Here is a 121,896-nt window from a genome sequence, read left to right as displayed (position 1 = left end):
GAGAGGCAAACCCAAAGGGAACCGACATGTCAGGGCATCACTCAGGACTCAACAACCTCAACACCCATCACAAATCTCTATTCCATGGAGGCACGTGGTCATTATAACAAATCTCCACCATAAATTGCTAAATGAAATGCCCTGAAAGCAGGAAGGACTGCTTCTGATACCAGTGACAAGTACTGATGTGCTGAGTTACAACATTTGCTAAGGACACAGTGCAATACTAACCACTTACTCCTTTGTTCTTTATTTCTAGGTCAAGATGTTGTTAAGTATAAAAAGTATCTTATGGATGTACTCTACGTTAGTTATAACATATATGCTACCTAAAGGTAAGTCTTCTGTACATAGAACATTTCGTTAAAATTAATTTAGTGGTCTAATTGGCAGGGCAATTCACAGGACTGAGGAAACAGCCCAAGCTCAGGAAATTGTCTTTCTTTGCCCCTGCCATGCTGCACCATGTTACTGATTTTATTTCTGTGTCCTCCTCAAGGCATTAATGGTTTCTTTCTGTTGTGCTTGGGCTGCCATGAGCTAAGCTGGGGCAGGTCCCTTGGCTGCTGGGGTCTTTAGCAAGGAGGTGTTAGAGCAGCTGCAGGTTTGGGTGGAAAGGAAGGAGCCCTTACTGCCTCTCTTGGCAATTACATGCCAAGACTGAAGTGTGTATCCATGTGTGGTTGTCCTGGTTATTTGAAAGTTTGGGTCAGGCCTTCAGTATGGAAAATATCTCAACAGCTGCTACAGATTCAACAAAAGTGGGAAAGCAGCTTTCCCAAGTCTCAAAGCAAGATTTTTTTTCTTTATTTTCTTTCCTCCTTCTTTCCAGGTACTTCTCAAACTGATTTTAACCTTTAGGAAAATCAAATTTACCACTTTTTTTTTTCCCCCACCTAGCTGGAACACTGTTGCTAGTAACATGTGTAGGTAGTCCTGAATGCTAAAGAAAAGAATTTGTTTATTAGTGGAAACAATTAAAAAAAAGGATAATAGATTTGAATTGACTATATGGAAGAAAGGTCTGGATCAGATCACAGACCTGACTCACTGCCTTGCACAAATGCAGAATTCAGGGATATTGGGATTGAGAGGGCAGCACTCTTAAATGGGGAGGAGGGTATGGATCCTTGGAGCTGTAGAATGTGGGATGGCATCTTTACATGTCCTCTCACTTACTCCACCTTTTATTACATCATAAATGTAATTTATCTCCAGAGTGGAATTTTTGGTACTTGAGAGATCTTTATGAACGTCCCATTCTTTGCAATGTAGATCAGGTTGTGACCCATCCTTATTTGTCCAAATTTTTTTGAAGAAATTCAGAAAGACCCTGATATTCCTAGAACACGCTGTGAATTTTGTGAGGTTTGCTTTTTAAGTCAAGGGCCATTCTTTTGGCCTACAGAGTCGTAACCATTTTCAAACTATGACCATGGTGAAGAGGAAAAGGATGAAAAAAATTTCCTTTTTCACGAATTCCTCTAATTCATGATCCCAGAGAATCTGTGCAACTCATGCCCTTATCTTTTGTAGAAAAGTCAGTTGGTGCAGTAATATTTTGAGAATGAATGTTAGAAGACTTCACAGAATCTTTATAAGTATAGCTTCTGTTTAAAAATACTCCAAAATAAAATGTATCTTAGCATTCTGAAAGATTGACACCCTACATTTCAACCTTTTCTTATCGAATCCTTAGTTTGGATTCAAAATTGAAGCCTTTAAATCTTTAGTGAAACACCAATTCCCAATTTATTACTATTGTGGTTTACAAGCTGGACCTTGTGTTCATAACCAGCACTGGAGTTTTTCCTACCTGTTTTGGGTGGCCATTTGTGGTGTTGAGTTCTGCAGCTGAGATTTACATTTGCCTGGCTCCTTGTGAGTGTCTTGTAGACCATAAAATTAATTCTTCATCGTTCTATGTGTCCTTCTCTCATTCTGCTTGCTCAGACCACAAGCCACCTAGTGAATGACTCAGGTTGCTGTTGGGTCTCAGTCCATTACCGCTTAATGTTTCCTACAAGTTTCACTCATTTAAATTCATAATTATCATCGCTAAAAGACTGGTGGTTAATGAAATAGCTTCTCCTAGGTTCAGTGCTAGTAGCTGGATTGACAAAACACACAGTTTTAGTGATCCTTTCTATTTCTGCTGCTAGACAGGGCAATATAACCATATGTCCCAGCTGGTTGTTGATGAACTGAAAAATGAGATGCAACATTTTTCTTTTTTTTTTTTTCCCCTCATAAATTTAGCTAAAAATAAATAGAATATTTTATTCTTTAAGCATGTGGGATTTGTCTGCATAGTCAGTAGCAACATTCTGTTCAGCTAAACTCAATTATGTGGCAAATTCACTCCTCTAAGCAGTGTCACACCATGCAGGGACGGTTTTACTCTTTTCTTCAGACTCCTTGTCCACTGCAGACCTATTGTCCTGGTCATTGTGATTAATGTGATACAGAAGGGCATAATTCTGTCCTTTAAAAAATTTATCAAGACTCCTACTTTAAGAATTTTATAACATTTACCACAGAACAAGTGTACACGTTCTGAAGAAGGAGACTTTGTTCTCAAGCAAGAATTCCTTTCTTCCCTCTTCAAAAGGAAGACATCCCATTGATAGGGGCTGACACGGAATATAAGCTTAGCAAAAATGCTAAAGGGGGGTAAAAAAAGGGTTATATGGATTAATATGAAGTACTGATAGCTTCTACATTGGTCAGTAAATTCTGCTAGACTAACTAATTTGGAGTGCGTCAAGAAATCAAGCTTTTTTGGAACTGTGCATGAATATCACTTAATCTTGTATTTCAGATATTATGTCAGCCAGACATTTTCTTTTTCTGTAGGGAAAAGCTTCCACCTCCTTTCTCCTTCTCCTCTTCCTCTTTTTCCCTTTTTCCTCTTCCTCCTTCTCCTTCTTCTTGTCTTCTCCTCCTTCTTCCCTCACCTTGCCACAAAAAATAGTTTTTTTATAAAGTGTTGTATAATGCTTTCTAAAGCTGGGCAGAACTGCAGCTGCCCAGAATCTTCTGTTCTGGGAAGTAGCACAGTTTAGGAGGCTGGGTCTAGTTTTCATATCAGGATTGAAAGTGTTGATTGCCAGGTCTTCCAGCTGGCTGATGTGAAGACACGAATTTTAAAGGGAGGAAATTTCCTCAGGGTTCAGTCCTGATATTCCAGATCACTCATAGTCATAAACAGTGTTCGTACAAAGTTTATTAAAGTTCTGTCAGTCAGTATAATTATAATTTAGTCATTCTTCAATTAAGAAGAAAGTTCCTGTAAGGTGTATAGATGACAAGAGATCATAATAAATTCTGAATATTTTGAGACTGATTTTAATCTCCCACCTGTGCAATTTGGCAGTAATTCCATCACAACTGATAGAACTGAGAATTCATTCTATTTCTTTATCTCTAACCACTGTAGCTCTGTGAAGTTTCCACAAAATAAAGGTGATATAAAAGATCTCTGGTTTCATCTGCTTTGATACCATCACCTTGACTCTATCTGAATTGTGTAACTAAGGAATTCTAGTTTGGTAGGCATGGATGGAAAGGACCCAAGAACTCAACTGAGAATTCTGAGTCTTCCCTGTCAGCCTGTTTTTTTCTGGCTAGTACTTTATTACTAAAATGCTTGGGCATTAAGCTGATGACTCATGTATTGAACCTGTTCGGATAATACCATTAAGACTTTGTCCTGTGGAAAGTCATCTTCACTAAAAACTGGTGGTCTCTGTTAAAAATAATTAGTTTAATGAGCAACTTTTCTTTTTGATTCCATTTTCCTTTTTCCCCCATTTCTTTTTTCTGTTTTCTTTCTTCTTTTTTTTTTTCCTTTTTTTCTTTCTTTTGCTCCCTCTTCTTTTTTCTCTTCCCTTTTTGCTCCTCTTTAATTCTCTTCCTCTGCCCACCCTTCCATCCCACCCTCCAATCTTCTACTCTTTATGGAGAGATTATACTTTTTATCATAGGTAAACAGATAATTTTCATGTGCTGGTGTCTCCTGTTTCATGTATCTCTCTGCTGATGGCTATTATTAAGTTATCATATTTCTAAACTTCATAAATCCCAGCTCCCTTCAAAATAATGATGACCATGCTCTACCTTTCAAAAATGCTAGAAGGACTGTGAAAGAGGTAAAACAGTTCCTGTTGAGCATCAGCTTTTAATCTTCATTAAGCCATTATGTGTGATGAAATAACATCACATAAAAAAAGGCAAATCCATCAGAAACCCTCTCTTCAGTCTCAGGGTACAGCTTGGATGAACAGTAGTCAACTTCCCCCTCAGGATATTGTCTGATGGAAGCATTTCACAGTGAAATGTTTGCAGCTGGAGATGACATAAAAATGATAGAAGTCCTGATCATGTCAAGTCTGAGCCAAGCAGGGACTTTCTGCGTGCTTTACTTCTTCCTTTGCTTTTACATCCTGAAATATTTCATTTCTGCGATGTGTTAAAGGCCCGGAGGCTGCAAGGAAACAACTTTGAAAGAGTGACTATTTGGGAGACTCTGGCTGGAAAGGCTTTTGTTTCAGCACGTGTGCAGTAAAAAAGAGTTAACCCCTGAGAGAACAGTGGGGACAGGGGTGCAAAGCCGTGGGCTGTGTTTCCTTCTGAGGAGAGAGGCAAGGTGTGACCTCCAGCAGCTCCCCTGCATTCAGGGTTTTGGCCAGTGAGGTAACTCATGGTTTTTCACTCAGAGTGGTCTTCCTCCTGTGAGTTGAAGAAACAGCTCTTACAGTTCATCTGTCACATAAAATTTCTGAGCAGTTGCCAAAGGTTAATTACTTGGTGACCATAACAAACAGAGAAAATAAGTCAGAATGAAATTTTCCCAAAGGGAAACGTGCTCTATCATCAGCCTAAGATGTACCAAGATTGATGCAAACTTCTTTTCAGTTTGTACTCCCCAGTCCTGTTACAAATCAGCTAAGGCTCATGGATTTCAAGCTTTGCATTAGTGAATCATTAATTAACAACGAAATATATCTGTTTCTGATTTTGCTGTTACACTGATGTGATTTCTCCTTTCTCTCTCCTCGCTCCCTTCCCTTTTTCTAGTTAAAGCAGAAAAAAAAACCCTGGTCAAGGGATCTCTCTCTGGAACTTCAGTCCTGCCGTGCTTCTTTTCAACCACACCCACCATCTCCTCCAGCTACGCCGCCGAGTACCTCCGCATCAAATGGTCCAAGGTGGAACTGGACAAAAGCGGCAAGGACGCCAAGGAAACCACGGTCCTGGTGGCCCAAAATGGCAACATCAAGATAGGCCAGAGCTACAAGGACAGGGTGTCTGTGCCCAGCCACTCCGAGGAGAGCGGGGACGCCTCGCTGACCTTCTCCAAGCTGCGCGCCAGCGACGCCGGCGTCTATCGCTGCGACGTCATGTACGGAGTGGAGGACACACAGGGCATCGTCTCTCTGGCTGTTGAGGGTAAGGATTTTGTCAGTTTCATTTCTAGACAGCAGTAATTCCAGTTAAGGCCACGAAACTTGGTGATAAACACAATATTAGAGAGGATTTACAGCAGTGTCTTTAGCGATTTGCCCTTTGTCGCCGTCATATTTTGTGAAAAATCCCTTCACCGGGATTTCTTCTCCTGGAAAGCTGAGAAGCCTCAGAGAAAAATGAAAACAATAATTATCTGATTGCTTCTCCCAGTTTGGCTGCTTTGGAATGTGGCTGGAGATTGTTTATCCAACATGTGAATTGTTTCATTGGTTCCATGTGAATTGTTTTGCCTTAATCACCCAATCACCATCAGCTGTGTCGGGACACTGGAAGCAGTCACGAGTTTTCATCATCATTCTTTGTAACCTTTTGTCTGTATCCTTTCTCTATTCTTTAGTATAGTTTTAGTATAGCGGAATGGAATGGAATGGAATGGAATGGAATGGAATGGAATGGAATGGAATGGAATGGAATGGCCTTCTAAGAACATGGAGTCAGATTGTCAATTCCTCCTTTGTCCTGGAAACCCTGAAAATACCACAGCCCTTAGATTAGGGTGAAAAGAAGCAACTTATGATGGAAAGGACGAAAGTTTAGGATGTAAAGAAGCCGCTGAAGCTGTGGTTGACCTGTCTTGATGTCCCCAAAAGTGGGAGCCACTCTTTCTGGAAAACGAATATCAAGCATGAAGGAAGTGCTCCTTTTTGCCCAGTAATAAATTTTGGATGGGCAGAAGGAAAACTCATCTGTGAGAAAAAAACTCATCTGCAAGAAAAGAAGTAGGGAGGTGTTTGCTAAATGTGGGGCAGGCAGTGATAACAGTTTGCTTGCCATCTCTATTAGGAAATAGTCTCCAAAATTTTGAGAGGGAGAAGCCTATGTGTTGAGAGAGAGAAGAGATAGGAGTTTCTGGATGGTTGATGTTGGAAAAGACATTTCAGATTATCAAGTCCAAGCTTTAACCCAGCACTGCCATATTCAGTACTAACCCAGGTTCCCAAATGCCACATTCAAGCATTTTTGGAACTCTCCCAGGGATGATGACACCCCCACTTCTCTGCAAGTGTATTTCAATGTCTGACCACCCTTTCAGTGCAGTTCATCATTTCCTGATGCCCACCCTGAGCTGCCCTGGCCCAGCCTGAGGCCGTTCCCTCTGCTCCTGTCCCTGTTCCCCCCGGCTGTGCCCTCCTGGCAGGAGCTGTGCAGAGCCACGAGGGCCCCCTGAGCCTCCTTTGCTCCAGGCCGAGCCCCTTCCCGGCTCCCTCAGCCTCTCCCGGGGCTCCATTTCCTTCTCTGGCCACACTCCAGCCCCTCAGTTTGTTGTGGGTGGCCCAGAGCTCTCCTGGGATCTGATGTGCTCCCACAGAACAGGCTGGCACAGCCTAGGGGCCATGATCCTCGTGGCCACCTGGGCACCCCAGGGCTGGTGTCACAGCACCCCAGGGCTTGTGCCAGCCCCTCTGTGGTGTGCTCCATGGGTTTCAGCAAAACCAAAGAGTGAGTGGCCAGTGCTGCGTGCGATGTGTGGGTGTTTCCCCCCTGGGAACCCGCGGGTGGAGCGCGGCACAGAGGCTGCTCCAGAGCCCGTCGAGCTGGCACTGAGCCTGGCCTAACAGGCTGTGCTGGAAGGCAGGGCATTAACCCGGGCCCTGTGCCATGCACAGGCACGTTCTGGACCCAGGTTTCTGACTGTGCTTACAACAGCACTGAGCCGTGTGGATGGATCTTGCTTTGGGCCCTGCCTTGCATGCCTGTTTGGAGCTCGGTGTTCTTTGGAAGTTCAGTATTTACTCAGGTGAATGAATCCCAAAGCAAACATTAATATCTGCTGCTGGAAATCATGGCTTTGGCTAAGGGTTTTTTGGTGAGCTTAACACTGTATTGTTCTTCCAGTCTGCCTAACCTAATGTGAACAGTCTGTTGGCGTTGATTCAATGAAAGGATTTGAAGGTGTGGCCTTAATTTGGAAATACAGTAAATCAGTGTAACCATTAACGTCTGCATAACTTCATAAACTGTTAGGTCCTAATGACAAAAGCAAAAGAAATCCTGGTTTGAACATTACTTCATAACGAGTGTACCTGGCATTCCTTACCCCTTTTCAAGTGTTCCCTTGACTACATATCTATATCCAGGAGCTGCAGATGTTTATGACAATAAAATATCAGATGATTTATGGTGATACTGGAGCTTTTGTAGTTGCTGCTCCTGCAAAAACGCTGCAAAGTGTTGAACTGATTAGATTTATGATTTTACCTCAATGAAAACTTCACAGGCTCCATTTTCTTTCTGCAACTGTTCTTTTCCATGAGTGCTTTAATGTCAGAATTTCAGGAGAGGAAAAAAGCTAAATCTTGATCCAAGTGGAAAATTGGTTTGCTAGACCGTCATTTGTGCCATCCATTCTCAGTTTTCTTCATTATGTAAGCAAATGGCATTTATTAGACTCAGAAGAGCTTCGTGGGAATGTTGCTGCTCAAATCTTCTGCTCTATTCTTTATGATTTCCTATGATTTCAGCTTTTATTATTAAGCCAAAAAAAAAATTTTTGTCCCGAACACAAATTATTTCTGCTGTTTCTCTTTGGACCTGCACCCCAAAGTGGCACCTTTTGAGGAGATTGTTCTCCCCCTTTGTTCATCCTGTCCTGACTGGGGTGCAGGGAGGTATTTCCTTGTCAACTGAGCTAATTCCAGAGCTGAGGAATACCCTGGTTCAGCACTGTGCTTTGGTCAGCTCTCCTGGGTGGAGCTGGGGCTGCTGAACCTCTGGTAAAATTATCACCAGTTTTTTTATTCTGCTCATTTTATGCTCAAATTAAGTAGGCCAAAACTTTTTGGAAGAGTTCTACTGAAGCAGGTGTAATTTCACTTTTGCCATTATGATAAATTTGTGGTTTGGGTGTTTTTTTCTGGTTCTTTGGGTATTTTTAAACCAATTTGAGAGTTTTTTTCTTGGTATTTTCGGGGTCTCTTTTTGTTTTATAGACAATCTCTAATTTTAAGCTTTCAAACAGAAAGCATAATGCAGCATCAATGAAGCCAGGAAGATAAGATTAGACAGCTGGCCAGCTTGTTTTTCAAATTAACCTTTATAGTGTAATAGATGGCTGGGAAAGATAACTTGGATAAAATTACTGTAATTGCCATTTCTCTCCTTTAGGTGTGCTGGGGATACAAAACTGCTATTGAACACACTGTGCATCAAATTAATGTGTTTTACCAGTGATGGAATGTATTGTGAACAAAAAGTGGGATTTCTGAGGAAGGATAATTTTCTCGGTAGCATACAGATTTTCCTGGGTTAAGCTGAATAGTGAATATTAGTCATTGGAAGTAGAACTTCTAATGCCTAATTATTTCTTTTGGCTGGGTCTCAAGCCCAAAACTGTACAAAAGCTGTAACTGTGAACCTATTTTTAATTGTTTTTTCTGTTTAGCTATCACAACAGACAAATTTGATAACTTGTGTGCAAATATCCAGTTAATTTGCTGTTTTAGATGCCAAATGAACTTCTGAAGTCAGACTCATATGTTATTAGCAACAAACTGTTCAGACAAAAGATCTGCCTGTCCCAGAGTCCTATTCCAATGAAAGCAGCTGATAATCAAAGGGCAAACTTAAGCACTTACCCTGTTGCTGTCAGAGACCTCTCAGCGATGGAATTACCCACACAGAGACTTGGGGTATTCTATCCTGAACAGATTTGGCTTTGATTTTTCCCATTTGTTTTTTGAATGTCTGTAGATTTTCATTATCCATGGGTGAGCTCCTGGTTAAGCCACCATTTAACCACAGCTGCTTATTTTAGTTATCCTTCACGAGGAAGACACATTTCATCACACTTTGTCTCTGCAGTGCATATTTCTGCTAGATCATTTTTGACAGGTGAGAGTTTACTAAACAATGACAGGATCTTGGAAATTGACGTAATTCTGTGGCTTTCCTTTGCCTTGATTATAGGAATTAACGATGAAAGCTACTGGGGTATCAATAGCTGCTTATATTTGGAAATAGATGATCTTTCAGGTCCCTTCCATCCCAAACCATTTCATGATTCTGTCTCGGAGACATCATCAAGACACTGTGAATTCACATGTCATCTTTTGTCTGCTGAGCGCTGCTTGGCTGCGTGTGCATCAAACAGAGATCAAATATTTTGATCTGAGTATCTGTTTAGGTGTCTCATCTTAGAGTAGACGACCCGAATTGGCCCATTTAATTCTAAGGGTGTGAGCAGTTGTGTTCTGCTGTGCACAGCCCTGGGGCTCTGGGAAAGTCACAGCAAGGAGCAGGAGAAGGATGACACCTTGGGTTACCTGATCCACTTTTCCTTTGGCGTTGCACATCTCCCCGTTACGTGCTGAGCCTTGTGCCCAAGCTCAGCAGAGAGCACCCATCCTCAGGGGCCACGTGCTCTCTACACTTCACCCCTGAGATCAGTTTGGCGTTTTGCACTTGGTGAGGCTGTAAGAGGGAGGAGGGAAACACTTAATTTTAGCCCAGGCAGGAAGTTTGGGGCAGCCAGGTGCTTGCCTTACTCGTTATTAAGGCCTGCAGGGCTGTGCTTGGGGCAGGCAGCTCTGCAGGATCAGTGGAGGGGCACTTTCCTCACACTGGATACCCCCTTTCCTGTCATTAATCACGGAGAAGGCTTTCCTGACACCCTGGTTGCTGCTATAATTACACTGACCTCCCAGACAGGGATATTTTGTGTTCAAAGTGGATCTGACAGCATGGCGGTGTTAGATGCTTCAGCTTCTCACAAGGAGAGGAACGAAGAATCTTAGAATATTTTGAGTTGGAAGGGACCCACTAGGATCACCCAAGTCCAGTCCTGGATATGTAGAACAAGTCATTCATACTCATTTTCACCTCCACGAGTTCTCTTCTCTGCCTTCTATGCATGTTCCTCCAAAATTTTCCCTTTGTCTCAGGAGCAACTCTTTGTAAGATTCTGTAATTTCATCTCTCTGTGGTGTGTTGTGCTTTTCTTCTAACCTTTCTTGCTGTTTCTAAGCCCAGAATTCAAACTGCCTCACACTGGGAGTCCTTGGCCTCTCAGCTTTTGGATATTCCTGGGTGAGGTAAGCTCTCTGCGTTAAATATCCCTGGTCACCAGTTAGGGAGATTTATAGAAGACTCCTTTAGACTCAGCTTGTAGCCTTTAGGCAAAGCTACCTTGGGTGAGTTGAATTCCAGGAAGGATTTTATGAAAAGGATTGCTGTACCTTTCTGTGTCACATTTATTCCTTCTCTCTACTTGTAATGAAGTCCGCTTTTATAAAATACATTTGAGCTACCTTGTAAAAATCTGACCTAGAAATGAAGTGGCACAGTAATTTTCATTCTGGAACATTTCTGAATATTTGGTGAAACACTTGTTTTGTGCTAGGATATTGGGCAATTAAGAAGAACATGTATCACCCAACGTATTCAATATTAAGAAGTCAGAACAAACCACTCATTTGAGCTGATTTTTGTTCTCCTCCTTGGAGATAATTGGATTTAAAGGGATCAAAGTAGAAAACAGGATCCTTCTAGTTTACTTACTCTTTTGTTATAGCTCCTTAGTGAATATTTTTCTGCCAAAAGTGAGAGCTCTTTATTCTTTTCTAACTGATATTTTGGGAATTCACTCTTTTCATGGGCCTCATTTTCTCAGTTTCTGTTTTATTCTGCTGCAAATCTGAAAGACTTCTTTTCCTTTCTTTGGGTGTATTTTCTTTTTAATGCCTGTAAAGACAATCCGAGGCTTAAGATACTGATCTTTTTAATGGAAAGAAACAAGACTTAGGGAGGCAGCAGTAGATGGTAATTCACATTTTCATTTTTATGCAAACTTGTCTTTCCTGCTAGCATTATAATGATAATAAATGAAAATTGTTTCCGAAGTGGGAACGCTGCCACTCAGAGATTGTGTGCTGACAACCTAATTGATCTATTCTCTCTGCAGCAGAAATCCCCTTCTTTATCTCTTAAGCAGACATTTGAAGAGGTGCTTTTACCTAATCTTTTGGACTCACCTGTCTTGAAACCTTACCACCTCTTGATGTTGAATTTCCGTGTAAATTATCACGGGCTGCTGCATTTTTCACCTCGTTCCTTACTCTCCTGCCTAATGGATCCCGAGGAATCTTCCTGGCAAGGGAAGAGCACAGTTGGTATGGACCACCAAAGGATGGCAGAGGGAAATTTATTTTCTGGGTGGTAAAGACCCAGGGTCTACATGCAATGCGTGCCAGGAAGAGGGAAGGAAATGTCCTGGCCAAGCTGCTGTTTTTCCCTTGGAGAGTTTGGGAGTTTGGCGGACAGGCTGGGGTGGTTCTGGATGCAGGAGCTGCGGCGGGAGAGAAATAAAGGACAAAAGCCACAGGCGAAGCTCAGCATTGATCCCGCCTCTCATTACCTGGAGCTGTTCAGAGGAGTCCCTGAGCCCCCTCACCTGTGTGCGGTGAGGATGGGCACAAACATCCTGCCCAGGGCAGCACCTGTGAGCTGGTGCCTGTCCCTGGAGAGCCCCAGCAGGGCAGGGGAAGGCGCTTCCCCTCCCACCCTGAGCTCCCCGAGGCCTTTGGCAAGGCGAGCCTCTTCTTCTCAGGTTGCCAAAGCTCAAGACAGGCATCAGAGGATGGATGCAGAGCCTAGAGAGAGAGAGACAAACGGATTATTCATGCACAGAACTGAAAATGCTGCCCTATTCCTTCCTCTCATACAGCGCTCAGCCCTGTAACCCATATTTTTGGGGTGTATTTGTAATGTAAATTGCCCTCTGCATCAAGCCCAGGGAGGATCTGAACTGTGTGGTAGCTCTGGCACTGGGCTTGGGGTTATTTCAGGGGTCTGCACCACAGTGCCCAAGGTCTGGAGACAAAAATTAACAGGATAACAAGCTCTGCCATCACAATCTTTTCCCTTTAGGCATTTGCTGTGTGAATTTGCTGTATTTGCAGCCGCTGAGGCTCAGAAGCTGCCACATCCAACACTGCGTGAGGCAGCAGCATGAGCTCGCTAGTGAAAGTGAACTATAATTTATTAGCCATACCAGGAGCTAATAAACCAGCTTCCCCTGCAGTTCCACAGGGTTTTGATGCATGATACACAATAAAGCAGCAGCCCAAAGGGGTGTAACCACGCAACCAGGCTCTTACCCACGGAAACCCTTGCTCCTTAAAAATGAAATGCCTCACATTTTTATTTTCTGCTCTAAGACATGACATCAACGACGAAAAGACATTCACCCTTGCTCTGACAGAAGGGAATTTTGGATGCTGCAAATTGCTTTCCTATGAGTTCTCCTTCTTGCTGCTACTCCTTCCTGTAATTACACCGACTTTGTTTGCCAGATGTTCAGTGACAACATTACACCGCTGTAGTCTGTTTTCCAGTTGCTTTATTTGTTCCAAGGACAACTCCTTTCTTGCCTTTTCTTTCGGGGAGGAAATAGACAAAGGGGGGGGTGGGGGGAGAGAAAAAAAATCCTTTACAAATGTTTTAAAGTGCAAAGACCGGGACAATGGGTTTTTCCCCCTCTCTCTGTCTAACTGAAACAATGAAAGTCCTGCACTTTAATCTTCTTAGCCCCAGGGGTCTTCTAATTATTGCAGCTGTTGCACAGGCTTATGCATGGCGAGTCCTCCTTCCCATTCACCTCGGAGGCTCTTTCATGTCCATTAGCTCCTCGCTGGAAACGGAGGAGCCTCCAGCTCTGAGAATAGGTGAAGTTTACCTTGTGGATCAGGGCGAGGAGAACAAAGCATTCCCCGAGTTCCTTTCCAGGGTTTACAAATGACCAAAGGCTCGTCTTTGCCTCGGCGAAATCCACTTTAAATTGGCTGGGATTTTTAACTCTTTAGTCCTGCCTCCTTCAGGTGTCACGCCGAGGGTAGGAAGGGCAGTTGGTGCTTCCAACGTGGGGGAAAAAAAAAAATAAAATGGAAGGAATGAGAGGTGAAACAGCTGGTTGTGGAAAATACACTCGTATGTTTAAGCAGCGGGAAGCTTAACAAAAATACAGCTTTACGGAAATATGTTGCCATCCGCTCTAAGGTAACAAACCTTTTGGTGGCTGCGCTGAGAAGCAGAAACTCTTGTGCCCAGTTTGAAGTCATAGACTATCCCTTTAACAATTTTTGAAAAAAAATTTATAGAAAAGAGACAATTAATCCAAATTCACACAAAATACATTTTAATTTGGATTAAAACAACAAACTGAATTAACAAACTGCTTCATGTAATTGGATATTTCTGACTCAGAATCAAACATGCTTTAGTACATAAACACCAATGTTATAAAAAAGAAAGTTTTGAAATGCTTGTATATGTTCAAAAATAACAAATAGAGTAGCCAGATGCACAGCTTGTGACTATTATTATGGGTTCACAGTGAAACAGGATAAATATTTTATCTGCTTCTGTTGGGAGCTCTGTAAAAGTTGTCCATTTTTAAATTCTAGATCCATAACAGCCAGCGGGCTGCCTGAAATCTTATTTTTATTTACTACTGTGCTACTAATATAGCAATCCTCATTTATACCAGCAGGTGTTCTGCTCACAGTTTCAACCACTGCTACTAAATTCTGAATATATTAAATATTCTTATGCATACCACATGCTAAAAAAATATTAATAATCAGATAATATTTTGGTGATTTTAAGTTTTAAATGCTGATGTTGGCTAACTGTGCGTTCTGGGGTGTGGGGCTGTGGGGAGCAGGGCGTCCCCATCCCCACTGAAGCATTCCTTTGGCTCCCAGCACAGGATGAAGGTGCCCTTTGGAAGCTGTCCCTGTTCTCTGCTTGCTCATGAAACCTGACCAGAAATTGTTTGGAACGGCGCAGTGGGGCCCGAGCCAAATAATGCAGTGAAATAACCTAACAATTTAACACCCTTAATGGCTGAATTTCAGGCACCTGGAAAGTTTAATGTAATGCTACAAACGCAGACATAGTTTTCCGGGGTGTATTCTTCACTTGCCACTGTTGCCAAACAACATTTGGATCCATCTGAAGCTGAAATTGCACTGTTGCTTGGAAGGAGCTGTTTGTGATGGGTTTTGTCCCTTGTGAAAGGCATTTTATAGGGATGCTGGTGGTCTGCAAGCTTCCAGTTAGTGGCTGCAGCTGGTGTGTGACTCCCTGTTAAATGGTGAAATATGGGGATTCCCAGCCTTTCCTCTTTTATTTCCCGTTTCTCTGCGAGTGGCTTTGATAAAAAGTGATGTCTGATGGCTGAGTAGTTTTCAGATAATATCTTCTGCATTAATTTCTTAGTGAATCATGACAAGAAGAAAAATGTGAACTCTCTGCTTCTTGGCCATATGCAGATTTTTGATGGCTGGCAAGACTTTACTGAATTTGTCTGCCTGAGAAAAAGATTTCTAAATAAGTTGGAAATTCTTGCATCAACAATTTGCTAAGTGACCTGTATTTCTATTTGCTTGTGAACTAGATTTTCTTTATCTTTCAACAATGCTCTAACAGCAAAGACTTGTTGTAAAATTAATTATTGCTACAATATTACTATTTTCCCAAACTATATTACATTACGCTGTTTCCTCATCATGAAGTACTCCAGTAAAACCATCAGAGAAAAGGAACATTCAATGGTTTAGGGGCTTGTTTTGTTTTGTTTTGTTTCCATTCTCTGGTTGTTTTATGGTGTTGGAACACTTTTGAGGATTTTAGAGTGCAATTAGGTATTGCAAGGGACAGGCCTTTGATGCTAAAGTGTAAAAGACAGTGGCAATAGGGGGAAATGATTTTGTAAGGTGGGATGGCTGCTTTCTGCCACTTCAGTGCCCTTTATGGTTTGTTCCAGCTGTTGTCAGATTCAGTGGGAATTGTCTGTGTGTAGAAAACAGAATGTGGCTTCTAGACAGATCCTGCTTTAAACAAAACCATCTTCACACCAGGCCTCCCTCTCCAAAGGTCTGACGTGCTCCAGAAGCTGCTGAAGTTGTCGTGGTCCTTTTCAGAACCAGAAAAACCCCAAATAAAATCATGCTTTGCTTTGCTTGTACCATGTGTGGTGTGTGCAGCAAAATATGGCTATGGAAAAATGACCAAAATCCATATAGTGATGAATGATGTATTTGTAGTGATCTTTGATGAGTAGAAACAGACACCAGGCCCATCACTGATTAGCAAATCTGCTTTTAAAAAAGCACATTTTTGGGGGTATTTTGTCATTACTGGTAGCAGCCACTAGAGGGGGAACAGAATTTATACCGTTATATCTCACATTTTTGTACTATTTTTCATTTTGCCCACCTGTTTTCAGCATTGTGACAACACCTAGGTGAGGTAAACAGAGTGGTGATGGCTGCAGAAACAACCATGACAACATCACAAGTGGTGATGGTTGCATAAAATGTGCCACTGATAGAGGTTTTTGGGTTACAGAGTGGTGATGGCTGCAGAAACAACCCCAAATGTGCCATTGATAGGGAGTTTTGGTTACAGAGTAATGGCTGTGGAAACAATCCAAAATGTGCCACTAACAGGGTTTTTTTGGGTTTCAGAGTGGTAATAGCTGTGGAAACAACCCAAAATGTGCCACTAACAGGGGGTTTTTGGGTTGCAGAGCAGTGATGGCTGCAGATACAAGCCAAAATGTGCTACTAACAGGGGGTTTTTGCTTTACAGAGTGGTGATGGTTGTGGAAACAGCCCAAAATGTGCCTCTGATGTGTTTTTGTTTGCCTTCCAGGTGTTGTGTTTCACTACCGGGCTGCCACGAGCAGGTACACCCTGAATTTCACCCAGGCCCACCAGACCTGCCGGGACAATGGTGCTGTCATGGCCAGCCCAGAGCAGCTGAAAGCAGCCTATGAGGATGGCTTTGAGCAGTGTGATGCTGGATGGGTGTCTGACCAGACTGTCAGGTGAGGCTTTCAAAATGCCCCTCCGCGCTTTTACCCAAAATTTGTGTGCCTGGCCTGTGCAGACCTAAACGGTTGTTTTGCCACAATCGGTGCCTCGGAGTGGCTGCCTGGAACAGAGGCTGGATAAGATTAAGGAAATAAAGTGGATACTTATTAAAGGCCTTCAAAAGGTGCATCTTGGGCAGTCAGAGGCTTCCCAGAGGCTACACCCAAAATGGACAATGGACACAAGTTTATCACACAGTTATAAGTTTGGTCCATTTGCATCTGAGGGGTCAATCCTCCAATTACAGCTTCAGGTAATGAAGTAAGTTACTCCCAATTTTCTCACCCCCCCCCCAACCCACTTTATACTTTTGTTTATACTTTTTATACTGTTTATACTTTCAGGGCCTGAGGCTGTCCTTGAGTTTCAGGCCCAGAGGGATTGTGTTGTCTGACCAAAATGTGAAGACAGTAATTCACACTCTATATGGAGCTCAGAGCTACGCCCTAAAGCAGTACAGGATTTGAAAAATATAAAAGCTGAAATCCTAAGGGGTCATAACGATAAATTTTCTGCATTTCCAGGTATCCAATTAGACATCCAAGAGTTGGCTGCTTTGGAGATAAGATGGGAAAGAAAGGAGTCAGGACCTATGGGCGCCGCTTCCCTAACGAGACTTATGATGTTTATTGCTACGTGGAGCACATGGAAGGTGAGATGGGTCTGCAAAGCCTGGAAGTGCTCTGCAAGGCTTAAAAAGTGACCGGGGAGCCTAATGTGGGAGAGCAGAGAGGGAGAAAATTCCATTTAAAATAGGTTTTGGCTGCTCTGGATCTGAAGGGCGCTGCCAAATGGAGGGAACCTACAGTTTGTGGTCCTGCAGGTCCTAATTAAAGGCCAGTGTGGAGTCTACAGAGAGGCAGTCAGGGTTCAAGCTGCCTATAGTTAGTGCAGTAGATGTCACAAAAGTTGCTGTTGAAGTGTCTTGTTTTTTGAATGTTATGTAAAAATATTTTCAAAGAAATGCATTTAATGTTTGAGAAACTATGTATGCTATATATAAGTGTATACAAAGATAGATGTAGTACATGTGCTAACTGTATTGCTGTTCATAAAGTATGTGATTAAGTCCTTTTATATGTCCATGGCATAAAATTAGACAGATATTGAATTGCCATCTTTGTTTAATAGTATCTTTCTAATAATGGGTCATCTCAGGCTCAGAAATAAAAAGACATGAAAAAACTTTGTAGTTTCTGAGCATAGTTTAGTAAAATTATTACAGAGGTACTTCACAACCAGGACTAAATTATATTTTCCACTTACTACAGTGGCCTGAGTGTGTCACAATGCTGTCTGTTTGGCAGGTTTTTATTCCATGCCAGTTCCACAGCTCCTATCTAAAAACCCTGATAATTCCTAACTAAACATCCTCAGGGTTGGTCCTTGGCTGTTACACTTTTAATTTAGTGCTCTTAAAGTCAGCAGAACAATAAATTAGCCTTGGCTCTGAGCAAGCCTGCCTTTGTAGGTGTACATATATTTTTAAAAAGCAATTGCAAAATGCAAATGCTCAATGTTTGTTTGTAATCTGTTTTAGATAATATATAGATTAGGTCATGCAAATTTTTCTCCTGCTGGTGACTTGGAGAGATTTTAGTTACTGAAATCAGTAAGTGTTTTTAGTAGCTGAAGATCTGTCCTAGACCACTTGGATATTTATGCAATACAAGCAACACAGGTATTGCAAACCCTCCAGAAAACATATATACTTGAGAATTTGTAACTTCAGCTTGAAAATTAAGTGACAGAGTTTGGTTAGTGCTTTTCATTGTCTTAATTTTAGTTATGCCCCGTTTACATCCGCCAGTAAGCAGCACCTGTGAACATCTACAATTCATGACATTTGATCCTCCATCAGTCCTTGATGGGATTGGATTCTGAATCTCCTCTAAATCAATCTGAATCTCCTCTAAACTGCTTTTAAATTCAGTTTGTGTCTTTCCTAGCCTACAAAAAAGAAAGTTTAGCCAAAAACCTAACCTGTATAATTCCTGGGTGAAGAACAATCTCTTGCTCTTTTCCCTCTTCAAGAACAGAGAAGTGTAACTAATGCAGAGCAGATTGTCCTGGGTGCATGTGAGCCATCAGTTTCTCAGGGTCAAAATTAATCACTAAACTTTCAAAAATAAAGCTTGAGTCAAAACTGAAGCATTTTTCACTGAGGCTGATGGTCTGTGCTTGGGACAACCTGGAACCAGACCGATGTGTGGCTCTGAGAGGCTGCAGTGACTGTGCAGTCCTCATGGATGAAAATTCACAGGTCCTCAATTTCTCATGGACATTAATTGGTTCTTTGTTATAAAATTGCATTTGCCAAGGTTTATGACCTGGTTTCCCTCTCTGGATGCATCTACACTTCTGTCCCACTGTTGTGCAGCTGGACTGTGGTGGCATGATCTGCTTTTATATGAAAACATCCAGCTGCTAACAAATACATAAGCTAGAACACAATATTGTAGAGATTTGATTCATTATATTGCATTCATTATATTGAACAAGTTTAATGCCAGATTGTTATAATAGGTAGCCAAAGACACTCCCCAGCTTTTCCCTTTTGTTGCTTTTGAGTTTTGGGGTTTTTTTTGCTTGGTTTGGGTTCCTTTTGTTTGTTTTGTTTGTTTTATTTCAATTTGGGTGTTTTTGGTTTGTTGATTGTCTTGTTTGTTGGTTTTTGTGTGCATGTGAGAGAGATTTTATTATTTTCTCATACTCTCAGAAGTTTTAAAATGATCAGGTGTGTGACAACAACTTCTATGAGCTCCAGGAGGAATTTATGGGTACAGGGCATAGAAACATTGTAGGTAGGTTCTGCTGGCATGCAGAGGAGTTAAATTATTATTTTTGCATGAGGAGAAACAGGCACATGTTAGGAGATAGACAGCATCTGTGAGTTTATACTTCATCACAACTCACCCACAGAAAATGGAAATTTAGAATGTCAGTGGAGTTATTGGAAAGTTGAATTAAACTAGACTGCTGTGTGGGTAGGAAACTTACAGGTCAAGAGCTAAAATTGTGCCAGATTTCTGATGGCCCTGTTCTCCAAAGGTTGATCTTGCAAGGTGTGACCTTAACTTAATTCATAGCAAAATGAATCCATGGCACTTAGGGTGTGCTTAAATACAACTTTTTCCATGTGAGTTTTAAAGCTCATATCTGTGTACCCTGCCATGATTCAATGCCAAGTCTATTAGACTTGCTTGCACTAAAGAGGTCCTTATTTGGAGGGTCTGTGTCAGTGGAATGACTATTCATGGCACAAGCCTGACTAATGATATCAAAATTTGGGCTATAACGAGGGTCTCACCATGGAAGTCATTGAACACTTATTGGTCTGTTGGCTGCTGTTGGTCTGTTACCCCAGAAGGCCATAAATGGTGGTGGGAATTCTTGCAATACATTTTAAAATAAATGTGCACTGAATTTGCAGTACTAATTTGGGTATTTGCAGTGAGGATTTGTAGGAGCAACTCCATCTCGATTTTATTCCTTTTTGGCTGTGTGGAATCAGGAAGTTAGCCAGAGACATGGATTTCTCCTTAAATCACAAACTATTAGCTTAAATTGAAAACAGTTATCTAGGCTAACTCTTGCCATTTCCTTGTTCTGAGGAAAGCCAGAGAGATTAAAGGCTGCACAATTCTAATTTAAATAGTATGAGTTTTGCTGCGACAGTCAGAAGAATAACTGTGGGAAGGATTAAAAATTTCTGAGCTCCTGGAGATAAAAATGAGAACCTGGAGTCAAAGTATCATTAAAAAGGTACCAGGCATGGTGTTTTATTACAAGCTGTTTTACATTCCTCGTATTTCATCACTCATTTCAGTGTACCAAGCACTAGCAGAAACCTTTAGGGTACTTTTAACTGCAGGGAGTGATTTATGAGTGAATATTTTAAAGCGATTGAGCTGCAAAGGTTTGAGCGGGGATTCTTTACCAGCTGAAGGGGTGTCTCCTATGGTGTGATCCCTTGGATGGAGATGAGTGTTGGGTGGGGAAGAGTTTGAGTTCTTCAGACAAGCAGAGTGTGGTTATTTGGTGTCAGAGATGGAGACAGAGCCACCACCAAAGCCCACTGGTGGGGTGAGCTTGTGCAGAGCCAGAGCACAGGATTGTCTGCTGGCCAGAGCAATCAGAGCCCACGTGTGCCTGACCAGCCTCCCTCACGTGCAGAGTTACTGTTGGGGTGTCTGTGGGCAAGGTTATGCAGCCCTCCTTCCACGCACCACCTCCCCCCCACAGGGAGAGCAGGGAAGAAGGATAGAAACCAAAACCAGATGTCCTTTGAATGCTTTCCACCTACTCTCATGCGGTTTTGCTGTTGTCATGGAAATTTCTGTGAGAGTGATAGTCATCATTAAAGGAATCATAGTCTAAAATGTGGCCTCAGGTGAGAAGTTTCTTCTGTGTTTTGGGCAGCTAAAGATCTTCTTTGGGGTCTATTCTGATTCTGGAGCAACTACATTAATTTTCAAAACTGGGACACAGTGAAAACTTAGGTTTTTTCTCTAGTTCAGGGCCTGTGGTAGAATTACCATCTTTTCCATTCTACTGGACACTTATCCACCTTAACCCCTCATGCAGGGTTAAGTTCTCAAGAGGATTCCTGTTCAGCCAATGGGTCTGCACAGAATAGACTCAAGACATTCAGGAAAGTGTAGTTAAATCATTGCTGCTTGTGCATCAAAAGGAATCAACTGACTTGTTCTGACGTGCAAGAGAAAAAGACTTCTTCATCTTGTCCAGCCTCCTGCTTTAAAGTTGAACCAAGCTGCTTAGATGTTTGTGGTTTTCCAGCCCTGCAGAGTGGTTTTTGGTAATTAGTGACTTTGTTAAGGACACCTCTTTATTCCCCTGGTGTGTCAGAGAACCAGCCCTGAGCAGCAGAGAAAGAGAGGAGGGGGATGAGGAAGTTCTTGTTCCCCAAAGCACAAGGCTAAATGCTTTAGTCCTCAAAGTGGTCATGGTATTCCTGCTTCTTTGCACACTTAACCATGTCCTAGGAATGAGGTTTTGAACAGATTCCACGTTTTTGAGGAAAAGAAAGTTGTGATGGCAGTGCCTCATGACTGCCTGGGATTTGACCTGCTGGATGTGTCCAGGTGAGGAGCAGTAACCACAGGTTATAGGGGCAGGTGAGAAAATGCCCTTAGAATGCTCTATAAAACATCAGGAAATATGGCATTTTGTCTCTGACCCTTGTCTCTACCCAGCTGTAGTCGCAGAATCCAGGAGCTCCAACACTGCCAAAGGACATCTCTGCTTGGTGAACTTGGTGGGTTCCAAGTCTCAGAAGCAAATGAATAAATGAATAGGTCTGGAGTTCACCACAGGCACATTATGCTAAAAAAAAGAAAAAAAAAAAAAAGAAAAAAAGAGTATCTCTCAAATTCTTAGTGGGAGGTAGTGTTTCTTCTCAAACAAAACTATCACAAAGGAACTAAAATGAAAAAGCACTGGGAAGTTTTTGTCTTGATTTGTTTTTGTTTTGGGGGAATTTTTTGAGGGGTTTTTGAGTTTTGGGTTTTTTTCGTTTTGTTGGTTTGGTTTTTTGTTTTTTTTAATTGTGAGAGTCGAGCATTTCCTCCTATGGGAATGTCTGACTTTTAATATAATCAATATCCCTCTGCATTTTCTAATGCCTGGCTTTGGACGACTGTGAAGGCTGTAGAATCTGAGCACCTGACCACAAGGTAAAGCTCATGAGCACCAAATTTCAAATGGGACAGTAATAATCACAGAATAACAGAATCATTAAGGCTGGGTAAGAAGAATTTTGAGATCATTAAGTCCAACCATCAACCCAGAACCACTACCCCAGTCAACAAAGGTGGCTTTGGTTCTAGCCTGCCCTTCTTCCCACCTTCCTTTTAAGTTGTGTGATTCATGACATTCACATCCACCAGTGTGCCCAGCTCACCCAGGCATCTCCTGAGGAAAGTGATTCAAAGCAATGAAACTTGCTGTAAAATCAGCTGATAAGATTTTTAGAACTGATTCTTGTAGAACTTAAATGGTTTCCTCAGGGATTGCAGATGAACGAGCTTTTGTCTTCAAGAGAAAAATCTGACTTCTTCATCTGCCCCAATGTTTTGTAAAGAGATGGAAAAAGCCTGACTTTCACCAGGTATCTCTTTTGACCAAGCAAAACAAACACATGTGAGAGGAAAATCCTGGGAATTCTTGGAGTGCAGTGACCGCTGAGGCTGCTCCATCAGCCTGAGGCTTGGATTGGAGCAGGAGCCAGCAATAACACACATTACATTATTGTCTGCAGCCTAAACACTGTCACGTTCTCCACCCCACCCCCTGGTACTGCTGAACCAGTTTTTCTTCATCTGCTGGCCTAAGCCCTGGGCTTTGCCTGCAGAGTATTGCTGAGTTACTCAGGGTGTGCTCCAGCTATAAAAACAACGCACGTGGCTGTTTAACGCACACAGAATTGAATTTTCCCTGCCTGGTGTTGGTGGCTATGTCATTTGTTTATCGAGCAGATGAGTTTTCCCTTTTAATTTCCTTATTTTCAGGGTTTTGGCCGGGAAATTGAGGGGCTTCCAGTCATCTTAATAAAAACACTGTAAGAGTGTGGTGGGATCTGTCCTGCTGTTAAATATGGAAGCTGTTGTGCTTTCAAAAACAGAAGTAAATTGTAGAGACTGCGTGGATTAAATACATTTCATTAACTTCAGAATTACTTTTCTTGCATTTTAGAAGAAGATTCTTTGCAAGGCTTGAGTGCTTGTCTCTTTGATACTTTGAAGGAGTCAGGATGTTTCAGCCACATGCTAGAAGTGAAGGAGATCAAGAAGGCCCAGGGAAACTCACATATTTTAATTTTTTTTTGTAAGGTGGTTTGAGAAGCTTGCAGAAGCAGAACAAACTTTCATGTGTTTCTGGATTCACATATCAAGCAAGGCCTTTATTAAGCTCTTTCTTTGTTTTCCACATTTCATCCCAACAATTAAGCACGTTAAGTGCACATTTAATCACAGAGAATCTATTTCAAACTGGAGGGACAAATTGAGGAGTCATAGCTCCTAGAGTAATTTACTGCTGTTTGCAATGTGACTTTTGCCCATTACTTGATTTTTTCAGAAATAAGAATTGTGGAATCATAGAAAAATGCTCTCTAACTAGAGTAATTACAAGATTACATGCTTTAACATCTTTGCCCTTTATCTTATCACTAGCATTCCTGAAATAAATGCACATTTAATTGGTATATGATGGAATTTTGCCTATTGCCCTGCTGCCTTTTTGCCTTCTTTGTGAGGTTATTGTCACAAATTCTTGAATATACCAATTAGGTGTCAAATACATTGGATTTCTCTATTGGATTGTTTTGGTTAAGATGTGTTTTTCTTTAAATATGTCCAGGGCTTTTTTCCCTTTTTTTTTTTTAATTGTATCGGTTTGGTTTCATTCTTTTGTAAAACAATCCTTGACAAAGATGGTGTTTGTTTGACAGCAGCTGATTTAGACAGATGAACAAAATAAGCCCATGTGGGGTCGGTAGAATATATTCAGTGCAGAGAAAGGTATGACACTCATATTTTAAGTGTGCAGGATTATCACTGTTGCAGACACAGGCACACTCCAAGGCAAATCTGAGGCAGACTTCTGCCTAGAAAGTGCAGCTTGGGTAAGTCAGTTCTCTGCAGAGTGACCTCTCTTAAAGAGGAACCATTTGGAAATCTTACACCAAGATTTAACCCCTCACTAAGTTTATCTGCCTTAGCTGAGGGCAGATGACAGCCCAGATGAATAAATAGCACTAACTTTAATGATGGGGTGTACAAGCTCCACTTGGAACCAGTGATCCAAATCACCTGATGGAGAAATTGCTTTTCTAGTAATCTTGCACTGTTTACCCATTTCCCTGTATATTTTATAGTTTATCTCACAGGAAATGTTGTGGGATTGTCTGCAATTATTTTTTTGTTAACAGAAGTCATGGAAATTCATTGTTCTTCTTCACTTTTCTCACTTGTCTAACTGGACTGATATCTGCTGAATAATTACAATTAAATTGCATTTTAGCTATTAATTTTCATATACATCATGGCTGCTGTCAGAGAATCAGTGAGCAATCCTCAGAGCAGAGAGGGCTGCTCTGGAGAGGCCTTTCTTTGCTCCCCTGTTTCATGGTGCTGCTTTTGGGACAGGACTGTGGCATAGCTGCACCCATCACTCTGCGCCGGACATGGCAGCAGAGCTGGCAGGCAGATGGCCAGAAGGATGTAAAACACAAAATACTCGTTTTCTGTGTGTTCTGAAGAGCTGAATGAGCCATTCTGAGGACAAATGGCTCTTTGCTTCCCTTGTCTGTCCCTCTACCTCCAAGCTGGGAGCTGCACACAATGTGCATAAAGCAAGTTACACTATATGGGATTGGTGCTACAGCTGTAATAACAAATCAGAGCCTCTACCTAGGAGGAAAAAGAAAGCTGGCACCTTGCCTCCTTTCACACTTGCATTCCTTTCAGGCCCCTAACAAGTGTAATATTGATGTGAATGAAACTGCTCGGGGTGATGTAGTTTCTGTCTGCATTTTTCTGTGTTCCCTTCAGACCCGTGCAAGGGTAGGACAGACTGGCTGGCGTGGAAAAGCAGTGTTTTCCACAACAGTGGCTGTTGTGTCCTGGCCTGCTGGGGCTGAGGGAGGGCATCGCTGTCTTGCAACAAATACTTTGATTTTTGTGCACAAGCATCTCATTTTAGGTCTGTCTGGTTTCATCTGAAGTCTAAGCAAAAACTGGAAAAAGGTCATTTTACTGCTTCATTCCCAGGACATGAACACGAGAGGCTTGACTTTTCTTTAGAGTGTTTGTGTGAACGAGGCAACCAAGACAACTGCACAATGGTGGTTTTCCTTGGAAGCAAAATATTAGATGTGCTATTTGCTTTGTTTTAGTGTCCAACTGGATGGCTATTGCTTATAAACTGTTATTCTTTGGAAGCTGAACTATGCTATCAACATTGTAGACTAATTCAGCTTCTCCATACAAAGAGTGCTTTGTGCATGCAGCATGTCTTGTGCATTTCCTCACCTTTGTTTCCAAATGGGACAAGAGGAAAACTGATCGAAATCCAACATTAGAAACTGCTCTAGGGCAGACAGTGAAGAATATTTCCTGTTTTTTGAGTGTTTGAGGCGAGATTCTAGCAATGCCTAAAAGGGCCAGATAGGAAGCTTGCAGAAGTAGAAAATTTGCTTTATGGAAAAAGTACATTCTGATGGACTGGATTTAATTTACTCAATTGAGCTGCAAATTCTACTCTAACAGGGGTCACAGTGGAGCCTCAGGGCTGCTGTTACCTCTGCTAGAGTCCAAGGAAGGGACTCGGTGTCCAGCCACAGTGTGCTTCATGGCATAAAGTTTGCTTATAAATGCTCATGCTTTGTGGCAGTTTAACTTTCAAATCCAGGCCTGGAACATTTGGTTTACAGCCATCTGATTATTTTTCTCTTTAAGGAAAAAAGAAGATACTCGCATTTTGGCAGAAGATCCCCAACCTTGCAGGACTCTGCAATTGATCGATGGCGGAACGTGCTACTCAGCCTTCGTTACCTTTTTTCTCTAATGTTTCCTCCCGCAGATGAAGTGGTCCACGTCTCAGCCCCCCAGAAGTTCACCTTCGAGGAAGCCAGGGAGCTGTGTGAGGAGCGAGGAGGTGTCCTGGCTTCCGTGGGGAACCTCTACGTGGCCTGGAGGAACGGCTTTGACCAGTGTGACTACGGCTGGCTGGCGGACGGCAGCGTCCGCTACCCGGCCTCGGTGGCGCGGCCCCAGTGCGGCGGGGGTTTGCTTGGGGTGAGAACCCTGTATCGCTATGAGAACCAGACAGGCTTCCCTTACCCCGACAGCAAGTTTGATGCCTACTGCTATGAACGTAAGCATTTATTATTTTTTATTTTCTGGGTGGTGTTTTGCAGCATGCTCGCCGCTAGAAAGCGGTTCCTCAGTTGCGCGTTTTGCATCGGTTCTTGTGGCGCGCGCGGGTTTTCAGGAACTAAAGTGTTGTTGTCAAAGCAACATTGTCAATGTCTTAAAGTAATGTTGGCAGGTGAAGACGGGCAGAGTTTTAAGGTAAGATTTCAGCCTGAGCAGTGTTTTGACCGTGAGTCTGTGCGTGCTTCATATTTTGGTGCCTGAGCACACCTTGGTATCTTTGCATCTTGTCAATGGACACCAGACAGACATTCAAAGATCACCTGACCATGTCACCTCCTCCAGATGATTCTGCCTTGGGAGGCTGGACTAGATGATCTCCAGAGGTCCTTTCCAACCACATCTATTCTGTGGCTCCGTGATAAATGTCCTAAATGTGAACAATGGATATTCTCTCCCCAAGGATGGCAGCAAGAGAAGCTGTTCACAGGCTGCAAACAAGGCTGGCCACTTTCAGGTCTCTCAACGCCAGTAATTGGGGGCCTGTCTCTGGATCCCAGGCACATTGTCCCATCACTTTCTTTCTCTTTCTTACTCAGTGTTTCATGGGCCAGTGGGTGGTCTAAAGTGCCTTTCTTTTACTGCTGCTTGTTTCCCTCCAGGTATTTTCACAGGCACATTCACATGGTAGACTTCACCAATCTAAACCAGATGTCCTCCACACCTGTCAGCTTTCTTCTGGGGTCAGATATTGTCCTGTAAGCTCATCTATCTTCAGTGCCAGCCACCTGGCTCTGTTATGGTGCAACCTCTCCTTGAATGGGTTCCTGTTGTCCCAAAAGGTTCACCAGCTTCCCAGCTGAATATCCTGCTTCCCTGAGACTTGCAGCCTCAGCACAGGGGGCTTTGGACAGCTCAACTATTTCCCTGCAGGCCTCTCTGTCCAAGGAAGTTCCTTGTTGCAAATAGCATGACTGACATTAACATTGTGTTGAGTTAAAAGTTCAGAATTTGGTCATTAACTATGAATATTTAGGTTTTTTGGACTCAGTCCAGTGACTGTAACTCAGAACTACTTGAAATGTGCAGTTTGTACTGTCCCCATTTTTGTGGATAATGAACTTACTGCAGCTGCAGATCTTTCCAGCTCAGGCACTGAAGACCCATTTATGAGCAAATCTTACTCTTTTGAGAACAAATCCCGACATCTGCTGCAACATTATGGTCTGGCTGTTCTCAGACACTGTTGGTTTGTTGTTTTAATTTTCCTTTATAGTTTGTGGGTATGATGTTCCAAAACTTTGCATGTGGAAATAGTCCTAATGGAACTGGTTACAGGAAAAAGGACTTAAGTTCAGGAGTCTGTGCTCTAATCTGCAGAGCAGCATTTTGTCATATCACTCCTGCTGCTCCTACTCCAAATTGTTTATGACCTGTTTAAAGTGTTGTGGATAAAAAAGACTTTAATGAGGGTGTATTTCATAAGTCCCTCTAAAAGACTGGGGTAAGAACTGAACATTTTGCCTGTAATCTAGTCTTTAGTTAGGACAAATTCCAACCTGCTGTTTGTTTTTGTGAATTTCTCTGCTTTCAAGCAAGATGCGCCTTTACAATGTTCTTTCCAGAAGTTTTAGTTAGCAAAGTTGGTGGTAACATACCATTTGTTCCAAAAGGTACTGGGTTGTTGCCTTTTATATAAAGGCTTTTCCTGAGAAGCCTTGCCCTTGGTATATAGAGAATAAATATTTCATCACTTTGCAACCCAGGAATAGACACTTCAGGGCTATCAAGCTTTTTACAAGAGAAAATAAGACTAAACAGAACCAAAACAATTTAGTAGAGGCTGAACAGCTCTCCAACACTTTTAATTACAAACAATGGAATATCAGAATTAATTGAACACTGCTGGCTAGAGGACTCAGGTTTTGCCAGACACATCTGCCTTTGGGTAGAGAAATGCAGGGGTGTCATGCACTACCCTCCTTCAGGGTGCCACAAATTTCAGAAGTTACTGAAAGCTCTCTCTCCCTCTCAGAAGGTGCTCGGGATCTCACAGGAACCAGCTGTGACTCCTCAGTGCTTTTGCTAAAAGATTTATGCAAGTGGTGAGTAATGAGCCTCCCTGCCCAGCATCTTGGTCCTCCACATCTCCAGCAGCTGCCTGGTGCAGTGGCTTTAGAGTGAGTCACTCTCTCCCACTGGGGCCTTGGAGCAGTCTCTTCTTTGGGGCAGAAAAAGGGAGAGGATTAAAAAAAAAAAAAACCAAAACAGGCTCTGCATGAGAGCAGAAGGCTTGAATTGAAGCCCTTTGTTTCAAATCATCCTTTGTCTGGAAGTTTCTTCCGATATTTCCCATTATCTCAGTTTCAAAGTTTCAGTCCGCCACAAAATCCGTTGTCCTCGAGTTCTGCCTGCTTTGGGGATGGCATTAAGCTCTCACACAGTGATTCCCACAGCGCCTGACAACAAAACTGTCCTGCCCAGCACCTGGGCTCTCGGTGAAACCCCTGCTCACAGCTCTCACTGTGTGTCTCGCACCACAGCACCTCTGTGCTTATTCAAGCTGTTCTTGTCTTCACCCAGACAAATTGTGCATTTGAGAAAGGAGATATCTCCTCCATCCTGCTCAGGCTCCTCACCCCTGTTTTGTGATTAGGAGTCTCTCTGCTGGAAAGTCTCAAAATGTTAATTTTAATTTGCGGTCTCAAGAAACCTCAATCTGTATTTTGAGCATTTTGTTTGCCTTTAAAGAGGAATCGTATTTATTGAAATACATGAAAAACACACGCAGTAAATTCAATTTTAAAATTATATTCGCTAGTTTCAGTAGAGCAGCCAACCTGGACAACTTTTAAAGTACAGTTAAGTTCAGGATTTTAACTTCAGCAGTGTTATGGGTACAAAATTACATTGTATGAAATGTCTTGACTTTATGAAAATAAGAGTGGCCCAGACTAATAATACATGATTTAAAATCTAAAAGCCTTGTTAAAAACCCCTGAAACTTTCTCCCCTTTGATCACAAGTGCTTTTCACTCTTCAAAAACCACATGGGTCTAAGTTTCTGAAACATTATCTGTGTGTTTCATTTCATACCTCCAAGGCTTTTGCCAGACCTTTTCTTTCTTTTTTTTTCTTTTCTTTTTCTTTTTTTCTCTCTGAGAGATACCTAATCATATATCAGATGGGGCCTGAAAAGGTTTCAGGTTAGACGCATGACTAAGTACTTGCAGCTCCTTGGAGGCCATCATCAGAGGGAAAATTTTTCAAGTGTTAACATATAGGACTTATATTAACAGGTTTAAATTAAAAAAAAAAAAAACCAACAAAAAAGAACAGCTGTTGCTGAGCACTTATGCTAATTTCTAAGAGATGAAAATATTTCATCATTAAGAAAATGATTAATATAATTTCAATCGTTTAAAATGTATCTTTTTAATAGATACATATTTAATAATTAATTCTTTCAGAGAGCCATAGAGGATTTACTTAATCCTGTTCTTCAGCCTCTCAGTCTCTCCAGGGCTAATTCAAGAAATCTTGTCACAGACTTCAGCTGACTTGGGATGGACCTTTTTATCCCAAAGCAGCCATTGAACAAACTGCACTCCAGAAATGCACTAATCAAAATGCATTCAGGTTTTTAACTCACGTGCCTGCGACAAAGCTGAACTTGATGAGCTCTGTACACAGAGGGGGTTGGACTTTTTGAAACACAAATCCCCTTTTTGCTGAGAAACACTGATTTATTAAAGCTGAATTCTTTCATAGACTTGTATTGGTTTTGGCGAATCTTTCAGCAAAACATTTTTCACTTTGACTCAAAACACGTGTTGACCGTTTTGCTCTGGATTTGCCCATTCTCTTTCCCATTTTCCTCTCTCATTTTGACTTTGTTTCATGCACCTTTATTGCTTCTCTTTTGTTACACCACTTGGGTTTGGCATCACGGCTCTGTTTTAGCAGGAGATTGGAAAATTCCAGTTCTGGGCTGGCGTTGCCATGCGTGTTCCTCAGGAATGGAGAGTCCACGCTGCTTTGATTGTTCCAACCCAGCCCCATCGAGAGCGGGTCCAAGTCGGGGCTGAGGCCCTCTTGCTTTGATGCTTCATCCATCTGAAGCTCAAAATCTGTTCTGTGGGAGAAATATAGGAAATTATGACCTCCACAGGGCTTTGAGGTGTCCTGCAGCACCACCATGGCAGGCTCAGGAGGCATCCACAGTGCTCCTCTTGTCCTGCAGCAGGATAAAGGATAGAGGCTGCTGGGCACAGCTCAGGAGCTGGCAGGAGGAACGCTGTCTTCCCCTTCTGCTGCATGTGACTTAGCTTGGAAAACCTTGAATAGCCGGGCAGCTCTGTCCTTCTCCACAGCAACCGTCGGTAGCTGCGTGTCCCAGCTATTTCCTGGATGAGGGAATTAGTTCCAGCCTGATGTCAGGGGCTGTGTCACGGGAGATCCGTGGATTTCTGATCAGTTTGGGAACCGACGCGGAATGATGAAGACATCGGGCGTGGCGAAGCACGAGGAGCAGAACTGCCAAGCTGAAGGGGGAAAAAAAAAAAACTCAAAAAGAAATTTATATCTGAGGAAGCACAGTACTGGGCATAACAAACCCAGTGTGCTCCAGCACTTCAGAGTCCAGTATCAGAATGGGGAAATGCCTTTGGGCAGGTGAGGATGCCAAGGTCACGGCACTGAGCACAGGCTGCCTCTCTGTGAAGGTGAAAGAGTGCAAAGAGATTACCCCCCAAACCACCATTCTCCAGCCTTTTGTCATCTTCCTAGGAAAGCAGATTTATGTTCTTCTCTCAGATATGGTGTTTGTCAAGTCCTCCACAGCTGCAGAGATCCCTGGTAATTTCTTGGCCCAGGTGTGGCTGCAGTAAATCCCTGCCTCTCGCTGCTGGTGAGCAGCACACCGACAGCCCCCTGCAGCTTCCTCACCCCGCTCTTCCTCAGGGCTTTGAGAGCTCAGTTAGACCATGCTGAAAGCTGCAAGAAGACCTCAATCCACTCCAAACCAGCCCGTGCTGTTCATCTCAGCAGTGTGTCACCTTGAGAAGGAGGGGAAGGATTTGGTTCCTGGGTGCAGCTTAACCTTTTTTTTTAATGTTGCGTAAGGTAGGAGCAGAGATTTATCAGCCTGACTGATGTATGAGGAGCAGCTGTTTGGAGCACCATGAAGTGCTGGGGAGGAGATGCTTCTTTTGCTTGAGCAAGTGAACTTGCATTCGCCTGAGTGATTCAAAACTGGGGGCTCTAAGAACAATATCTGAGTGCAAACATTGTGGCCAGAGAGAGAGAGAGAGGAAAGAGAAGAAGACACAGCTGGAGGCATTTTCCTTTCATTGCCTCAGGTCACTGGATAGGTCAGGTAACAAGGAGAGGATGAGGAACAACAATGTGAAGAAGTGGAACGTCCACCCCTATAAGTGTTTAAGTGCAGAAAAAATTAATTGATTTTGCTCTTTGTCACCTTTGTTCCATTGCTGTGGGGTCTGGGCATCACCCATGGCACACAGGGGTGATTTCCCCCCTTCCACACCAGGTGGGGGGAGCAGATCACCAAGAATTCTGCTCTCAGTTCTTACCCAAGCGACAATCTTGGCCCTTTTTCTTCTTCAATTGTTTTTTCGTGGTCACAAAGCAAAGATTATTGCTTTTATTTGGTGCTGGGTTACAGATTTAATTAGGAAGAGCTGACTAAAGAGGCTTGCTTTTTTTTTTTTGTTGTTGTTGTTGTTGTTGTTGTCCTCTTTGGCAGTTTCATAATAAATAATGTGGAAAGAGAAATGCTTTTTGCTATTGTTCTTTTGTGGATAGATTGGCAGGTTATAATTGGTTCACAGAACTACACTTGCATATGGGGAAACCAGGAGATAACATATCTTTCCCCCTTCAACCATCTGACTTGAGAAGTTATGAAATAGCAAGTGGTTTTACTTAAGAATGTTTGTGTTCACAGAGCTAAAAGAGCTGCTGCCTCTGCTGTTTTGTTAGCTGGAAGAAAAGACCTTGGGCAGTGGTGTGAAGAGGATGCAAAACTTTTAATTTTAAGTCTTTCTTGCAAATAACAGAGCCTGATAGTTTTCAAGTTTCTGGGTATTTTTTAAGAATCCTGATGGTTTTCTCTGATACGGCACATGCTTTGTAAGCAGGAACAGATCCTGCACTTAAGTTTTCATATTTTTCTCATTATGTTTGGCTTTTGATTTTGACGTCAGAACAGAGTGTAGGTGAGTGGGAGTATGCACCTGGAGTTACAGAGAAATTCTTACAGCTGCACTGTCAGATTTTGAACTCTGCTACCAAAAGTCTCATTATTTATGAACAAAATCCCACATGCCCTGTGCACGACTGCTTCTGGAAAAGTGTGAATGAGCAGGTGCTGGATCAGTGCCATGATCAGAGGCTTCTTGCTCATTCTGTAACTCAGAGCACCAATTTTTGTCCTTTCTTTTTTTTTTTCTTTACTTTTCTTAATTTTTATTTTTTTGATCTGTTCTTAATCTTAGACTTGTTCAGCTTGGAAGGCTCTGCCAGTAATTTAAACTCCAGCTGGCAAAACTTTTGGACTCAGGGGAACATTCAAGGCTGTCCTCTCTGCCAGGGTTGGTAGCAGGGAAGGAAGAAACACCAAGAAGAAACGTAACAAATTAACATTAAAAAAATGTGCAAAAACGAAGCAAGGCAGTTCTCTGCATTGGCATTGTGCTTAAATTGGGCTCAAAGACTTCAAGCATTAATTTTGAGTGTCTCAACGTTATTTATGTTTTGTAATAATTTATTTTGGCTCTAATTCACAGAAAGAATTCACTATTTCCAGCTTTTGTTCCAACTTAAAGCAAATTTTTTTGTTTTGGCTGTTAGCAATGACTCAAAACAATTGGGTCTATGTCTATTGGGTCTATGTCCTTCCAGGTTCTTAGGTACTTACTTAAATGTAAACAAATATACAATATTTCTGAGTGCAGAAAAATTGTTCAAGTAGTTCAAGTTAGGTACATGGGTAGAACTGGTAATGTTGAAAAACCATGGGTACAAATTATAATATATATAATTTTTAAAATAAGCATTTCTGCTCCATAAAGTCCACTAATACTGATACCAAATTAAACAGTACAGAATTTACTAAAATTCTTATCTGGTAATTGCAAAGTTAAACCATGTCCGAAGTTGTGCAGTTTGATTTCCTTGAAAAAATAGTAAGTTTCAATATTGCTCCATAATTTTGAATCCTTGTTTAAGTCATGGTGGAAAAGAAGAAGAAGAAAATGCTGTACAGTAAAAGCATAAAATAAATAAATAGGGAGTGAAAACATATAACATCTCTACAAAGTCATACAGCCCTTCCAAAATCACAAAATCAGCAATGCATGTTGTTCAGTGTAGAAGGAATAGATTAAAACAAACAAACAAACAAAAAAAATAGATAGTCTTTGATATGAGCAGCTGTTGGTGAGATAATTTGCTTTCTTGCTGCTAATATGTTCATGCACTTTATTAGGAAAATCTGCCTCATGTCTTGAACCAGAAGGAGGACAAAGGCGATAGCATATTGCACGCATGATGCAAGGAGTACAGTAATGCAAAACATCTGGGTGGAGTGGAGGACAGCTCAAACTGGAGTTGTCTACTAAAAAAGCAACCTTCCCTTTGTTTGTTCTTTTTTTTCTTTTCACACAGAAAAAAAAAAAAATAACACGGATATATTTCTCAGTGAAGAAGCACTGTCAGGGTATTTCTTTTTTAGCCACTTAAATAAGTTTGCACTCCTGAATGATGTGAGTGAAAAAACTTGCATGTAATTGTTTAGACAAAGTGACTTTAGGGTCACTCCAGTTGATTTTATCCAGAGCTGAATTGCACACAATTTCCATGGGAGAAAATCTGGCTGTTTATTGATAAACTCTTAAAAAATATGGGCCCTACTTATAACACTCTATAAAGATAATATTTATTGATTCAGTTATTAATATAAGCAAACCAAATATGCTTGGTGTTTTTTCAGGTTGGCATAATAAATGTGTACCTATTCTGTCAAGTCATTAGCAGATAATAAGTCACGAATAATAAATATCTGCATCCCAGGCATAAATATCTGAGCTCTTGGGACTTCCAAGCATTTCTTGGAAATCTGGAAGCTGCGTAAGTGGTTGTGAGTAAGTGTACACAATTTCCCAGCAGCGATGAAATAAACTTACCTTTTTTTTTCCACAGATTTAAAAAAAAATTATCTACACTGCTCTCATTTTTGTCTAGTTCTGTTAGAGGGTATTAACATTTTAATATTTGTGCAGAGGGTGATCCTGATGGTCACTCCAAGTGTGGCAGCTGAAGCCTGAGTAGTGAGTGTTTGTGTTGGCTGCAAAACCAATTCCATCCACATTAAGGAAACTGATCCTGTGATTAGAAGGGAGAGATTGAGACTTGGCTGCCTCCTTTCCATTCTGCCATTAAAAAAAAAAAAAGAGTAAAAATTGCTGTTGAGGAAAATGATGAATACTTTGGTAGAGATTTAACGGCTACCACTCAGCAGCACACGCCACTTGTGTGCATCCTTCATTTCCCAAGCTGTGAAGCAAAAATTGTGAAGTTTAAACCAGACCCATGCAAGCAGAGAGGGGAGGAAAAAATATTTTAACTTAAAATAAATAAGTAAAAAGCATTTATATATATAGAATATGTAGCTAAATCTTCTTTGTAAGACCACAAAAAATTTAAATTTGTGGTAGGGAAAGGAATCTGCTCCTTTTTTTTCTGCTGGCAAAGAACACCACCACTTCTAAACATGGTGACATCATATTTTCTTGCCCTCACAATTTCCTTTTCACTTTCACTTCTCATTCAGGAAAGCTGAAATATCAACCTTTTTACCTCATTTTCCTACTCTGTAATTCTACATGTTCTTCTAGAAATTTTGAGCAGTCATCCTCTGACCAGTCCTGGTCTTTTGCAAAGGTGGCATTTTCAAAGCTGAGTGTGTGAACCTGAACAAATATTTGTGTCAGCCTGAGTGGCACATGAAGAATTCATATCTCCAGCTATCAAAGGGGCACCTAATTAGCCATGGGCATTTGAAAAAAACTGGTTTTTTGCATGCATGTTGCTTATGCTCAAGGATAAATTGTAAAATAATGTAACTGTTTTGATTTCTTTCTGCAAGGGGAAGAGACTTATTTGATCTATTACATTCTAAGTAAGATTTTATTTTGCAAGAAGTTCTAGGTGTAGTCAGTGAGTTCTCATAAGCACAGACTGTTTAATGCATTCTTCATATGCTTAGTGTGATTTAAAAGCTCTATTTTTCTCTTTATTTGCATCTTATAAGGCTTTTGACTCTCAGTCACTTAGCAGTAAGCAGCATTGGTTTAAGACATTCACATCTTCCACCCATGTGCTCCTATTGCCCTTCTGAAGATTACTGACCTGGGAAAACTGGCAGAAGGGAAGATGGTTCCAACCTGGGCTTTTCCTGAGGAAAATCTCTTTTCTGAGCATTCACTTTTCCCAGGAATTTAAGATCTGCTGACACACCTTGCAGTGTTAGCACACATTTCCTCCTCAGATGGCAAGGAAATGTGGCCTAAAAGGAGTAGAAAAGCAGCAAGGCCACCAGGCTGTTTGAAACATCACAGTTTGGTTCACTGGAATCACCTTTCTTTGTGCCTTCTGTTCATCTAGGATAGCAACTCCCTCACCTTTTCCACCATCCAGAGGGTTCAGCACTTTGCCTTTGCATGTTCAGCACTCCCATGGAGGCATTTCTGTCTGTGGAGGAGTTTCAGATGTGCATCTTTGAAGTGTTTTCAAAAGATCAACATCATTTTAGTAGCGTTAAGTTTGTGATCTTATGGTTCAACATTCTCACCTTTCCCCACAGTAAATTTCTCCCAGCATAATTTAAAGGCAGGAGAATTTTCTAGTGGCGTGCTTGATCCTGCTGCTTGAGCACACTCTCACTGCAGTGAGGATTCCTTTTTTGCAGCTTGTAATTATGTGCTGAAAATAAGCTAAAGCGTTGTTTTATACATCTGAGCTGGATGCTGCATCAAGCTTTGAAGAAAACCCACAGCTCTCCTCATTTGTGACATCTTGAAATGAACTTTTATGTCCCCAGATCAGTACCTGGCAGGCTGATGGTCACTCATCTAACACAAGGGCTTCTAGGGGTAATTGTATAAACCACAAATATGAAGAATATTGCTAATTTTTTTCACTTCATCTGACTTTTAAGTTAGGCATTCTGCAGCTTTACAGTGTTTTATTGCATGTCATTCAATGCTCCAAAAAACTACCTAAAGCCTTTGAAACACTTATTTTTCAGCATGGCATTTATTTTTTGTTGGGGACATTCAAACTAACGAACTAGACTATCTTGTGTACTGACTGTACCTTTTTTTTTTGTTTTTGTCTCTTTTTTTTTTTTTTTTTAAAGCTAAAAAAGTCACAACAGAGCCCACAACCATTGAGCCTGTGACATCCCTGAGCACTGACAGCGTGAGATCGTCACCTGCTGGAGCTCCTCTCGAGCCTCCCATCTCTGAGACCCTGCTCACTAAAGTGCCTGCCACCCAAACGGTTTCTTTGGAGGAAACAACCCCAGAGTCCGAGGAGGACGCAGAAATCACTACTGAGGTGGCTGAGGAGAAAAGGGAGATGGAGGTGCTCATGGAGAACATTCCTCTCACCACCCTCCTACCTGAGACTGCCACCGACGGCGAAACGTTCGCCGGCGACACGCTGGGCAGGACTGAGTACGATGTCTCACCCAGGCCAACAGACACCACGGCCCCAGACGTGGAGCTGGATCACACTTACTCTGAAGCAGAGGAACAAGGTAGGTCTGAAAGCATTGAGGACGCTTTCTTGACCTCTGTAATTTTTCAGGATAGCACAGCCGTAGCTAAGAGTTCCACTGGTTTTTGGGAAAATGCTGAGACGGGAGATGCGCAGAGGCACGATGCTGATAATCAGACTGAGCAAATAGAAGTGGGCCCTCTGAGGACAGCTACAGATAGCTTCTTGCAGACTGCTCGGAGAGAGGCTGCCAGGACAGGGACTGCAGATTCACTGACAAAAGAGCAAGCGTCTCGCAGCGCCCACCTCAAAAATGCACCCACGACAAAATCACTGGAGGCAAAATCTGACGAGAAACTCACGACTGTTGTGATCCCTAAAGCTCTGCTCACTGCTGAGTCTGCAGAGAGGGAGGGCAGTGAGAGCATGTCTGGCACAGATTCTGGGGTGGCTGCTGGTCATTACCCAAGAGCAGAAGTGCCTGCTGCATCAGAGACACTCCTAGATGAGCAAGCAGTAACCACTGGACAGTTCTCTGCAGTGGAAGAGTCAACGCCCTGGGTTAAATTTAGCTCTGCAACAGCATTTGACAGCGAGGCCTCAGCTCAAGGGAGCAGAGAGGACCTGAGGGATGTGCAGCCCACCGTGGCATCTGGAACACCTGTATCCTTTTCTGTGTCCGCTGCTGATCCAACAGAATCTGAGGCCATCTCAGGAAGCACTGATGCCCTGCCAGTTTTTGGAGAAGGCACCATGTCTCTTATCCCCTCATCTCAGCAGACAGAAGCATCAACTGTCTTGGAGGAGCAGGAGGAAACAGAACAGCCAGAAATGAGGACAATAGATGAGGAATTCCCTTTTTCCACAGCTGCCATTACTCCATGTACTGTAGGAGAATCTGAGGGGTGTTCTGCAAGGGAGAAGATCACACAGGCCCCTCCAGGTTCTGGCACATGGCTGCCAACAGATAAAGAGAAGGGGTATATGACAGAAGAGTCATCTCACACTGGAAGAGTGATTGAGTTTGCTACAGAGGATGGCTTCTCTGGAATGGAGCCCACCTCATCTCCAGGACACATTGTGGAATCCACAGTGCATCCAGGAGCTCCAATTTCAGCAGCTACTGAGACAAGCAGGGAGCCAGCAGAGACCACAGGGGATGAAGAAGTGGTATCATCTGATTTTGGTCAGAGCAGAGACACTGCAAGCGTATCCCATACCAGCAGCTCCTTGGATTTGGAAACGACCACAGCATCCAAAATACCAGTGGAAGAAAGTAGTGCAACCATAGGGTTTTTTAGCTCCCCAAGTGTAACTGTATTGCCAAGTGCTGTGCCCACAGCTGTGGGGGTAACTGAGCGTGAAGCAGATGAGACATCAGGGACAGAGGGAACTATTAAATTTGCAGGTGTGACCAAGGTAGATACTGCAGCTCCACAGAAGGAGTACGATGCTTCCCTAGTTCCAGTTACTGTAGCGAGTGAGGTCACTAGAGATATGCCAATTACTGATCAGACTCCTTTTGATGATGTCTTTCATACAGAAGCAACAGAAACAACTGCAAAACATAGCAAGGTGTTCCCAGAGCTCTCCACACGGGACCAAGGTTTGGAGCCAAGAACTGCCACACTGTCTGTGACATCTGCCCACACACACGAATCAGAGATGTCACCAGGACCTGAATGGGCTCAAACAGCAGTTCAGGAGACGCTGGATGAGACAGGCTCAGCTTATGAGGAGATGTACCCAACCACAGAGGCACCTGTGCCTGCAGTGACATCCACAGACCACGGAGGAGTTCTGACACCTGAGGAAACCAGCACCTGGCTGCACCTGACGGCGACTCCAACAGCTGGAACTGCTCCTGACCAGGATGAGGAGGTCACTGAGGTGATGCCCATAACTGCTGGAACCGAAGCAGAGACACAGGAGAGCCCAGGAACCCCCACCAGGGAGGAAGATGATGCAGTGAGCTGGGATTCCGTGCCCCCCTCCCACACGATGCCAGCAGGACGTCCCACTGTGGAAAGCATTACTGACCTGACTCCGGGAGCTTCTCCAAGCCAGGCTACAGAAGGCTCAGGAATGACGACAGAACCTGAGGAAACCAGGCCAGCTGTATTTGCAGCTACTGCAACAGATAAGGCAACAACTCCCAGCAGCGTGGCAACACCTTCCCTCGGTGCTGCAGACAAAGCTCAGCCTACATCTGCCACCAAGCCCTTTGTCACTCCAAAGTCTCCACGCCTCATTCCCGAGGAAGAGGAGGAGGTGACGAGCCATGACATCATCATAATTGATGAATCTGTGTCTCCCAGCAAAGCCACTGCTGAGGATGATCTGCCAGGGAAGATGCTGGAGCCGGAGATCGATAAGGAATATTTCACCGCATCCACTGCCACGGCGGTGGCACGACCCACTGCTCCACCCCAAGTGAAGGAGGCCACAGAGGCCTTGCAACCCCAGGAGGTGTCTCCTTCCACTCCACACCCTGATAATGACATAAGATTGTATGTTATTCAAATCACAGGCAATGACACAGGTAAGATTTTGCCCTTTAGACCCGCAGTCCATCAGAGTGGACAGTTTGTCATGTCAAACAGGTGTGCTTTAGGATGTGCTGGAGATGTTTCTTGGATCACTGAAGGATGCAAAGTACCACTTTTGTCTAGACAGCCACTTGCTGAATATTGGTAGGTCTATTTTTCTGTCCGTTAAAAGCCCCTCAGAAATGTATTTTAAATTTGCTGTGTGGTAAGAATTATTTCTACGTAAGAATGAATATGAAACTGTTTTATTTCTTTTTAAAAGTCATGATGGCTACAGTCCAGTTTTCTTTTTTTAATGTTGTCAAGTCACCAATTTAACTCCAGCTGTCTGTGAAACAAGCATTTTAATTTCACAGCTTCCATTCCATGCATTACTAGTCCTAAACGAACCACTAGATTATTTTAACATTCCATTGGTCTGTAGCAATTAACAATGCCATGTACAGTGTAGTCAGCTAAAAAATGGTTAAAACACTCTACTGCCTCCTGTTATTTGGAGGAACGTGTTTTTTTTAATTTTTTTTTTAATAGCATATCATAGAATTTTTTTAAAATCCATCTTAGGGAATATGTGGTGCACATTGATGCAATATTTAATTCTGCCACATTTTTTAGCTGATGGTTCTGTACATGTGTATGTAGCTTCAATTCCATGGGTATCCAGAACAGAAACTTCTTAAGTAGCAATGAACTGTTGGGGTTAATGATGAATATGTCTCCATAATGCAAATGTGGAAGGGTGCGCAGTTTTACATCAAAGAATCCTGTCAACTGACTATTATTTAAGATGTCACGGTAAAACATTTTATTTTAAAACAAAAAGCAAAGGAACTGACAAGCAGTACAAAGCACAGAATTTCTGTTAGGTTCAATGTTTTATGGTGTTTAATTGTCTTATGTTTGTATAATAATTATTTTATTTTTTTTGAAGGAACACAGTAAAAAAATGGATTTTTTTGTTCTTATATACCTTAACTACATGCATGTCTTTCGAATGGTTGTGTCAGAAACTGTTTTCTCTTTGGTTCTTGGCCAAAACCTCCGTGCCTCTGAAGAACTCATCCAGCAGAATTCATAATTTATGGGAGTCTTTTGGATGGTTTTTTCAGGTTTGTTCTTGGTAGGGTTCCATTCAAAAATCAAAAACCAGTAGTGGTTTTTCCCTCGAGATGTGCCATATCCTGTTTGGACATGTAATACCTTGGCTTGGTATCTTTTTACACATTGTGCTTGTTATCCTACTTTATGTTTACAGGGTGCAAATCTGCACAAGTTATAGCAATTGTATCTTAGCCTTCTATTTCAGAAAATGATAGTTCTGAAACTTTTGTTTCTGTGGTATATTATCTTTATTTTGTCTTTAGATGTTACCAGTGCCTTGGGAGTCTCTGTTCAATGATACAATCCAGTAAGTCAGAGCAGTAGGGTAATTTATGAAGACAAGACTTAACCCACATATTAAGTCCTTTTGCACCTATGGAAATTCATTTAATTTGACTTAATGATGAGTAGTAGGGGTTTGAGTTGTGCTGCAGTTTATTTCCTACAGGGGAGTGGGTTGTGCTGCGTGTTCCAGGCGATGGGAAGAAGTAGAATGGTTTGGAAGGGTGTGGATGTAGGATTTCTCTGCATCTACATTGAGAAGAGCCCCATTTTACACCTTTTTTTTTTTTTTTTTTTCAGAATAGTGTGGGTACTGTGTTTCATTAAATTAGATTTGGTTCAAAGTGGATTATCTGAAGGGCAGAGTGTGCAGATGCTTTTCATAACTGCTCTTTCTTACTCTGCCTTGGGTGATCAGGTCTTTAGGACAAACTTTCTTCAGGGTTTGTCTTCTTCATCTTCACAAATTTTCAAAGCTGTGCATGCATTTCTCACATACAGATGTGCATGTGTCAGGGTGTGTGTAAGCAGACATAAAGTTATAAATCCTTAAAAATCTGCCTTTAAGAACTATTTCTTCTGTGAGGAGAGGAAAGACGTTAATAGTCTTGAAATGTTATTAAATTTGTCATATGGCACTATCTGTGCTCTCTTTAAACACAGAGAGACCCATCATGTGTCTAGTGCAATTTTAGAGAGGAATTTTCTTCATTTTTCTGTTTTCAGGCCCTGGCAGTGGGAATTCCCCCACTTGGCTGTCCACAGACTAAAGGCACCCTCTACCTACTGACCCCAAACTCAGTTAGAACTGCCAAAGATTTATTCTCTCTGAGGGATTGGATTGATTTACTTTATTGCTACAGAAATGAAAGACAACATCTGAAAAATCCTGTCAGACCCAGTTTCCCCTCATTGTTCTTAGTCCATAAAGTTTTCTTTGTGCTGAAGGAAATCCATATAGGGAGTAATGAAGAGGAATGAATTTGGCAAATTTTACCAATATATGCCTTTCAGTGGGATGTAGTTTAACTTCTTATTCTATCACTCTTTATTTGAGAATTGATCCACTGTCATAAAGAACTACGTAAACTTTACTTCTGGCTTTTTATTCTTAGCCCTTTGGAAATTGTAAATACAGTTTACATCATTACATCTCCGATAAAACAAAGGGTTTTCCCTCCTTTGGCATGTTTTCAAGGTAATACATGGTATTACTTTTAGATAAAGTTAATCTGTGAGGTTTATAAATGAAGGCCTTCACTGATTTTCAAGAGTCCAAAAGTGCCTCCTAAGAAAGGACAGCTTGCTTACCAAAGCCCTTGAAGTAATAACTGTTTCAAATAGGAATTATAATGAGAGGTTATATATAGATGGCATTGTCTATAAACGAATATATTTTCCTTTTTGTGTTTGCAGAAGTGCTGGAACTATTTATGAGATTATTCTTTCCCCCTCATTCTTCACCTCCTTGTTATTCAGCTTTTGCCAGAAGCAACAGTTTAACAGTGAGGCAGGGCTCAGCAGAAATTCAGCACCATGTTTTGTTTCCTATCACTCAATTACAATAAAAACCTTGCTATTACACAGCTGAATATTGCTCCCTGCAGCTCCATTTGCCGTCCACAGCGTGGGCACAATAATATTTAAGTGCTCCATGGAGGTGCCATTAGGCTTTGTCAGGCAGGAGCAGTGTTTCACGTTCCACGTGGAAGAGAAAGGCTGTGCTAAACGTGTGAATTCTTGAGATTTTGAGGTATTTTTTAGCAGTTTCCATCAAGCAGGACAGAGAGCCTGCGGTGGTGGCTGCAGCCCTGGCTCAGGTGAGCTCACCTGTGGCCAAGCTCAGGTGGGAGGAGAGGCAGGAAGGACTCCTTGTGCCTTCCTCCTCCTCCTCCTCCTCTTCCTCAAACCCTCACCAGGCTGGCACCAGCTTCTCTGAAGTCTTTGGGCTGGAATGTGCTGTTGATACACGGAATGTGTTATGGATGTATGGAATTTCAGGGGGATGTTATTCTTCACTATCACTGCAGGCTGAAGCTGCACTCGAAAGGTGTGGAGTTAAATTCAGTTAAATAAAGGGGCAAGGATATTTTTCTGTCTCATACACACTTCCCCCTTAATATAAAGTAGTACAGTAACTGGAAGGTGATATTAAATATTATAATTTCTAAGACTTTACATTTATTTATTAGACCGGAAGAAGGTTCTTTTAGAGGACTTTTTCTTATTCTAGAGATAAATAACTTTACTCTTAGCTTTTAAAATGCATGCTTGTGGTCAATGAAAACTCTCATAAAGGAAGTTTACTTTTAGATTAAAAAAAAACAAAACAAAACAAGGCATGGAAACAGAAATAATTTGAAGGCCTGGTGGAAGGTCAAACTCAGTTTGAATTCTGGAAGGTCAAACTCAGTTTGAATTCTAGAGGACGTGTTCTAGGGCTGATAAGAAAGAACATAGAGCTGAACAGATAAAGCTGTTGGTTTGTGTAGGAATACAGCAGTTTTCATTGAGAAAATGTACAAACAATCCACACACTCCCATGTGGGCAAACATGGGGCGGGTGCGCAAATTAATCTGGGTAGTAAGACTTGTTTTTTCTGACAGCCCATGGGCAGATCTCAGGGAGGTATTTCAATTAATGAGGAAAACATCCTTGCACATGAGGAAACATCCCCTTTTATGCTACAGAAAGGGCCACACACGTGTTTCAGAATGGAAGGGGCCTGGGACCTCCATCCACTGGAGTGGAACCAGGAGTTTTTCCCTTGGAATCGTGAGAGTGAGGAAGCCAAACACCCCTGCAGTGAGAGCTTCCCATGGCATCAGCCGGGACACAGGACTTTGTCCTTCTCTATGAGGATTCAGGATTTGCCACCTCGTGCCCTGTTGTATCCTCACAGCTCGGATGTTTCCCAGTGCTGCTGCTGGTGCTGGAAGGTCATGGATTAGCAGCTGGGAAAAGTTAAAAAAAAAAACCCAACCAACCAAACCTGAAGGAACTTTTCAGCTCATAAAGCTTTTATGAGCTGAAAAATGCTTGTGGGGGTGTTGTTTAACAGTGGTTGGGGGGATGCTGGAAACATAACTCCTGTCTGAATCAGGAGTAATTTGCACACCTGCGTTTTTTGGAGATATTTGAAAGTCTTTATTCAGTGAATATGTTTCAAAGTGTTTGTTGGACCCTGGGACTCACACCAGCTCTGTCTGGTTTCTTGTCCCCTCCAGCCTTGAAGAGAGTGAAATTGCAGGAGCCTGTGCTTTGTGGATGTGGATTTTTATGGAAAGAGGTTACAAACCTTTGTGTTTCAACATGTAATTCTCTGACATGCATATTTCTGTCTTAGCAGTGTGAGAGGGCAAGCAAAATTTGAATGAAATGCAGGATGGTAATGAGTCATAGTCATAAACATGAACAAAGGAGGCAGAATAGAGTCTTTTCAGGTCCATCTTAGGCCTTGCCTTAAAATTCATTTAATCTTCTTGTCTTCACAAGGGCTGTCAAAGATCCTCATGGCTCTGTTTAAGCCTGATTCTAATATCTTGCCTGAAGAGCTCCTTGGCCAGTTTATACCCGTGCTTATGCTTGCCAGCATTGTCTTTAGCCTGAATAGGTCCTTTTTCTTCCTGACACTTATCCCTTGATACTTTTATTATTTCTCTGCTCAGTCTCAGAGAATGACCACGTCCTCTTGCTCAGCCCCTGTTTTTGGTGGTTCCTGATGGGGGAGTGGGAATGTGCTGAGAGGGAAGATGCTGGCCCTGCCTCTTCCAGGCATTGCAAGGGACACCCTGGAAGTTTGCAGCATCCAGGTTTCCATCTCTCTTCATCTGTACCCACACTGTTCTCCTTTAAGGTGTTTTATTTGTGCTTGCTGGCCACCAATCTCTCTGGTTGTTTTATATATTATATATATTAATTATTTTATATTATATATTAATTATTTTGTACATTATAGATCAATATATTTATATATTAATATATGTTAATATTTCTAATATATAATACAATATATCTTAATATAATAATATTTATATAATAATATATTAAGATATATTTATAATATATATTATCTTATATAATTATATTGTTTTATATATTATATATTAATATATCAAATAACCACAGAGATTATTTGCCAGCAAGCACAAATAATTAATTAATATATAATTAATAGATATATTTATATATAATATAATATACATTATATATGATATATAATATAATATACATTATACATTATACATTATACATTATATATTATATATTATATATTACATATTATATATTATATATTATATATTATATATTATATATTATATATTATATATTATATATTATATATTATATATTATATATTTTATGTTATATGTTATATATAATGTATTATATTATATATTATATTATATATTATATTATATAACATATATTATATATATTATATTTTATATACCATTTTTGTGGTATACACACATGAGCTAGGTGGAATTTTTGGTGTGCCTTTTTTTTGCTAATTATTGTGTTACTCTCCTCCCCTTCAGCAGAAGTCTCTCTTTGTCTTTTGTGTGCTGAAACCACCATTTCTTTTTTCCCCAAATGAAGGGCATATTCTACTGAAAGCCATGGTTTCTTTACAGGACCTATTTCAAATCAAGGTTTACTGTAAGGAAAGCTTCTGTCTTGCAGCTCGGCTGACCTGAATTAATTTCTGGTGGGATCCTGAAGCAGCAGCAAAAGTGGCCTCGCATGGGCAGGACCAATTTCCCACCTTATTAAATGCAAAAATCTCCTTTTTTTTTTTGTTTTTCCTTAATGGAGGGCTGGCTTTTCTCCTTATCAACTGTCATGTTCTCAACTTCATTTCCCAGGGAAGCAGGTCTGACTAGAGTAATTTTCACATCCTGGATGACCGAACTCCCTCTATTCTTCATAAAACCTGCTGTAGAGTTGGCCACGTTCTTCCTGTGCCTGGAGTAACTGGAGTGTTAAAGGCTGAGCAACGTGGCCAGATCCTGATTTCATCTTCCCCAGTGTAATTACACCACAGTAATTCCAATGAGGTGATTGAGAGCAGAACTGTGCTGGTGGGGATGTGGGGATAGTAGGTATCACAATGTCTTCGTAACACTTTGCAGATTCTGGGTCACTGTATAATTAGGGGATTATTTTTCTTCAGAACACGTTTGAGTTCAATCCAAACTGGTAGATCTGTTGTTTAACTAAACCAGTTGGGAGTTTTCTATATTAGAATAGTGGTTTGTTTTTTTTTTTAAGCTGGTGGTATGGAGGGCTTTTTAAAATAGGTTGTACACCATCCCATATAATTTGCATTTAAAACGGAACAGTAGCGATGTCTTGTATGAAAGCAAAAATAATAACCAAGTAATTGTAATAAATTCAAGCTTTTTTGTGCACTTCTCCTTTTCTCAAAACAAAGGGGAAAAAAAAGCAAACCAACCCCACCAGCCCCATATCCAACAGAGCTGAAACTTGATGCTTAGAAATTTTCACAAGAAGCTAAAACTGAATTAACAAGTGGTCTTTAGGCCACTGTTTCTGGCTCTTCCTGAAGAAAGACGTATTATAGAACAATAATTTCTCTTTCCACATTCCTTGCTGGACTTCCATAGATACAAGGAACAGTGCCCTCACATTAAATGCTGTTCAGAGGATGCCTACACATTCCCAGCTGTTTTTGCATTGTATCCAAGGAGACGTCTCAGATCTAGACATAGGGATTACACATTTCCAGCTTTCTTATGGCTCTTTGTTTATTCATGAGAGAAATGAAGGAATTTTATTCATAGGTACAATGTAGTTTTTCATACTTCTGTTGTGAAGAACAGGAATTCCTTTTAGAGGTTTTGTTTACATGTGGAGAAAGTCCTACTGCAGAAAAGATGAGCTGTCTTTTACATGGTGATGCAATATGACTTAATTTTTATTTTTTTTAATGAGGAAAGTGTTTTTCTGTACCAAACTTTTCTGAATGTGTCCAGATTGTAACTTTCTTAATATGGAATTTACAGTGGTGGGTTTTTTTTTTCACATTTTCAGTTTAATTAGTGGATTATTCCTTGCTAATCCAGACAGCCTTTTAAAATCTTCCTTGTTTTTTGAAGTGATTAAGTGATAAATTTGATCAGTAGTATACAAAATGCCCACTGGTGTCTTTCAGAATATTTTCCTGCTGTAAGTGAGGATGTGTGCAGACTGGCTGGTTAATATTTTGTGTTGTCTTTGGGAACATGTTGCTGAAGTTATTAATCTCTCTTTATAGAGTAATTTTTTTTTCCCAAGCTGATCATTAGGACTTTTCTGACAAGAAGAGTGTTACGTTTGTCATGTATTACTGCTTTTCTTGAATGAAGAGGATTCAGTATGAAAACTTTCAGCTTCCTGAGGAGGAGAAAAGCAGTTGGAATTTCATTCCTGGTCAGGAATGTCCTGCAGTAGTCCCTGCCTGCCTAGGCATTACCTCTGCTTATACTTCATTAGCTTTTTGATACCCATCATTAGCTCAAAGAGTGCACAAGAAATATTAGTTTTTAACTTTAAACCATACTCTTGGATTTTACATGTAGCACCTCATCAAGCAGGAATCCCATAGTTTCAGTGGGAGGTTTTTTGGCATTAGAAAAGGAATTTCCACATATTTGATGTAATTTTTTTGTTGCTTTTTGCCAGAATAGCAGCAAAGAATGTGCCTATAAGTACACAGAGTAGCACTGAGATTTTTGATTGTATTTCATTGTGGGATTTTTTCCTAAACCATTGCTTTTTTTGTTTTTTTGTTTTTTTGTTTTTTTTTTCCTTGAAAGTGGTGAGTAAAATGATTCTGGGCTTACTTATATATTCACCACTCTGGCTTGAAGTGAGTTTCCAGTCACATGTCTAGGTAAATAGTGAACATTAGAAGCAAAATTCATGAGTCCTTGGGAAATGCTGTGGGCACTTGTTCCAACTGACAGGACCAAGGATTAACCCAAAATGTTCTTCAGAAGAGTATTTGTTCACACTTTAATTGAATTGTTTTACTTCCTGGCCTATCTATACATTTTTTTTTCTTTTTTTTTCTTTCTTTTTTTTTTTTTTTTTCAGTTTATTCTGACCACATACAGAGCCTGCCAGCTGTGAACTAATTCTGCAGCAGTATTACCATGTTGGCACATGATGGGGTTTGTGGCAGTACCTTACAGTCAAAAATATGTCTCCCTCTGCTGATTTTCAGTGGTGCAGTTATACTACCACAGCAAGGCATCTATTTTTAGCTGTAGTTGGTTTAAAACCTTTGTTCTCGAGTGGTGTCCAACACAAGTGCCTTTTCCTGAAAACCCCCAAGTGTTTCTAAAAACAAATTAATATTTTTCCAGAACAAATGTTCCAGTTTTGCCAGGGAAAAAAAAAAAAAAAAAAACAAAAAAACCAAAACAAAGCAGAAAAGAAAACCGAGATGAAAAAAGTTACTGCGAGAAAAAATTATGTGATTCTATGGTTAAACAAACACTCATGTTCTGTAGGCACTGTTTGAAACTGTGTCTGGTGGAGACACATTTGTGTCACTCCAGCTGCAGCAGAGGGGAGCTTACAGATTTATGCTGATTTAACTGAGAACCTGTGGTTTATCCCTGGGCTGCTTCAGGTGTTTTATAACCAAAACAATTTTATTAACGCACGGAGATAAATTTATAACATTTTCACCTTTTTTATTTTTTTTTCAGAAGCAAAGGATGATACTGAGAATAATCAATTAAATTTTTCCAGAATCCACTCTGTATCTCCTGAGTAATAGTTGCAAAGTACAGGATTAAGATCTAGATGCAAAAATCCTTTTGCCACATATATCAATATATATGTATGTATTCACTCTAAATATGAATTCTAACACTCACTTGCATGTAAGAAGTTTTGTAGATACAGCAGTACCTTGAGCTATCACTGCCACTTCTATAGCAACTCAATTACTTTTGCACGTGCCAAGACTGATTTGCCCCAAACAAAATTTTAGTCACATTTCAATGAAGAAAAATGAAACTTAAAAAAATATATTTGCCTTGGGGAAAGATTGGTGTTGCGACATGACTATTTTCTCAAAATAATGCCCCAAAAGAGCAGGGGCTGCAGCTAAAGAATGTGATTTTGGTTCCTTGCTGCACGACCAGTGGGCTTGTGCAGGCATTATATTAAAAATGTGCTTATGAGGTACATGAAAAAATGCTTGAGAAATAGTAGGGGATAAAATGCCAGAAAATCATAATGATAAGTGGAATAAATGTCACCAGATAGCTGTAAAAAGAGCATTTTGGGGTAGAGCAGGTGGGTAATTGTCATCATAGCTTCAGTTCTTGGAAAAAAAGACATTCTGTGTATTTTCCTTTTCCTTTTCCTTTTCCTTTTCCTTTTCCTTTTCCTTTTCCTTTTCCTTTTCCTTTTCCTTTTTTTCTTGCTGTTTTACTCTTTTCCTCTCTTTCTCCCCTCACACACATACACTCACACTCACCTATACAAACACCACTGTCTGTTTTAGAGCTTGAACTGTAAAGTATTCTCTGGCTTTATTTCTGCCACATAAAATTCCTCTCGTGAGACAAATCAAGAAAGAAAAATTTAGTACATGCCTTGTACATAAACCAACCTTTATTACTCCTAAAATAATATGATGTCAATCTACTTTTTTCCCCAAACTGCCACATTAAGGAGTGTACTGTAAGTTTGTTTTGTTTTTTTTTTTTTTTTTTCCCTAATGCCAAGTGATTCCTTTTTCCAGTATTAGTGGAAAAAGGAAGAGGAGAAAGAATATTTCTTTCAGCCCTGAGCAGCCACAGGTGCAGTCAAAGGGTGGCGTATGCCTTGAGATTCTAAGTGTAGTATTCTGACTTGTGCCCAAATTTATGTTGTGGTAAGTCAATTTTTGATTCTTGCTGGAGGGGACACTCTCTCCCCGTATTGGTAGGGCCAGAACTGGTTCTTTCTTGTGCCAGCTGTCTCATGGCAGAAACATTTGAAACAATTAGCAGGATGTAAATGTAACGAAGGGATGGTGGTGGAGTGGCACAGGAAAGCCCAAAATTCATGGGTGCCTCAGTGTTTCCACCTCAGTCATGGAATATCACGCATGAAACAACGGATGAAGTCATTCTGGTGAGCAGATGCTCTTTCCCAACCAGCTTTTCCTGCAGAGTTGGACTTCCCTCTGCACACACTGGGGCACACCAGCTCAGTCAGATGCAGTCTGACTCCTTGCTTTGCTTTGGGCTCCGTCTGGAGAAAAATGATTTATCGCACGGCAGCTGTTTGGGTTTGGGTTGTTTAGCCCTGCAGAGCTGCAGAATTGTCTTCTCTGTAGGCAGTGAGGGAAATGTTGCCCTTGGAAGGATGCTCGAGCCCGGGAGGAGGCTCCACGGGCTGGAGTCGTGTTTAGTTGGTGACACGTTGGAGCAGAAATGAAGCGGGAATGTGACTGCCCTCAGAATGCTGCATGACAAATTTCCAGGCATTGCCCAGGGAGCTGTACCCTGCCCGTGCTGGGGCTCACAGCAAAGCTGCCATTTTTAACAACTTGACATTTCCCTCAGTCTGCTTCTTTTTAGCAAATTTACTGTCGGGCGCGGGGGAGAAGAACAAAGGAAACACCAGGAATTGCCAGAGGGCCCTGTAATGTGCTTTTATAATAAAAGAGTTCCTTTCCTTCTGACATGGTTTCTGCATCATCCTGCCTGCTGCTCTGGAGTTTGGCAGGGCAAACCCAGAGCCCTGTGCAGAGCAGATGTCCCCCTAAGTGACACCCACTCCCCACAGGTGCCTCTGGCTGTGGCCTCCAGCTCCAGCCTGGGGTCCTGTCCGTAAAAAGAAATGCCAGAAAGTGATACTCACGGATTTTGCATGAAAAGCCCCAAATATGGTAAAGCAGAAGGACTGGATAAGTGAATTTCAGTAGGCAAGACTGACCACCCACCTTGAATTGCTTTCAACTCCTACCCAGCCAGCTGTGCAAAAGTCACTCCTTACAAATACTTTCTCCCAGCAGATTACCTGAGTCACTGAGACTTTTGTGCAAGGTAAATTTATACATATGTGTGTAATGTAATAATCTCTCTTGACTCTCAGAGCGATAGCAAAATGTAAATTTTGATAAAATTTAGAAGGTTAAAAAAACCCCAAGACAATCCAAACCTCAAATTATTGAAACCTGCCTTGTGTCCTTGAGGATTTTTAAAGGGAGCCAAAGGTAACAAAATTTTAGAAATATATATGTCCAGCTGGGAAACATTTTAAAGTGAGCTAAATAAAACCTTTTGTTTACTTAGAGAGAACAGTAATCAAGATCTGGATTTTACCAGACCTCATCATGTATACTAGTCATGTTAATGTGAGTTAGAAGGATTAAAAGCATAAAAAATGTAATTATTTCTGGATTTTTAAATTTTTTAAAAAATTTTTTGGCTTAGTTGTGTATAATAGTAGCCATGTTTCTCTAATGCCTTGGACCAGCTCCTTGGCAGTATTCCTACTTTTTCCTGAAGAGAAGGGTTATGCCTGGAGCACTGTTGCACTTTGACCATGCTTAGGTGGGATAATGATACTACAATATGGCACAAGGTAGAGGAATCGCATTGGGATTTTGGTTCAACAGGAAATATCTGTATTTCAAAATAATTTATTTATTTATTGTAAAAAATTAAATGAAAAGAACAATATACATTGAAAAATACCAACAAAATCAAACCTCTTCTGTGAAGCAAAACAGCGCAAAAGATATTATCAGATTTATTTATTTTTGTAAAATTGAATTGTTTTGTTCCAATTTGAATGCAGTATCTTAAGGGGAAAGAACATCCTACTTAATAGAAAGGTTTAGATTTTTTTTTTTTGTTCTGGGCACAGCTTTTCAAATCCCTTTTTTATTTCCTCACCATGCTTTTAAAACAGAATATATTCAATGAAACTGACGCATTCCTGTGGAACTCGTTGAGGTTTTGCATGGTTTTTTCCTTGCTGTAGGAATTTCAGCAAGCCGTGGTCATAAAGCTTCTCAAATCCGCGCAGGCTGTGGATCAGGTTCCTGGCAGAGCTGAGGTTCAGGGGAGTCCGGGCACGACACAGAGGTGATTTAAGTCTTTCCTCATCCTAGAGCCTCTGATAGGTCTCATGGCCTTATCAGACCTCTAGTCCTTCTACAAAAGACTGAGCTGTACTGCTGCTCACAAAAAAACTGAGCAGAAGTTTAAGTTGAGAAGAAATAAGTTCACGAATTGCAGAAGTGTGAAATTCCAATATCTGCAGGACGCCAGATTAGATGTTAAGAGCCCCATTTTGAAAGGAACTTCACAAAACCATAAGTCTTCTGAATGAAATACTTCGTGTTTCGAAAGTTTGGAAAACATCATAATATGTTTTCTATTTAACTCCCCATTAATTCTTCCTCAGATGCTTATCTGATGGGTTTTGAGAGAGAAAATGCTTTTTTACTGCCTGCCCCCTCAAAGATGGTCTTGGAAAAGCTCTCTGCAGAATATTAAAAGTCTTCTCAAGAAAAGAACTATTGCTGCCCGTTACACATTTCTGGATGTGTGCAAGCATTCTCTGGTGCAGCGCCAACAGGGAGGCAGCTTTTCTGTGTGATCCACTGGAAAACTGGCGTGGGTTTGGAACCAGCCGTGGTGGATTGGGAGGGTTGTGGGGTGAATTAATGACCCCTTGGTCCGTGGCTCTGTGGTTATGTGCAGCAGCAGGCTGAAACCACCCTGTAGCCAGAGGGATTTCCATTTCTCTCATAGAGGAGCTGTTGCTGAGATGGATGCCTGCTCCTTGCAGGTCATTTAGAGCACCTAGGTGTATTAAATGGATTAAGGAACACTCCAGGCTGGATACAGCCATGCTTTCCATCTCCATTCCAGTGCACCCCTCATCACTTCCCTCCAAGAGAGGCTCTGCTGATAAATCTCTCCCAGGACTTGTTTGGGTTGGCACTCTGAGCTGACAGCCCTTGGCTTTTTCTCCTTTTGAGCTACTTGTTTTCACTTTCCTTCGCTTGGAGCCAGAATAACAAAGCACCTCTTTGAAGAAGGGCTCCTCTTGGCTTCTTTGCCATGAACTATTGATAGGCATATTTGATAGACAAAACCCTTCCCTTTAAAGTCCTGGTTTTGTCTCTTTTTTAGTAGTCTTTGGTCTGTGTGTGCTTACCTGCAGCAGGAATGGGTGTGAAATAAACAGGAGCCTACCCTCAGGGTCTAACAAACCAGTTCAACAGATAAATATTTCTTCTGTTTTAGTATTTCTTCTATATTAATGTTTTATGGTAGGTTTTCATCCCAGTGTTTTATACCCAGTTGACAAGGATGTATGAGCCACATCATTATGTAGATTATTTGTCATCTCAGGAGTTATAGAGCATTTTTCATTGCTCTTAACCCTGAGCAACCTGAATCCTAACACTGAATAATCAAACTTGTAGGAAGCAAAAGAATTTCTAATTAAAAACAAAGAATTTTAAAAAAATCAATTACATTCTTTGCTATCTCCTGAAAATCTTGTTATTTTTTCTTTGGAAAAAACCAAAATATTAAAAAAAAAGACTTCCAAAGATGCTTGTTATTTAATGAAAGAGCCTCCTGAAAGCTTATTATCAGAATATCATACCTTTTCCTAAGGTTCTTTTATGTGGATTGTTCTGGCATGTGAGATCTTGAAAAAGCTAACAAAGTAAAAGCAGGGTCTGATAGAGATCTCTGCATGTGTAAGAATTTGTATTTGTCTTCTAGGTGAGTTTGGAACAGATGTTGTTCACTAAATTTATTGCCTACCATAAATGACTTGGTGTGAGCTACTAATTTGAGGGACTCCCAGGTGTGCACCGCTGCAGAAATTCTGCACTGTTGGTCAGACCTTGTTAGCCATGGTGCCCTCCTACAAATTACAGCCCATCCAGGCTTTATGAATTATTTATTTTTTCAAATGTACAATTTCTGTGCAAAACTGCACGCTTTGTTTCACGGTCTTGATTGCTGTGTGTGAAATCATAATTAATCTTTAAGGCATACCAGGTTGTTTATGCACATCCCTCCTTGGCAGTTCACACAGCACAAGGCTTCTTTCCTGGCCATTCGAATTTCTGTGTGTGGGTGCAGTTATTTTATAGTGAATCTACCAAAAATCAGAGGCTCTCAGAGCTCCCCATCAGCTCTGCCTCGCCATTCCTCTCTCACTGACTGAATTCCCATGGGTTCTTGCATGCACAGATTTGAAAGGAAGGTGTGAAATTCTGTCTGAAGTGAAACTTCTGCTTTTATGAAGTCATGGTTTCTCAGTGTGTCCAGGGTGGCCCTTTGCTGAGATTCGTGGATTCTGAAAGGGGTGTTGTTAGACATGCTCCTCAAAGTCATGCTGCCAGTCTTGGAGAGATTACCAAATCCCTGCTTTTCACAAAATTTGAAAGGGAGATCTCTTAGAGCTCAAGTAAATTGCTGCAGAAAATTTATTCTTCTGCAGGACTGGGCAGCCTCTCTCAATATTTCTAATTTACTGGAGAAGAGCATTCATTCTTTGCAAGCATTGCATAAAGTAACTCCCAACAAGCACACGTGAGGGAGGGAGAGGAAATCTCAGTTCTGTAGCCATCTAATAGAGCTGTCATAGCACGTGGTAAACACCAGGCTTCTCTGAGCAATGCACAACAGCCAGGCAGGCACAAGGTTAAAAACAACCTTTGTTTTCGTTGCACTGGCAGCCCTGAGCTTAGTGTTGCACAGACTTGACACTGTAGTTGAAACAAACAATGCTGAAGGTGATTTATTCTCTGTATTCTTCAGCTGGAGCTTTAGCAAAGCTGAGATCCAGTAATACTTCATGAGTTCAGCTGTAAACACAGCGTGAGGTATTAGAACATTAATTCTCAATGGAGCTGCAGTGACCTTTTCAAAACCAAATTGAAGTCAATTTGCACACACAAGCCAGCCCAGGCCAGAGAATCACGAACCCCTCGTAGTGCTCTGTGTCAGTTTGACTTGATAGAATACATTCCTTTCCAGAATGATCACCTGATGGCTCTGTCTCTGCGGACTCAGTAGTCACAGAGGTTAAATGATCTTCATAGGTGGGGGAATTACTCCAAATTGATGAAGTGCTTTACCTCAAGCTCTCATTGTTTTATGACTTGTGGATGGTTTTAGTGAGGGAGATTTGATTTAAGAGCCGAGCTGTGTCACGTACTGCAGATATTTTTTCAGGAAGCAGTGGTTGCTGACAGTGCTCGCAGGCAGGAGTCCTGTCAATTGCTTCAGATCCTCTCCTGGCAGATGTGGGCAAAGCTCCATTGGCCATTCCAGCTTGTACCAGCAAGAAAGTGATCCCCTCTGGCCAAAAGGGTTATAAACATAGCTCCAGAAGAAAGAAACACTCATGGAATAGGATTTCAGCACAAGGTTTACAATTTCAAGTCAGTTGGCCAAGCTTGAAATATTGGGGCTTGTTTCTGAGTCTGTTGTGTCCTTCTTTTTAATTTTTATTTTTTTTTAATTTCATTTTAATTAGGATAGTTTCCATTGTCTGGAACAGAAGGTTTGAAGCAATGTTTGTGCTGAAAGGGCAAGTTTAAAAAGTGTCTATGGAATCTGGGATCATAAATCTTGGAGGAATTCACAAGGCTTTCTGCAGCTAAAATCTTGCCTTCTTAATCTTCTTTTTTCCCCTTTATATGCCACCTAGAAAAAAACTGAGAGGTTTGCAACCTGTAGGAGTATGTAAATAATTCAAAGTTAGTGGTAAACAGAAGAAAATTACTTGACTTCAGTCATGTTACCCTCTGAGTGGGAGTTGACCTTTGAATCTGTGATATTTTTTCTCATTTGCTGCATAATGCTTTAAAATTCCAAGTAGCAGCAGCTATGTAAAATAAGACTTTATTCACTGTCCTAGGGTCCAAGTCTAGTGCAGAGTGATTGATGTAGGTGTTATGGTGTTCCTAGTAATCTGAATTACTCTATAGTATAAGGAAAAGGGAGATGCAGAGGGAGATTTTTGTGTCTTATTTTATTTTAGACTTTGCCTTGCTTAGCTTTGCCTAGGTTCAGTTATTGGTAGAGGTCAGTTACTGTTCTAAATCCCTGGAAGCAGTTGTAGCAAGTTGGTCTGAAAAGTGGTTTTCCTCTTGTCCATTCCTCATCTTTGCTGAAAATGTAGGAGCGGGTAACTCAGGCATGGGTTTGGGACCAAGGGCATTGGCAATCAGCAGACTAGAATAACCAATGTGTTCAATATACAGAGAGGCTCCAACTAGAAAATCACACCCCATGGCAGAGTTTAACTTTGTGTCAACAGGAGAACACACTGAATTTGCAACAAATTGTTGAATTTCAGATTTTTTGTTTGTTTGTTTTTTTTTCTTCTCCAATGGATTGCTTGTACTTCGTGTGTCTGCTGTTACTTAGGGATTATGAAAAACTCTCTTTTTCTTGCAGATCACCCGGTGAATGAATTTTTGGATCTGTTCAATCGCCACATGCTTCCTCATGCAATAGATGAAACCCACAGTGATGCAGAGTCAGCTCAGACTGAACCCTGTACTTCAGACTCTGTGCAGGATTCCTCTGAATATATAATACTGGATCCTTTCTTTCCAAACTATCCAGAGTTTGAAGACGACGAAGACTGTGAAAACACTACTGATGTTACAACCCCTCCAGCTCTGCAGTTCATCAATGGCAAGCAGCAGGTCACCAGTGCACCCAAGAGCACAAAAGCTGAGGAAGCCAGGAGTGACCAAATCGAAAGCGTTGCCCATTCCAAAAACGTCACCTTTTCCCAAATCAACGAGACAAACACATTCATCATTAATGAACCTGAAGCTTCTGGTACTATGCAACCAAGCAAAGCTGGAGAGGTGATGGGGCCGTTTGAGGTCACGCAACCAACCTCAGGGGCTGCAATGTTAGAACCTGTCTATAGTGGGGAGTCTGAAGTTGTGACAACAGATAAATCAGTGGCCACCACTTCTTCACACGAGCAGTCTCTGCAAAACAGCAGAGAGACCATGGCCTGGCAGGGAACTGAGGAGAGCTCCACTAAGGATAGCAAAAACCTGCTTTTGGTTCCTAGTGAATTCTCTGGAGATGGCTCCACTGACTCTGATCTGTCCACTTCGGTCTTAGATGTTGTGACAGGGTCAAGAAAGGAAGATGATGAAAAAAGTTCTGGTATAACATCTTCTCCTGATGCATTTACTGTGGAAAGTTCTGCTGTGACTGCTTCTCTGGAGGCAGTTTTTATTCCTGCTACAGTAGACAATGCCGTAACTGACCTTATTTCAGAAAAGGCAACCCCTGCTCCGGGAGACCATTATAGAACAACTCTTAAACTTAATGCAAATTCCCCTGTTGAAAACATTCTGGAAACAAGTCATACAGCAAAGCCTGAGATGAGTGCTGCTTCTTTTATGGTGCTGGAAGGCTCTGGAGATGTGAAAGACAGCATCACTGTAACAGAGGAAATAGCAGTAACAGAAACACTCTCAATGCAAGACACTTCTTTGGGCTCCGGCACAGCACTGCTGACAGAATTTTCTGTGACTGATTCAGGAATCACCTCTGCTTTGCCCAGAGCTATAAGTACTCCTTATCCTGCCTTTGATCAAAGTCCTCAAGTAACTGTTGCCACCAACTCTGTGTCTGAGCTAATTACGGAAAAAGTGCTTGCCAGCTCTCTTGTAACTGAAAAGAATATTGATGATGAAAGAGAAATGCACACCACTGTTTACGCAGGTCACCAAAATTCAGCTACTGCTGCAGAGGAAAACTTGGATTTGAATGAACTCGGGAGCACCACAAGTGAAGTCAGAACTGTAAGTCACGAGCCCCTCAGAAAAACAGTACCAGGTACCATAAGTTCTGAAATCAAAAAGGTCACCACCGTTCCTCTCTTGAGGGAGAAGAAGCTTTTTGTAAATGAAGGATCAGCAGAAGAGCCTGCAGACATATTTTCAGGGGGTTCCACAAGCAGAGTGGTAAGTATTGGCTCCCCATTTATTGATCCAGGTTCTGGAGACACAGATTTTGTCATTGAGTCTGCTACTTTGACTTCAGTCCCGTTAAGGCCTGTCACTGAAACACAAACAGAAATGTATGAAGGAAAAATTTACAGCACAGATGATGCTTCACCAAAGGATGCAACAACAGAGTACGAAAAACATGCAAGAACAGATGAACCTGCAGTAACAGTTTTGAGTACTTGGTCAGAGAGCTTCACAGAGGGGTCTGGAGCAGAAAGTCAGACGTCCCTGGATATGTTTAGTACCAAAAACCCAGGAGAACTCAACACGGAAAGAAAACCAACCTACACAGCTCCTTCTGACATAAAATCTGGTTCCACAAAAGAGATAGCATCTCACATTGCACCAGGAATTGAAACCGGAGATTCAGAAACGGGTGAGGCCACATCATCTCCAGCATCTGTGGTCAGTAGCAACCCTCATGAGGGCTTGGTGACACATGGTACTACTGGCAGTGAAAAAGCAGTAGCTGAATCTACAGAAAGCAAAGATGCAAGAGTTGGTTCTTCAACTGTCTCCTTGGGCAAGATTTTCCTGATTGAGCACGGCTCTGGGGAAGAATTCAAAGATGACAGCAGCACCACAAAACTTATGTCTAATGGACCTACGGAAGAAATACTTGGAGGTCATTTCTCAATCACTGACCAGGGATCTGGAGAACCTGACTCATCCACTGGATCATTTGCAGAAACAGCAGTTGCCCCTAGTGGGAGACCAGAAATGTGGGAGAAGGATGACAGGCAAGCTGTCAGCACATCACCTCTGTATCCTGCCTTCACTACAGATCCTGATGAGCAGGTCACAAGTTCTGAACATGAGGTAACCTCCATGGGGGCTGCAGGGGATGTGAGAACTGAGGAGAAAACTGCTGATGAGCTGGCAGCGAGAACTTTTACAACGAAGATTCCTTTGATGGAAGAGATACAATCTGGGGAAGAGACGGCAAGCGAATTTTCACCAAAAGCTATGGAATCTTCTGAGGAAACAACAACAGACTCGTTCTTTAAAAGTACACAGCCTAGCCATGAACATCTGGGATTTTTAAATGTTCCAACTCCCAGTCCTTACCTGGAAGAAAAGGAATTAGAAACTGAACCTGTCAAAAAACCACTTTTGCCATTTAGTGATGACAGAGTAACTGAGGCTGTAACAATTGAAAGGAAATACGTAAGCTCTCCAGTCACAGTTGTAGAGCAAGAGGAAGAGCTGGTGCAAAACATTTTCCCTACTAAAGATATTCCCAGAACATTCCTGACACCTAAGGAAGAAAAACAGCCAAATAATGAGCTCATTGGTGATCCACTGTTTTCAGGACAGGGGTCAGGAGACGACCTTGCTGCTCTTCCTTCTGTAGTGCCATTCGTTGTCCAAAAAACCAAGAGTACCTCAAGCCCTGAAACTTCTCACCCTGCAACTATGGGATCTGGGCTTTCCACTGATGTGACCCAGGACTTTGAACGAGGAAGCACTCCAGCTAATGTTGAAGTTAATGAAGAAGTCACAAGTGCTGTAGCTGAGCTGCTGCCAGAAACTGTAGACCCATTCCCCACCTCCACCTTCCCCAGCTCCTCAGCTTCAGCAGAAGACAGCTCCAAGAGCTTCATCTCTGAAGAGGTTGAAGACACCACACATTATTTTGTTGCGAATGAAGAACCACAGGAAAAGGAAACTGACCATGGGAGAGGAGAAAATGAAACAGATAAGACAACACCCACGTCTAAAGCTGCTTCTCAGGAGGAAAATTCACATTTTCTGATTAAAGGTGGCACAACTCCTGTATCTGTTATACTGAATGGAACTTCCAGTCCTGAAACAGAGGAATTTCTTGTAACATCAGCAACAAAACCTCTGGGCAGAGTGCTACCTGAGGGCTCTGGGGAAGGATCTGGCTGGGTTGGTGTTTCAGATTCATCTTCCCCTGATACGTTTTCCCATTTCTCAATACCCACCTCTTCCAAAGTGGAACTAAATGTATCATCTAGTGTTCCTGGACCTGTTTATTCCAAAGTTATGACCACAGAGACTCCGAGAGATGGATCGCAGATTGCAATCACGGGACGAGTCTCCCTTTTCACAGAAGAAACGGAGGTTTTGGTAAATCCATCTGCTGCTCATCCAAAGACGGCTTCATCAGAGGAGCTAACGAGCGACACTGGGTTATATGAAAAAATTATTCCTATGATTGATGATAAAAGAAGTGTAATTTTGAACGTTTCTGTTTATGGTGATATTACCCTGATTGAAGAACGACTGCAAACCCCACCAGAAGAAACAACTATTATAGACATGGATCACTCTACATCAATGCCTGAGGATATAATAAGTGTGCAGACTATGCCAAATCCTGTCACACAGTCAACATATGGCTATGATGATAGCACGACAGCTGAAGGGGAGAAATATTATTCCACTCCCAGCTTTTCCATAGCCACAGAAAAGACACTTGGATCTGGTGACACTCTTCCTCTGACTACATCCAGTCCACCAAGTAGAGGGCTGGTGACCTCTGGGCACAGACCAACCTCAGGTGATGTGGATTTGGGTTCAGGGAATGACATGAGTTTTGCGACAGAAACTCTCACCACCACGGGACCCTCTCAACTGGGCATTTTCCTTCCCACAGTGCCATCTCTGGCAAGCCCCCAGGTGCCTCTTGAGTCCCAGCCTGTTGTGACCAGCCCCACAGAAGACACCTATGAGCCCAGTACTTCAGCAAACAGCCAAGCAACAGCAGAGCAAAGCGAAACAGTCTCTGGCTTTTCTGGGATGGGCCAAGAAGAGCTGGCTGATAATCAGCCTGTGGCTCCTTCTCTTACACCGGTTGTAACTGGTGAGCCAGAAGAGGCTTTGGCAACTGGTGACCTTGAGTTAAGTGTTGCCACCACACAGCCAGCATCCCAGATGACAACTGTGTCACCCACCAAGGGTGCAGGGAATCGTGCCATGGTGTACACAAACACAAAATCAGCATCAGCAGAGTATGAGGAGACAGATCCAGTGACTTTTTATTCTGTTTCTCAAGCTCCTCAATCCTCAGTAACTGTTCATTTAGTAAACAGAGTATCTGAGTACCCTGAGGCAATCATTACCAGCGCATCACCATCATCATCATCATCATCAAGGGATTCACATCAGTCCAATCACTCCTCAAGAGGAATCTTCAAAGAGGTTAGTTCTGATATTACAGCAACATATAAACCACCCACGAGTGACCTTCTTGACGCAACAGAGTCCTCTCTGCTGGAGCTTTCTCCTGAGCCTGTTTCGGACAGCACAAGCACGGAAAGCACTCCTCAGTTTGGCAGGATTCTAACAGGTGGGACGGAGGAGACAGAAACCCCTGCAACTGATTTACCTGCTGAGGAAGAAGCTGCTGTTTCTGGAGATTCTCCATCAATACATGTCTTGCCTACTGCTTTTCTGAGTTTCGGAGAAAGAGCGAGCACAGATATCCCAAAAGTCAGCACAACAAAAGTGGAAGCTTCCTCAGGGAGAGCCAATAATCCCCACCAAGAGGAAGCCAGGACTGCTGAGAGGCAGAACCCCTGGCTCGTGCCCACAACTGTTTCAGACTCACCCAACAGCATCGAAAGTGAAGGATTTAAACCTGGCCAGGACGCAGCTACAGTGCTCACCTCGCCCTCCCAGCTTTTGGATGGAGGCACAGAAACACAGGCGGCCTTGTTTGGCCAGGGGGAGATGACAACCACCTCCTCTAACATTGCAGCCAACAGCATTGCCCCTGGGAACAGCCCCTACCAAAAGGAGCCACCAGCGCTGGGCTCCGAGGAGCCGAGCACTGTGGAAACCGTGACTTCATCATTTTCCCTCCCGGAAGTCACAAACGGATCAGATTTCGTGATTGGCACCAGTGTGGGTTCAGTTGAAGGCACGGCAGTGCAAATTCCAGGTAACTTCCCCAAAACGCGATCCCTTGTGGTGTCATGTGTGTTGTGGTCCTTGTGGAGGGGTTGCCTGGGCTCTGGTGAGGGGTGTGACAGTCAGAGCTCCTCGTGAAGTGACAACGGACCTCGTCACCCTCCGGCTGAGAAATCAGCCTGGCCGCGGCCCCCACAAGGTGGAAGAGGATGGGGGGGTGCCAAAAAAAAAAACCCCCCAAGCCCAGTGACTTTCCATCGTGGAGCTCTGGATCAGACTGGAGGTAACCAGCCAGTTCTAAAAGGCAAGAAGGTAACGTTGGCTGTGGCAGGGAAATCGGCTGGAGTGATTTCATTTGCCAGATTACAAAAGATGATTTTATCTGGTGACTTTTCTTGTGATAGTTCTTACACAGTTGGTTTTCTGTGAAGGGTTGTTTTTAACTTCTTGCAGTTGACCTAGAAAGCAACAGTGCACGTCTTAGGATCAGAATTTTCTATGAAATTGAACTTCTCTTGACCTACAAGACAGCTTTCCACATAGCTTTCCAAATCAAGATCTTCTTTTCAGCCTACATATAGCTTTAAGTGGTCGATGCAGTGTCAGTCTCTTAAAAATTACAGAACTTTTTTTAGACATAATTTGCCGCAATATTTTGTTTTCCATGATGGTATTGGGAACCATTTCATCAAATACATGGGTGATGCCAGTAGTATCACTTCAATTCATATTTTGTCTAGCAACATCTGATGAAAGAACTGGACTGGTCTGATTTTATAGGTTTACTATTATTTTTTCCTCAAATAATCCAGGTAGCTGGAAATTTGAAAATGTTTACTGTGGAAATGTCCAGTCTGTAGAAGGATAAACAGACAGCAAACACACAAAAAATGCCATTAGGGTGCTTAACAAAGCCCTTCATTTGTGACTTTCAGTGAAACAGTCAGAAAACAAGCACCCTGTTGAATGGATGGGATCAGAACCTTTCCAAAACCTCCGAGGTGAAAACCTTACTCACTTAATCATAACCCTGAAGTTTTGCACATAGAGTTTTCTTCTGGAGGCTTTCAGCTGAATCTTCTGCATTCCCATGCCTAGACAGGGAAGAATTTGCATCTCTAATCTGCAAGAAAAAAATAGATTTTTTTTTTTTTGGTCAATCCTAGTCAGATTGCTTTGGGAAAGGATGACCAAAAAAAAATCTTAATTTTTCTCATGCCTCTGATTTACAGAACTCTCTTATCTATTATGTAAGCTGTCAAATCCAGGGCTTTATTTTTGCCTGTCAGAAAGGCTGCCTTCAGGATTTCCCTCTCACTGTGAGAAACTAACTCTCAGAAATGGTTTGGTGTGGACTTGTCTGTGTGAGTGAGTGCTCCTAGGCACGGAATCAAATGCAAATACCCAGGTATGTAAGCTCAGTGGAAATAAACATCACTGGAAGGCATAAAGCTCTTCAAGGAAACGGTATTTAAACGCTAACTCCTGTAACAACCGAGGATTTCACAGCAGGTAAGTTTTTATCTTAATGTTCAGTCCAGAGTCAAATGCATTCAGAGCCTTTGTTTGTATTCTTTAAATGTATTTTCAAGAAAGGCAGGTGGGAAGCACACATGTGAGAAAAGAAATAGCACTTGGTGGGGGTTGATTGATTGAATATAAGCAGCCAGTCAGTATGTTCTGTGTACCCTGTCATTCTGCATAAACTAACCCTGTTCAAGAAAAAAGCATTTTCCATTCATTTTGCATATGTTTAACTGTTTTCAGCTACAATTAATTGTCATGTCATGCAAACTACATCCTCAGCAGAGTATCATGACTGCCAAATACAGTACAAATTGCTGTGAAAAGTAATTCCAAGAGTAATTTACAATGTTCGTAGTAAATGCCGTATTGTTGTTTAAGTTGAAAGCAGTGATGCCTGAAGACCAGCTTTTCTGTTTTATAAATCTTATTTTGAGCAGTTGAGTACATTAATAGAGTTTCTGTAACTACAGTAAAGCCTGCACCACCAATGCAGCAGTGAAGAAAGATATTTTTTTTTTCCTCCCGAAAATCAAAAATACACAATTTCCTTGAAACCAGGGAGTCAAATTCCCTTTCCTCCTTGTTTAACAGGCCAAGATCCGTGCAAGAGCAACCCCTGCCTCAACGGTGGTACCTGCTACCCTCGTGGTTCCTTCTACATCTGTACCTGTCTGCCAGGATTCAACGGGGAGCAGTGTGAATTAGGTAAACTGGTGCCATCTGCTGCTGGTCAGCTCGAGTTTAAAGCTCTTGAACGTGAAACCTGGTGTGCTTTAGAGTTGAAGGTTGCATGGATGTTTGAAAAATTTCACCCCGAGGCCTCACTTTGGGACAATTAAATGGAGAGATCCCCATTGTCCCTCCCCTTCTCCCTCTCTCCACAAAGTGCATAGATCTGTGCACACACACAGGGGTCAAGGGAACTGTAAATTACCTGCAGGAGCTGGAATTCCCAGCATGAAATTCAAAACCACACCAAATAAATAAAAAAAATAAACATTAGTATTTGGGATGGTTCCCTAAGAGCTTCCCATAGTTACTTGAAAGGCTGGTAAGATAAAATATTCCCAAATGTGAATGGGAAGCTGAGAACTGAACACAAACTTGAAATTTTTTGCAGGAAATTTTAGATATTATCACATTCATATGCATCTTTGGTACACATTAGTATTTTGGTAACAATTTTGGCTGAGAAACCTCTTCCAGTTGCCTGTGACATCTTTGCATCTCCTGTGACTGTAGATTTCAAGACATTCACCTATGTGGTTCAGAATAACCCATTTTCCTTCCAGAAAGGAAGACAAAGTATGATAAAATGACTGGAACAAGTAAGACCAGCATAAAATTTGACCAGAGCATATTTTAAAATAGAAATATATATATTTTAAGCCTTCTGCATGATGCAGCAATTATTCCTAGTTGATTGTTTGTAGGTATGTCCAGCTTCTCTCTTAGATTTTAGTGAGTGAACCACGACTATTTCTGGATGGAGATGTTTGAACAATCTGTGTGGAAGTCCACACTGTGATTGTTTCAGAGGAACAGCACTCATTAGGAAACTTCATATGATCTTCTTCATGAGGAGACACACTAGTTTACAACCTGTGCAAAATCAACCCATGCTGAAAATAATTGTATAAAATGAACTTGTGCTCCAATTTAAAATGTGAAGACAAGGTATTTTAGCAGCTAGAGGAGGCAGGGACAGACATGCTATTTGTTTACTGTGCAAGACCATGGGTGCTATGATGTTTTGTCCTTATCTCGATAAGATTAGACAAGAAAAAAATGAGAAATGCAAACCAATGAGATTCCAGAGCCTGCCGCTCTGCAGACTGAAATTAGCAGCCTGTTTAATGCTACATCATAAGTTTTCCAATATTTGAGTTTTGTGAAGATATTCGAGGCCCCTGGTGGCCGATGGGGATTTCTGTTGTGCCAGGGTGACCCGCACGAGTCAGATTTTCCACCCGGAGAAGGCTGCGTGGCATTCCTCCCTCTCACCCCCACAGCCACCACGGGGATCTTTTGCAATGCTGCATTCCTCTGCTCTGGACTGGTCCCAGCCACCAGCCTGACTGAGGCTGCGGAGCATTTCCCTGCTGGCAGCTGGGTGGGCGATGGAACCAGTTTTTTGTTTTCTGTGCAGATATCGACGAGTGCCAGTCCAACCCGTGCCGCAACGGAGCCACGTGCATCGACAGCCTCAACACCTTCACCTGCCTCTGCCTGCCCAGCTACGTCGGGGCTCTCTGCGAGCAAGGTAAGGGCTGCTCCCTCACCTGCGCTGCTGCACGCTCCATTTCCAGCCCAAAAATCCTTCTGGAGTAACAGGGAAAAGCCTCCTAAAAATGAGAAGGTGGAAGAATCTGGCAAAAATCTGCGGGAAGTCACCAGCGGTGAGGAGAGCTCCTGATTTTTGTTGGACTTGCCTGACTCGTGGTTCAGGGTGTTTTCCCATCTCTCACTTTGCACAAGCCCTACCCACATGCTAACCTGAGGGGAAGCCAAAAGCACAAAATATAAACTGATACGCGGGGCAATTTCTGTGTCAAAACAACAGCTCTCAGGCGTTGCTTTTCAGCAAGAGTTTTCAGGTGGCTCCAAGCCTTGTTGTTGATGCTGCCTTGCAAACTGCTGGGAAGACATAATGAGGCTGTCTCATTACTGTAGTGATGCTTAATGAGTAGGAGCAGGGTTACTTTGTGGCTGAGTTTCTCTCTTAAAAAATTATATGTGGTGTGAAGGACATATCAGAACCCATCACCTCCAAAAAGCATCGGTGAGATGTAGGAATAGTTTAGTGAATAAGACAGATTAAATATTCCTCCAGTGGGGACCACAGCTTTGACAACTGCGTCCTACAGTTTTCAAAATTATTTGTTCTGGGATTCTTTTAGGAAAAGTAGGTGCAGGATTATCATTACAAGGAGGTTGTAAAAGGCCTTCTGAGCTGGACAACTGAAATATGATTGAATATCCATGTTCCTGTACTTGTTAGAAAACTGCCTGCAAGAAACCTCACAGAATTTACAGAAAACATTTGCAGTGCAAGATGCTTACTCAGTATGTGGGAGGAGGAATAGGGTAGCAGCATTTGTTCTGTCAATAAAATTAATGGAGGCATTTCCGTGGGAAAAAGAAACGGTGCTTGCTAAACTTATGAAAATATGCTTTTCTTTTTCCTTCAGCTGAATGATTTTGGCCACAGGTGAATGAACTAAACCTTTGGATTTGTTTAATTGATATTGTGTGTTTTCATGTTTGTTTCTCAGCTTCAGTGAAGAGTGGTTTGCAAACTCTTCCAGCTCAACCTGTAGAGATCTTTGTTAAAGGTGAAAAATCTCAGAGCTGATCAGCTTCAGCATTTTTGCTGTTTAACCTTTTCATCAGTCTGGCTCACCTTGTAACTTGAGAAGGCTTTCTGAATCTTGCCACCCAAATTAAAAATTGACAGTGTTTTCACACCAAAAGAAATAAATGTTCTCACTCCTTTCCTCCTCCCCTTCATTCCAGCAAATCCATGGCAGCGAGTGGCTCTGAGTGCCATGGTAGCTTTAAGCTGCTTTTTATGACCAACCTGAGAGTGCATTTTAGGTGGTTAATGGGAACATTTCCTAGTTTGTCAATCAGAACCAGAGCTGTGCTCTCTCAGCTTTGGAATTTAAATTTCCTCCACTTAAAGTCCTGCAGTGGTTTGGGACTTGGGAAAAGGTTTTAGTGCCAAATTTCCACTCCACCAGACAAAATAAAACTGTGTTGGCGATTCAGACATGGTTGTCTGGCAAGCAGGCTTTATTTCAAGGCATCAGTCCTGACCTCACTAGATTTAAAGACCAGCCAGGACGACAGAATGTGCACCTCAGTGCCACAGGAAAGGTGGAGCTCAGCACACCTAGATTATATTTCATTATTTCTTTTTTTTAAAATTTCAAATATACTATTCATTTTAGAACGTTTCAAAAAAAAAAAAAATCAGGCTGAAGGGGTTTCTTAGGCACAGTGCTGAGCATTCAAAATGCCATGGGAGGGAATGGGAGCAGGGAACATGCACTGCCCTTGGACATGAAGCTCAGAGTAGGAGGTCACCACATCTGCACCCACTGCCCTGGTGCAGAAGGAAGAGCAGAGCTCAGAATTTCACCCAAATGCCCCTGTGGGACTGCTGTGGACTGAGGGATATTCGACAGGGGTGCCCTGCTTGTGTCAGCATTTGGAGGGGACAGCACGGCAGCGAGCCCTGGCAGGTGGTGAAGGTAAAGGAACCTTCTGGGTGATCTAATCCAGGCTGAGGCAAATCAGTCCTGAGGCTCAGGGAGCTGGAACTGGCTCCCTGACAGCCCTTCCTCTTGCCAGGTGGAAAGAGTTCAGCAATCCGAGCCCGGGAACATCTTCCTGAAGCGAGCTGGAAGTGTCAGATGTTAGAAATAGTGCAGCTGAAAGTTCCCTCAGAAGTTTGCCCTTAAACTAGATTGTTAGCTCAGTTAAGCTAATCATCACTTCTGGTGCAGGTGAGATTAAAAGGGACAATATCCTCTTTTGCCCACCACCTGTATCTTTTCAAAGGAAAGATGGATATTCTGCTTGCCACTTTCTGACATTTGAACATCACCCCTTAAAATTCATAAATATCCCCCAAACACTTTCCCAAAGAGTGACAGGAGATTGCAGTAAATCTTGGTGTGAGTTTTATTCTGGGAGAGCCATCAGTCTTTCCACTGTCATCTCTCTGTGAAAAGCCCCTATGACAACTCTCAGGAAATGGTAGAGGCTTGCAACTTGAGCCTCAGTTTTAAGGGTGAATTCTCTTTAGGAGAACTGGACAAACACGTCTGTGGATTTTCCTCTTCCTTCCTTGGCTGGCTAGAGTTTCCTTTTCTTTTTCTCCCTTTTCTGCTGTAGCTGGTGTCTCCCTGCTCTCAAGGAATGTTTTAAGCCTAAGGTTTGGCTTGCTTGCAGCTGGACATGTGTGCAAAAATGGCACATGTGTATTTGTAACTGAATGCACCTCCTTGGGATAATTCAACCAGCTGCTCTCTTCCAGGTTCTGAAAACAAAACAAATGTGGGTTTTAACCACCCTATCAGGAATCATGTGTTCTTATAACCCAGGTTCATTGTTTCAACGTCTGTGATTACTCCAGTCTTATTTAATTCATTTTGTTCCCCGGGCTTGGTTGGTTGGGGTTGAGGTAGTTGAGAAGGGCTCAGGGAAAAGGTAATTTCAGAAAACAGATGGTCTCCTACTGATGTCTGTCAGCTGAAAAGAGATTATTTTGGCTATTTGCTAAAGAAATGGGCTTCTCCTCAAGATGTGGGGGCTAAGTGGCCTCCAGCATTTCCTCATTAGCTGAAGGCAGAGAGTCACTGATAAAATTCACAGCTGAGTAAGACTCTCATTATGTTCTGGTACCTGTGTCAGTCTTTATTTCCTTTAAGCCTCTTCTGGAATTTCTTTAAAGACAATGGACCTATTGACAGCAGCATTGAATAAACAGTCCCTATTTATGTATCAAACCCACTGAGAACTCTTTTTTTAAGTGCAGTGTTAAGGGATGTGGTTACACATGATCAATTGCAGTTACAGAGAACAGAAGCTGTGAGACCAACTCCTTGAAAACACCACTGAAAACCCCTGTAAATTGTCATAAACCCTGGATGAGTTTTAAAACACCACAAATGGTGAGCAGTGTTTCAGTCCTTCCATCACATGCTGGAGCAAGGTTACACAAGTCTGTGGCTGGGTACACAATGAATGTGAAGTATTGCATTCAATAAATGCTTGCACCTACTCTGCTCACCGTGGTTGGGTCAGAAAATTTACCTGCAATTAGTGTCTACTAATTCAGAGACACTAGTTCAATGGTTCAGTAAAGGTACTGGAAATTTATATCCATATGGAACCTTTTTACCTTTTTGTCACCCTTTTAGCTTTCATCATTAAGAAAGTGTTGCACACTGAGGACAAAACTGTGCAGAGATGAAATTGCCCCCACAGTTTTACTAGCCTGGTTTGCATTTTTATCCTCTACCATCTTGAATTTTCCTTTTCCTATGTTTTTTCCCTCTTCTTATCAACTTCTCCTCTAAAAAAAACCCAAATCAACCCCCAAAAATGCCCAAAACAAAATCCACCAAACACAAAATCCCTTGAAAAACCCCAGAACCCCCAGCCACTCTCCAAACCCAAACAAAAAAATCCTCTTTTCCAGCATCTAAAAACATCATGTATTTTATAGCCATCAGTTCTGGTTTGTTTTGTTTTGGGATTTTTTTTAGATTTGGGATATACACAGGTGCAGAAAATTAATTAACTTTTTGCCAGTGTTTGGCACCTTTTTTCTTACAAAGAGAAATTGTGTGATTTTTTTTTGTAAGAGAAATTGTGTTATAATTCATGCTCAGGCCATTATATCCAACTTAGGAAACACAGTCCTCTCAGTTTTGTATTTTCAAGCCCCTTTGCCCCCTCATTTCTCTCAAATCCTTCACTTCTTCCCTAGCAGAGGCCAGGGAAAGTTTGATTAGAATAGCCTGGAATTCCTCTCTGGCCACGTTTTTCTCAGCTCCTTGTTATTATCTGACTTGTTTCCTGTGGGACAAAGGAGTCCCTGAACAAGATAAATAATAAAATCTTAAGTGCCTTCACAGAGGACATAGGTCTGTTAGTCAGCTTTGTGTGGTTAAACAAATGTTCTAGAAAGCCCAAGGCAGACTAAACTTTAAAAATTACCTAGATGCCAGAGATTAAAGCTGTGTCTGCAGCCTGCACCTCGCACAGAATACAAAGAGGGAAAAGATAAAAAAGCTAACAATTTGGTTGTGTAGATTACATTCTTTTTTTCATAGCTGGGATGACTCAAGGCACAAGCAGTTTTCTACAGCTCAGCTTCCTGGAAATAGAAGGGACATAATCACTCTAAGCTTGATTATGTCTTTGCATTTGGTACATTTATGTCAATACTGATGGCTTTTGGGAAATTGTTTTGATATCAAACTCCTAAGACAATGACTACATTATTAGTGTCAGAGAAATTCTGATAAGCCTCAGACGTGGCTTTGGCACACTTTGTTTGCACTTTGAAATCCGTTTATGTACATGTAAAATCTAGTTTGTGTCATGGGGGATTTAAACCCTTTTTTTTGAAAAATAGACAATTTGGTGTGTCAGTATGGAAACGGCCTCTTCCTGCTGTGAATTAAGAACCTGTGCTGGGAAAAACTGCTTTTTTAGGTGGTGGTAGCAGCTCACAGATAAGTAATCCCTTAGTTAAGGTATTCGCAGCCATCAGCCCTTGGCATGTACTGCAATATTTGGTTGTTTCTGTACTCAGGCAAAAAGAGCCCCTTCGGCCAAAGCATGTTATTGACCACTGGACTGCATTGACTGACTGAGAATGAGAAATCCAGTTTCCAGCCCCGAACATCTCCATAGCTCTGGAGAGGCTGGAACAGTTGGCTTCAGACACCGTTTTGCTCAGGGGCCTGATTAAATTTAGTGGGAATTGGGTAATTCCTGGTGGATGTGTGGGGTGGGGGAGGCCAGGCCTTGTGCTTCTGTTCCTCAGCATCCTGAGGCCCCTCAGGGCGAGCCATGCCGTGCTGAGATAGCTGTGGCTGAAACACACTGTAATCTCTTGCTGAAATGTCCTTCATGATGCCACTGCATCTGCCATGGCTCCAAACTCCCTGCCTTTCCACTGTTATTTCTCCCACTCCTCCCTAAAACTCCCTCTTATCACTGGCAGGTCCTTCCCATCCTCGAGCACAGCTCAGACATCACACAATCAGACATCACACTTGTTTTCCCCATCTTACTAATGCTGATTTTTTTCCTGTGATTCATCCCTGCAGAAGCAAACTTGGAACTGAAACTCTTGGGGGTTTTTTTTGCCATCTATTCTGTTTACAGCTGCCTAACCTTGACAGAATAATTAACGTCAAATCCTTGTTGTTCCTGTTCCAAGGCTTGTGTTTATTTCTCCTATGCATAGTGGCTGGTGTGAATCCTCTCTGTGATGCATTCTTATCAGCACCATGCCTCATGCAAGCACAGACAACGTGCAATTTCATTACTTTGTATTTCAGCTTTGCAAACCTCCTAACAAATTGATGCCTAAAGTTGACTTCATCAAGGAAGATGGGTTTTGGAGGAGGATTTGGAGGCCTGAGCTCAGAAAGATAATATTGCAGCTTTGCTTCTGCAGACTAAACAATTGCAATAATTTCCCCCCATATAATTTTGAGTTATCAATTTCTTCCAAACTTAAGTTAGTACAGTGACTTGAAGAATGACTTGTCCTTGCAAGTAAAAATTCCCATCCCCATGTACAGACTCAGAAAACTGGTGAAATGAAGGTTCACTGCAATCCAACATCCAGGGATTTCATCCATCCAGGGTGACAGGTGTAGATGTCCTCCTGAAATTGCCCAGATTCAGCTTAATTCAATCACTGGAAACCCACAAAGTTTCCAATTGCGATTATATGCCTTAGATAAGTAATAGTCTTGCAGTTTGTGCTGGAAGTGGGTAAACTGAACTGCCTGGAAGTGAGGTCTCAAGGATGGGTGTACTGAGACTGGGCAAGCAGAACTACCTGAAAATGAGATTCAAATGATGAGTCTTTGATTTTGCATGCCTTCACAGATGGGTTTTTCTTGAAACTTTGTCCCGCAGAAAATCCCTTGGTGTAGATGAGACGTGCCTGGTTTTGATGCACTGACCAAACGTGTCTGGTTTTGGTTGATTGACCAAATGTGCCTGATTTTTGTCCATTGATCAAATAATTCTTGTCTTGGTCCATTGACCAAACATGCCTGGTTTTGGCTGATTGATCAAACATGCCTGGTTTTTGTGCATTGACCAAATAAATGTGCCTCATTTTGGTCCATTGATCAAACATGTCTGATTTTTGTCCATTGATCAACTGTGCCTGTTTTTGGTCCATTGATCAAATGTACCTGGTTTTGATGCACTGACCAAATGTGCCTGGTTTTGGTTGATTGACCAAATGTGCCTCCTTTTCTTCCATTGATCAAATGTGCCTCATTTTGGTCCATTGATCAAACATGCATTGTCTGTGTTGACCACACAATGGTGCATTGACCAAACATGCCTGGTTTTGGTGCGTTGACCAAATGTGCCTCATTTTGGTCCATTGATCAAATGTGCCTGGTTTTGGTGCCTTGACCAAACATGCCTGATTTTGGTGTGCTGACCAAACATGCCTGGTTTTGGTTGATTGATCAAATGTGCGTCATTTTGGTGCTTTGACCAAATGTGCCTGATTTTGGTGTGTTGACCAAACGTGCCTGGTGTTGGTCCATTGACCAAATGTGCCTGGTTTTGGTGCATTGACCAAATGTGCCTCGTTTTGGTCATTGATCAAATGTGCCTGGTTTTGATGCACTGACCAAATGTTCTTGGTTTTGGTCCATTGATCAAACCTTTTTTTTGCATTGGCCAATGTGCCTCATTTTTGTCCATCGATCAAATGTGCCTGGTTTTGGCTGATTTGATCAAACGTGCCTGGTTTTGATGCACTCACCAAACGTGCCTGATTTTGGTTGACTGACCAAATGTGTCTCTCATTTTGGCGCATTGACCAAACATGCCTGGTGTTGATGCACTGACCGAACGTGCCTGATTTTGGAGCACTGACTGGGGGCTTTGTGCTTTGTCTGTGTGCTGCAGACACGGAGACCTGTGACTACGGCTGGCACAAGTTCCAGGGGCAGTGCTACAAGTACTTCGCGCACCGGCGCACGTGGGACACGGCGGAGCGGGAGTGCCGCCTGCAGGGAGCACACCTCACCAGCATCCTGTCCCACGAGGAGCAGATCTTCGTCAACCGTGCGTACCCTCCTCTGCCTCACCCCACCAGGGACAGCTGGGCGTGCCAGGCAGTGTCCAAAGGAGGGTCTGGACGGGAGCTGAGGTCACTCGGGTGGTTCGGATGGGGAAGAGGAGAATGAGGTCAGGCCTCAGCGTGGTGTCCAACATCCTCTGAGGGGCATCTCTGATCTCTGCTCCCTGTGGCAGGGTCAGACCCTCCGGGGATGGCCTGAAATTGTGTCAGGGCAGGTTTAGGTTCTTATCCTGGAGTGTGCTGGGCACTGCCCAGGCTCCCCAGGGAATGGGCATAGCCCTGAGGCTCTAGATTTCTGATTAAAACTTAAGGATTTTCCTTTAATTTTGCCTGTGTGGTGGTGGAAAAATGTCTGATGATTGGTGAATTTGGTTCCACAGAAGTGCTGTTTAAAAAATTTAAAACATACAACACTTTGTTCAACTGGATTTGAGGCAAAGCCTTTGCTCCAGGAAGCAAAGACAAAGCCTTTGCTGCCAGAACTCCAGAATAATTTGAAATATTCTCCCAGGGATGCCCAGGGTGGGATTGTTGGGGTGTCTGTGCAGGGACAGGGACTGAACTGATGATCCCTGTGGGTCCCATCCAACTCAGGAAATTCTGTGACTTTAAGCAAGAAAGATCACTGAGGGTTTAGAGATAGTGAGATCTGCTCCTCACCACCCAGCTTTTGCATCTCCAACTTAAAACATACTTTAAAATGTTAAATAAAAGGCACACTTTGTGTTGTAAATGTTTACTTCTGCAGTTAATACAAGTTCTCTATCACTATTAAGTTATAATTCATTAAATAGAAAATACTTTTTGGGGGGAGGGATGAGAACAAGAACTTTTGTTTTGGCATTGAGACTTTTTGAAACATTTTCTTTTTCTGGAGACTTAAGGTATTTTGTGCATATGACACGTTTTTGTGCACATGGTGACATCAAGACAATGCCACCATAATTAGCCATAAAGAAATAGCTACTGTGTTGTACTGTAAAATTTAGACAACAATGGCCACAGCCTAACCAAAGCTTGAAAAATGTGGATTAGAATATGTGATTTTAATTTTTTTTTTCTTTTCTTCCTGTTGTACATTCTCAGGTAGGAAATTAATTCTCTTTGCCGTGGTAGACTTCCCTGGGAGTGAAGAGACAGGGTCATTTAAAACTTTTAGATGATAACCTGCATTTTTATACACATCCCAAATTAAAACCAAAAAGCTGAAAAAGAGCCTCTGAACCAGCCTTTAGCACAAAGAGCAGAACAATCTTAAGAACAGGATGTCTGATTCATTCCGCATGAAATTATTTTCTTTGGTGAAGCCTCGTCCATTTATGGGAAAGTTAATGGAAATGCCCTTCTGGTCCCCAGGTATTGGCCATGACTACCAGTGGATTGGCCTCAATGACAAGATGTTTGAGCGTGACTTCCGCTGGACTGATGGCAGCCCACTGGTAAGATGCCTTTGAGCTGAAATCACTCACTCATTGCTTTTTCTGGTGGCTTATCAAATTCCCACTAGCAGTGAGGGAAGCTGCATTAAAAAAAAAAACAAAAAAAAAAAAAACAACAACAACAACAAAAAAAAAACCAGCAAAAAAAGTAGCCAAAAAACCCCCACTGTCGCTAAATGCGGACCCAAGCAAACAGTCAGTAAATGCATTTTTGGGATACCTAATATTTTGTGGTTTCGCTCTGAGGTCTTGTTCTCAGTTCCTGTTATTGTATGTGTGGGAGCTCTCTAAGGTTTCACATAGAAATACTCAAAAATCTGAGACTGTGGTAATTTAAGGGTCTCTGCTGGAGCTGGTTTGTGACCTTGCCTTGCGCAAGGCCGTGTGTGGTAATTCTCCTCACTCACCAGGATGCATTTTTGGGTGATGATCTGGCCCTCAAATCTTGCCTTTGCTGGGTCTCTGGGGTGCACAGAGGAGCCTCACAAGCATTTCTGGAGCCTGCTCTGTGGGGCAGCAGCCATCCTCAACTGGTTCAGGGGGCCTGTAACCCATAATTCAGCCATAAAATTTTAAGATGCTGTTGATACCTCCTGACTTAAAACAAAAAGGAAAATCAGCAGAAGGAGAGGGAAAGCATCTTCACCCACCATCAACACACCTAAATCAAAGAGGTGATGGACATAGGAAATGATCAAACTCTTCCCCAATCAAAATAATCTCTTCTGCAGGAGGAACAGGTGATTTATTTGCTGTTGAGCACCCAGTGAAGAACATTACATTAAGAAAAAGCCCAAACTGGTTACTATTTTTCTTCCAGTAGTGAACTTTTAAATCAGAGAGCATCTGGACACACCTGTTGTTGCTGCAGACCATGTGGCTGCAGCTGGTGTAGAAAGACACCTGGGGCAAGGCAGGCTTCAATTATTGCCATTTCATGTAAATAACCACAGCCTAAAAGTGCTCTGAAGTGGCTTTTAAATGAGACATTTCTTGGGGACATGGCAAAGGTGACAGCAAAGAGGGGTGGGGAATGGTGGTGAAGCTTTCTGTTGCCTCACTGGTGGCTCAGGGTGGTACCTTAGTGATTCCAGACACCAGGTGTAAAATAAGATAAATATACATAAGATAATATATAACGCTTATATATTCCAAAACCAGAGTTGTTGTGCCACTGATTAATCACACTGGTCTAGTGGAAGGTGTCCCTGCCCATGGTTCTTCCCAGTCCAAACCATTCTTGATTCTATAAATTTGAGGAAATTAAAATTAGAGCTGAGATCATATTTTTATAATTCAGGCTACTGACTGAATGGGCATTATATTTTTGCTGTAATTTTCAATTTTAAGAAATTAAGATATTCTATGAACAGAGTTGTACCATCTGTCCAACAGATTTCTGCTTTTATTGATCTTTTTTTCCACCTTATTTTTCTTTCATTTTTAACAACTTCCCTCTGTCTCTTCCTTCAGAAACAATTTAGGTGTCTCCTGAAATCATTTATGTTCATTGCTTCAATAGATTTTCCTCATAACTTATTCCATATGGTTTCTGGATCCCATGGTTCTGAGCAGCTGCCTCATTTGTTTCTTTTTCTCTGGCTTTTAACTTATTTCTCATACTTTCTAACCACTCTTGTTGTTTCAGTGATTTATTACTTCTCTGCTAATTAACAAGAATGATAACATAATTAAATATACGCATCCAAACTACTTCCCTGATGTCCTCCTAAAATTGCAGTGAATTTAAATACTATGCAGGTAGAAAATTTGCCTCTTTTATGGGTGTGCAGGTGAGCAAGATTTATGATGGCTTTAAATTCATTAGCATAATTTGTGAGCATAAAAAACAGCACTATTACACCAATACTCAGGCTCTAAATTGAATTTCTGAGTTTAGAGGTGACTCTTGCCTATAGCCAAAATTTAAATAGCCTTGACTTGTTTTATGTATCAGGGTGCATGTGTATTCAGCTGTTTCTAAATTTGTTTCCCAGCTCTATGCACTCTCCAAAAAATACTCTCTATCCACAATTCCATTCAAGACTTCTGGCATGGGGGAAAATTTGTTAAGTGTGCTGGGGATCCCCCTGATATCAGTTTTCTTGGAGATACTATCAGAAGAGTGATTGTGTGGCTACAAGTGGTGCACATTCATCTTTATCTTGATACTTCTTTGAATCTTCTCCAATAACAGCTTGGTCCAATCCAAAAAATCATGCTTGTGTGACTTTATGAGGTTTTATGGATTAAAAATAAGCCCCTAACAGTTCTGATGCTTCATGTACTTAAAAGAAAAAGCAAATTAACAACAACAACAACATCAAGATATGTTGTGGGTGACAAGTTTCTCTTTCACACAAATTTTCTTTCTGAACCAAAGCAAGCCCCTAGAATTGGGAATTGGGAATGCTTGAAACACAGGCTTCACTACTGAGACACAGAAAAAGGTTTATATTAGTTTGGTACTCATTTCCCACCAACACAAGGAAACTGACAGAAATATGCAGCACACTGACAGCAGCAACTCTTTTGCCAGATATTTTATTGGCAATTTTGGGAAAAGGGATAAAATACCTTTTTTTTTTGCTTTGCACCTAAAATGTTTTCCAACCAATGGGTTCAATGGAAGGAAATCATTAATTTTTTTGACATTTTCAGCCCCTGACAAGTTGTGTTTTTCCAGATTTTTTTTTCAAACTGAAGCCAAGAGCCAGCCACCATGAAACATGATATTTGGGCAAAGCCTATAAATGAGAATACAGAATTAAGGTTCTTGCTGGGAAACTTACACTGATTTTAAAGTAGCCTTGACAGGCTCTCAGCCCTTCTGAAAAAGACTGTTTAGTTGCCTAATAGTGGACTAATTACAGTCAGCCACTTTTGATACCTTGGAATTATTTCTTTTTCACTCCTGTAGAAAATACTCACTCTTAACAAGTCATCAAAACCAGCAGCACTACTCAGAAAAAAAATCCAACAAAAACCAAACCCCCTTTATTCCTGTGCACATTTTTTTGTGCTTCAACTAGAATTTATGTTGAACTTGGAAAAATAATGCCAGTAAGCAAGTTTTGGAAAAGATGGAGAGTGATCCTGTAAATTCACGCTACGGCTCTCAGAGTTAGTGGAGGAAAATGTTGGTGTCTTGAAAAATGAGGTGAATGCAACCAAATTCAGTGAGAAAGCAAGAAATAGTGTTTAAATCTTCTCAGCCAATGTGACTTTTGTCCATATTTGCATTGAGTCTGCCTGTTTTCCATTAAAAACCCCAACTTTGAGGACAGGAAAATTTACCCTAATAGATAGAAACAGGCCCACTCCTAAATCACAGTATTGGAGGTTCCAGTCCTGAACAGAGACCTTGAGGAAGCTTTTTGATCTGCCTCACTGAAATGTCTGATGCATCATTATCTGTGAGATATCAGAGGGATTTGGCAAGTTTATTTCTTAACTGTAAAGTGGTTTTAATTCAGCACCAGTTAGCAGTTTCCTGCCTTTCAGGCAAAATGGCACAATCTTGTGCAGATAAAGCCTCACCATCTGCTGGTGAAACACACATTTTCAGCTTGTTGTACCCACTGCAACCCAAACACAGACTGGGCTTGAGAGAACAAAATTAATTGAATAAGGTGGTTGTGTCCCACTTCTCATGCCCTAAAGTTTAATTGTCAGCTGAGGTGGCATTTTGCATAAAGAAAATGGTTTTCAGGTAACTGGTCTATCATTACAAGATTTTTTTTTTTGGCCAAACGAATTTGCTTGTATTTGTCTTCCTTTTTTTAAAATTTTTTATTTTTTAAATAATTTGGGATCTTCTTGGCTAAGACCAGAATTTATCTTCAAAGTGCTCCTTGGCTAAGCTTATGAGCAGAATAAAATAGGCTTTAATTACAGTAAGCTGAGGGATCCAATGGCTGCTCACATGTATCTGCTTTTTTTTCTGATGTGCTGTGCTGTACCTGGGTGGCAGGCAACAATCTTTCCTCATCTATATCATGTCCCTGCCCACTTTTTAAATTTTATTCCTCTTATTTATTTATTTTTCTGTTTTTGAAAGAAGTAACTTCTCAGTGGTTCTGCTGGTTGGGAGACGCGGAATTCACGATGCGGAGCTGATGAGACACACAGCGAAACAATTTTTGGGGCAAAACAACAGCACCTTTTTTTTTTGAACGAAGGGGAAGGAGTTGCTGGCAGCTGTGTCAGTGCAGCACAAAAAGAGGAGGGTGTCCTTTGAGGGAACCCAGATCCTCACACGCGGGGCAAGTTCAGTGAGAGCTGGGACCACTGACACGGCCTGGGAGCATCACCTGGGCTTGTGTGCGCCAGCAGGAAGCTGCAAACTTTGGCAAACCTGCCTGGTCCCTGATTTCTGACCAATTTGCCCCAAAAGTGAAGGTGGTGAGAGCAGCCCTCGAGGTGTGTTCAGAGGACTTGCAGCACCCCAGCTCTTTCAGAGCTTTGTTAATCACGACTTCCTGAAAATCAAGCCAATTTCTGCTCAAGATGTTTCAGGTATGATTACACTGATGGATTCAAGAGGCAGGGGAGAATAATGTAGTGGTTTTTAGAGCATGTTTTGCCAGCTCTGCTTTTCTTCTGTTCGGGGTAGTTATAGGGCTGTTTGTTGGCTTTGGTGTGGGAGAACATTATTTTCCCTCTGATATACATTCTACAGCGCAATGAAAATGGCTATATGCAGTCTTTATTTACATTGAGGAAATTACAGAATCTAAATTGTTCTTGCACTTTACTCTAGACTTTTCTCCCAGCATTCCTGCAACAGTGAACAACCTTTGGAGTATGTATCAAGGACAATCTTCACCCCACAATTACCTATACGGCTCTAAGCAGTGAAAACAAACACATTTGAGAAAAAAAACCACAGTGTTGCAGGAGAAGGAAGCAAACACTCCCACAACTCTGTGAGCAGAGTAATTTGCCTACTTGGGTCTTTTTATACTTTAAACGTGATGCAACACAAACTACAGAACAACAGAACTTACATTATCAGCTGGGGCATTTAATAATTGATCAAAGGGAGAGAGGACACAACGGGAAGCTTGAAAATACACCAGCAAAATCAAATTTAAATAATTCACTTAGCTCTGTGAATGGTAACTCTTACAGCTGTAAAGCACACCCATCCAAGCAGGAAAAAAAAAAAAAAAAAAAAAACCAAACGAAAAAGAGAAAAAAAAAAAATCTGGTGTTGCTTTTGGCAGCTCCCCTTTTGCGTTTGCTAAGGACCCTTGTGAGCAGGCAGAGCAGACAAGGAGCCCTTTGGAGCCATTCATGTTATGGATTAAGCACATACAGCAACTTGGGGCTGTGCCCAGGGCCCCCTGCCCCACGAGGGGGGTTTTTCACATCCCCTGGAAAACGCTGCTGATAATTAGTGCTTTGTAGGGCGGTGAGCTCACTGCCATTACATAAGATTAGTGCTGTAATAAGGAGCTGGCCAGCGTCTGTGGCCAGATTGCCTGTCACTGGGAGAATGCTGCCAGCCAGGAAAGGGATGGGGAATATTGCCACTTTTAAAGCTGTACAGAGACCCTGCCTTGGGGTTTTTTTCCTCCCTTTCAGCACAGGGGTGTTTATGCTTTGTGTTCTGCAAAGCTGGTTCCTCGGGTTGTCAGTGTTAGGTAGGTATGTTAAAATAAAAATTGAAAAAAAAAATTTAGGAAAAAGAAGGAAAACAAGCCAGAAACTTAATTCTGGCAAAAAACAAAGCCCTCTCTTTTCCTTCCTTTATTGGTCGGTGAATCAGAAGGCTTTAACTTGAGCAAATCTGTAACTGCACCCCTCTCAGAAAGAGTAACTTCATTGAACACACACACACACACACACAAAAACCCAAAACCTTCAAAAGGCATGGAGTATTGTAGTGAAGGAGCCTGCCTCTGAGGGTTAAGTAAAGCAAACAAACTAAAAAAGTGCTGTAGTCAGCTGCAAACAAAAAGCTCATTGTGCCCATGTCCCACAGGATCCTTGGAGAAGGAGATTTTAAACCTACCAAATGTTTTGGTTCTGTGCTGCAGTCAGTCATTACGGCCTCTTTTTAAGATGCTCATTTGACCCACGTTTAAATGGAGGAGAACTATATAATGTTATTAATGACAGGTATATTTTTGGTTCAGGATGTCGTAACGAGGGCCTCTTGGACAAAGTGGGGTTTTGTCTTGTTTTTACCAGGGGGGTCAGCAGTTACTTCAGAGACTTGTTACTGCTGGGCTGAAATTACTCCTTACTCTGGGCTAAAATTCTTGGACAGCTTCAAACCTGCAGTAATTGTTGACAAAGTGCAGGATTTTCCTTCTTTTTTTTCTTTCTTTTTTTTTTCTCTCTCCTGGTAGCTGTGCACAAAAAGATTAAATCACACCCCACACAATTTGCATTGTGCTGCTAATATATATTCATGTCAATGTGACTCCAAACCAAACAGGAATTACACTAAACCAGCACTTAACCACCCTACTTTCTTTCTCTGCCACTCATTTTTAATGTGATTTCTCAGCTGCTAAAGTGACTTCTGAGAGCCCATCACACACAGCATACCCTCCAAACTAAACTCTGCATTGTGTGATGAAAGCTATCATTCTGAAAACAACACATGGTGAAGAGCAGGTAAAAGTCCACGGCTTCATTTAGCTTTGAAAGAGTTACTGAAAGTTGTAATTCTGAATAATTATAATTTTGGAGCAACTCGGGGCTTTGGAGCAAGCAGACAGCGTCACCTAGTGGGGTTTCACTTCCCATTCACCGTTTTCTGCTTCTCGTGGAAAAATCGTCATTCCATGGTATTGCTTTAAAAACATCCCAGACCTAGCAATCTGCTCCACCACACAATCATTTCTTCCCAAAACTATAGGACTGACAGGGATTTTATGTTCCAATTTCATCAGGTAGACTTTTTTCCCCCACTGGCTGAATTTCAATTAATTAGATTTCTTTTCCAAATTATTTCTTTTTGCAGAGCTCTTCCTGATTACTCAATCTGCAAATTGCTTCTTGTGGATAGCTGCACATGAATGTGTGTTTTCCAGAGTCCCTTTCTGTTTTTTGCAAGCTGCTGCACGGGACTAAAAAAGTTTCCCAATACATTCCATCTCTCTGTAACCAAAAAACCCAACCCCTGCAAGTGAAATCTTTTGCAGAAGTATTTAGCAAAGCTCCTCCTGGGAGTTTGCCTTGCTCACAGTGTGACTCAGTCATGGGGAGTGTTGGGTTCCTGCCTGGTCCAAACCCTGCCAGTTTCCCAAAATCCTATGCAAATAAAACTCAGATTAGGAGCTAAAGGAAAGCCATTCAACCAGAACCTAAAAAAAAAAAAATAAATATCAGGATCACGACATGTGATTTTTGTGTGTGCTTGTAGATAGGTTTAAATATAGGAGCTGTCTTCAAATTGATTTGAGTTTCTCCCAGCAATGACAGTAATGATTTATGCACACATTTGGTGCCTCCTTCAGGCAATTATTTTAGCATCTGTCTGAATCTGTATGTGATCTTCCCTGTGATCATCCCCCTTCAGGCAAGACCCACGCCTTTAAATCACGGTGTGTGCTTAAACGCTCACTGAATGGAGTTTTTAATCTCAAGAATGCTTTTGGTGAGTTCTGTCACTCTGCTTCCTTTCACAAAATTAAACAGAAAAATCCTTTGCAGGACTGGAGGGAATTTTCCTGGAACAGAGCCTGCACTGTAAGATAGCTTATTGTCTTCTCCATGTAAAAATGCATTTAAATACTAGGCGACCTTAATGGAAGTATCTCATACATGGCCAAATCTTCACAGAAATCTGGTTGATTTTTTTTTTTTTCCCTATGGAAAAGAAACGCAATCCTGTTTAAACTTCCCAAGTGTCTCCTGCAGCAGCATCAGTGCTGTTACACAGTCACAAATGAGGGTTTCCTGGGCTGATGCATGTGCTCATTGTAACCTCGTGCTGGTCTTGTTGAAGTTCAGCCACTGAGTAATTCCCGAGACTCACTGAAAGTGAGATGTAATTTTTATTTAAGCTGTCCAATTATAACAACCCCCACCGTGAGGGAATTCATTCAGGGCTTTCCTGATAAAGATTTCTAAGACTTTTTCTGCTATTGTGTTGCAAAAAAGAAAAAAAATAAAAGAGGGAGAGAATTGTATTCCTGTTCTTATCAGAGCTATGGCAGGAGAAGAAAATGGTGATAGTAAGGTTTGCAGTGGTGGTTTCAGCTTAGTGATTAATACCAGGCAGGAAATGTTGCTTCACTTTGAGATGAAATGGCACAGAAAGTATCCAATCAGCCAGTCCCTACCTCTTCCATTGTTGATTTTTCTCTAATTTGCCTCATTAGTCTTGCATTAAGGAGGAATCAGATAAGGAAGTAGCCAGAAGGAAAGAAAATAAAAATCACAACTGCAACCTCCAAAAAGTGCCAAGACAGATTTGTAAAAACAGCTTAGTTTAACATGCTGAAAACATGTTTCCTTTCCCCAGAAGGGAAAGCCTTGACCTGTAAATCTAAATAGATGTATTTCAAGTAAATTATTTCCTAGATTCAGTCCTGTACAGAAGATTATTGGCCTTTACACAATACCGAGGTCAAACAGTAAAGCTTTGTTGGCATCTGTGGGTTTTTTTTTATTGTGCTTCGTTAAACACAAAGCTTGTTGGCTATTTTGGAGTGATTGATCTCAGGCACTTGATGAGCCTTTTGGAGATAAAAGGAGGGCTGAAATTCCCAAAGGAGTGTCTCAAAGCTGAGATACTCCTGGATCCACCTGGGCAGTGCAAGCACCTGAAAGAGCTGAGTGGATTACCCATCAGTGAGGAAATGAGCCCGTCAAGAAAGGCTGCTTATCTGAGATTTAACATAACAAATCTCCCACAAGGTGGGACCTTGTCCATGATGGGAAGATTATGCCCCTTCTGTTTAATTAGCAGCCATCTGAATGAGAATAGGTAGTGACTGGCTAATAAAGTTCTCTGCTTTACAGCTCTTGCTGTAGTTCTGGCGTTTTTAGCTGATTTTATGTGACAAGCCAGCCTACCACCCAACACGACTGTGAATTTCCATATAAGGAAATCCTCCCCAAAAATGTGGAACTTAATAAAATGTCCTCATGGGCTTTTGAAGCCGTCATATCCAAACTCCTCCTGTGAGGCAAGAGAATAGATTTTTCCTTGTTTTATGGGCTGTGGATGGCCAGCCAAGTGCATTATCTAGTGCCACGTAGGAAGCCTGAAGAGCTGGATCCCGACTGGGCTCCAGCTCTAAGTCATAGACCATCCACACTCTGCAGGGAAATTTTCAGGGCCTTTGAGCAGAGAAAGCCAGAACAAATAAATCCAGTGTGACAGAGGAGGCTTTGATTTCAACAACAAAACCAAAAAAGTACAAGTAAGATCAACTAATTATTGCAGTAAAATTAAAAGCCCAAAGGGTGTAAAACTCCACTTCTCGTCCTGAAATGATGGTCAGGCAGACTCCCCAGGGACCAAAGGAAGGGACCAAACCCCTGTCCCTGCAGTCACTTGGCTACACAGAAACCTCAGGTTCTTGAGGAAAAGTCCCAACCACCCTGCCACTGAGGGTTTTGAGAGTTACTCAGAGTGGGTGGTGCAGTGGTGTCTGCCTGAGCCTGCGGTCTGTGCTTCGTCAAAGATGGGTTGTGGTAAAAAACAGAGAATAAAAAAAAAATGTAGCTGATTTTGATATCAGCTAGACGGGGCTTGGAACAACCTGTTCTGGTGGAAGGTGTCCCTGCCATGGCAGGGGGTGGCACTGGGTGATTTTAAAGGTTCCTTTCAACCCAAACCATGCTGAGATTCTGTGGTTGCTCCGGGCCTCCTTCTCCACAGCTGGAGGAGGAGTGTGGCCAGAGAAAGCTCCTCTGAGGTACATTTTGTGCCTTGTACATAATTAAGATTATATGTCCAGAAAAGTACATTCTGGAAGCGCTTTGCATTTTAATACAGAGAAAAAATTCATGTCTGTTGTGGTAATGTTGCTTAAAGAACAGAGTAGTGATGGTTTTCAGGTCACTCTGCAATCACCCACTGTCAATATTTCTGACAAGGACTAAAAACCTTACAGCAACTTTTCTTCCATGTATTCATGAAGTATTTGATTCTATTTAGGCTTTGTCTTATGAATGATGCAGCATTGCCAAAGGCTTTTTCCCATTAATTTTTTGCTGATATGGGTTTACTGGAGATCTACAGATCTACACCAGTAGAAACCAGATTCATGCCTATGCTCATGCAAAGATCTATTCCACAAGAGAAATGCAAAATATTAGTTTATTTGTCTAGTAGCCTGTTCCACTCAAACTGTGAGAATCTCTTTGTATCATTGTCCCATTATCAGTGTCTAAATAAGGAACTGGAAAACTACAGAGGGGCTGGGTGGGGACCTAAGAAAGCAATTCAGCAGTCTGGAACTTCCTCTGCTAAGCAATTCTGGCACCAGACCCAGGCAAAATCAGAGCTCCTCAGCCAAAATAAATCTGTGCAATGACGCTATCAGATGTGAGGTAACAGCAAGTCATGCTGGAGGATATCAGACATTCCTGAACAAACCACAGGGCCTAGATGTAATACCCTGCCACCACGCTGCAGCCCTGCCAGCTAAGCAAACACGAATTTTGGAGTCATTTTGGCAAGGCAAGCAAGAGCACATGGAGCCTGTGTGCTGAGGGTGGGAGCTGGCAGGCTGCTGAGCACCTCCAGCTCACACGCCCCCAACAGCCCCTAAATATCCTCCATTCCCACACTCTCATCCCTATGGAAGCAAGCAGCTCTGCAGCGTTATTTCCACCAGAAAACAGCTGCAAGGCTTGCTGAAATATTTCCTTGGCTCTCAGGACATTATTGATGGAAGTTTCTGCCACTAACCTTACAGTTTTCTTTAATTTTTGTATCTATGCACACATTCTTGAAAGCTAATGGATCCTAAACTTGAGTAAATTAGTTGGTGTGCACTGTAATTTAGGACTGTTAAACACTAAGAAGTTGAGATGGAGTTAATTTAGTTCCAGCTGAAAAGGGGGGGTGTTTTATTAGAGGTAATAAATTCAGTGCAGAACAAATTTATTCAGACTGTGCTGGTTAAATTGCCTGGATAATTAAAACCTATGATGGGTAAGATGACACGTGGTAGGAAAAGGTTAAGTATTTAACTCATTTTCCTTTCATACTTTGATTCATTGTAAGATAAATACTACTTGTGTGGGGTCTGTTAACTTTATTTCTAAAATGTGTTCACCCAGGCAGTGAATAGGGGTTATTTCACAAAGAAATAGAGAACTAAACTTTTATGACATTTGTACAGGCCAGATTTAGTCAGAAAGATGTAAGCACTGAGGAAAATATAAGCACTGTAGAAACTGTGTCATTTTGCCCATACAAGGGGCTTGCTGCCTGGGTAATGTCTGGCATTTATGTGAATTCCAGTTCTTACAGATAGCTATTTTTATCCTTCCTTGAATTCTTCCTGGAGTGACACAACAGAAATCCCAGCGAAAATCAAAAATCGTTAGGAGTGACTTCCAAATATCCTCTCGCTTTTCTTGGCATAACATGATGCAAATCTCAGATTCCTGTGCTTTGTTTGGGAGCAAAGTGAGGGATTATCCCACCTGTGCTGGCTGCCAGGACAGGAGGCTGCATGTCCCCTCACAAGAACTGCTGCCCAAGTTTTAATCAGTCTGACTAAAGTGTTGCTACTTTCCCTGCTGGTTGATTGTAAAAACACACTGAATCCTCCCAAATTTTCACCCAAAAATAACATTGTGCTGGTATTTCCCAGCCGTTTGAAGGTTCTTTTGTGAGTTTTTATTTCTTGCTTGTTTTGCACATACCAAAACCCATATTTCTACTTCGAAATGTAGTGCATTTTGAAGAAGCACTTTCTGCTGTTATTCATATATTTTCATAGATGTTTGAGGCTGGTTTTTCAACAGAGGGCAGAATTTGAATCACCATTTCTAAAGCTGAGAGGCTGCTGTCTGGGCTCAGACTGCCACCTAGCATTTGTAATGAAAACACCAATCTCCAGTGGTTCTGGGGGCCAAATTCTGGCTCTTTCACTTATGTTGCACCTAATTCTGCACGTCATCCCTGTGGAATGACTTCATTAACTGAATGAAATCATCCAATGCCATAAATAATCCAAGTCTGGGAAGTTAGTCTGTAATTTCTCACTTAGTACATGTGCTCTAATGAGGGTAATGGGATATTTATTTTCTTGCATTATACTTCGTGATATTTATGTAGAAAAGAGTGTTTTAGACACACTTAGGATCCAGTTTTACTTGTGTCTCTTTGTTTTGTTCACCTCACATCAGTTTACAGTAAATGAGAAGTTAGACCAGAATATTTTTCCCCTTGAGATAATCTTTAATATAGTGGGAAGATACTCTAAATCTACCTTTGTTTAGCCCACTCTTACCAGCCTGAATCAAACAGTTGAGATTCCTTTTTGCCACAGGTGATATAATGGGCTCTTTTGTTAATGTAAATATTCTCCAGCCCTGGGAATGATGGTTTTGCTTCTCTTTTCTGCAGCAATATGAGAACTGGAGACCAAACCAGCCAGACAGCTTCTTTTCTGCTGGAGAAGACTGTGTTGTTATAATCTGGCACGAGAATGGGCAGTGGAATGATGTCCCATGCAATTACCACCTCACTTACACCTGCAAGAAAGGAACAGGTACAACCTTTACAGTGACAAAATCATAATTTGCTAAACTGCCATTCAGTTCTTCTGACCGTGCTCTCTGGACCTTGATGGATCCATCAGTTTTCAGTCCTCTTGAACATGTCACTGAGGATGACATGAAGAGCCCTGAAAAAAAAGACTTTTTCCTTAAATGCTTGTAGTAACTTCACTGCTTTTCAGGTTTCTTTGTGTGAGTATGCCAACTTTTGGCTTGAATTTACACTTAGAATTTAAACCAAAAAGGCAATACTGACCACAATATCTGCCATTTTCCCATTTCCAACACTATTAATTTTGGTTTACAAGACTGGAGATCTACAGAGCAGACTGATCCCCCTATCCTTGTCTGGATGTTCCTTTGGGAATCCATCTGAGGTCCCTTGTCACCTTCCTTAGCCAGGGCTCAGAGGCTGGTCCCAGCCCACAGTGGGCTCACAAACTGAAGTTTTGGGTGATGCTCTCTCTTCTTTCCAGTGGCTTGTGGCCAGCCTCCTGTGGTGGAAAATGCAAAGACCTTTGGGAAGATGAAGCCTCGCTATGAGATCAACTCCCTCATCAGATACCACTGCAAGGATGGCTTCATCCAGCGCCACATCCCCACCATCCGCTGCCAGGGGAACGGACGATGGGATATGCCCAAAATTACTTGCATGAATCGTGAGTTCTCTGAGAGAAAAACACTGACACAGCAGAAACAGCGGCCTAATTTGAGATTAATAAGTAATGAATGTGTGTTTTAAGAGAGGAGCGTGTCTGGTAGGACAGATTACGGTGGAAAAACACCAAGCATCCAAAACTAATGGAAATTTTCCTCTTCTGTGTCTACTTACGCCTTGGAGTGGTTGCCTAGAACAGGGGCTGGACAAGATCAAGAGAATAAAGTGGGTATTTATTAAAGGCCTTCAATAGGTGCATCTTGGGCTGTCAGAAGCCTCCCATGGGCTGCACCCAAGATGGACAATGGTCACGAGTTTTTCACACAATTATAAGTTTGGTCCATTTACATTTCAGGGATTAATCTTCCAATTACAGCTTCAGGTAATGAAGTCATTTACCCCCAGTTTGCTCCCCCCAATTCACTTTTGTTTATACTTTTGGGGCCTGAGGCTGTCCTCAGGCCTAGAGGAGTTATCTGACCTAAATATGAAGACAGTAACTAACACTTTATATTGAGTTTAGAGTTATACCCTAGAGCAGAACAGGATTTGAAAAACACAAAGGCTAAAATCTTAAGGCATCATTCCAGAAGGCATTAAGATTATTTTAAAGTCAGAAAATCCTGGCATCAACAGGTTCCTAATAATGCTAATGACTCTTTTTGCAGCTGTGTGTATGCCTGTAACACTGCCACAGCTCCAGCTAATCATTTGTTTACCCTCTAATTAACAAGGAATAAACACAACTGTGTTGTGAAGTGTAGCCGGCCCATTCACATCTTAATTTTAAACAAATTTCCCCCCCCTTTTTTTTTTCCCCTTCTCCCTTCTCTCTGCAGCCTCCACATACCAAAGGACTTACTCTAAGAAATACTACTACAAACACTCCTCATCAGGCAAGGGGACGTCGTTAAACTCATCCAAGCACTACCACCGCTGGATCAGGACGTGGCAGGACTCGAGGCGCTGAGAGCTAAATGGTGAATTGGGGATTTCCACCATTTCAGCCAAAGTCATAACTTTCTGTGCCTTTTTCTATCACTTATAGGAGTATTATCGAATCGTTTTGAAACTACGGACTGCAGTATTCACGGCGCGTTTTTTGCAAAAAAAAGAAAAAAGGAAAAAAATAAAAAAATTGCGGTGTTTATCAGAAAATTTAAGAAATAAATAAAAAAGAGGAGAAGTGCTTATGGGGATAAAAGGAAACCATTTCCAGCCTATAAAGATTATAAGTTTTCTATATGCCATCGGTGTGGACCATTTTATGATATGTACCAGCCTTCTGCAGTATTTAAACAGCTCAATTTTAGCACCAATGAAAATGTAAATAAGATGATTTTAATGTTGTTTCACTGTGTGTTGTTTTTAAAATCCTGTATATAAAATGAAAAGTCACACTAATTTCAGGCATATTTATGGTTAGAACGGCCTCAGAGGTCTTCAGTCATTTATGACGTTGTTTCTGTGTTGTTTACCTAGGCTGGAAATGGTTGAAATAAAGACTTCACTGACTGAAATTTGAAATTATCAGGTGAAGATAAACACACAAGTGACAAGACTTTTTTTTTTTTTTTTTTTTTTTTAAATGGGAGCTGTGCCAATTCCCACCCAAGGTACAGTTTGTGTCCCATAAGATGAAAAGTTTAGGCAGAGCACATAAAAGTGGCACAAAGCATGAACTAGGGACTGCAATATGGAACATTTTTTCTGCTCTCCATTCCAGCTTCAGCACATGTGAGAAAGGACTGTATGGAGGAGTTGTGTATGACAAGGAGAGCCTGTAAAATTCCAAGTGCTAATACATTAACTTTATCAACCAGGGCCACTTTTTTTCTTTTGTTTGGGTTTTTTTGTTTGTTTGTTTGTTTGTTTTGAGAAGAGAAAAAAAAAAAGGAAACAAGGAAAAAATTTACTTTCATGATATTAACCACAAGGTCTATATTACAGGTCTCTGCATTCTAAAATGGAGATAGACCTGGTGTTTGGGGGATTTTTTTTTTGTAGAAAACAAACAAAAATCAAAAAAGTAAATAATTTTGTATATATAACCATTTTTTAATCTTTTTATAAAGTAATGAATGTTTGTGTATGAATGCTGCAGCTGTGAAGCGTACATAAATAAATGAAGTAAGCCATACTGATTTAATTTATTGGATGTTATTTTACCCATACAAAGAAGATTCAAAGAGCTCACCAGTGCAGTATTAGCCCCTGAGCTCCACTTTTGGAACCATCTTTCAGTTCAGCTTGCTCTTTTCCCCAGGAGAACAAAAATTCCTGCTAAACAGGATAATTTGTTGGCGGCTAGATGGGTGAGAGCTGTGCGTGACCCACAGAAGAATCAGGATCTTGGCTTTCTCTAAAGAAGCGTGTGCACAGATTGGTTCTAGGTTGTAGTTTGGTGCAGTGTGTACGTAGGAGTTTTCTGCTATGGTTTCTTGCCCCGGTCAGTGCCACCACTGACCCGGATGTGTACAGTGAGTGTAGGAGGTGACGTTTGAAACGGCCTCTCCACAGAAAGACTTGTTGTTCCTGCAAAGTGCCTTGCACACCTTTGGGCACAGGACAAAAAAAAAAAAAGTAAAAAAAAAGAAAAAAGTTTTAAAAAAAAAGGAAAAAAAAATAATAACAGTTAAAAAAAAAAAAACAACCCCGTGAAAATAAAGTAAGTTCCTTAGGATGTACCTTTTAAAGTAACATGAAAACCACACACACAGAGGCGCGAGGTTTACGCCTCTGTGTTTGCGTGGGGTTGTGATGGGGACGAAAAAGCAGAGAGGGAAAGGAGAAGAATTGAAGCCCAGCCAACAGGGCAGAGCTGCCCGTGGAGTGACCTTGCCACAGCTGAAAGCAGAGTCAGACAACACCTCCTGACCCTGAGGAAAGGCAGGGGCTGCTGCCCACACTTGTGGCAGGACCTCCTTGTGTTGGCCGGTCCGTTCCCCACCCCTCACCCCCAAACAATGCACATAATACTTTTCTCTATTTATATTATTATCTTGTATAGTGTATAATGTGAATGTCTGGGGTTTGGTTTTTTTTTTTTTTTTTTTGTGAATGAAAGTCTAAAATCTTTGTAACTTTTATATCTGCTTCTGTTTCACCAAAGAAACAAGGTTTTGCTATACTGTGACTTGTCTTGTTATTGCATGTCTTCCTGTTTAAATCTATGCAATGTGATTTTTTTCATATGAATACAACTAGACTGTCAGGTACTTCACAATTACCATGGGCTTGGTCAAGTGCCCACTGGAGTCAAAGAGTCAGCTGGCTGAACTTTAGTAGGTGCTGGATTTGACTTTATATAAGCAGCTTTAGGGGATATTTTAAGATATACATTGTATGTTTTGAAGTCGATTATTGCTTGTAAAAGTCAAGGCTCTGTTCATTAAATATACACTAATCTACACATCACTTCCTTGTACCAGAAACACACAGAACAGAAAATATATTTTAACACTTTGCAAACTTTCTCACCATATGTATAAAAAACCCTGCATAGATTTGTTGTTTTCTTGTCTACTTGTTGGATTTAACAATGTTGTAAGACATTCAGATAACATTGTGATTGTAGTTTTAATTAGGTTAGATGCAGTGCTTATATTGATTTTTTTTCATCTCCTTCTATTACGCATAATAAAATAGGTCTGACAACATTCCTCATTAAAAAAAGAAAAAACGACAAAAAAAAAAAAACACTAAAAAAATCTGTCACCCACGCTTGTTTATTTAGACAGGGAATGACAATTTATTCAGCTCTGAAGAATTTTTATAACTGATGTAAACCCCAAAATGTTTCTGTACCAACACCTTGCAAAATGCACACACCTCTTGTGTCACAGGGGTGGCTCTGCTGTGAAGCCAAGGTGCTACCATGACAAATGCCATCATTCCTTCACCCGGAGCATCCCTGAACTCCAGTCTGGGCAACAATGCTGGGGTTGGAGGCAGAGAAGACAAAACCAGAGATGTCACAAGGGTCTGGAGTGCCAGGACAAAAGGAGATGGCTTCAAACCGAGAGAGAGCAGGGCTGGCCGGGATCTTGGCAATGAGGAATTGTTCCCTGGCAGGGTGGGCAGGCCCTGGCACAGGGTGCCCAGAGCAGCTGGGGCTGCCCCTGCACCCCTGGCACTGCCCGAGGCCGGGCTGGACACTGGGACAGTGGGAGGTGTCCCTGCCGTGGCAGGGTGACACTTTAAACCCCTTTTCTACCCCAGCTATTCTATGGTTCTATGATCTAAATGCAGATTTTGCCCTTTTCGTGCCCATGACAGTCTCTGCAGAGTACCCAGTGCTGCTTCAAACATCCCCCTGTCCCTTCAGACACTGACAGCACTTGAATTCCTGGGGTGCACCCCACAGGGCAGAAATTAGCCAGGACAACTCCTTTGGGAGACCTTCCCAAACAGCAAGAGAAGGAGCTGGTTGGGGCACATATTCCAGTTTTCCAGTTACACTCTAACAGATGCACACATTCATGAAATTAGATAGAGACATCTCTGTGATGGCAGAACTTTGGTTTTATGGGATCCCCTGCCTCCTCTCATTCCCAACAACTCATCAGGCTGGGGATGGAGGAGCCCTGCAGGAGGAAACACAAGTCCTGGAATTGCAGCAGAGGGGCCAGCAGGATGCAGGCAGGCTGGCAGGGGGCTGTTGGTGGAAAGGATTTGCAGCCAACAGGGCTTTGGCATCAGAAATTGCTTTGCCTGGGCAGTGGCTGGAGGAACACTGGGGATCACCATGTGGGTACAGTTAAGGTCAATGTGATACGCTTTTCTAAGAGAAAATTATTCATTTCTGTAGGTGACATCTCTGCCCCGAGCACAAGCAGAGACCATCCCTGGGCCATGGGAGTTGAAGCAGCTGGTGCAAAAAGAAAAATCCATTATTTTCCAAAGAAAACACACAACTTGTGTTGTTGATTTTAAGCAGTGATGTGTGCAGGACTCCATGAGCATGTTGTTCTTCCTGATGAATGATAAAAAAGATACAAACAATGCTTGGAGGAAACATGGACAAAAGCTTGAAGGCCACCCAAAGCTGTTAGCATGGCAGAGAAAAGAAGTAAGGACAGAAACATCACCCAGAAAAAGGTGTATCATTTCAGCCCTCCATCAGCAGACCTGGAAGGAAGCTTAAGGCCTTGATGGCAAATTTTGTTTTCCATAGCAAATAAATATTTCCAGGTGGGGAAGCCATCAGCTGTCAGTGCAGCAGAGGCACAGTCACTGTGTAAATGCTGACAGAACAAAAAAAGCAGAACCTTGAGTTCTATGAGTGAGGAATTTATTGCTGGGGCAGGGATGGGTTGGTGACAGCACCAAAATGCCTCCAGATTTCCAAAAGGTGGGACAAATGAAATGAAGCTGAAAGCGGCCCAGCAGCCATTTCTTCAGCCAACTTCTGTGGTGGTTGGAGGAGAAAGTAAAAGGAAGACAAACACTGTTGGTGGTCCTGCATGGATGCAGCAGTGTGAGGAGCAAGGTTGCTGGGATTAAGCTCTGGAAGTTACATCATGCAGTGGTGAGCAGCCCCCTGGCAGTAAAAGCCCTTTCTGAGACAGCAGGGCAATCAGTTTAGGGAAGGGAACAAATGGTGTGGTTGTCTCTGGTAGCAGGAGAATGGCAGGAATGCGGGGCCTGTGTTTCTTACAGCCTTCGAGGTGATAATTGCACGTACTGTTCCTGCTTGGTAGGGGAAAAGGGGGAAAGCAGAGGTTTGGCACGGGTCACACAAAAAGATCTGTGGTAGATCTGTGTTCACTAAAGGCCCTGTTCTTCCACAGGCTTGAAAAAAGAAAAAAAAAAAGAGGAAAAAGAAAAAATTGACTTTTCTAAGCAGGTGATGGAAGATTTAATTGCAAGAGGCAGCAGGAGTTTAGTCTTCTCAGAGTTAGAACAAACTTGGGCTCACCCAAATGCCATAACTTGGTCAAAATAAATATTCTTAATAAGCTTGGGAAAGGAGGAAGAAGCACCAGATATTGCTGATGGTGCTGTTTGCTTGCTGGATGAGGGATCCCTTTGGTTCTTCCTGAAGGGAACTTCTTCCACCTCTGCTTAAACCAGGGCAGCTTCCAGATGTGCTGAAATCCTTAGCAAAGATCCAAATTCCAGGAATTGAAAGGATCTTGGGTTATCAAAGATCAAAAATTCTTACCAAGGACCCAAAATTCCAAAATAGTACATGGCGGGGTAACATCCCCTGTGCCTCCCAAAAGTGCGTTTCCACAGGACTTTGTGCTCTGTTACAAAAACATGTGGAATTTGGTGAATTTCAAACCATGCTGCAGCTAGGCTGACATTTGCAGCTTCAAAACAGGTGATGGCAAAAGGCTGAAACGCCAGATGATCCCCTTAGCTTTTGAGGGAAATTAAGACGTTTTTTCCTCTCATCAACCTGAACAGGTTGTGCTGGTTTCCTCACATTTTCAGTTTATAAACGTGTTTTGTTTGCACTCTATAATGACAGGTGGTTTTTTTTAAAGAAAAAGCTACTTCAATCTTTCAGGTTTTTTTTAAGACAAGACCTTTTAGCCCATGTTTGCTCAAGTGGGCAACACTTCCTGTCACTCTCTAGTCCTTGAAAATTGTTAGGAACAGCTGTTTGCACTTGTAAATTCAAGCATTTGAGTTTAAAATGACAGGCTGTGTGAACATAGGGATTTGTCAAGATGAAGCGACATTAACTATCATTAATAAGTGATATTGCTGGAGCAAAATGTCTTCTAAAGATAAAAGCTTTGGACATCCAGCATCACTTAGTGCTGCTCTTGGGAGATTCTTCCTGAAGAACAGACCCCAGATGTGAAAATTAATGAGAAATTTGGGGTTCAGACTACTTTTGAGATTAACAATATGCTGGATACTGGCTAGCTGGATTGGCCCCAAAACAGGAGATACATACTCACTTGATTTTGGACATGAAAGGCCCAGTTTCACCCCTCTGAGCTGTTTTATGGCAAGCACAGCTCAGAGTCTGACCTACCTGCACAGCCTGTGGAGTGTTTTGAGGTCACCTTGGGAGTTATTCCTGTGTTCCTTAACCTTGGGGCACAGCAGCGCCAAGGTCTAATGCAAACCTCTTCTCCCCCTTTCCCTCAAATCCACTGCTGACACTTTGTGCTGAGGGAAACACTTTTCCTGCATTCTTTGCTTTTTTTCTGCCAAGGTTAGGATTAAATCGTGAGATGGTGTTTTCTGTTCAGACTCAGATGTTTATTAATTCTCATCCATATCACAGTCTCACAAGCTGTGAGTTCTACAGCACTTTACAAAACTAAATTGGAGCCTCCTCTCTCTCCCTCTCTACAAGGCCTTTTAAAGAAAAACTATCTAATTAAGAAATGGCACCTAAGTTATTTTTACTTTTAACCCAATAACCAACCACTCGTGGCTGCAATGAGGACTTTTTTATCCAATTACACAAAACCACCCAAACCCATGGAGAAGAAGGAGAAAAAGAAGATGAAGAAGAAGATGAAGGGGAAGGACCAGTCTCTGCCCTAAAACCTCCATCTTGTCTTATATATATGACTATATTCTGAAACCTTAAACTCTTGAGTTTTCCATCCTGTGGTATTACACACTTCTATTCAAACTCCACACCCACAATCCCAGTTTCATCATTCCATTTTGGAAGCTTCTCCTCGGCCTCAGGTCAATTGAGTGTTCTCTTGGGGGTCAGTTTCTGTCAGCAGAGAAAGTCTGAAATTCTCAGTGTCCAGGATTACAACACTCTACAACACTCAGAGAAGGAACAATTTCTGCACTGAAAGGATTTTCCAACCCCCTGGAGCACTCCAGGCCGGGGCAGAGGGGCTGGGAAGCAGGGACAGCCCTGGGGGTGCTGTGGTGACGAGGTCTCTGGTGTTGAGGTGACCCCCAGGTGTCAGAAAGTCTCTTTTTCCCACCCAGACTGAAGAAGAAGCTGAGATGCATCAGTTCTGCTTTCCAAGGTTGTTTATTGTTTTTTATTTATAACATTCTTTCTCTGACCTGCCCAGGTCTGGCAGGTCTGTTCACAGCACAGTGACCGCCCTCAGGGAAGTATTATCTTTTTATCCTAAAAACTACGTGTACTTTATTTACAATAATTCCCAATACCTATCACCTATGTTAGACAGTGAGTTTCTACCTTAAACCAATCCAAAAGTGCCACCATCCCAGCAGAAGATGGAGGCCATGAAGAAACAGGAGGAAGGACAGGACAGGCCCAGATTCCTCCATCTTGCCTCCTGAACCCCATTCTAAAAACCCCTAAATTCTCCATTTTCACCCTGTGACAAAGTCACTATCACTCTACTCAAACCCTTGTGGCATGTAACAAAGTTGGTAATTGTTGTTTCCACGGGTTACAATCGAAGGCCCGCGTGTCTGACTCCGTGCCCAGGTCTCTGCCCCCTGCCAGGCTCTGAGGGCAGCCAGAGCCATGTCCTGGGTGCCAGCCCTGTGCCAGCAGCCGGACACAGCCCAGGGCTGCCCGGGGGCCCAGAGGCCGATGGCCCCGGGGCTGTGCCGGCCTGGGGCGGCAGCGGGAGCGGGGCAGGGCCCGTCCCTGGGCCGGCCCTGCTGAGGCCGCCCCTCGAGGGCTGCGGCACCTCCGGGCCCTCACACGGGCAATGGAGGGGCTGCGGCGTGGCCGGGGCGGGGAACGGAGCTGGGAAGGGAATGGAGCCCCGGGAGAGGCTGAGGGAGCCGGGAAGGGGCTCGGCCTGGAGCAAAGGAGGCTCAGGGGGCCCTCGTGGCTCTGCACAGCTCCTGCCAGGAGGGCACAGCCGGGGGGAACAGGGACAGGAGCAGAGGGAACGGCCTCAGGCTGGGCCAGGGCAGCTCAGGGTGGGCACAGCAGGAATTTCCCCATGGAAAGGGGGCTCAGGAGCTGCCTTGGCACTGCCCAGGGGGGCTTGGAGTGCCCAGCCCTGCAGGTGGCACCTGGAGGTGGCGCTCGGAGCTCTGGGCTGGGGACAAGGTGGGGACTGGGCACAGCTGGGACTCCATGGGCTGGGAGGGATTTTCCAGCCTCTCTGAATCTGTGAAATCACAAAATTCAAGCACAAGGAAGTGTCTTATGCAGCCTTTCCTTAAAAAAAGGGGAAAATTTTGCAGAAACTTCAGAAGCAGATCATACATATCTATTAAGGTATTGCAAATCTGATTCATGAGTAGGTGAGGAGAAGCTAGAGAATGGAGAAATACAATGAAAAGCTCATTTTCTGGAGTTAAGTTGTGGTGGATGTTTGTAAGTGTCCTTCCAAGATCAGCCTCTCCACACTCAAGAATGAGATAAACTGCAGGAAGGATTGAACAACATGGATTTTATTCACAATTACAACGTCTTCAGCTTCACACATGAGGGAAAATTAAACTCATATACCTGTGCCCAAGGGCAAAACATCTCTGGGTGAAACAGCCAGTGGGGTCACCGTAGCAGAAGGGAAATTTTTGCATTTTAAGGGAGTGTATCTCTCTGGTTTTTACCCTTCCTGCAGCTGCCTAACATCTGAGATAGTCTAACTCCGGGAGCTGAATGTGAAAAATCTTTCTTTGCTTCCCTGTATTATTTATTTAAAAAATAAAACTACTTACTGAAAATTCAAAAGAGAGACAAAAAACTCAGGAAGAAGGGAAAACTAATCAGGATTGTTTTTCCCAAAATCTCGAGATGAAGAAAAATACCGGAACAGAAGAAATATTTGCTATCTTTACAGATAATTCACTATCTTAAATATTATTCTTGTTGATGATAGATTCCCAAGTGACTAAGAGAATTTTAATTCCTAAGAGGCTATCAAAATGAGGTTGAATTTTGAAATGCCTTGCAGACCTGTAGCATATATTGTTGTTCACTGATAATTAATATTGCTGTTCAGCTGCTGACAGGAATGCTTTGGCTGCCTACAATGCCAGTTTTATATCATTACCAGTTTTATGTAATCTGATCTGACATGGATCAGGGCCAGGAAGGAAAAAATACAATAGATTAAAGAATGGCTGTACTAATTGCTAATCAGTGTACAAGCTATGGCAAAAAGCCATGTTTTCATCCTGCAGAGAAATACCTACAGCCAAGGATCCTGAGGAAATGCATTAATATAAAGAACTTGGTCTCACAAGATTTTAAACTTCCACACCCCTTGTTCTTCATTTAGATCTGGGCTTGTGAAAACAACTTTCCAACACAAAATGTTTCAGCACACCTGAGATTTTCAGGCTTTGCTCCAGAATTCCCTGTTGCCACACAGTATGTGATTCTGCAGTGTGATTAACATGAGGCCCAGAGGCAATATTTATCAATAAGAAGTGAAAAACAAACGATGGGACTTCCATGACTTCACGCTGCGTGCTCAGAGTGGCAGGGCTGAAGCTCTAAACACCACAATCAGCAAGATCAGACACTCGGACAGAAAATGTATCCTGGGGAGAGTGTTTGCCATCAGCACAGGCCAATTTTTAGTTTTTTAATCTTCCCTGTAAGTAGAAGTGGCCTTGGGGGCTCCTGTGCCCATCCTTGTCTTTCAGCCCCCACCAGGAACATATTGAAATTCTTTAAGAACGTCTGCACAGATGAGTGTTTGGGAAATCAATAAATCCCCCTAAATATTACAAGGCCTGTGGTGTAAGAGTTGACACTGATGTCTTCATAGTACACTGGAAAAAACCCAGATTCTCTGGTAATAGGCAGACACATTCAAAAGTCAAATCCGAGGCATAAAGGTTTGCACCAACAACTATGGTGTGCATTTTTTAAATAACTTGTAATAATTGGAATAGTAGCAAATATTATTATTATTATTATTATTATTAATAATAATAATAATAATAATAATAATAATAATAATAATAATAATAACAATAATAATAATAATAATAATAAAGCAATAACTTTATTTTTATTAATAATTTTTTCATCAACTGACTTAGGAAACTCCAGTGCCTTTTAATAATTTTTTTTTTTCATTGTGACAATTGTTAAAGTTTCTTGAACTGAAAGGAAAAAAAAATATTATTTGCCTGCACTACTTGAGTATTCATGGTGGCACTGTGTATCCTTTATTAAAGCAGAGAACACTGATGAGAGCATTAAAAAGTGTATTTTCAGAGAAAATGCTGCTTGAGTTTTTACTGTCTTCATACATTTGTTATCTCAAGAGAAATTTGGACTTTCTGACCAGATCAGGACCAGTTTGGATATTTAACCTCAAAGCAGGAGGGTAGAATGTTTTTCTCCTGTTCATCAGCCATATGAAAACCTCTCAGCTCCCAGCCTGTCCTCACACAACAACAATCCTGGAATATCAGGTTATTTTCCCTTCCCCTCCGTGTGTTTTGCTAAAGTGACACAAGGCCCATTTAAGGACAAATTGGTCAAGCCCAAGCGCACAGAGAGCACACACAAAACTGCTCCCCTTCAGCATAAAAATGTGGTTGTGGTCAAGGATTTGTGCAGGTGAATTTAGGGAGAAGAAGGAAAACCAAATTTCTGTGATTTACAGGGATTTGTAATTTAACAGGTTCTACCTAAAGATTAGTGCCCTCAGACTGTAAGGTTAGCTTTTTTTAAAAATCCTATACAACAAACTAAGGGCTGTGATAGGGGTTTTGAGTTAAATATCAGTGTTTTATAAGGCAAGACATTCTAAATTAGTTTCCCAGGCATCTGATTCCCTGCTGTTCCTCTGGAGTTTTATTTGCTGCAAGTAGCTGGGTATGGGCAGAGTGATTTTTATTAGCTCTGTGATTAGTTACAGCCCCCCTGCAATATGAGGGGTCTCTCCCCGATTCTGATTTGGCTTCTGGCAGAGACAGGCCAGCCCAAAAGTCTCAAATTCTCCATCTGTTGATGTTTCCACCTCGTGAGAAAAAGTGACCTCGTGTGGCCTGTGAATTCATATTTTGTGCCTTTTTTAACAAGGAAAATGTGCCACGTGTTTTGTCCTGCATGGAGGAGGAATATCCTTGGATCTTGCCACAGTGATCTGCAGCCACAGTGGACTTCAAGTTACTCTTTATGTATGGATGGGACACAAAAATTTGCTTTTATGCAGATTCAAGTCACAGCTTTGCAATTTGACCTAAATGTCTTCTGTGTTGAGAGGGAAAAGAAAGCACTGCACTCCCAGAAGCTCTTAGTTTTGTGTTGAAACAGAGGATTGAAAAGGTTTTATTTCCCCCTGCCCAGTAAAAATGTCTTTTTCTAAATCAGATCAGTGAAAGATATGAAAATTCCTCTACCTTCCTATAACCTTTCCCCTTTTTTTTAATATATATATCCCTGACAGCCTTGGCTAAAATAGCAAATTTAATCCTAAGCTAGAAACACCATTTCAAATGGAAACTAAAAACCATGTGCTTAAAAGCATGTTTCTTCTTCCTATCAACTAGCCAACAAGAAAGGCTCCTGAGGATTTTGTGGATTTTGTATTTTTTTTTCTTTTCATCCTGTGAATTCTGTGAATTTCTCCCTGGCAATAACTGATAGAGGTGAGATTCCAAAGAAGGTGCAGAGCTGAGGGTGGGTTCACAGCAGTACCCAGAGGATGGAGGGACACAAGAATTGTTTGCTTTCTGTTCAGTGGGGGTTTTTTTTGTTTGTTTGGGATTTTTTTGGGGGGGTTTTTTTTGTTTTGTTTTGGTTTTCTTTTTACTTACAATACTGAAAAAAACCTCTCCTCTGCACTTTATTTATTGGGCCTGTCCACTGACAAGGGCTGCAGTTGCAAATGTCAACGACTCTTGGTGGCAGTGGTCATTACATTCGTACCCAATTAAGGACCTGAAACACAACTCAGGCATTCCTGGCAATTTGTATGGAAATTAGAGCACTAAATCTCTCTCAGGGAAGTTCCTTTCCTTAAGGATTTCTGGTTATGAACTGACCTGGCCTGCACTGCGCAGAGAACACCTGTGAGCTCTACTTTTATTCACTGTTCAAATGAAATTAACTTGGTTAATTTGTTTTGGGTTCATTACCAGTAATAGCCTTGCTAGACTGGATCAAGGCAATTTCATGCCTGTTATCAAATAATTGCATCACAATAATGCACTTATGGGCACGGCTGGGGTGACCTGGATGAGCCCTGAAATCCAGGATTTTCCCCCTCTTTTTTCCTTTAGGGGGCGAGGCAGGGCCAACCCCCTCAGCCCCCAGGGGTGACACTGGTGGGGGACAGCAGTGCCACCACCCCAAAAGTGCCCTCCCGACTCCTCTTTCCTGCAGAGCAGCACGCTCAGGGCTCTCAGAGCCCTGTCCTTAGAGCAAGCCAACGCTAGATGTCACACACAGGAGGGTTATTGCAAGGGGAAACAGCCTGCCAGGAGAGATTTTTTTTTTTTTTTTTTTTTGATTTTTTTTTTCCTCTTCCGCTTTATTTTTGCTTCTTTCAGCCTCACCTCATTGGTTAACTCGCGATACTCCGGCAGATCCATGAAGGTTGGTTGCTACAAAAAATAAAAATTTTGCATTCCGTGAGTTATCCAAAGGGGAAAATAATCCCTTGCTCCTGTCACAGGACCAACAGCTGAGGTCTGGGCTCTTTGTCTCAAGACCTCCAGACTTCAGCATGACTGTTTTCTAATTTAGGCTTGTTTAAATTCTCTTGAAAATGGTAGGTGCCATTTGAAGGTGAATATTATTTAAAATTGTGGGGGTTTATTACTTAAAATTGTGTTTTCAGATATTGGAGATTGCTGGTGAAGGTTGCAGCTCTTGCTGCAATTACAATGACAAGGTGGGAAATTCAAACGAAGCCAAATCTGCAATAGATGCTTCAGATAAACCATAAATATCCTCTGCACACAGAGTGATTCCCTGACTAACTTTGGATAGCTCATCTTTTCGTTAATATCCTCAGTTTTTATGCAATTACTAGAAGAGTCATAAAAGCTAATATTTCATGGCTTTATAAAGAACTTCTGTTAAGGTTTTTTTTTTTCCCCTGGTTGTAAAGTTCAGTAGTTTTATTAGTTAAAGTCTAAGCTTTAAAGTATGAGCCTTCAATTTACCCTAAATTATGCAGAATTCCACAAATCATGTTTGCAATCCTTTAATTACTTCATCTTGGAGACTCTGGGGCAGGGGGACAGTTATGTTTTATTATACATATCAACAGATATACAGATAAAATCAATATATATACATAATATATACAGATATGTCTCTTATTTCTATTAAAATCACCACCTTTGCCACTACAGTTGGGCTTGCATGTCTCAGGGTAGCAGAATGTCAGTTTCCACATTCATCTCCCACATAATGTCTCAGGGTCATGAATTATGGAGAAAATGGTGACTTGAATAGCTGAAACCTTAAATTTTTGAGACTTTTTACAATTAGCTGGTTGCTGGGGGAAGAAGGAGGTGTTGACTTACAGGTAGTGTGGTTTAATTACTCCGAGAAAAACAGGTGAGGATAAAGAGCAAACCAGAGGAGTTTCTATTCAAACTTCATGTGACATTTATGCAATGTTCATTGAAAATGTGGCACGGTTACACCTTCATTTAGTTGGAATTACAACATCTGGGGAAGGGGATGACACCTCTGGAGTCACCCTGTGCAAACCTCCTCACTTGAGGATGGGTCAGTCAGACCAAGCTGACTGGGAGTTCTGGTTATTTCCATTTATGGAGACTTTATAACCTCTCTGAACATCGTTTCCCAGTGTTTGACCACGTTCACAATTAAATAAATTTTTTTCTTGTGCTGAGTTTGTGCCCTTTGCTTCCTCTCCTGTTACTGAGCGTCACTGAGAGGATCTGGGCTCTGCTTCCTTTGCTCCAGGACTCAGTGGCCAGGCTTTACAAAGGTCATTCCTAAGATATGATGCCTTGTGGAAGGGCCAGGCAGTAATGCCTTTTGCCTGAATGCCTTGCTGATGTATTTATCTGCCAAGTAATGTCAGCCTTTTAATCAAATAAATAATTCATGGCCGGCGTGTGATGATACCAGCGCCTGGGAATTGTGCACTGGATGGAGTGAAATAAAGCTGTCACTGGGAAAGGGCAGTGTTGGAGCCTGAGATGGACCGTTTGAAGCAGAAGAACATTTCTATTTGGTTTATAACTAAGTGATCTTTTTTGGAAGGTCTCATTTTACAGAGATGTATTCTGGTGATTGCCTTCTTCCATCATCAGCCAAGATCCAAGGCGTTTTGAGTAACCTGAACATCTTTACTGTATTTTAAACCTTATCTCTGTTTTAGTTAAATGGCAAATATACCAATTTTAGTAAATTCAGTGACATTTTAAATGGATTTGATTTGGGTAGACATACAACAATGAAACGACTCATATTCAACCCGTGCTCCACAATTGTCAGAAAACACCCTTGGGGCAAACAGCCCATTTGGCTACTCACAACTTTCTGCAGGATTTGCCAGTTACTCCTCACCCAAATACTGGGTTTAGATCTGATTGAGACCTGAATTTCTCTTCCTGAGGCAGCTAGGGATGAACACCTTCCCTCCTGGAGCAAAACATCCTGCAGAGCCACTTTTGTATTTGTGGGGTTCCCAGATGAAGGCAGGAATGGTGAATCTGACTCCATGTTCTCAGAAGGTTGATTTATTATTTTAAGATACTATATTATATTAAAGAATACTATACTAAACTATACTAAAGAATACAGAAAGGATACTTACAGAATGCTAAAAAGATAATAATGAAAACTCCTGACTCTTTCCAGAGCCCAAACACAGCTTGGCCCTGATTGGCCATTAAGTCAAAATGAATCCAATGAAGCAATTCACCTGTTGGTAAACAATCTCCAACCACATTCCAAAGCAGCAAAACACAGGAGAAGCAAATCAGATAATTATTGTTTTCCTTTTGCTCTGAGGCTCCTCAGCTTCCCAGGAGAAGAAATCCTGGGCAAAGGGATTTGTCCAGAAAATGTGGCAGCGACAAGCACGGCCAGCGGCACCGCAACGTGGTGGCCCAGGGCAAACACCAGCCAGGGAGTTTCTTCTTGTGTTCCCAACAAAAACCTGAGCACACTCACAGAATGAGGAGATATTGCTGAGTGAGGAGAGAAACAACCTTTCCATGGGCTGCTGACAGCTGGCCAGAGCTCCGATTAATTTTGGATTAAGTTTGTGTTTGTGCTCAGGCAGCCGCGTTCGTGTGGGACCGCCTGAGGATCAGTTTGGAAATCCACTGCTCATCAAATCTAACCCTCAGTGATAATGACAGCTTGGCTGTGCTTTGTTTTTTCCTGTTTGTAGTGGTTTTGGTTTGTTAATTTGAGATTTTGTTAATTTTGAGGTTTTTTGTTTAATGTGTTAATGAACCTGGTGTGCTTAATGTTGGTTGATTATTAGTGTATTTATTTTTTGTTGTGAGGTAGGATTAGGAGAAAGGTAAAGTAGGCTTAAAATTTTTAAAGGGTATAAAGAAAATTTTAATAGCAATTAAAACAAAGAGTAACGAAAATTAGAATGAAACTTTTAGATCACTTTTCCTCTCCTCATAGCCTTTTTTTTCCTTATTGATAATGTAAAGAAATAAAACATCACATTTTAGTTAGTTTACTATTTTTAGAATAGTGTTTTTTTAGTTTATTTTGGGAGAGAAGTTTTTTTTTTTATAACTTCATGGAGACTTTTTATATAAAAAATTTTTTTTTTGTTTTTTTTTTTAATGAATAGTAGTTGTTTTATTTCTTCTTAACCTGAAGAAATAAAATTAATCTTCTTTCTTTATTTTTGTTAAAACTCTTTCCTTGTAGCTAGAATTTACAAAAAAAAACCCAAAAAACTGAATGATGTCATTGGTTTGGTGAATTGTCTGGTCACGATTGAAACCCCATTGGAGCTTGAATGCAACCTACTATTAATGAGTAACAAAAAATTGCCTAACATTAGGAAAAAATAGCAATTATTTTATCTTCTTCCTCTTCTTCATCTTCTCCTTCTCCTTCTCCTTCTCCTTCTCCTTCTCCTTCTCCTTCTCCTTCTCCTTCTCCTTCTCCTTCTCCTTTTCAATTATTTTTCTTTACTTTGATTTATACTTTTTTTTTTTTGTTTTAAAGATGTATTTTTCCTTTCCTGTTCTCCTCATGTGTTCTTCTTTGCTCACTCATCCCCCACTTTTGCCTCAGACTTTGTTAAAACCTTGATATTGACCTTTTTTGTAAGCATGGCACCGAACCAGCCAAGCTGGACCCCTAATTTTAGAAATATTGCAATGTTCTACCCAAGTAAAGTGGCATGCAGGCAGCTTGGAGCAGAAATTATCAGCAATGGCATCTGCACAGTTTCTTCTGTCAGTGACACAGACCTCTGCAACCTTCACATGGGTTCTTATTTCTTCTAAAAACAGGTCTCCAAAAAAACCTCCAAAGGCACCACTTGTGTAGACCAAAGGATTTCTGTGGAAGGTGATTCAGTGTTCTTCCCTCAGTAATGGGGCTGCTGTTATAACTGGCTTTTTGGAGTTTTACCTTGCAAGAGAAATAAAATTGTAGAAATAAAATTGTGAATCTGTGCTGCGTTTCCACAGTGCAGCACCCTCGCAATCTCCACTCAAAACTTGTCAAAGAGACAAAGAGTGGGAAACGTGCAATTATTTGCACATTGCCTGCAAGAGGAAGGTCTTCAGTGCAAACCAAGTCAGCTTTGCCTTTACTTTTCATTGAGTGAAGGGCTGGAATTGAGCTGAGGATCAAGCCCAACATCTGGGTGTGCCAAACACATCGGTCTCTCCCCAAGACAAAGGTTACTTCTGCTAGCTAAAATCTCCTCCAGAGTGAAATTTGTTTATCTAAACTTTGTTTACTGTGAAATGCCTGGAAGCTATTTTCATTAGATTCTTGCTTTTTTTTTTTTTTTTAAATATGTGTGTGTGTGTCTGTTGCTGGTTGTTTTTGTTTTCTTTTGCAATTTGATTAATATGATCTCAATTTCTTGGTCACGGAACTGGTGGGTGAAACAGGCAAACTTCAGCAGGGCTCAAATACCAAAGAAGTTCATTTATGATTGCTCAAAGTTAATATTATTGTGCAGATACGTGCAAAAGAAAACCAAATTAACGAGGAATATTGGATATTTCTGATGAAAAACTGGGGGAGGGCAGTGCTGAGCAGAGTCCTGAGCCTCACAGACATTTTTTCTCTGTTGGGAAGAGCAGCTCTCACCAACAATTAGGAGAGCTGTGGTCACAACACAGGCTCTCAGACCATTTCCAAGCCCTCTTAGGGAAAAATCCAGCTGCCCCTGAAGGTCAGTGCTGTTTCCCCAGACAGACCCTGATGGGCAGATCTCAGCATCCTGCTGTGCCCACAGCTGCTCCCACTCCCATCCGGCGGCGAAGAACAATTCGAAACATTGAACCAAGCACAGCATTTTCTGGAAGACACCCCTGGACACTGCACGGCAATGGCGCGAGGCAGAGGAGCTGTAGCACGGCAGCAGAGGGGACCATCAAGCACTGCACAACGTGCTAAATTGTGAGACAAAAATTGGGATGAGACATTTCTGTGACTCCTGTGATCACAGCTGCGAGCTCCAGCTGAGATGCAGATGAAACTTGCTGATTTCTTGGCAAGAAGCAGCAAGCAGCAGGACTGTCTCTTCAAAAGAGGCCTGGCAGTTTATCTTGAGGTGTCCAGCCAGTGAGGCTAAGTCAACATCCAAGATGAAGGGGTTAGTGATCCCTCTTTTCTCCCCTCTGCGGGCCCAAAGCCCTCTCCTGTCTGATTTATGAGTTCCTGCTGGTTTCCAAATGGCCCCTGATCCTCCCTCTGAAATCTGAGATCCAAAGGGCCCTCCAGAATTTCTCCCTCACACTCAAGTGAAAAATAAGAAAAAAAAGAAATCAGTCTCCAAGATTCCTAGGGGGATATTTTGTGCCCAGCACCCTTGTCAGCAGAGGAGAGTGGATGTGGATCATGAATGTCTGATAACAGCCCACATGGAGCAAGGCCGAGTTATCTCAATTTAGAGTGACACACAGGAAAGCCACAGAAGTGAGTTGTGCACAGCAAAATTCGGCCTGAATCGAGCCTGCACAGAATCCAGCCTGCTCCAATCCCTTCTCTGCATCCTCACTGCAAGAAAGGAGGAGGATTTGCTGGTCAAGTGAGAGGCAATCACAAAAGAAATCAATCCAAAAAGTGAAGTGCTCCTTCAGTGGCTTCCAGTGAAATTTATTGCTTGTCATCTTCCTGACAAGTTCCTTCAGAACGCCCAGACCTTGAGGGAAATTGGTGGTGTTTGAAGTTTGGCAGCGGGAAGTGTGATCTGTTTTGGGGGTATTTGCTGTGTTTTCCTTACACAGTTGAGTCCTTATTATTTCTTCCATTATCTTTGTGCAGATTGGAGCGGGATGCTGTGAGCTAACATGTGAATATTTGGCAGCTGAGCAATGGAGCCTGATGTTTTTGACCAGGGGGGAAATGGATGCCATAGCAGTGCTGGAGTAAGTGCTGTGTTGGAGACATCCCTCCGCTTCCTAAGGAGGTCTTTTCCCTGAGTTTTAAATGCAGTGTTTCAGGTCTTGTTCGTTGTTTTAAATGCATGTGTCTTCCCCATGGGCCAGGTGAGGTGTCTGACTAAGGCAGGACCTAGAGTCCTCTAAAATCCATGACCATAAAATAAAAAAAAAATAAAAAAAAAAAAAGAACCCAGGACTGAGTGGCTTTCAGACAGTGCTTGGCCAAACGCCATTGAATCTTGGGGATATTTATAATTAAGACAGAAAACTTGCTGGAAACTCTGAGTTGTGACTCCCAAAGAGTTTAATGGACTCAGGCAAAAAACATCTTGTTTTTGTCCATCAGGAAACAAACTTAGGGGATGTGTCAGGAACTTGGTGTCCCTTGTCCCCTGTGCTGCACATCACTGCCTGGAGCAGCTGGATGTGCCCATTTTGGGGCTGTTACTGTGGAAAAAGAGCAGGTGACACCTGGAGGTGTGACTGGCTGGAGATTTGTTCAAAACAAGCGCCCATTCTACCCCAGAGGTCCCGAATTCAGTTTGCTGAAGTGAACTTGTCCAGTGCTAATATAATGTCACTGCAGGACAGGAAACAACATGGGCACACACACTGCTGTTCTCAAGGTGAAAAAAGGGGAGTTTATTTTCTGGGTCCAACATTTATAGATTCCAAAAGTGACAGTGGACTGCAGAGTGACAGTGCCACCTGTCCAATCATACTGGACAAACCTACAGTCCATCACATTTCTCTTCCTCCATAAAGAAATGCAAAACAATGAGTTATTTACAGAAAGTGTGCAAGAAAGTTCGTTACAAGAAAGTCAACATCAGAAGGCTTAAAAAATCTTCAAAAATTAAAATGACAGTATAAAGCAGTAATGTTTATAAAACCAGATTCCGCCCTTGCCATGGTGGTGGTTGCTTTATCTCCCAAACCCTTGGTGCTGTGTTGATCAGGAGAAGAACATGATTTCTTTATTTTGTTCTGCAGTCACTCGATAAAAGATAAGATATCTGCAAGCTCCAGGTTTGATGGTGTGAGTAATAGGAATTTGTTGTCTTTCCAAATTTTCTTCCACCAATGGGTGGCCCTTGCTATCTCCCTTGGATGGGTGCCCCATCCCTGAATGCTGCCACGTTTTTGTGGGTGGCACCTCACCAGCTGCTCCTTTGGAATCGAGATCTCCGTGGCTTTCCACCAAAAAAAGATGGGGAAAGTGTTGCACTTTACTCCTTGGCTTTCCCTCCTCATTTTCTTCATCCCAATCAGTCTGTGAGGGGACTTGCCACTGTTCTTTCTCATGAAATAATCCACGGAGCCAGAACGTTGTGGAGCCAGGCAGAGGTGCCAAGGAAAACTGAGTCACACACACGGAGAGCAATGAATCATCTGGGGCTCAGCTGAGACCTTGGCACACGTGGGGCTGTCCCACACAGGGACATTTTTTGTTTTTGCTGCTGATGGTGCTCAGGGGTCCCTCACGCTCTGTGTCAGACACCTGGCAGTGAGACTCCTCTAAATATTTTTATTTAGATGTCGAGTGGGACGTGTATACGGGGATACGCGTCCCACTCGACGTCTAAATAAAAATACTTAGAGGAGTCTCACTGCTCTGTAGGAGGTAAACCCAGACTAAGACAGGTTTTGGTGCTGGTTTTGTGTCTGCTGTGCGCAGCTGGAGCATTCGCAAGTCTGCCCTGGGAATACAGACACGTTAAAATACAAGTGTGTGCTGCCTGTGGGGCTTTGGGGGAGCAGAGCCGGGATGGTGTGCAGGAATGCGGTTTTTGTTGACGGAGTGACAGAACTATTTTTTGTTTTCTTAAAAAGGAAAGAAGCTTAGAAGTTTCTTTTTTTTTTTTTTTAGATTAGGTGAAAAAGACACTTCATAGGACTTTGGAGACTTCAGATTTGAGGATGGCAAATCGGACAGAAGCTACTTTCTCTCTGTTTGTTATTTTGCCTTGTATTAAACCTTTTTTGTTTCCAGCACTTCAACAGAAGCCATCCTGCTGATTTTTATGCCTCCAAAGGTAGCTGAGCTACCTTGGGTGTGTTACAGGCCTCCAAGAGCTCATGAGACCTGGCTCAAGGATGCTCATATGGCAATGGTGTGGACAGCCCCTGGACCTGGAGTGCTCAAGGGAGCTGGGCTGGAGGGTCCAGGCACTCAGGAAGGGATGTGGGATGCAGCATCCCCATCCAAACCGCAGCAGAGATCCCAACCAACCGAGACCAGAAACTGGGAAGAGCTTCCATTGGTTCCAAAGGAAAGTGGAGTTTGTGGGGTGGATTCATTGGGAAACTCTGCTTTGCTCTGCTGAGTTTGCCTTTAAGGGTGTTGTCATTCTGCAAGCTGCTGAAAAGTGTTTAGTTTAAGGTATTTTGTGTTTGTTTTTTTCACTGTGCCTGGAAAAATGGAGAGGCCAGACAGGCTGATGCACGCCAGCAGAGATGCCAAAGCCTGGCTGTACCCTGCAACACTTTTTTTTTTTTTTTTTGTGCAAAACATCAAAAAAAGCAAGTGAGAGTGGAGTGCTGCGCCCTTAGAGCCCGGGACACAGCTCTAAGGGTTTGGGATCTGCTTAATTAGCAGCATGCTTCATTAGAGCTGCATTTAAACCCTCCCTTGCTCTCTCCAGGACCAGCCAGCTTAGCAGGAGAGTTGCTGCTTCACAAGGCTTTTTCTTCACCAAAATGTGCAGCAAAATCCACCCCTCAAGAGCCTGTGGAAAGATTTGTCTGCATTTTCTCCTGACTCCAGACAAATTCAGACCTAAGTGTTGGGAAGGATGGAAGTTTGACAAGAAAGTCTCACAGATATGCATGCCCAGCAGAAAGATTTTTAAATGCAGAGTCTGATGAAGGAATAGAGATGGAAGCAAGTTTTGATATGGAATAAAAGAATTGCTGAGCCAGTCTCACTGGATAACCAAGGAGGCCAAGGGTGTGTTAGTTAGAAGGGGTTTTATGGCTTAGAGCAAAGGATAAACCCACCCCAAACAAGAAGATGATTTCACCAAGCAGAAAGAGAGCACAGGCAGACAAGGCAGCAAATGTGGCAAGTGGGGAAAAGGTCCCAGAAGTTCCCACTGCAAGAAAACTGAAAAACAACTTCCATCTTAAACTGTAATGTACTGACTTTAGTGATTGGAGAACAGCAACGTGAATATGGTAATTACGGGAGTTATGATGGGCTACAGATAATAGTTAAGGTATGGATTGGTTCTACTGTGTTAAGATGCTCAGCAAAGAAAAGTACATAATGCATTGTAACCAAAAGAAAAGTACATAATGCATTGTAACCAAAAGAAAAGTCTATAATGCACTGTAACCAAAAGTCTATAATGCACTGTAACCAAACCCAAAGGGTGTCCAGGCCTGCCTGCAGCTGGAGCTGACAGCTGTGGGCACAGCTCTGTCACCCACAGCCCTGGGCTGCTGTGACACCTTGGATGGAACAAACTGCATTTTGTATACAATCAACTGCATTTTGGAGAGCCCCTGCAGTCCCACACCCCTCATTTCGGCTCTTGGAGCAGTCTGTGAGAGACGGCCCCTGAAATGTGATGTAAATGCTGTGAAATGGGATGTGAAATGCTGCCCCTTCCCTCCTCCCTGCTCTCCTTGGCACGGGGCTGGGGATTGCTCAAGCCCTCGGAGCTGTCTGGAGCACAAACCTCTGCAGGAGCACGCAGTGGAGGAAATCATCTGCAGCCCAGGAGAGATAAGGACGTGCACAAGCCCTGGGACTCTCTGTGCGAGAGTCAGCACAGCAAATCTGGAGACACCACCACACGGATGAGTTTGTGGTAAACATGTGCCCTTCCAAATGGACTGGGAAAAAAAAAAGTTATGGGCAGCCTTTCCCCCCTCTCTCAGGATGAATTCTCTAAATGGGAAGGAAGGGAGTGAGAAAGTTGGAGTTTGAAAAGTTCAATTGTTCCTGGAAACAAGAATAGCTTCGTGGTTGTTTCCCTTTTTTTTTTTTTTAAATAAAACAAGCTGATTCATGAACCTTCATCCCCACCCCTACCTGGTCCCTTTTTATTTCCATTTTGGACTGTGCCAGCTCAGGATTTCTCTGTGCTGCAAGATGCATGCAGCACGTTGGGAAAAAAAAAAAAGCAATTGCAAAGAAATAGTTGTTCTCCAATTGCCTGCACCAGATATGGCAACATGGATCCAGATTGAATGAATTAAGCTTTTATTTTGGAACTCTCAGGGCAGGAAGGCAGCTACATTGTCTGTTCTAATGAGGCCAGTGCTCCCTGCAGACTTTCCTTGTCATTGAGTCCCTTTCTTTTGTCCCAATCCTGACAGATTTCCAGTGTATTTTTCACTTGGTCCTTGTGAATACATGATAGGGCTGGAGAAGCCCAGGGCTGGTCAGAAAAATTCCAGCTGAGAAATGTCAGGGGCCTTCATAAATTCCATTAGGGCTACAGGGCCCTCTGCAATTGAGGATGGACAATTTCCATTACCTTTCATGCAGAATTTGGGCTCCACAGAACTGCAAGTTTCACCCGGTGGCTTTCAGTTCTATCCCAATTATTTGCTAAGTGCTGTTTGTTAAGAAGTCATCTGGACTTTATTTAAAGGCTAGGAAATTAATTGAAACTGACGGAGGACTTCCACAAATGACAAACTCCATCAAACTCATCGGTTTCAACCCGATTGGAACAATACTTCAGAATTTTTTTGGCCTAATGTTTGTTTATATGGATAGGTTGGGGAAGAATGAATGGCCTCTTTTGTGAAGCCCTGCCTTCAGACTGTTGTGCTGTACGACCAGGTTTTCATTATAATTACTTTTTATACTGCAAGTCAGTCACTAATTCAACATAAACTCAACGTAACAGGAGTTTCAAATGTGTCCAAAGCGAGTTCTTAAATACTGATCTAAACTCACCATGAGCTGGCATAGAGTTTTAGCCATGTAAGTTCAAAAATAAATTAAGCCAATCAATGAAGTGTGGGAATTAAATGGCACATCCTGACTCAGTTTTCATTCATTCTTTTGCTCATTAGCCTCAGTGCATGTGTTTTTCCCTCTCTCTGTGAGGGGAAAAATGTTGGACAGGCCTGGTGGGAGAAATCAGAGCAGCAGTTGTGGCTCTGCCATCCTCCAGGAAGGCCACAGGACTAAATCATGGCTCTGCTCAGTCAGAATCTCACTGTGTCTCACCAAATTTACGTTTCAGCCGCAGATTCTGAACATCAGCAACTCAAAGTGGTGACAGACTCAAACTCCAGTGTGGTGACAGAAAGCACAGGGCTTCAACGCCACCTGCGTGGTGTCACCTGGCAACCACGATTATCAGTTTTCGACCCAAATTCCCCTTCCATGAATAAAGAAAAGCAATTTCAAGGCCACTTTGGAGGGTGCCAGTGGTGACCTTGCTTTGAAGGGTGCCCAGAGCAGCTGTGGCTGCCCCTGGATCCATGGAAATGCCCAAGGCCAGGCTGGACACTGGGGCTGGGAATACCTGGGACAATGAAAGGTGTCTCTGCCATGGCAAATGGGACAAAAAAATGGGACAAAATGAAATTTATTGTCCCTCCCAACCCAAACCATTCTCTGGTTCCATGGTTTGTGTTTATCTAGTGAGAGCTCCTGCGACCCAAAGCTTTTGGCCGGTTGGGTGAAGAAGGTGAAGTCAACAAAATTATTGAGTTGATGGCTCCAACCTAAATAAAACAAAAGGTAAATCAGGTTAAGAGTCAAGTATGGAGACAGAAGTGTAAGGATCCTGGAATCCCCAGACCTCAAGCTCAAAAAAATGTGCAAAACTGGCCTCTGGTTTCTCCTTCCGTACCAGAAAATATATCTGCTTGGCCCTTTGGACCCTAAGGATGAGTCCTTCCTCCCTTGTGTTCTGAGAAATCAGAGAGAAACAGGCAAAAAAGGAGTCTCTGACTGCTGAAGCACATTACAGAATCAGCCTGTTTTTTTTTTTTTTTTGTTGTTTTTCCAGTATGGAAACATCATTGAAAGGCATTTTTCTTTCAGTTGATTGGGGTAGTGTTTTCCTCATGTCTAGATCTGACTTCCTGAGCAGAAGACATACTTTTACAGAATGCTGTTCATTTAAACTTATGGGAAAAAAAAAAAAAAGAAAAAAAGAAAAAAAAAAGGGGAGTGGGGGAGAGAGAAAATATTTTCTCCCTTAGCTTCTAAAAAATATAATATTTTCTGTATTTTTTGATTTTAGCAAAGACTGCAGTGTATGCCAGCCAGAAAGTAAGTAAAATACAGTCAAAGGCTGCCCTTGTCCACATGTTTGAAATGGACTACCAAAAATGCATCATTTTTTCCAACATTTTTGCTGGGTGGAGCGCGGAAGGTGATTCCCCCTTCACACCCTAGCATAAATATTTATACAGAACAGCTCCAGCCCAACCTGAAAGGAAAGTTCTGAGAGTGCTTCAGAAGGCCTGTGGCAGGAAATAAAACCCTGAAACAATTTCCATTAAATTTTCTGGCTCCCGGACACGATGCCGTGGGTTTGGAGCCGAACAAGCGGCCCCCACAGAAAAACCCTGAGGTTTCTTTTTACTCCAATCTTCACAAACTGCCTCTGTTGCTCACCAGCCACTGGAAAAAAAGGAGAGGAGGAAACGCTGCACTGCCTTGGGAGAGCACTTTAAATGAGCCTGCTGTCCTTGCCCACCTCCTCCTCGCTGAGAAGCAGAAGAATAGTGAAAGGACACCCTATGCAAGAGGGGAAAAAATGGCACAGCACCTCAGGCACAAAGGGGATGTATGAGGGATCGCAGGGCAGGCACTTGCTTCAAAAATAAAAGGGCCTTTTTTAGCAGCATCGAAGGTTTGGGCTTGCCCAGCTCTTGCTGTGCCATCCCCTCCTAACCCAGCGAACCCTCCAAACATTCACCTTACACTAATTAATTATTGCATTAAGCCAAATTTTAGAGCACCTTCTTTCGAATATAGTGCTGCTGATGTGAAGGAAGTATTCAGGAAGGACAATTATCAGCAAGGATAATTTTCTGTACTTTTTACACTATGGTTTTTGTGTTGAGAGGGTCTCCAAGCACTCCATATTTGTTAACCCAAGGTGGGAAATGTCACCATCGCTGGGATGAAGCATGATGTCTGGATGAGCACCAAAGATGCACATCTCACTCTTCATGTTATGTATATTTAGCAACTTTCAGCTTGGGGAAAGGCAAATGAAAGAATAAATGCATTTATAGTTGATTATAAATAAAACTTTATTCAGCTGAGTTGAGCACTGGAGTTAGACCTGGTGCTGGTTTGGGTTAAGCCTCATAATTATCCTGTGGCCACTTGTAGGTTTCACTGCTGTGGGAGGACAGAGCAGAGGCTGGAGCACAATCCCTGCCCTGCCTTTACCCTTCTTGCACATTCTTGCCCTTCTTTTACCCTTCTTGCCCTGGGACCAGCCCTGCTGATGTCCTGGTTTAAAACTAAGGACACACATCTTAATGCATCATTTACCTGGAAGTGGACAGTAACATCCTTTAAAAACAGTAAATTTTGGCTTTTTTCTGCGAGGAAACTCTTGTTTTTCACTGTGTTCCCATCATGCATGCTCACTGACTTAACCATTCCTGGTTAAGCAACCGAGAAAGTGAGGAGTAAGGGAATTAAGGCCTCACTGCTCATCCTGACATCACCATCCCACCTGAAGTCACTATTTTGATGGTGGCCCTGTATAGTGGACACAAGTCCCAGAAGAGTTTGGCAAAAAAAATCTGTAATTCTAGGCAAACTTTCATATAAATAAATAAATAAACAAATAAATTTTATTTATTTATTTATCCAAACATATATTTTATATAAATATAATGTATAAGATATATAAAATATAAATACATTAAATATATATTTATATATTTAACTATTTTTACTTTATTTACTGTATTTTATTTATAAAAATAAATACAAAATATATATATAATATATTTTATATATATTATAAAAATAATATATATAAAATATATATAGATAATACATTATTATTTTTATAAAAATTATATATATAAATAATACATTATTTATAAATAATTGATTATAATATATAAATAATATATATTATATATAATATATGCAATTATATGTAAGATATAAATATATAAATTAATATATAATAATACTATATAAATATATTTCTGTATTTAAATGCAATATTTATATTTATATCTATATTTATATCTATATTTATATTTATATAATATTATATTTATATTTATATAATGATTATATATTATTATATTATATATTATTATATTATATATAAATATAATATATAATATTTAATATATTAATATTTTAATATATTCTATTTAAACTGATTTTAAATAGAATCCTATATTTATATAAATATAAAAATATAGGATTATAATTATATAAATATTATTATTTATATTTATTATTAATATAAATAAATATTATTAACTATAATCCTATATTATACAAATATAATCCTTTATTTAACACAGTGCCAAGGATTTTAATGGCAAATATAATTACAGCATCACTGTAGGAAAATGCCTTAAGACACACAGCATAGTGGGCAGTAATAATGAGATGAGAGGTGTTTGTTTCCTGCATTCTGGGACATTTCTCCCAAATGGGCTGGTTTGGGGTGAAGATTGGGAGGATGGGGCAGCACCAATCCCTCTCTGAATTCCCTGCATGTGCTGAAGCACCACTCTGCAGTTATCTCAGAAACCCAGAGCCCAGCCTAGCTGCTTTAATCAGCCCTAAACTGCTCACTGTAATTAGCCAATTAGCAGCTGTCAGAGCCCTAAACGATCCCTCCCTATCTGGGATCTCTGTAAGCTGCAACAATCCTTGGGTGTCCATATCCCAAAAGGAGGCAATGCCTTTTATTCCCTTTGGAGTTTTATGTTCAGATTGGGAATCTGCACTGCCGTTACCCATATAGGGAAATGAAGCAAAGTCCCTCCTCAGGACTCCTGGAAATAGGATGAAAAGCCATGTTAGCCTGGGAGAGATGTAAAGAGGCTACTTCAGTTCACCATAGCTCATTAAAATTACTTTCTGAGCACTTAAGCCTGGGGTACTTCGTTTTCTGGCTGAGAATCTCAATGGTCCATCCAGGAGCTGGAGAAGGCTCCAGTGGGAGTGATTTGGGATGAAAGTGTGGCACTGGGGGTGTTGCTGGGCAAGTGGGCTGTGAAAATGTGACCCTCGCAGTGTCTCTCAGGTTTTATCTGCTGCATCCATGCTAAAGGTGTGAATAATTTTGGTGGAGCAGAAATACCTGAGAGTCCTTGGTTTTCTTTCACTCAGTGAGCTAGGTCACAGTTTCAGAGGAAAAAAAAATTAAAAATTAAATATAAACACTGCTTTGCATTTTTAATGCTTGTAAATAGGCATTTACCAAATAGATGGGGAAATCCTTGAATAGCAGAGCAAATGTTACAACTTTATGGCAAATAGTTGCAGCAAGTTTTTTTTACTGAAGGGTTCTGATTAATAAAGCTTTGCTTTGCATTTGGGAGATGTGGTGGATTTATTAATGTGGACTTTTAATCCCTGCCACGCTGGAAATATTGCACAGTGCTGTTCAGGTATTTGATCTCAGAGTTCTCCTTCATGACTCTAAGTCACATTTCCTGGATATGATTTTTAGCCTGCTAAATAAGGTCCAGGCAAAGGCTTTGATAAAAGTGGTTATGTTTTAGGATACGGCTCTAGATGGACTTCTGTGTGAAAGCTGGACTGGAATGATTTCTTAATTTGTAATGGAAATGAAGTATAAAAAGCTATGCAGGAGCAGATGTGAATTGCTGATTGGTCAGGGCCTCCTCTTCCCACTGACATGCATAAATTTTATCACAAGGGAGACCCTTAGATGAGTGGCGTTCACATTCGCTGGAAAAATCCCTTTGCCCAGGATTTTTCTCCTAGGAAGCTGAGAAGCCTCAGAGAAAAGGAAAACAATTCTCATCTCGTTTGCTTCTCCTGTGTTGTGCTCCTTTGGAATGTGTTTGGAGATCGTTTACCCGCAGGTGATTGTTCCATTGGATCCTGCTGTGAGTTGTTTTTACTCTTTGGCCAGTCAGGGCCAAGCAAGCTGTGTCAGGGCTCTTCATTGTTATCTTTTTAGCATTCTGTAAGTATCCTTCCTGTATTCTTTAGCATAGTTTAGTTTAGTATCCTTTAATATAATATTGTATTGTAAAGTAATAAATTAACCTTCTGAGGACATGGAGTCAGATTCGTCATTCCTGCCTTCATTGGGGCATTCCCCGCAAATACAATGTGGGTGCACACAAAGCATGGTTCTGTGGTGATTGTGGGGTGCCAGGTCTCACCATTTTTGCTGAAATAGCCCTCTGAGCAGAGAGAGATCTTTTCTGCAGGAGGCTGAGCTGGAAGTGGCTGCACTCAGCAGGAAGGGGCTGCTCCACAGCAGCTGCACTGAGCAATGTGCTGGACATGCCCTGGGTGAGGCTTGACAAGTCCAGATGTGACCCCCAAAATCTCAACTGTATTTCTCTTGAAGTCAGACCAGAGTTTGGCTTGAAAGGAGCTGTGACGGTGCTCACAGGGGTCCCAGGATGAGGGGAGAGAGGCGGATCTGACTCCATGTTTCAGAAGGCTGATTTAGTACTTTATGATATATATTACATTAAAATTATGCTAAAAGAATAGAAGAAAAGGTTCCATCTCAGAACACTAGCTAAGCTAAGAATAGAAAGGAATGATAACAAAGGCTCTGTCCCAGACTCTCTGTCCGAGCCAGCTGACTGTGATTGGCCATTAATTACAAACAACCACATGAGACCAATCCCAGATGCACCTGTTGCATTCCACAGCAGCAGATAATCAATGTTTGCATTTTGTTCCTGAGGCCTCTCAGCTTCTCAGGAGGAAAAATCCCAAGGAAAGGATTTTCCATAAAAGATGCCTGTGGCAAGGATCCTTTATCCAGTCCTTTATCCCTGCCATGGCAGGGACATCTTCCACCACCCCAGGGTGTTCCAAGCCTGTTCCACCAGACCTTGAGCACTGCCAGGGATCCAGGGGCAGCCTTGAATCAACACCTTGGGAAAGTTTTAACTTCTGAAAAAGGGAGAAAACGGCTGAAAATGGGTAAAATTAATCTTCTTGAAACCTTTAAGGCAGGGGACTGGCTGTGGTTGAACAGAAGACTGCTGGTACAATTCCTGAGAGAATGAGAGAATGGCAAAACCCCATGGCAGTGTTCTTGATTTCCTGAGAGTTTGGGTGAAAGTCTTCACATTTCTGGTTTTGAGGCAGTTCCATCAAGTCCTAAAGAAGGCATTTTGGGCAATTTTGGGCAATTCTGGGCAATTTTTGGGCAATTTTGGCCATTTTGGGCAGGTCCAATGCCTGGGCAGAGAGCCCTGGCATTACCTGCATGTGCATGCAGGATTGTGTTCAGACACCTCCATCCTCAGACCCTCAACATGGATTGACTGCCCCTGACTCTTTGCTCCCAATTTCCATGGGATCTTTAGGAAAAAATACAGAAAATTATGTTCCCCCTTAGCACCAGATCAGATGGGGGAGCTGTGGGCTGGGCTGAGTGCCTTGATGGCTCTTCCTCACACACAAGGTTTTTATAATTTAATCTTCAGTAGCCATCAGAGATTGACAAAACTATAAAATGGGGAAATACTTCATCCACACTGCTCATTGCAACTCCTCCTGCTTGAGTTGCATTTTAAGCAAAACCATCCTCTATCTGTGTCCAAAGCTAACACATAAAGTTATATATTTTATCTTTTTGTTGTTGCTACTGCCCCACCTGGGGCAGCAGAAATGCTCTAGCTCCTGTGTGACTCCCCATGACAAGTTTCTCAGCTCTTAATTTTTTTGATCCCCGATTATTATGTTTTAAAAGTGAGGACAATCCAAATGAAAATTCACAGTAGTAATTATATCGATCCCCTTGTTGCAGAAATTTCTAAATGAAATACAATGTAGATAAAATGAAAAATCTTCTAGTCTGTGAAAAATAAAAAATTCCCCCTTGAAATGCTACTGAATTCCTTGTACAGTTGACCTTGCTTGAATGATTACAGCATTGCTGCTGCAGTTAGACATACCCAAGAAAAGCCTTTTTAAAGAATATGTCACAGGATTGGCTGAAAATTATCAAATTCATCTCTATTGTGCATCAGTGCTGAAACTTTAGCCTTGAAAAATGCATTGGAAAGATTAACATCTCTATAAATAATGTTAATTGTGATTAAGAATTATTATAAAGAAATTCTAGGAGTGTGCTTATTTTGCGGGGGGTTTTCTTTCTGCTTTGTTTTTTACTGTTTGTTTGGGTTGGGTTTTTTAGTTTTAGTGTTGTTTTTTTTTTTAATTTTTTATTTACAATTTATTTCCCTTTTTGCAGAGAAGATTGAGACTTACATGCTATCTTTAGAAATTTCTAAGGGTAGGTATCAACTTTTCTGGAAGTGTTCAGCCTTGAAGGTCATGTTTTAAAATGGGAAAGTCAGTTTTTCCTGGCGCCATCCTTGACACAGCCCTTTTCTGATAACTGCCCATGTGATAACTTGAGAAGTGTTTGTAGAAGCTGTGAGAATTGAAGACCTTTTTTCTTAGCTCTGTATTTTGGGGATATTCTTGTGCTTTTGGGCTAATAAAGGTGAAGGCGGTCCTGTGGAGTTGAGATGCAGAGAAATGAAAAAAACAAAAATAAAAAAGGGTTAAAAATACCCCAAATGTTAGTTTTGTGCTGAGCACTCTATTTTCCAGAACTAAATATCCCAAGAAACTCCCCTGAGACAAGCTGATGCAGTAAAGCTGAGCTGCACTTGATTGCAGTCAGAAACAGCATAAAATCTTATTTTAACTGGCTTTGCACAAAAGCAACGCTGGGTGCATGCTAATCACACTGTGCTGCACTGATCTCCAAACAAAGAAATGTTTTGTTGGTTTCCCATAAAGAACGGGCAGAAACCAGATTACCTGGATCTTTTGGAGCTGATTAGGGTGTGGAGGCTTGATGAAAGTGGGATGATTGCACTTAAGGGCTGCCAGCTTGCGACGCTGTCAATGAGCGCAAAAGCAGCTCTATAACTTTGGGGTTTTTTGGTTTTGTTTTCTTTTTCTTTGTATCACTGTTTTGGTAGGCTGCAAAAGACCCCACAATTTAAAAAGTAATTTTTTTGGGTGTTTTTAGGTGACCAACTCAGTGTCATCAAACCCCAAACCCAACACCTGTCCATGGGAAGGCTTGGAAAGGAGAGCAGGCTCTTTGGATTGCCCTCCAGCCTGGACCAACTGGATCTTCAGCACTGGCCACAGCCAGACACATCTGCACCTGCACAGTGTTGAGTTTTGGGGCTTTTTTTTTCCATCAGGTTGCATTTTAGTTCAGGCCCTGAAACAAAAATCCACGCTACGGATGAAAATGTCCCAGGGCTCAAGGATTGGATCCGGCTGCTCTATTCCCCTTGTAGATGGGATGCATTTATGTCCCACCTCATCCTGAGCTTCAAATTTAGTTTCCTCCAAAAAAAGACCCCTAAATCACAAGCACAAAAACTGTATTAAACAAGACAAAAGGGCAAAAAGGTGGAGTTCATTGGGAGCTGCACTTCAAAACCACAGAGCTGCCCTCAATTAATTGTACTGATTTTTTTTTAAATGCACATATGTAGCTGACCTTAACCTGTGTGCACAGCGTTTAAATTGTTGGCTAACTAGGGAGATCACTGTTATTTTTGTTATAATCAAACATTTAGAAGCACTTAGCTAGCAGATGTTTTAGTCCAAGAAAGGGCTAAGCAGGGTCAAGTGATCACTTTAAGTACTTCTTCCACTGGAGAGCATTAATGACATAAATGTGAATTTGAACATGACAGAAATGCTGTTGGCTTCCTCCTGTCATGCTTTCCTCTGCTTTTTGAGGTGTGGTTTTTCTAGGTGTGGTTTCTCGAGGCATGATTGTCTTGTTCCTGGTGACAATCAAAGGTTCCAAACCAGGGGTGCTAACAAAGAGCTAAAACCTCATGAAAAACATCCTTGGCAGTGAGGGAAGTGCAGCATCACTGATGGCTCAAGTTTGCTAACACAGAATGTGAATTCATTTCATGCTGTAGTTTTATCCTAATTAATTGTAAGAGGCAGGCCCAGTTCTGCTGAGAAGAAGGTTTCTCAATCTGTCTCTCTTGTGTTTCAGCTGGAACGCCAAAATTTTTAAACGTGACCTTTTTCTGCATAAAAGGAAACAAGGAACTTAAATTTCGTCCGGCTATTAAAGAAATCAGGATGAAATTAAGTGGCAAGCAAAAACA

At 41.8% G+C, this 121,896-nt stretch overlaps 1 protein-coding gene across 1 annotated transcript; it reads left to right on the top strand.

Moving 5' to 3' along the window:
* The first annotated feature begins 265 nt into the window (after nucleotides 1–265).
* Nucleotides 266–90,296, top strand: VCAN (versican). The gene is made up of 14 exons (XM_058044319.1): nucleotides 266–335; nucleotides 5,080–5,451; nucleotides 16,183–16,357; nucleotides 16,928–17,055; nucleotides 26,007–26,300; nucleotides 36,741–39,644; nucleotides 56,494–61,989; nucleotides 64,077–64,190; nucleotides 65,635–65,748; nucleotides 73,179–73,337; nucleotides 74,710–74,792; nucleotides 87,349–87,493; nucleotides 87,977–88,159; nucleotides 88,998–90,296. The coding sequence occupies exons 1-14, from the start codon at nucleotides 266–268 to the stop codon at nucleotides 89,126–89,128; spliced, it is 10,368 nt and encodes a 3,455-aa protein (XP_057900302.1). The 3' UTR covers nucleotides 89,129–90,296.
* Nucleotides 90,297–121,896: the final 31,600 nt, after the last annotated feature.

The sequence above is a fragment of the Melospiza georgiana genome, chromosome Z (assembly GCF_028018845.1).
Source record: "Melospiza georgiana isolate bMelGeo1 chromosome Z, bMelGeo1.pri, whole genome shotgun sequence".
Taxonomy (NCBI): Eukaryota; Metazoa; Chordata; class Aves; order Passeriformes; family Passerellidae; genus Melospiza; species Melospiza georgiana.
The sequence above is the reverse complement of the archived record's forward strand: the minus strand, read 5'-3'. Positions and strand labels throughout refer to the sequence as shown.

What these genes read in the sequence shown, in the direction of transcription:
- VCAN (XM_058044319.1), top strand. Translation starts at nt 266, where the DNA reads ATGTTGTTAAGTATAAAAAGTATCTTATGGATGTACTCTACGTTAGTT. An exon ending in CGGGGCTCTCTGCGAGCAAG is followed by an intron (nt 65,749 to 73,178) that starts GTAAGGGCTGCT and finishes TGTGTGCTGCAG; the next exon opens with ACACGGAGACCTGTGACTAC. An exon ending in GGACTGATGGCAGCCCACTG is followed by an intron (nt 74,793 to 87,348) that starts GTAAGATGCCTT and finishes TCTTTTCTGCAG; the next exon opens with CAATATGAGAACTGGAGACC.